The 144,179-nt window shown below is 31.8% G+C and overlaps 9 protein-coding genes and 2 long non-coding RNA genes across 21 annotated transcripts; 7 read left to right on the top strand and 4 right to left on the bottom strand.

The window, feature by feature from the left end:
- The first annotated feature begins 5,172 nt into the window (after window positions 1–5,172).
- On the top strand, window positions 5,173–7,173 carry LOC121216847 (uncharacterized). 2 transcript variants are annotated; one of them, XR_005913056.1, is made up of 3 exons: window positions 5,177–6,055; window positions 6,407–6,459; window positions 6,705–7,173. It is a non-coding gene; the product is annotated as an uncharacterized lncRNA (long non-coding RNA). The 2 variants fall into 2 exon arrangements; XR_005913055.1 differs by having other exon boundaries at window positions 5,173–6,459.
- A 4,503-nt stretch (window positions 7,174–11,676) lies between these two features.
- Window positions 11,677–13,740, top strand: LOC121203227 (putative pentatricopeptide repeat-containing protein At1g12700, mitochondrial). The gene has a single exon (XM_041092303.1). It carries the CDS (start codon window positions 11,677–11,679, stop codon window positions 12,601–12,603), a length of 927 nt encoding a protein of 308 aa, XP_040948237.1. The 3' UTR covers window positions 12,604–13,740.
- Window positions 12,616–13,740, top strand: LOC121216846 (pentatricopeptide repeat-containing protein At1g62930, chloroplastic-like). The gene has a single exon (XM_041092302.1). The coding sequence runs from the start codon at window positions 12,616–12,618 to the stop codon at window positions 13,543–13,545; it is 930 nt and encodes a 309-aa protein (XP_040948236.1). The 3' UTR covers window positions 13,546–13,740.
- On the top strand, window positions 13,326–22,274 carry LOC107944739 (probable disease resistance protein At1g61300). Of its 5 annotated transcripts, XM_041092300.1 has the most exons (8): window positions 13,326–13,458; window positions 15,986–18,991; window positions 19,870–20,066; window positions 20,376–20,683; window positions 20,769–20,923; window positions 21,259–21,304; window positions 21,550–21,670; window positions 21,871–22,274. In XM_041092300.1, the coding sequence occupies exon 2, from the start codon at window positions 15,996–15,998 to the stop codon at window positions 18,945–18,947; it is 2,952 nt and encodes a 983-aa protein (XP_040948234.1). In that variant the 5' UTR covers window positions 13,326–13,458; window positions 15,986–15,995; the 3' UTR covers window positions 18,948–18,991; window positions 19,870–20,066; window positions 20,376–20,683; window positions 20,769–20,923; window positions 21,259–21,304; window positions 21,550–21,670; window positions 21,871–22,274. The 5 variants fall into 5 exon arrangements, with proteins under 5 accessions (XP_040948234.1, XP_040948232.1, XP_040948233.1 ...); XM_041092298.1 differs by having other exon boundaries at window positions 20,376–21,304; XM_041092299.1 differs by lacking the exon at window positions 21,871–22,274 and having other exon boundaries at window positions 20,769–21,304; window positions 21,550–21,854.
- Window positions 22,275–45,817: 23,543 nt separating this feature from the next.
- LOC107943955 (D-amino-acid transaminase, chloroplastic) lies at window positions 45,818–48,660 on the top strand. Its single transcript, XM_041092296.1, has 5 exons — window positions 45,818–46,174; window positions 46,304–46,374; window positions 47,067–47,242; window positions 47,429–48,102; window positions 48,325–48,660. Exons 1-5 carry the CDS (start codon window positions 46,138–46,140, stop codon window positions 48,417–48,419), a joined length of 1,053 nt encoding a protein of 350 aa, XP_040948230.1. The 5' UTR covers window positions 45,818–46,137; the 3' UTR covers window positions 48,420–48,660.
- LOC121216844 (uncharacterized) lies at window positions 46,892–49,168 on the bottom strand. Its single transcript, XR_005913053.1, has 3 exons — window positions 48,752–49,168; window positions 47,433–48,525; window positions 46,892–47,335 (listed from the first exon to the last, which is right to left on the bottom strand). It is a non-coding gene; the product is annotated as an uncharacterized lncRNA (long non-coding RNA).
- Window positions 49,169–70,314: 21,146 nt separating this feature from the next.
- LOC107943956 (endoribonuclease Dicer homolog 2) lies at window positions 70,315–79,318 on the bottom strand. 2 transcript variants are annotated; one of them, XR_005913052.1, is made up of 24 exons: window positions 79,119–79,318; window positions 78,858–78,956; window positions 78,538–78,715; window positions 78,318–78,431; window positions 77,795–77,929; window positions 77,374–77,458; window positions 77,213–77,277; window positions 76,937–77,077; window positions 76,414–76,542; window positions 76,212–76,341; window positions 76,021–76,120; window positions 75,464–75,659; window positions 75,234–75,394; window positions 74,776–74,994; window positions 74,413–74,639; window positions 74,015–74,286; window positions 73,482–73,897; window positions 73,284–73,387; window positions 72,868–73,064; window positions 72,466–72,675; window positions 71,967–72,377; window positions 71,544–71,822; window positions 70,880–71,348; window positions 70,315–70,681 (listed from the first exon to the last, which is right to left on the bottom strand). XR_005913052.1 is itself a non-coding variant. In XM_041092295.1 (23 exons), exons 2-23 carry the CDS (start codon window positions 78,926–78,928, stop codon window positions 71,001–71,003), a joined length of 4,188 nt encoding a protein of 1,395 aa, XP_040948229.1. In that variant the 5' UTR covers window positions 78,929–78,956; window positions 79,119–79,318; the 3' UTR covers window positions 70,315–71,000. The 2 variants fall into 2 exon arrangements, 1 of the variants encoding a protein (XP_040948229.1); XM_041092295.1 differs by having other exon boundaries at window positions 70,315–71,348.
- A 20,283-nt stretch (window positions 79,319–99,601) lies between these two features.
- Window positions 99,602–116,252, bottom strand: LOC121216842 (RNA-binding protein 48). 4 transcript variants are annotated; one of them, XM_041092293.1, is made up of 10 exons: window positions 116,064–116,252; window positions 115,862–115,938; window positions 102,506–102,644; window positions 102,259–102,342; window positions 102,075–102,155; window positions 101,771–101,910; window positions 101,506–101,614; window positions 101,343–101,412; window positions 100,011–100,073; window positions 99,602–99,897 (listed from the first exon to the last, which is right to left on the bottom strand). In XM_041092293.1, the coding sequence occupies exons 2-10, from the start codon at window positions 115,875–115,877 to the stop codon at window positions 99,820–99,822; spliced, it is 780 nt and encodes a 259-aa protein (XP_040948227.1). In that variant the 5' UTR covers window positions 115,878–115,938; window positions 116,064–116,252; the 3' UTR covers window positions 99,602–99,819. The 4 variants fall into 4 exon arrangements, with proteins under 4 accessions (XP_040948227.1, XP_040948226.1, XP_040948225.1 ...); XM_041092292.1 differs by having other exon boundaries at window positions 115,862–115,941; window positions 116,064–116,212; XM_041092291.1 differs by lacking the exons at window positions 115,862–115,938; window positions 116,064–116,252 and adding an exon at window positions 114,776–114,971.
- A 326-nt stretch (window positions 116,253–116,578) lies between these two features.
- Window positions 116,579–121,737, top strand: LOC121216841 (uncharacterized). 2 transcript variants are annotated; one of them, XM_041092289.1, is made up of 9 exons: window positions 116,579–117,218; window positions 117,713–117,826; window positions 117,904–117,986; window positions 118,736–119,190; window positions 119,851–120,020; window positions 120,208–120,293; window positions 120,688–120,821; window positions 121,027–121,332; window positions 121,540–121,737. In XM_041092289.1, the coding sequence occupies exons 1-9, from the start codon at window positions 116,952–116,954 to the stop codon at window positions 121,719–121,721; spliced, it is 1,797 nt and encodes a 598-aa protein (XP_040948223.1). In that variant the 5' UTR covers window positions 116,579–116,951; the 3' UTR covers window positions 121,722–121,737. The 2 variants fall into 2 exon arrangements, with proteins under 2 accessions (XP_040948223.1, XP_040948224.1); XM_041092290.1 differs by having other exon boundaries at window positions 121,491–121,626.
- Window positions 121,738–122,579: 842 nt separating this feature from the next.
- Window positions 122,580–125,496, top strand: LOC121216840 (ras-related protein RABA1f). The gene is made up of 2 exons (XM_041092288.1): window positions 122,580–122,895; window positions 124,695–125,496. The coding sequence occupies exons 1-2, from the start codon at window positions 122,675–122,677 to the stop codon at window positions 125,125–125,127; spliced, it is 654 nt and encodes a 217-aa protein (XP_040948222.1). The 5' UTR covers window positions 122,580–122,674; the 3' UTR covers window positions 125,128–125,496.
- A 12,019-nt stretch (window positions 125,497–137,515) lies between these two features.
- LOC107947990 (xyloglucan galactosyltransferase XLT2) lies at window positions 137,516–139,151 on the bottom strand (the record flags this gene model as incomplete). Its single annotated transcript, XM_041092770.1, has 1 exon — window positions 137,516–139,151. A coding segment is annotated over one exon (1,545 nt), but the record flags the coding sequence as incomplete, so codon positions are not given.
- Window positions 139,152–144,179: the final 5,028 nt, after the last annotated feature.

The raw sequence follows: 144,179 nt of genomic DNA, 5'->3' as shown, positions 1-144,179 counted from the left end.
TATTGGGTTTGTATTGGGGTATCAGGGGCAAGTAATTCAGACCTGTAGTTTTCTAAAGCATTAAGTCTATTTTGGATTTTTGTTAGGAAATTAATTTGGGATTTTTGGAAAGCTTTTGGAATCTCATAAGGTGTGAATATTGATTCTTTGAAACTTTTTTCGATTATCTCTTTTACTGGTTCTTTCTTGATTGGCTGACTTTCTACTAGATTCTCAAATACATCCATTTTGGATTAGTCCAGGTTGGAGTAGAAAGGAATTAGGATCATTCTGCCACCAATTTGACATCAGGAATGAACCTTCTTCTTCAAAAACATGTTGCCCTGAAAAGCAAAAAAATAGGAAAAAGAATATTTCAGAATATTATAAAAAAACATAAATATAAAAAATACAGAAAAGGGAAGAAACAACAAAAAACAGAAAACGAAATTGATAAAACAATAAAATGTTATAGGTGTGGAAAACCAGGACATATCTCAAAATATTGTAAAATCAAAAGAAAAATCAATAACTTAAATTTAGGAGAAGAGATAGAACAAAAATTAAATGAAATCCTATTAGAAACAACTTCTTCTGAAAATGATACATCTACTGAAACAGATGAATTACAAATAGACGAATTACATACAACATCCCAGTCTTGTGGAGATGAAAATGAACCTTCAATTAATATGCTAACTAAAGATCAATAATTTATGATAGAAGTTATTGATAAAATTCAAGACCTATAGCTTAAAAGAGAATACCTTTTGAAATTAAAATCCTCATTAAAAGATAAACTAGAAAAAGAAAAAGAAATCATTTCTAGTCAATCACAAATGTATAATATACAAGACATAATATTTAATAAATATGAAAAAATAAAACCAAGACAAATTACAAACTCTGAATTACAGTTGGAAATAAAACAGATTAAATCAGAATTTTCTCAGCTTAAAATAGAACAACAAGAAATGAAAGAACAAATGAAGACCTTAAAACACGAAACCTCAGAAAAAAGTTCATCAGAAACTGAACCTGAACCTGAAGAAAATACACAATAATATATGATGGTTCTAACTGAAGTATCTATTCAAAGATATTTAATAAAAATAAATATTATCATAAATAATGAATTTCAATTAGAAACAATAGCCCTTTTTGATATAGGAGCGGACCAAAACTGTATTAGAGAATAAATAATTCCAACAAAATATTATAATAAAACATCAAAATCTCTTAAGACTGCAAATGGTAAAAAACTAAAAATTACTTATAAAATTCCCAATGCAGAAATATCCAACAAATGTATAAAATATCAAACATGTTTTTTAATGGTAAAAGATATTACCCAAGATGTCATATTAGGAACCTCATTCATATCCTTACTCAAACCTTATAAAGTAACAAATAATTCTATCTCCACTAAAGTTTTAAACACTAATGTAGAATTTCCTTTTGTAGAAAAACCGAAAATAAGAAATCTCAACCTGTTAAAATCTTTATCCATTCATAATGGACAAATTAATAATTTAATTAATTACCAACAGAAGCAAATCTCTTTCTTAAAAGAAGAACTATGTTTTAAAAAATTAACTGAACAATTAAGAAAAAGAGAAATACAAAAAAGAATAGATCAAATCAAAAAAGAAATAGAATCAACAATTTGTTCTGACATTCCTAATGCCTTTTGGAATAGAAAGAAACATGAAGTAACATTACCATACGAAAACAATTTTGATGAAAGACAAATACCCACAAAAGCAAGACCTATACAAATGAACAAAGAAATGGAAGAATTTTGTAGAAAAGAAATATAAGACCTTCTTAATAAAAAATTAATTAGAAAGAGCAGTTCCCTTTGGAGTTGTTCAGCATTCTATGTAATAAAAAATGCAGAACTTGAAAGAGGAACGCCAAGATTAGTAACTAATTACTAACCTCTCAATCAAGCCTTAAAATGGATTAGATACCCAATACCAAATAAGAAAGATTTGCTACAAAAACTTTGTAATGCAAATATTTTCTCAAAATTTGATATGAAATCTGGATTTTGGCAAATCCAAATAAAAGAAGAAGAAAGATATAAAACAGCATTTACTGTACCATTTGGACAATACGAATGGAATGTAATGCCTTTTGGGTTAAAAAATGCTCCATCTGAGTTCCAAAGAATAATGAATGATATTTTTTACCAATATTCTCAATTCACAATAGTATACATTGATGATGTATTAGTATTTTCAGAAAATTTAGAAAAACACTTTAAACATATATCGATCTTTATAAAAGTCATAAGAAATAATGGTTTAGTAGTTTCTAAATCCAAAATAAGTTTATTCCAAACCAAAGTAAGGTTTTTAAGTCATTATATTACCCAAGGAACCATTACCCCAATAGAACGATCTATAGAATTTGCTAGCAAATTCCCATACCAAATTCTTGATAAAGTCCAATTACAAAGGTTCTTAGGAAGCCTCCATTATGTTATAGACTTTTATCCAGGTCTTAGCAAATTATGTAAACCATTATATGATAGATTCAAAAAGAATCCACAACCTTGGACAAAAAACCATACCAATATTATCACCCAAATCAAAAAACAAATCACTAAGCTTCCTTGTTTATATTTAGCTGATCCAAATGCCCCCAAGATAGTTGAAACAGATGCTTCTAAAATAGGGTATGGTGGGATCCTAAAACAAGTTAAAGGAGGAAAAGAGCAAGTAGTCCAGTTTACTTCCAGACACTGAAATCCTACTCAGCAAAATTATAGTACTATTAAAAAAGAAATTTTATCAATTGTTTTTTGCATTACAAAATTCCAAGTGATTTATTAAATCAAAAATTCCTTTTGCGAATTGATTGCAAATCAGCAAAAGAAGTTTTACAAAAAGATGTTCAAAACATTGCCTCAAAACAGATTTTTGCAAGATGGCAGGCAATTTTGAGCATATTTGATTTTGATATTGAATACATCAAAGGAGAAACTAATTCTTTGTCTGATTTTCTCACAAGAGAGTTTCTTCAAAAATGCCCCCCAAACTCCGAGACAAAGGAAAAGGGAAAATAGAAGAATCATCCAAAACCCAAATCACCTCAAAACCAATTAAGACATGGTATGAAATTTGCCATGAAGAAGATGAGAAATCATCATCATCGTCAAAATCCTCCAAAAATACAATAATTCAAGATGCACAAGATCAAAATGAGATTGGTTCTCAAATCAAAAAATGGATTGAGTCCCTATCTCAATCTCCAGAAGTAGCATTGGCCTTTTCGCAAATGAAAGAGGAAACTCCTCTCAAACAAATTGCTGCTGAAGCAGCAAAGGTTTTAAAAAATAAAGAGATTGTTTTACACAAACCAATATCTCTTAAAAATGTTTTAAAAGAGACTTTTCTCCAAGATGTTTTTCCAAAAGAGATAGCGGTGTCTTCATAAACTGCTACACAAAAATCTTCACAATATTTTCCAAACAAATATTTTGAAAAAATTCTTGTTATGGAAGAAGAATTTTCAGAAAAACCTCCACATATACTGGCAAAAGAACTTTTCAATGGATGGCATTTCAAACCATTGGATTCTCAAAAACCGCAACAGTATTATGAAAACATACTGGTCCAAACTGGATCTCTATTGTTCAAACATTACACAGATCCAAAAGATCCAAATTTTATTACCCATTCAACAGCCCAAATATTAAAAATTCTTCGACCAAGAGATTGGAGTGAAAACTCAAATTCTCCAAAGAAATTCCCAGCCAAATTTACCACCAAAATAGACCATTACCCATATTTTACATATTGAGATTACCAAATGGCATGGTACAATGCCTTTTTAATGAACAACCAACACATGAGACATTCGTGGCTCATATATTTCAAATATGGCACCCAATTCAAATTCCCAAACTGGTTCCAAGAGTGGTGGAATTGGTATGGACCATCATCCTTTGAGATACTACCAGAAAAAATTCAAAACTTATGGCCCAAATTCTTTGACAAATTTCATCCTGAACCAGATCAAAAACACATTTACAGGACAATCCATTTTTTCTCAAAATTATGCATTTCCTAGATTGTCTCATGAAATTATTCTTTTGAGCAAGACCAACATACTGGAATTCCATTATTAGTTCGCAATTACTGGACTAAATGGTGGGACAAATTTAATGATGAAAAATATGATTCAAAATATTTGGATAATTTTTTCAACAAGAATCCAATATTATGTAAGTCCGTAGCCCCGGATCAAACCACAGCAAAATTTCTTAAAGCAAAGTCGACAGCTAGTGCAATGTTAGCTCAAGCCAAGACCAAAAAAGAATACAAAAAACTCATGGCTAAAATGCTCAGCTCATTGGACTCCGAATCTGAAGATGAATCTCCAGCATCCTCAATCAAAACGGTGGATCTTGCAGATAATACCACTTCGGTAACCATCACCAGGTCCAAAAAGAAATGATGTGTGAACATGAGAGATTCCTTGCAACAAAATAATGTGTGAACATGAGAGATTCCCTGCAATAAATGATGTGTGAACAGGAGAGATTCCCTATAACAAAATAATGCGTGAACAGGAGAGATTCCCTGCAACAAAATAATGCGTGAACAGGAAATATTCCCTGCAAGAAAAGACAAGTGAATAGTTCTGTAATTTGTATTTTTGTAATCAGAGAATATATTCTCTGAAAATTTTTATTCAAAAGTTTCAAATGTAATGATTTCCCGATTCAGATGATGTAAAGAGAGAATAGCCCTCTATAAAAGGCTATCAGTTTGTGAATGAATGGCAGAACTCGATTTTACCCATTTGAGTTGTTTCTCCAAAAAATTTCTCAAAGTTTCTCAAAACTTTTAAGTTTACCAAATTTAATTTTTAAGTTTTCAAATTTTCAAATTAAGTTTTCAAATTTTCAAATTAAGTTTTCAAACTTAAGCTTTCAAATTACAAATATATCATTACCAATCTGGTCCTCAGATCCTCGAGACTTACTATATATATATATAAGAATACAAAATTTAATGCCTTGCATTTGAGAGAAAAATTGTTATAGAAATTTATTTATTGTAAAGATTAAGTAAAAAAAATTTAATAAAAATACATGTATGAATTTTTTTTAAAAAAAATATCACATATTTCTTAAATATGATGTTAGGAAAATTATTTCCTTAAAAAAATTAATAAAACTACATGTATGATTTTTGGAATGATGGGATTGACGAGAGCATCATATATGAAATGGATACAAGACGAAATGAAAATTTGACCGTCTAACATAAACCAACTCTTTTATTGTTTGATTATGGAGCTTATAGATTTATTGATGAGAATGCAAGTCTTTCTGGCAGTGCGGCCGTATGGGTAAGCTTTATTCTTCTTTCACTTGTTAATGGTCGAAGGGGTCTTTCTATTTTCCACTCTTCCTTTAACACCAGTGCTACCCACACCGATGTTAAGTAAGAATTTCACGCTTCGATAGTGTTGATGATGCTTCGATAGTGCTTTTAGCATTTTGATTAAATGCTTTCTTGTCAATTAGGCCAAATTGATTTTGGGTTTTCTGTTTAGGGGAAATGCTGAAGTTAGGTCTTCAACATGATGCTATAAAATTTTCCACTTTGATTAATGGATTTTGTAATCAAATTAAAATTTCTCTTTTAATTGCTTACAATACAATGCTAATAAAGCTGTTGGTTTTTTAAGTACGATGAAAGTAAGAGGTTTGGAACCCAATATTGTGGTATTAGCACTGTCATTGGCTGTCTTCGTTGTTAAAAAGGATGCTCTTGATCTCTTATTTGGAATTGAAGGTGAAAGGCATTAGATTTATATTGTTATTACCAATTATGCTTAATTCATGGCATGTGTAATTGATCAAATATCGTTATCTACAACATCAGAAATCATCCATTCCTTCCTTAATTCTTGGTATGAGTAATCACATTGCAAGAAGGTGATGATTTTTGAAGCTTTAGATACCACTGACACTATGAACAAGCAAGTCATTGCAAGGTATGTTTCTAAAGCTGAGGATATTGTTGACACAATGATAAAGCGAGATATTGAGCAAGTAAGGACTTGATTTCATCTTTTTCTTGTAATGAAGAAATAGTTATAGTCCTGTGTTTATATGATCTCATCTTTCTATATATTTCTGAAATTGGTTCAATATCATTATGCAATTTTTGTTTCGCATTCAAATAAAACATTTCGATGATTCTCTTCTATAAATTTTCTCATGGTATACTGTGCACTGAGAAACACCATCTTGGATTTAAGCTAAACAAGGCCTGTCCATGGCTATTAGCTGTTTTTGGTTGGGTTTGAGTCTTTCATTTTGAACATCTTTTTCAACACTTACAAAATTGTACCTTTGAGGAATGTTTTATGGACTTTGTAATGTGATAATGTAATGATCCAGGGGTTCTTGAAAGCAGCTATACCTCAAGGGCAGCACAGCTTCTTCTGTAAATGGTATGCAAGGACTTGTCTGCGGATTTGTTGATCTCATCTTAGATGTTAGAATCTAATAAATCCATTCTTCTTTTCCTTATTATTAACTTCAAATTTTATAGTCACATTGAATGCAATTGAATATGGAATTTGGATTATCAGTTCAAAATGTCAAATGAGTCAGTCTGAATTATTTCTTGGTTTTTGATACAAAGTTGTCTGACGTGTGTTTTTTATTACTTGGATTAACTAGGTTTTTTTGATAGATTATTTTATAGTTAACTTGGATATTATGCGCCAAGGCAGTTCATATCCTATGGTAAATGTGCCTCAACTCGTCGGGACTGCTCCTATGTCTACCACCGATTCCTGCTACTACTTGGTCAGGTAGAATGGGTTTTGATTATGTGTTCATTCATAGTTCCTTTTTCCCCCTAAATTTGAGATTACTACTCCGATATTGTGGGGCACAAACACGAGTGAGGGGGCTATTGGCTATAGCACCCGAACGTTACTGTTGTTGTTGTTAGTTCTTAGTGGCTAGCCCTCCCGAGCGTTCCATAAAGTTAGGGAGGGAGGGCGATAGCCACACAGAGAGTTTAGGGTAGAGTGAGGGAGCTATTGGCTATAGCCCCCGAGCAATACTTCCTTGTTCTATGGTAAAGTTGACTGTATTATAATCTAACGAGTCTTTTAGTAGTGTTAAGCCTCTCCGAGGGAGGTATGGAGGGGTAACGTACCTATAACTGTGTTTAATATCAAAATTGAGTACTAAAATTTCTAAATAAGCAGCACAGGGAAGGAAGAAATCAAAGGATTTATTTTTAGGAAAAGAAGAGAGAAAGTTGAGGATTGGATGCATCGTCTCCAAGAAACCCAAACCTCTTTCACATAAACAAAGAACCAAAAAAAAGTAGAAAATATTGTAGTTTGTTTCTTATTAAAGATGAAAAACATGAAGAAAAAAGAAGAAGAGAATTTAATGAGGAATTCAATCAAATTTAGTACAATTTAGACCATTTATTAAGATATCAACAGCTTGGGATTCAACAGTGACTGAGAATCACGTTGGTATCATAATTGGTCGGAGAAAGCTATGAACGCGTAAGTGCAACAACTAAAGGTGTATTTAGGACCAGTTCTTCATTGTTTTTGAAAAGTACTTTTGAAAGTGCTTGAAAAAGTACTTTTGAGAAGTGCTTTTGAAAAATTTGAGAGTTCCGTATTGTTGTCAAAAAGTGCTTTTGAGAAATAAAATATTCATTTTAGACTTGATATTATAAAGTAATAAATATGTATTTAAATAATGTTTAAATTAGTTAATATTATGATATTTTAGCAAAATTATAAAAAATAATTTATCATAACTTATTGTTAATATTTTTATATATAATATTAATTTTAAATATTTCTAAGTAATTAATATTAATTATTTATTAAATTTAATTAGAATATATAAACTATATTTAAATATTTAAATATAATAATTAAATATTTGTAATTAGATATTGACACAATTGTATTGTTTTAAAAATTATTTTTTATTTTTAATTAATGCTTTTAACACATTTGTATTATTTTATTTTAAAATGTAGTTGAATATATAACTCATATTAGATATTAACATAACATAGAAAATATAAACTTAACAAATTAAAATATTACATATATTTAGATTAAAATTTTAAAAAGGGATAATATTTATATACCAAATATAAATACTAAAAATTTTGGGAGAAGATAAATGTTAAAACTGTAAATAGAAGCCAAATGCACTTTTGGCTGATGGAGAAGTTAAAAATTTTAACTTCTCCATCTGCCAAAAAGTATTTTTTTTAAGTTGGAAATTTTCTGCAATGATATCTATTCTTTATTGCTTTTCAGGGAAAAATATTTTTATATGCAAAAGCTCATCTGAAAAGTAATAAAGAATAGAGCCTTAGTATTGCTTCTAAGAAATACTTTTGAGATAAAAAGTACTTTGGAGACAATTACATTATTAAACAATGTACTTTTTGAGAGAAAAAGTGCTTCTCTTAAATAAAAATTAGCCACAAAGCACTTTTTTGAAAGCTGAAAATCTTAGCTTCTCCCCAAAAAGTGTTTTTGAAAAGTATTGCTAAAGTAAGCTTAAGGCTAAGAGAAGAAATAATGAAAAGAAAGGATAAATGAGAAAAAAAATTACAAAATATTTAATTTTAAAAAGTTTAAAGATTAAATTGGAAAAATTAATAGTTGAATGACAAAAACGGGACAAAAAAAATAATTTATTGATTTTTTTACTTTATAGTATATTAATAATATTAATAAATCATATATAGAGAATACAATAAAAATAGAAAAAGGGATTGTATAGAGATGTGTGAATAATATTTTTTTATTGATTTCTTGGATAATAAAATTTTGATGTATTTTCCTTGGTGCCTAAAAACAAATATTTTTAGGATGATCCTATTATAATTTATTCTCTTTTAAAAAGATATTATCAAATATTAATTTTTTAAAATTATATTGACTAGAATTTTCTACCTAGCTATGTCCGGGTTTAAAATTATTATAAACAAAATTATTTTAAATTTTATTAATAATTTTTATTTAAATATTAGAATTAAATTGAAATAATTTTATTAAATTATACAAAACTTGAAATAAATTCATATACAACAAATAAGAAAATTAGTATTGCACTCAAATATTTTTATAAACTATATGAGATCAATTGAAATACAACAAAAATATATTATGATAAATTAAAAAAAATAAAAAATTTAAATGGAAATGTAATTATAATATATGATTTCTCTTATGCTTTTAAATAATATGAACTAATTCATAATAAATAAATAATTAAAATAATAATTTGTTAGTAATTACATAGTGCAGAGGCGAAGTCAAAAAAATTTGGAGGAGGGGAGGCGGAATTAACTTGTGAATTTTGATAAAAATTAAAAACAATTTCACCTTTGTATTAACTAATATCTCTTGAAAAAAAAATTACCTTTCACCCCAACACTTTTTTTCACTTTTACTAGTATTGTATTTTGCTTTAACAATATACTTTTAATCAATTTTATTATTGTATACTAATTTAATAAATAATTTTGTTCAAATATTATAAAATCATAAGTAAATAATATATATTAATGTTTTAATTGAGTAAAAATAAAATAAAATATATTTAATATTGTAATTTTGTAATTATCATTCAAATATATATACAAATATTCTCATGTACGACCTTTCAATTTTTTTAAAATTATTTGTTTTTATTTTATTGATATAATATAATATGGAAAATTGTTAATTATTACTTAAAATAAATATGATTCTACTATATATTATATTGATAAAAATGAAATTTTATTAATTTAATTACACACCGTAATGTTCATAAAGGTCATTTCTCATTTTCACCTCACAACTGTAGCTGCGTTTGGATCTTAATATATATCTCATCACTTGTTTTAAATTCACTGCTACAATATCCAATCTCACAGCTACAATAATTAACTTTATATCACCATTATTTTTAATCTCATTGGAGCTAATCTCAATGTCTATCCAAATGGACTATTAATGTTAAGATTAAAATCCTCGGAACTCTTAGGTTTCAAGTTCGAGTCTCGCTTTATGTAAAACTATGTGAGTTATCTCTAGATTTTATTCAGTTTAATTCTAGTTTGATTCAAGATATAGTCATCGCACTACACCAAAACAGGCTTTTAATGGCGTTTTTAGTGGCGTTTGGATAAAAAATGCCGTTAAAAATAGAGCATTACCGACGCTATTAAAAAAATACCGCTAAAGATCGAATATTTGCGGCGCCTTTTGAAAAACGCCGCTAACAATGCCGCTAAATATCAATATGGAAATTTATATCAAACAATTTAATAGTTGTAAAAATTCTTAAATTTTATAATAATAAATATATAGTGTACTTTAAATTAAAAAACACAATATTTTATTTAATTTTTTAAGTCTCCCTCATTTTTTATCTCTTTTTTCATTCCCTCTCTCTCTCTCCATTTTTTTCCTTCCACATCCCAACCACACCTGAAAAAGGTCAACTGTCACAATTTCAAGGCCTAATATCTATAGTAATCATGTACTTACTTTTTTTTGGTGTTTTTGTTTATATTTGAAATTCACGATTTTTTTTTAAATATTGTCTCCAAAATTTAAACTTATGTCAATATGCTTTACATTTTTAGCATTTAAGCCTTAGGCTCCCTTTGTTTAACTAAAAATAGTTTTTGGAAAATGACTTATTTTTCTTGAAAAGCTAATATTTTCTGGTGTTTGGATGAATCTGTGTAAAATATTTTCTGTTGTTTGGTAGATTTCTTGAAAATATTTCATATAAATTGTTTTCAATGAAACAAATATACATTTGAGATTTTATTATCTTTTTATTGTTTAGTTGAGTTTATTTCATAAAACTTATTTATATTTTAATTAATCATGTTTTAATTTTAATTAATCTTAATTTGCTTAATTAAGCCTAATTGTTAATTTCGTACATTAAGGATGTCTACTTAAGTTGAAAGTGGTAAATATTTATTTTGAATATTATTTGGATGAGTAAGTTGAAAAATGATTTAATTTGATAAAAATTGAAATAAGGACTAAATTGTAAAACTTTTAAATTCTCAAATTCTAAGGGTTTGAGTAGTGAAATCTGAAACATTGATGTAGTAATTAAATTATATGATTATGAAATATGAAAATTTAGAAAGTTGAGCATGAAATAGTTAAGTTTGAAACTATAGAGGTTAAATTGTAAAGATTTCAAATCTTGAGTTTTAGGACTAATTTACATAATTTGAGAATTTACAATTTTGAAAAATAGAATATGAAAGTTTAAACGTTCAAATATAAAAAAAATTAATATAGTTATTTTCCCTGCTATGTGAATTAAAAAAATAATTTTCAATCTCATCCTTAGGAATTTTTTAATTTCACATTAATTAACTAATAAATATTTAAAGTAATAAAGAGGTTACTATTAAAAATGATTAAATTGGATAGAGAGGCTAAATTATAAAAGAAAAACTGATTAATTTATTAACCAAAATAAAAACTTAAACATGGATGGGTATAATGGCAAATTAACCCAAATTACGCTCCCAATCCTTTCCCTAAACACCACTTCGCAACCCCAAATTTACACTTCTTCTGCTACTGCCGCCGCCATTTCTGCTCCCATTTTCAACCTCCCATACTGCTTAGTTTCAAGATATGGGTAAGCTTCCTTCTTTTATTCTTCGTTCACTTGGTAATGCTGGAAGCCATCTTTCTAGTTTCCGCTCTTTTTCTTCTTCTTCTTCTAACACCATTGCTACCCCCATCGAAGCACTAAGTAAGAATCCCATATCCATGCCTGTTAGACGAAAGGGAAAAAGAAGCCACCGCTTCGATAATGTTGATCATGCTTTGATTTTGTTCAATAAGATGATTGAAAAGTACCCAAAGCCTTCAATTATGGAATTCACTAAATTATTATTAGCACCCATTGTTAGAATGAAACATTATGGCATTGTTGTTTCTATGTGTAGCCAGATGGAATTATTGGGAATTTCCCACAATGCTTATTCTTTGAATATCTTGATTAATTGCTGTTGTAAATTAGGTCGAATTGATTTTGGGTTTTCTGTTTTGGGGAAAATGTTGAAGTTAGGTGTTGAACCTGATGTTGTAACTTTTTCAACTTTACTTAATGGACTTCGTAATCAAAATAAGATTTTTGAGGCTGTTAGTATATTCGATGAAATGATTGAAAGAGGGTATCAACCTCATTTGATTGCTTACAGTACAATACTTAAGGGGTTGTGTAAGACCGGCAATACTGATAGAGCTGTTAGGTTTCTAAGGCCGATGGAAAGCAGAGGTTCTGAACCTAATATTGTAGCATATAATACCATCCTTGACTGTCTTTGTAAGAAAGGGTTGTTGAAGGAGGCTCTCGATCTCTTCTCCGAAGTGAAGGTTAAGGGCATTAGACCAAATATCGTTACTTATAGTTGTTTAATTCATGGTATGTGTAATTCGGGCCAGCAGGAGGAGGCTACAAGGCTTTTGAATGAAATGGTGGATAACAATATTTCAGCATATAATGTATTGATCGATGCACTTTGTAAGGAGGGGTTGATTTCTAAAGCTGTATAAATTATTGGCATAATGAGAAAGCAAGACTTTGAGCCCAATATTGTCACGTGTAATACATTGGTTGATGCACATTGCAAAGAAGGGATGGTTTCTAAAGCTGAGGATATTGTTGCCGCAATGATAAAGCGAGGCATTGAGCCTAATGTTGTTACTTATAATATATTAATCAACAGTCATTGCTTGCAAAATAAAATGGATAAAGCTAGAAGAGTTTTACAGTTGATGATTGAGAAGGGTTGTGCACCTGAAAGAGTTACTTACAGCACCATGATCAATGGATATTGCAATGGTAAAAGGTTAGACGAAGCAATGGAACTCTTTCATGAAATATCTCGAAAGGGACCAATCCTGGATACTGTCAAATACAACACTCTCTTGCAGATTATGTTTCAGTTAGGGAGAGTGTCAACTGCCTGTAAACTGTTTAGAAAGATGCTTGCTTCTGGACAAATTCCAGATATAGTGACCTGTTTGATTTTGCTAAATGGTTTATGCAAAACAGGTCATATTGAAGAGGCATTGAAACTTTTTGAAGCAATGCGGAACAGTGGGTTGGAACTTGATATTGTCCCATATACTATCCTAATTGATGGGTTGTGCAAAGTTGGGCATATCAAGGTTGCAAAAGAATTATTTCATCAACTCTCAGACAATGGTTTAAAACTGAATGTTTACACATATTGTATAATGATTAATGGGCTATGTAAAGATGGATTGCCAGATGAAGCATACAGGTTGTTTGGGAGCATGGGAGATAATGATTGTTCGCCTGATAGCTGTTGTTATAATGTAATGATCCGGGGGTTCCTTCGAAACAACTCTACCTCAAAGGCAACACAACTTCTTACAGAAATGGTCGGTAAAGGCTTTTCTGCAGATATATTCACTGCCACCTTATTTATGGATTTCATCGTACACTCTAATAGATCAATCTTGCTCTGAAATGTTTCACAAATTGTGTAAAGATCATCACTTGCAAATGTGAATCAGTTTGTTTGTACAGTGATAAAAGATTCTTGAAACTAGAATGAGTTTTAGTGTCTATTTTCAATATTGTTGTGTAGTAAGTGAGAATGTTGCTAAGAAATTAGGGGAAAATCAATATCTGTTTCAATGACAATAGCATCAGTTTAACTATCGTTAGAAGTGTAGAATTCAATCAAATTTAGGGTGTTTGATTAACTGAAAATATTTTTCGGAAAATAATATAATTTTTTGAAAAATGTAATATATATATATTTAATGTTGTATTATATCTTTCACTTAATTATGCTCTTTGCTTTCATGTTTTTTTTTTACTGAGGGCAATGTGATCTTTTCACCTCAACTCACGATATTGCCTTAAAAACTTTGTATAAAGAGTCACCTTAGTTTTAGGATAGTTTTTGTTAGTTTATTTTCATTGTTCTTAGGAAGGAATATTAACTTACGATCCGCTTGTGGATTACAATTAATTTTAGGTTTATTTAGTTTTATTTATTTATTTCTCTTTTGATGCTTCATTTGACTATTTTATTGTGGTTGGAAGTTTGGTAGGATTAAGGACTAAATTTGCAATTTAAATTTTTTTATTTGCACCTCTGCCATTAATTTTAGGTGACAGATAGCTTAACAAAAATTTGAAGGGAAAGTAGATTGAAAGCCAGCCATTTACCCTATGCTAGCGATCTAATCGAGAGGTTATCCTAAATTGATTTTAGGTAAAAAATTCCCTCTCTAAATTGATTTTAGGTAAAAAATTCATATTATAGACCTTGAAAACCAAGGGTGATTATTTTGGTATGTTTTTATTTGTCCCTATTCATCCTTAATTATGAGGGTAGTTTTCATTTTCATCCTCATCCTCAAATCTTTTCAAAGAATCAGGAATGACATAATAGTCCCAAAACAACCAAAATTTGTAGTGGTGGTGAAAATAATTAAAAATGAATGTTGTAGTTGGTATCATGTCTAATTTCTCATTTATTTGGGTTGCAAATTTCCAATTTGAAAGTGATGTAGAGTTGAAATTTGGATATCTATTTGCTTTAGTTTCATATTTATTCTTGAATTTAATCTTGACCTCTTATTTTGATTAATTTCTCTTTTTTTTAAATGTTAGACCAAAAAACAATTAAGGGTTTACATATATATATTTAAAATGAGTATATTTAATTATTTAAAAAAAATATGTATTTGAGAGTTTTTAAAGGATCTTAAAATGAGTATATAATTTTTATAAATTTTTAATAATTTTTAAAATTTAAAATGGCTTAATTGATTTTTGTATTAAGATTTTTTTTGACTATTTACTTTATTAGTGTCAAAAATTTCTAATTTACTTCTAAATAAAAAATAAGGTTCAAAATGAATAAATGTGTAGATGTTAAGTTCTGAATTTAAAATGCAATACAAGATATAGTATAAGGGATTTTGCGACACTTATACTTTAAAATTTTAAATCAAAAAATAAGAATTTAATAATTTATAAAATAGACTTGATAATAAATTTGGTCACTAATATGTATTATCAAAATGGCTTTAATTATATTTTTTAATTTTTTTTATCATCAGCCTTTATTTTTTTATTTTTTTAAAAAAGTTTCAATCTTTTATACAATCATATGCAATGGCTTGAAGATGTTTTAATCACATCAGGTTGAACACCAACCAATGGATGTAAAAAAAAAATATATAAAAAATAGTATTAATTTCAATAAAAGGTTTATGGATAACTTTGAGAATTATGAATGAAGGAGTTGAAAGTAATTAATTATTTGGTAGACACAAGCTGTATTCAAGAAGAAATCTGTATCAACTAGATAAAACAATAATGGCAAAGAAGAAATTGATTCATACATTTCTGTGTTTGTCAACCACAACTCATACTATTATTATGATTTGGTCCTTTCCCCACTGCTTTTAATTTCTTTCAATCAGAAGCTGTGACCCAGCGAACCAAGGGTAATTTGCTTGCCTTATTTCTCTTTCAAGCTTATTAATAAATTCATGGCATGCTTTTATCTGGGTCTGGGTTTTATACTTCTTTCCCACTTTCACTGAGATTTATTCACTATGCAATGATTGTTTATGATTTTGTGGTCATGGGGTTTTGCTTATGGATTGTTTATGACTTTGGGATAAAATCATTTGATTTAGGTCTAAACCATTTCAAGGTTTGGGGTTTTACATTACATGTGCCTTTCTCATGCTTAGAGTGGCTATCAAAACTTCTTCAATATCCAATGCACCATTCAGATTTTGATTATTGCAGAACCCCTCTTGGTTCATCCGACAATTGTATACAATAAAAGCTACTGCTTCATTGTGTTCTTAATTGATTGCAGGGCTATGTTTTGTTGGAGTTTTTTTTTTTTACATGCATCTATTTATATGATTGCAGGGACAAATCAATGGAATACATAGAGCCTGCAGTTTGCGTGGCAAATTGTCTCGGAACTCCTATTTGTAAATACTTGCAGTACCATAGAAAGCTGAATAATTATCTGAGGAACTTGAAGAGAATCAGAGATGAACTGAATAGTCAAATGGAAGATATAGAGATGCTATTGAAAGCAGAGCTGCTTCATCATGTGGGAAAGATACCAAAGAAGGGAGTTGAAAATTGGTTAGAAAATGTGAAAATGATGATTAGAGAAGCACAAAATGTTGAAAATAAAGTCGGAAATGGGGGATATCTTTGCCGTGCATGCAATGGAAAGTTGGTTGATAAAATGACTCGAGGAATGCAGAAATTTCTTGATAAAGCTCCTAATCTCTCTCAAAGTCTTGTCATTGATGGTCCAAGTGGTGGGTTGCCACTGCTAACATCTGAACTAGTTGGTGAGGAAGCTGTGAGAGAGGAGATTTGGTCATGTTTGATGCAGGAGCAAGTGAGCAAGATTGGGGTTTGGGGGATGGGCGGCGTGGGTAAAACGACCATCATGAAGCACATCCACAATGATCTTTTGAAAGAACAACAATTTGGAAGGGTGATTTGGGTTACTATATCAAAGGAGTTCGATATTGTGAAGTTACAAGATGATATTGCAAATGCATTGAATGGGTATATGCCCAAAGAAGGAAACAAGGTCAGACGAGCTGCAATCTTATCAGAACTTCTGAAGAAAGTAGGAAAACATGTTCTAATCCTAGATGATGTGTGGGATAATGTCTCTCTAGAGGAAGTTGGGATCCCTGAGCCGAGTAGCAGCAATGGATGCAAGTTGGTGCTGACAACACGTGTGGAGCAAGTTTGTAAATATATGGAATGTAAGGTGATAAAAGTGAAGCCCCTTTCAAAAGAAGAGGCATTGACACTATTCTTGAATAAAGTTGGACCGAACATATTGCAAAGTCCAACTTTAATGCCAACTTTGAGGCTTGTTGTCAAGGAATGTGCAGGTCTGCCTCTTACAATTGTCGTCATAGCTGGTACCTTGAAAGGAGAAGATGACCCTCGTATATGGAAAAATGCACTCAAGGATTTGAAAGAGAGAATAGGGAAAGTGGAAGGAGTGGAAGCTGAAGTGACCGAGCGTTTGAAATTTAGTTTCAATCACTTAAAAGACGAGAAAATGAAGCATTGTTTCTTACATTGTGCATTATATCCTGAAGATTATTCAATTTGGAAGGATGAGCTAATCGAAAGTTGGATTGATGAAGGCTTCATAGATGAAATGGATACAAGACAAGAGATGAAAGATAAGGGCCATGCTATTTTGAAGAAGTTGGAGGATAACAGCTTGTTGGAAAATGTTAGCTATTCAGATCACAAAGTGAAGATGCATGATGCAGTAAGAGACATGGCATTATCCATCACAAGTATGAATCCTCGATATATGATACAAGCAGGTTTCCAATTAAAGAAGTTACCGGAGGAGGAGGAATGGACGGTGGATATTGAGAAAGTGTCGCTTATGGATAACTCCATATCGGAGATTTCCATAGATATAGTTCCTCTAAAATGCCAACGGCTCACAACTTTGTTACTGCAGGACAACCCTGTAAAGAAGATTTCAGATTCTTTTTTTGCAAACATGCCTTGTCTGAGCGTTCTTAATTTGTCCTCCACGAAGATCAAGTGTTTACCAAATTCAATCTCTGAATTAAAGAATCTCACAGCATTGTTGCTTTGTGGTTGTGAAGAATTAAGTCAATTGCCTTCTCTTTCGAAGCTTCAAGGATTGAAGAAGTTGGATCTTAGCTATACAATAATTGAAGAAGTACCTGAAGGCATGGATATGTTGATAAATCTAAGGTATCTTGATCTTAACGTGAGGACTTTAAAAGATGTACCCACTGGACTTTTACCAAAACTCTTTTGCCTTGAGCACTTTAAATTATACAGAGGTAAGAAAATAAGCCTAAAGGCAGAGGAGGTAATGCCGTTGGAAAAGTTGGAATTCTTTTATGGGCGTTTCGAAGACCTGCATGAATTGAATAAGTTTGTGTTCTCAATGCAACAATGCAAGAAAAGCCTCGTCAAGTACCTATTACAAGTGGGCTCATCTCCTTGCATGTATGAAGGAGATAAAATCATATCAATCAATGAACTCGAGTATTGTGGAGATGAGTTAATTATGCTACCAGCTGATATTCAAGAGTTGCACATTTGCAACTGCCACAATTTGAGAAGCTTAAGTGAAGATATTTCTTCCTTCAAAAATTTGATGGACTTGAGGGCTTCTATAATTATGGATTGCCAAGGGATAGAGTGTGTTGTCTCCTTGTCCTCTTTTTCCTCTTCTTACACTCATCCATTCCAAAGCCTCGAGCTGTTGTCTCTTTCCCGATTGCCAAAATTGAGTGAACTTATCAAAGTTGAAGAATTTGGTTCAGTAACAACAACGATATTAACTCTGTCTGCCATTTTTTCCCATCTTAAACAAATTTATATTCACAACTGCTCGAGTATGAAGACATTGCTTCCACATTGGTTGCTTCCCAACCTCTGGAACCTAGAAGTAATTCAAGTGAAATCTTGTGATGAGCTAGTAGAAATATTAGCGGCGCCAACATCAGAAGATGAAGACAAAAGAAGTGATGCGTCAATCAAGTTCCATCTTCCCAAACTGAGAGTGTTGAGACTGATGAAATTACCAAAATTGAAGAGCATCTGTAGCAAAAGTGGAGTGATGATTTGTGATTGTCTTCAACGTATCAACATTAATAATTGTCCTAAGATAAAGAGAATCCCTCCATTTGTTCCCCTTGTTGGCAATGGGCAGCCATATGCATATGCTCCACCTTCTCTTAAGATCATGTCAAGCAAAAAATGGTGGGAATCACTGGAATGGGATGACCATCCACACTTTAAAATCGTTCTTCAACCCCTTTGGGAGGTGAAGCATTGGTATGATTGATGGGTACATTTTTACATGAAATGGATGAATTGATCAACACAGAAGTAAGCCTCATTCTTTTATATTTTTTGATTAAAATATATTTTTAGTCCCTATACTTCGACAAAATTTGAGATTTCGTCCTTGTACTTAAAATGTAAAAAATGATTAGTAGCCATTGTTAGAATGAAACATTTTGCCACGGTTTGTTTTTATGCATAGCCAGATGTAATTATTCTGAGTTTCCCTTACGTTTATTCTTTTAGCATTTTGATTAAGTGATTTTTTTGTCAATTAGGCCAAATTGATTTTGGGCTTTCCGTTTAGGGAAATGCTCAAGTTAAGTGTTCAACCTGATGTTATTACATTTTCCACTTTGACTAATGGACTTTGTAATCTTAGGTGGTGGGTTTGTTTGATGAAATGATTGAAAAAGGGTATCAACTTCTTTTAATTGCTTACAATACAATGCTAATAAAGCTGTTGGGTTTCTAAGTATGATGGAAGGAAGAGGTTTTGAACCCCAATATTGTGGTATTAGCACTGTCATTGGCTGTCTTTGTAAGAACCGCTTGTTAAAGGATGCTCTTTATCTCTTTTCTTGGAATTGAAGGTTAAGGGCATTAGATCGATATTGTTATTACCAATTGTTTAATTTATGGTATGTGTAAATTGATCAAATGTTGTTATCTACAACTTCAGAAATCATCCCTTCCTTGCTTAATTCTTGGTATGAGTAATCACATTGCAAGGAGGTGATGATTTTTTAAGCTTTAGATACCATTGACACAACGAACAAGCAAGTCATTGCAAGGTATGTTTCTAAAGCTAAGATATTGTTGACACAATGATAAAGTGAGGCATTGAGCAAGGACTTGATTTCATCTTTTCCTTGTAATGAAGAAATAGTTATAGCCCTTTATGCTAGAAAACTTTTGTGTAGGTATGGTATTGCTTCCAAAATTTGTGCTAGCAATTAGGGCGAAATCAAGTAAGGTTCCTGGGAAGTTAAATATTACTTCTATGCCTTGGGATGATTCAAATCTTGTGTGGAATATGCCTCAACCAGCTGCTGCTACAATGCCTCCCTCTAACTCCCTAAGACTTCTCCAATATCAGTTGCCACCCCTCCTACTACAGGTAGAATGAATTTTGACATTAATGTCACTTCGAATGTCAGTGCAAGTACTGATTCACAGATGTATGAGTTACAAAGAGTTTGCCAAGTCTATATATTCTCTTCTTATTTCCTGTGTTTACATGATCTCATCTTTCTATATATTTCTGAAATTGGTCCAATATTATTGAAATTTGCCACCATTATGCAATTTTTGTTTCGCATGCAAATAAAACATTTCGATGATTCTCTTCTATAAATTTTCTAATGGTATACTGTGCACTCAGAAACACCACAATTTGACACCAGCATGTCTTAGCTGTCTTTTGCAGGAAGTTTAGGTTCAGTTTGCTGGTTTGAGGATGACTGGGTTAACATTAGCAAGCATGTCAGGCAATGGTCTCTCCCGTGTGAAGCACCTGAGTGCATTCAAGCATTCTTTTTGGGGATCTTATACATTGTTTTCAGGTTGATTTCCTCTCAAAAACTTCCAAAGGATGACAGCATTCAAGCATCATGAGGGAGTATATATTTCTTTAAACTCAAACCCTTCTTAGGGTTCAATTTCCGGATGCTTTAAAAAATTTCTGGAAGGTAAAGATTCAGCCCTTACCTTGATGTGCAAAGGCGGAAGCACAATGTAAGAAGTTGTCATTATAGATTTTGGTTGGGTTTTCGGTTAATATATTTCATTGTTTGAGTCTCTCATTTTGATGACTTTGAAGATCTTTTTCAACCCTTACAACATTGTACCTTTGGGGAAGATTTGCGTCAACCCTTAACCAAACAAAAAACTAACACGGAACCTTCTAAAGCAACTGCCGAAGGTTACTAATTCAGCAGCTGAGACAATGCAGAAGCACAATCTAGATGCATCCAGGTCAGCCCAAGTTCTCGTGCTGCTCAAACTGGAAATCCAGGATCTAAAACTGTTGCTGCTGTCAATGGAAATCCAGGAAAGTGGCATATTTATTTAACTTGATTATAGTATCCTAATTGATACCATGTGTGAAGTTGGGCATTTCAAAGTTGCAAAGGAATTATTCATGAACTTTCAGTCAATGGTTTAAAATCGAATGTGTACATGTATGGTAACCACTAAAATGATTTATGGACTTTGTAAAGTGGGTTTTCTGGATGATGCATACCAGTTGTTAGGAGCATCGAGATAATGGTTGTTTTCCTAATAGCTACTGTGATAATGTAATGATCCAGGTGTTCCTGAAAACAGCTATACCTCAAAGGCAACACAGCTTCTTCGGTAAGGACTTGTCTCGGATCCGTTGATCTCATCTTAGAATCTAATAAATCCATTCTTCTTTTCCTTATTATTAATTAAAATTTATAGTTACATTGAATGTAATTGAATATGGAATTTGGATTTTAATGTTAGGATTTTCAGTTCAAAATGTCAAATGAGTCGGTCTGAATTATTTCTTGGTTTTTGATACAAAGTTGTCTGATGTGTGTTTTTGATTACTTCAATTAACTAGGTTTTTTTGATAGATTGTTTTATAGTTAACTTGGATATTATGCGCCACGACGATTCGTATCCTATGGGAAATATGCCTCAACTCATCGGGACTGCTCCTATGTCTACCACCGTTTCCTGCTACTACTGGGTCAGGTAGAATGGATTTTGATTATGTGTTCATTCATAGTTTATTTTTTCCCCTAAATTTGGGATTACTACTCGGATTCGGATGCTCCACTGTTTTTATGGTATTATATAACTGTGTGATTGTATTGTAAATGTCTGTAGCTTCACGGTGATATATGCCTTTGAAATGATATATGTCTGTAGTTTCACATGTTATGAACCTGTAGGTATCCAGGTGCATCATCACGTTGTTTATGAAGATAATGGTATCCTGTGAATCAAGTCAACAGATTAACTCGTTCTAAAAGCATGAGATGTCTTCCAAATGCAATGCAATGCATGCTGACATGTATGATATTTAAAAAGGGCGTAACGATAAATTTGGCCACTAACGTATATATGTTTTGTCAAAATGGCTGTAAGTGTATTTTTGAGCTTTTTTTTGACCATCAACTTTTGTTTTTTTTTTCAATCTTTTTTTTTCTAATAGATTTAATGAATAAATTCTAAGTTTCAATTTTTCTTTTCTTTCAAAATATTTCATTCTTTCATACGAAGTTTTTTACTGAGTTAATTTTTTAGATAATTACGTTTATTTTCTTTAAATTAAGAGTTGTTTTTTTAATTTAATGTATATTTATTTTATTATTTTTCACATGTGATTATCTTATTGGATTATCTAAGTAATAAATTACATCTTATTAAAAATATTCCATGTATAAAATTCTACATCATCCCCGTTAACTTTTGTAACGGTACTTTCATTAAATATGTTAGAAAAAGCATATTGAAAAAATGAACAAAGGTTGATAGGTAAAAAATGCTCGAAAAAATAATTAATGTCATTTTAACAAAATACGCAATATTTTATGGGAAATATGAGGTATGTTGAGACAACCATGATTGCTTGAACCGAATTTAATTGATTGGTCGAATTGGAAATTGGTTGGGATACTGATTAAGAGAAAAAATATTAGATTGATTGTCTTCGGAATACTGATTAAGAGAAAAATATTAGACTGATTGTCTTCGGAACTGTTGAACAATGTTAAAATTTGGTTGAATTTGTTTGGTTCTAAAAACCTTGGTGACAACATATTTTTTGAAGTAAAATTATGCTTTAGACTTTGTTTTATGTCTAGTTGTGAATTTAGTCAATATATTCTAATTTATTCAATTTTGTCCCATACTTTTTAAAATTTAAAATTTCAGTTCTAATCAAAATAGTGACAGTTGAATTCGTAAGTAAAATTCTACTACTAGTCTTGTATTATGTATCTAATTTGATCATTTTCAGTCTTTATACTCTTTGAATTCAGTTTTAAGATAGTTGTTAAATACATTAATTAAAATAAAGTAATTTTTTGTGAGTATTATATGAAAATAGTAAGCATGTGTTTGATAAACCATTGAATTTTTTTTCAACATTTAATAATTTAGATGTGTTTTATAATTAGTTAAAAAAAATTTTAAATGAACTAGGTTGGACTTTATAATAAAATAAATCAAAGTACAAGTTAACCCATTGAAAATGGGCCTACTAGAGTAAAGAAACAAACATAATTAAATATAAAAACCAAAATAATAAACAAAAAAATTGAAAAAAAAAACAAATTAAGAGTCAACCTAGACTTAGGGCCAGTTCTTCATTACTTTCGAAAAGTGTTGCGGAAAAGTGCTTTTGAGAAGTGTTTTTGAAAATTTTGAGTGTTTGGTATTGCTGTCAAAAAAGTACTTTTGAAGAATAAAATGTCTATTTTAGACATGATATTATAAAGTAACAAATATGTATTTAAATAATGTTCAAATTAGTTAATATTATGATATTTTAGCAAAAATATAAAAAATAATTTATTATAACTTATTGTTAATATTTTAATATATAATATTAATTTTAAATATTTCTAAGTAATTAATATTAATTAATTATTAAATTTAATTAGAATATATAAACTATATTTAAATATTTAAATATTTGTAATTAGATATTGACACAATTATTATTATAAAAATTATTTTTTATTTTTAATTAATGCTTTTATTTAAATATTTTTATTTTTTATTTTTTATATTGAAATTACTATTCCAATTTGTTTGCTCTCTACTTCCAGTAAATCAGGACCAGCCTTCACAAGAATTTTCACTATTTTTGTTTAGTATATCAAGTTTGATGAATACTGTAATGGAACAATGTTGTCAAATAGTTTTCTTGAGTCCTTAAATAGATGGTTTCATTGCTGAATTTGGATGGAAAATTATTATGTTGTCTACCCTGTCAGTTTGCCCTCATTAACAACTCATCTTCAAGCTTCAGTACCCCTCATTAATAAGTTTTAAGTTTAAATGTCTCCATTTTCAGACTTTTAAAACAAAAAAAAAAATCTAGTTTGTGTCGTATATACATTTTCAGAACTAACGGCTTTTGAGATGTGGAGAAGAGGAACAAAGAACCAGCACCAGCTGAGGAACAAAGAACCAGCGCCAGCAGAGGAACACCAGCACCAGCAGAGAACAAAATTTGGAGGAAAAAAGTAGCCGTCGGGAACACCAGCACTAGCAGAGAAGAACCAGCCTTATTTCTTTCTCAAATGTGAGTGGCTAAAAATGTAAAAGAACAGCTCAAAAGCACTTTTTAACTGGAAAAATTAAAAATTTCTGCTTTTCATATGCTCAAAAGCACTTGCAATAAGTTAAAAATTTGGTACTAAATAAAGTGTGTTCTTCATTGCTTTTGATGGAAAAGTGTTTTTCCATATAAAAGCTCATCACTTAAGCAGAGGAGAACGGGCCTTAGCTGGCACTCATTCTCCAAAAGTAATCCCTAGAAGCTTATGTAGGTGCTAAATTCCTAAAAGGTAAATGTTTCCAAAAAAATGATCTTTTGCATTTCTTTGCCTTTCCTTCTACTCAAACATTCCCCTTTCTGCTATCAATCTGATTTTCTTGATCTAAGGAGCAAAGATCTCGCTCCGGTGTTGTTCACTGTTCCTAAGTCCAAGTAACTTTTTTTTTCCTATTTTTACTTGATACAAAATTTTCAGTAAAAAAAAAGTTGAAAAAAATAAGTAGATAAGTAACTATTTAGACTTTTTTTATATAAAAATAATATTAAAAAGTTAATTAATTTAAAAAATAAGGTGAAAAACAAATTAATTATGAAAATGGATGTTAAAAGATATAAATGAAAACATTTTGCAGAAAATAAAAGTGGATCAAACAGTACAATTTAGTCCACTTATTAAAGACATGAATGTTGGGTTAAAACTTTTAATATCAAATTTGGTTAATAATAAATAGTGGTGTTTCTCTCTTTTCACCAATAAAGAAGAAAACATGAAGAAAAAAAAAAAGAAGAGATTCAATCAAATTTAGTACAATTTAGACCATTTATTAAGATATCAACTGCTTGGGATTCAACAGTGACTGAGAATCATGTTGGTGTCATAATTGGTCGAAGAAAGCTGTGAATGGTACTGACGCTAAAAGAAGAGAAAATAAGAAGAAATAATGAAAAGAAAGGATAAAAGAAAAACATTATCAGTGTTTCGTTAAAAATTTAACGAAAATTAATGTTGAAGGATCAAAATATTTAATTTTTAAAAGTTTAATAATTAAATTAAAAAATTAAAAAATTAATAGTTGAGTGACTAAAATAAAAGAAAATAAATAATCAATGATTATTTTTGTACTTTATCTAAAAAATTTTGATTTTTATAAATAAAAAAAAACTCTAATTGATTTTAGTCATGTAATGATGTAGACATTCATAAGATTTTATGGAGGGTAAAAGTACCATGACTCTATACTAAGAGTTAGATTATATTTTATTTTTCTATTTAAAAAATTAATAAATTAGTCTTCAACATTAAATCAATGAGAAAAATAAGGTAAATTACACCCAAGGTCACGAAATTATTTGTAAGTTTATATTTTAATTACTCAACTTTAAAAAATAATAAAATGACCACTAAATTATTCAAAAGTTTTCACTCAAGTCACTAAACTATTTGAATTTTTTTATTTAAATCACTAGGTGTTAAGTGTTTTTTTTTTTAAGTTTGACTGGTGAGCTCTAAGCGACGATTCGATGATTGGTATGGTAAATCAATATCCATCAGTTAGTTGAAGAACATACCTTATAAACAAGTTAATCTAACAACTAGTGTCAAAAATCAAAGAAAAAAAAACTATTTGAATTTTCGTTTGCAAATTCGTAACATTTAAAATAATTTCATAAAAAATGACTTGTAGAAGAAAAGAGGAAAAAGAGCTTTCTATTGGTATAGGTGGCGTTAACGGAGAAGGCCAACATCAACAATTTTAACAACCTGGTTACTTAAATGAAAATTTTCGAATAGTTCAGTGATCATTTTATAGTTTTTAAAGTTGAGTAACCAAAATGTAAATTTACTAATAGTTTAGTGACATTATATATTTTAACCTGTTTTTAAATAGTAAAATAAGTCGTGCAAAGTCAACCTAAATTTAAAATATCTAAACCCAATATTGATCTAAAAAAGATTAAACCGATCAAGCGGGCTACCCCGACTTATTGAAAACGAATATGGTTGAAGGAATAACCAAACAATGACATATGACGTGCCACATATACCTCCAGCTAACGTACAGTGACCAATTTTTAATAGTAAAAATAGATTAAATTAAAAAAAAAAGATCGATTTGCTATTTAATCTAATGTATAAGGATTAATTTGTCCATTTTTTTAGTAGAGAGTGGTAAAATGCAATCAACCGCTAGTACATGTGCCAAATTTATAGTTGTACGTATAGTACAAATCTAGTTATTGAGTTTAATCTTATTGTTTGGATTAAAATTAAAATTTTAAAAATATAGGACTTGAATTGATGAATTTCATAGTTTAAACAGGAGCATGCCATTGAATCTGTACAGGGAATCGTTGGCACTTAGGTAGAAGTATTGTATCAATCGTGGGTCAGTTGTTAATGGTGCACCATGATTACTGGGTCGGAGAAAGAAAAAGAAATAAATAATTATAACGACAATTTCAAGGGCAATTTACCAAAAAAATCTTTTTTTTTTCAAAAATTACCGAAATGGGCCCATTATTTAATTATTTACAGGAATGATCAATTTTCTGACAAATCGCGGCCACGTCAGCGCGATGTCAGGGTACGCGTCAGGAAATCGCGGTCATGTCAACGCGAGTTACTGACATGGCAACAAATCGCCCCCTTTAGGACGTGATTTGCTGCCACGTCAGCAAATCGCATTGACCTGGCCGCGTTTTAGTGCCGCGCATGAACAGTGCCCAACGGTCAAAAATTTGACCGTTACCCCTCCCAAACGGTCAAAAAAACTATAAATACCCCTACCCCTTTTTATTTTTCACAAACTAATCCTCTCTCATATTTCCTCCCAATTTCCTTCCAAAATTCTCTAAAACCCATATTTAATTTCAATATTCTCTCAATTTTCTTATTCTCTCAATTTCCTTCCAAAATTCTCTAAATCCATATTTAATTTCAATTTGCTCTCAATTTCCTTTTTTAAAATAATTTTAAATTTTTTTTATTTTTTATAAATCGTAAAAATTTCTACGATTTCATCAATGGCCGGATCATTGACTCGTCTTGATAAGCATCACATATCGGTGGAACAAATGAAAATGGTAAGTGTTAAATTTAATTTTTAAATATTATTTAAGAATTTTTATTTATGCATTTTTAGATAATTATTAATTTATTATTTGTAATAAAAGTCTGTAGATCAGGTATTGGAGTGCAAGATCCGGAATATGCATGCTCCTCCATCACCGTTGGTAGAGAACTACTTGCGGGAAGTGGGTTTTTGGCACGTGGCGACGATAGGCCAGGGATGCAAGTTGTACCCAAAACTAATCAGTGCGTTGATCGAGAGGTGGAGACCCGAGACGTACACATTTCATCTTCCATGTGGAGAGTGCACTATCACTCTAGAAGATGTCAGTCTGCAATAGGGATTACCGGTGGACAGGTACCCAGTCATCGGGTCTGCCCAATCTAGCGATGGAGGCGGTGTGCTACGAGCTTTTGGGTGCTATTTCGGAGAAAATGGAGGGAGGTAAGATCGAGATGGTTGGTTACGTGACACTTTCCCTAATCAGGATGAAGATTCAACCGAAATTGAAAGAATCCGATATGCTCGGGCATACATTCTTCAAATAATTGGAGGTTATCTGATGCCCGACACGTCACGGAGCCGCGTATATCTAAGATGGCTGCTGAAACTCGTTAATTTTAAAGCAGCCGGTGAATTGAGTTGGGGGTCTGTCGTCTTGGCAACGTTATATCGGGAGATGTGCGGGGCGACGCGACCGAGGAGAGTAAAAATCGGAGGTTGCCTGTCACTACTACAGTCGTAGGCACGGTTTCGCTTTCCATTTCTACGTCCTCGAGTGGACCACCCCTATACATTCCCACTCATAACGAGGTAAATTTTATATTAGATTTTACAATTATTATGTAGATATTTAAAAATAAAAGTATGCTAAAAGTTTATTTAATTAGGTGGAACCATCCGGCAAGTCATGCTCGATTACCTACGGAACTTGAAGATATACGGCTTCTATTGGACCAACAGTCGGAAGCACAAGTAAGTATTAAATAAAATAGATATTTCCATACATTCGCTAGTCGATTGGTATTTAGTATTTAGTATTTAGTATTTAGTATTATGTATATAACTAATATTTCTATCATATTCATATAGTTTCAATGGACACCATATGAGGATTCGGCAATTCGGGCAGTAATTTTGGAAGAGTTCGTAAAAAATCCGAATGCTTGGCACGTGAAAGTCGTGTTGATCAACTACGCAACCGTGGAGCCGCACCAGTCAGACAGAGTGCTACGACAGTTTGGATGTAGACAACCGGTTCCCGTGGATCCTGAGGAGTTTGACGATCAACACAAAGTCAACCTTCGGCAATTGAATACGGATTGGCCGAGTTACTGGTCTGAGTACATAGAAATGTGGGAAGATCGGTATCAATATATACCTACTCGGGAACCAATCATCGCTCTGGAGTTAGCGTGCATTCCAGAATACAGGCCATGGTTTAGGATCCATGGCAAGCCGTATTTACTGAAGCTAGAGGAGAGGCGGCGGCAAATACGTGTCGAAAGGGAAAGGTGCGGGCCTCTAAATCCAAGACGACAAGACGACGAAGGCAGCCCCTCAACGAGGCCCAAACATTCACCCGGCTCATCATCAGCGGCCATGCAATCACCACGCCCAACGAGAGCACCGATACAGTCACCCGACTTAGTAGTTCAGCCGATGATACCCACGCAACCGCCTTTTCAGATGATTCCAGGTGCGTTTCCTAGCTCTTATATGTATCCTAACCCTTATATGTATCCTTTTCCGAGTCCTATGGCAGGTTAGAGCCAAATGCCCGGTTCAGCTCCATTTCTTGTTATGCCAAGTGGACCGCCGATGTATAGGCCAGCGACGCACCAGGGATCGCAAGAGGGGCCGTCGGGGAGCTTTCTTTTTTACCAATCCCCACAAACGTATGGCTTTCAAACACCATCGCCGTTCGTGATGCAAACACCTCCACATACACTATTCTTGGAAAGTGAATCATCGTGTAACAGCCCAAATTTTAGTAGTGTCAGAATAGTGATTTGAGATCACTAAAATTGATGAAAAAGTTAGAAAAATTTATTAATTAATAATTATAAGTTAAGTGTGATTTTAGAAATATTTTTTAAATCAGTGAATTTTGTGATTTAAAAGAAATTATTAGGTAAATTGGGTCGAAAACGAAATATCGAGACCTCGATATTATAAACTGAGCCATAAATATTTATAAAAATATTTACGGAGTGTCAACAGGATAATATTAAAGTTTCGTTAAGAAATTTTAATGCTTTGATAGTTAATTATGAAAAAGGACTAAATTGAAGTAAGGATAAAAGTTTAATTATAGATTAAAGAAAAGTTAAAGGACCAAATAGGCAATTATGCTTTTTTCTAAAGTTGAGGCGGCATAACAAAAGAAAAATCTAAGATATTTTTAATTTAAAATATATATATATTATATTATACATGCGTAAGTAATAATTATGTTTTTATATTATATTATTATTAATATATTATATTATATTATATTATTATATTATTATTATATATATATGACAAAGAAAGAAAGAAAAGAAACAGAGAGCAAAACAAAACAGAGAAGGGAGAAAGAAAGAAACAGAGAGCAAAACGAAACAGAGAAGGAAGGAAGGAAAGAAAGAAAGAAAAGAAAAGAAAAAGGGAAATTTGGGGTTTTAAGGTTCAAAGTAATTTGGTAAGTCAATTTAATCCCATTTTCTCTTAATTTTGATATTTTTTTTGAAATCCTAGAACAAAATACTACTTGATTAAGTTGAAATTTTGGAAGTTAGTAGATTATTAAGCATGGTTCATGTTGAATAAATTGTTAAATTAGGGATGTATTTGATAGAAATTTTGATTGGAATTGAATAAAGGATTGAATTGTAAACTAAACTATAAGTTTTGAATTTTAGGGATTAATTTGAAATAAATTCGGAATTATGAAAACATGATAAAAATTAAATAGTTAAATATGAGTTTAGCAAGAAATTGGGTAGAATAAGGGTATGAATTGAGAAAGAAAAATATATAGGTTTAGTTAGGGGTTAAATTGATTTAATTTCAAGTTAGAAGTTAGTAAAGAACGTAATTGTAAAATAAAATATAAGTTTTGAATCGATAGGGATTAAATTGAAAGAATCCCGAAATTAGGGATTTATGGTGAAATTGAGGAATTAAATTGACTTTATAGTAAGAATTAAGAGAGAATATAGAGTTAGAATGCAAAAATAAAATTAGTATTGATAAGGGATTAAATTAGAATTTGATGTTGCCATAGAAGGGAAAAATGTTCAGAATGTTATAAAACATAAGAATAAGAGATGAAGTTTAATTTCCGAACCTTGGGGCAAAAATGTAATTATGTAAAAGTTTAGGGGCAAAATTGTAATTTTGAAAAAGTTAGAGTCGAGGACTATTTTGATGAATGTGATTATTAAATAAGTTAAATTTACTATTTTAGATCAAGAAGTACGAAACTCGAGGTTAGACAAAGGGAAGAATAAAGTTGAAGACTAAGTTGGTGAATTTGGCTATAATTGGTACCGAGGTAAGTTTACGGTAAATAAATGCAATATTTCAATATTTATTATTAATGCTGTTAATTTCCAGCAATTATGAATTTATTTTATGAATTTATTTGATGATGATCCAAGCATGAAATGATAGAGAATTAAAATTTAAAAGTCCCGTAGATACATAAGGATGGTACTGGATACGAATGTCATGACATTTGGGTAAAGAGATCCCATGTAAGACCATGTCTGGGACATGGCATTGGCATCCTTAAGATCATGAGAGGTCCTCTGTAAGACCATGTCTGGACATGGCATGGGCACCGAGACGAGAGGTCCCAAGTAAGACCATGTCTGGGACATGGCGTTGGCACCGAGATGAGAGGTCCCCTATAAGACCATGTCTGGGACATGGCATGGGCACCATCACGAGAACATCCCATGTAAGACCATGTCTGGGACATGGCTTTGGTATGTTATTATCAGAAGAGACCCGAGTATCCTTATTATTCCAATGTAGTTCAACGGGCTTGTAAACGAATCATGTTCATGAAAGTTCAGTTTAAAGCATAAATGGCAAGCTCAGGTAAGTTGTAAGACTTAAGAACTTATTATACTATCAATTGATGTTCAACGATGCAGCAAGGATTGAGTAAGTTATGCACACAAATATTCTAAGTAAACAAGTAAGAGAACTAGTATGAGATTAACTAAAGAGTAAACTAGAGATATAGACATTGAGTTTAATTATTTAAGTTAAATATTGTTATTTATTTGCTAGTAAACTTACTAAGCTTTATGCTTACTTCTTTTATTTCTCTTTCTCTTATAGTATTGCAAAGCTACTTCAAGGATCCTAAAGAAGTCGGAGATCGTCCACACTATCAACTACAACTGCTCGGTATTTTATATCGAAACACGTTTAAGTTATGGCATGTATAGGAATTTAGTTATTTTGTATGTTTGTAGTGATGATTTTGCTAATGAGTGATGTGTAAGTATTTGATGATGTATGGTTATTAAAATGATTAAGGATGAAAGTGTTTGTTGTTATGAAAGATTAGGTGATAAATTATGCATGGAAATCATGAAAGGATAAAATTTTGCAAAGAAACAGAATTCAGGCAGCACAGTGACGTGAATTTGAAAAATCACCCAAGATAGTATAAAATGAATTAGAGGGTGAATGATATATGGAATTAAAGCTTGTTGAGTCTATTTTCATGGAAAAATAACGGTGTAGAAAAAAAGAAATTTATATTTTAAGATATGTGAATTTTAGTAAGATAGGGGCAGAACTGTTTTTGGAGTCCCCTGTTCTGAGTTTAGAAAATAATAAAAAATTGTAAAAAAATGGTTATGAGTTGAAATTTACATGCTTAGATTCCTTAATGAGTCTATTTTCTATAGAAACAAGTAAGAACTTCATATGAAAATCCTATAGTGAGAAAACTTATTTTTAGTGACTAGAAGTCAGGGCAGTCTGGTGGTGACACAGGGGAGACTTTAACTAATAAACTGTACTAATTGGCTGAACCAAAAATTCTAAAAATTTTATGGTGAGTAGATATATGAGTCTAGTTTCAGGGAAAATTTACGGGATTAAATTTAGAGTTCTGTAGCTCAAGTTATAATTAATTTAGTAACTACTGCACAATTAGACAGATTTGCTGCGAATAATGAAATAAATTTTTAAACCTAGTTTTTATGCTCCGAATTGGTAAGATAAGCTAAGTAATGCCTCGTGCTCGACTCCGGAAACGGTCTCGGGTAAGGGGTGTTACACATCGTCCCAAGTCTCACAACCAGATGTCGTACCGGATGAATCATAATCCCCACCGGAGGAACAACAACCGCCGTCGGAAGCTAGAGAAAGGAGGAATCCAGCGCGTAACCGTCGACGGCCGCCATGTGGCGCTGAATCCCCCGGCATAGACATTGATTGCCGTATTTAAATTTATTTGTACAAATATTTTGAATAATTTGATATTATTTGATGTAATAAAATTGAAGTTTATTTGATGTAATAAAATAGAATTTTTGAATATTTTGCATATTTTGAATATTTTGATATTATTTGAGAATTCTACTAACCATTAATACCCTTAACTTAAAAATCCTAACCTAATTTAATTAAAAACTCTAACCTAATTAAATTAAAAACTCTAACCTAATTAAATTAAAAACCCTATTTTAATTAAAAACACTAACCTAATTAACTTAAAAAACCCTAACCTAATTTAATTAAAAACCTTATTTTAATTAAAAAACCTAACCTAATTAACTTAAAAAACCCTAACCCAATTAAATTAAAAACCCCTAACCTAATTAAATTTAAAACCCTAACCCTTAACTTAAAAACCCTAACCTAATTAAATTAAAAATCCCAACCTAATTAAATTAAAAACCCTATTTTAATTAAAAACCCTAACCTAATTAACTTAAAAAAACCCTAACCTAATTTAATTAAAAACCCTAACCTAATTAAATTAAAAACCCTAACCTAATTAAATTAAAAACCCTATTTTAATTAAAAACCTTAACCTAATTAACTTAAAAAACCCTAACCTAATTAAATTAAAAACCTTAACCCTTAACTTAAAAACTCTAATCCTTAATTTTAAAACCCTAAACCCTTAACTTAAAAATCCTAACCCTTAACTTTAAAACCCTAAACTAAGTTAATTAAAAAAATTAAACTAAGTTAATAATTTTACTTTCACATAATGTTAGATTTGGAAAAATATTTTTTCCTGGTACTAACAATTAATAATTTTATATAATTTGATAATTTTACTAACCATTAATATAATTTATCAATTAATAATTTTACTTTCACATAATGTTAGATTTGGAAAAATGTTTTGACTGGTACTAACAATTAATAATTTTATATAATTTGAAATTTTTACTAACAATTAATACAATTTATCAATTAATAATTTCACAACCATTAATTTTTTTACAATTACATTCAACTATTGCGATTAGGGCATGATCGACTTGTATGGCCTGGATTCCTACACCATCCGCACAACTTCGTTTGACTGGCTTTTTCTCGGATATCCATATTGTTACGTATTCTAGTCGAGCAAGGTCGACCTTTTGGTTTTCGACATAATTCTCTATTCGGTAACAGCATAAAAGGAGCAAGAAATACGGGCGACCACTTAGGTTCATTTGGGACCGGTGGGAAAACGTGTCTTCAGAAGTTGTACATGTTTTTTAATTTGTACACTTCGTCCACATAACTCATCAGATCCAGACAGAGCTTCTGACAAGCTGCAATAACATGCACGCATGGATAACGAAGTGCATCAAACATCCCACAGTCACAAGTCCTATTTCGCAAGTGTACACGATATTACCCGCCAACAACACCTTGGTGTGGTATGTCAAACTCTGTCATGCGAAACCATAAATTGTCTCGATCGTGACACACTGTGTGCATGGTGTTTGCCCTCGCCTTGGCCTTGTTAATTTCTTGAACTACCTTACTGCACCATACATGGCCTCCCTGCATATGGCCTGCATAACTTGCTGCTCGCTTTGGAAATAGCGCCGCCAAATGAAAATATGTCTCTCGCACAATCGATGTTATCGGTAGATGGCGCGTTCCCTTAAGAACAGAACTTATGCATTCAGCCAGGTTCGACGTCATATGGCCATATCGTAGGCCGCCGTCGTATGCTTGTGCCCATTGTTCGAAACGTATGTTACAAAGGTAGTCCACCCCTTCTTCGTTAATTGAACGTAAAATTGCCAACATCTTGTGAAAACGATCTTTATTTATTTCATGCCCTGCCAATATAAGATCATAGCAAATAATTTATACCACTTTTACTAATAAAACTAATTCAAATTGACAAGCGAAATAACACAGATAGAGACTAAATACCCATGTTGGTCACTTGTCGTCGTTCGCTCATAGATGGATATTGCCTGTAGGAGTTCGAAGCAACGTGTTTTAGGCAAGATTTATGGTGTGTGCGCTGCCATAAGCTTCCTTATCGATCAAATGCAGCTAGTATATCGGCGCCCCGATCTGAAATAACACAGATATCAGGTTGGGGGCACACATGCCTCCTTAACCTAGAGAGAAAGAAATCCTAGTCATCAGACGACTCCCCCGGTGTTATTACAAATGCAATTGGAAGAATTCTCCCACTGCCATCCTGTGCCACTGCAAGCAATAGCCGATGAGTATACCTACCGAACATGAAGGTACTGTCAATTTGTACCAACGGCTTGCAGTATGAAAATGCGTCTCGGCATTGCTTAAAGGTCCAAAACAGGCGTTTGAACACTTGGAATCCACGTAGCAATCGGTCGTTGTAGTACGCATGTTCCGTTTCAAGGTAAGTGATGGCACCTGGGACGTATCTCTCTAGCACCTGACACTACTGCCAAATTTCATTATATGAGGCGTCTCACCCACTATGCATCTTCTCCAACGTCTTTTGCTTAACTATCCAAGCCTTGCGGTAAGAGGGTGTGTACCCCATTTGGCTGCGGATATTGGCAATTAACACCAGCACTGAAGTCCTGGGATCTGCTTTTATCGTGGGTAGTATCAAGCTAGCTAACATAGCTGAATCCATCTTGGGATGATCTTGTGAAACACCTATAAACTGAGTACATTAAATAATGCAACATTGCATAATAAAAGTATTATTCAGAAACCGTCAATACTATACTTGCAGCACATGTATGTGGACCTTTGTACTTTTTAATCTCCCACAACCCTATCCTTTTCCTTAACGAGGTGTAGATTTTCCATGAACATGTGCCGTCTTGGACCGCACACTTCGCCTCAAACTTATCAGATTTGGATTTAACGACATGGTAGTTAATGCCGTTTTTGATGCTATGTTGTTTCAAAGCACCAATAAAACTATCCTTGTTGGTAAACTGATTACCAACTTCAAATTCACCGGAATCTACCCCCGAACTTGTACGATCACGCAACTAGTGTGGTAGATCTGGAAACTCTAACGCATCATCTGCAGACATATCGATATTATGCATGTGGGCTGGAGGTGAGTATACTCTGAATTATGGATTTTCTTCTTCATCTGAACTCCTTTCAGCATCTTCAGGTTCTGTTGGAATAGGCTCCGGTTCAAAAAATAGGCCAAATTCTGCACCATCTGGCCCGGGCTCTCGAGGTGGATCCACATTGGAGTCATCTTCTAACCCACAATCATCTGCAGCATATGAGGTCCCCTCACCGGTTGACGTCGTAGGGAGTACGTCATCCCTTCTTCTGGGCATTTGATAACGTCCCCAATTGGATGTAGATTGCCACCCACTAGAACTTGATGCTGTTCCCCAGTACGTATTTCCAGCATCAAACGTCGAGCCACCGACGTACATGTCTCATCCACCAACAGAGTGTCTTGTGGGGGATGTGCATTCGACACCGCTACCGAACATGGGCTATTTTGTATTTTGTAACCCGCTAACCGAGTGTCAGCCAATGGTCGTGTATACATCTTGAACATCGGTCGCAAGTACATCAGTTGGCGATGTAAATTGTACATATAACTCAATATAAGGTGCTCTACTAGCAAGATGAGTCTGCACCATTACCTCTAAGCTACGAGCACCTTTTATGTCGAACGAGTTATATGTCACCGGATCAACAGAAGAACAAAAATCGATGAATGATAGATAAAACTTTCATTGGTGTCGTTCCGAAAATTTTACGCCTAATTCTTTTACGAAGTTCTATCAAATTTATGTTCTGGTTAAAAACTAGTCGCACCGTATTCTCCAACAAAAAAACAACACCATTCTCGGTGTGGCAAACCTCACCATCGTAGTAAATAACAGCACTAATACGTTCACTCATATTTGAAACTCTAAGCTTCTTAGCCTCTCTAAATTGTTTCTGTTGTGACTTATGCATTCTAAGAACATTTTCTGCCTAATTTATAGCCTCAGCCCAAACATGCTACTGTAGCAAAAGCGCGTCCACAAGGGCGCGATTTTCACAATTTCTTCTCAAATAGCATCCTGCTAGAAGCGATTTTATACTATTAGCTTAGAAACATCAAAAAAAAAAATTCTTCCATGACCGACTGTAGCAAAAGCACGTCCACAAGGGCACGATTTTACAAATTCTTCTCAAATAGCATCCTGCTAGAAGCGATTTTATACTATTTGCTCAGAAAAGTCAAAAAAAAATTATTTCTTCCATGACCTACTGTAGCAAAAACACGTCCACGAGGGCGCGATTTCACAAATTCTTCTAAAATAACATCTTGCTAGAAGCGATTTTATACTATTTGATCAGAAATGTCAACTCGAAATTATTTCTTCTAGGACCTAAAAACCCTAAAAAGCCTGAACCCTAACCCCTAAAAGCCAAAAAAACCTAACGTGGGAAAAACGGCAAAATCGCGTCCACATCAGCGCGATGTTAGGATACGCGTCAGCGCAATTTGCTTATGTGGTAGCAAATCGCGTCCTAGAGGGAGCAATTTGTTGCCATGTCAGCAACTCGCGCTGACGTGGCCGCGTTTTCCTGACGCGTACCCTGACATCGCGCTGATGCGGCCGCGATTTGTTGAAAAATGGACCATCCGGTAAATAATTAAATAATGGGCCCATTTCGGTAATTTTTTTTAAAAATGGCTTTTTTTGGTAAAATGCCCCAATTTCAAGGGATTTCCATGGTAAATTATTTTTTTAAGGCCAAATTACACTTTTGGGAAAATTAAAATAGAAAGGATTAATACATAATTTTTTATTTGATCTAATTGGTATTTAAATTTAAAAACCATAAATTAATTTTATATTTTTATGTACTAATTAATACCATTAAAATATGCTAGTATGATAATCAGAGGCAAATTTAGGGGTTGGCAGGTGCCACGGTCCCCCTAAAATAGAAAATTACTATTAAAGCCCTTTAAAAATTTTTAAAATTTTAAATTAGTAAAGGTAAAATTACACTTTGGCCCTCCTAAAATTATAAAATTTTAATTTAATCTTTTAAAAATGATAAAGATATAAATTATAAAAAAATTAAAATTTCATCTGGCCCCCTAAAAATTTGTTCTAGCTTCGTCCCTAATGAAAATGATAAACTAATAGCATGATGACATGTGACAGTCTCACATTTTGACTCGTGACAAAATATATATAATTTATAAAATATATAATTTTTTCCACAGTGAATGAACAAATTTTTGTCTAGGTTCATTTCAGACAATTTTTTTAGTATTTTTATATATTTTAAATTTTTTGTAACATATAGGATTTGTACATTATTACTTTTAAATTTAAAAAATATAAAACATAAAAAATTATAAATGTAACCTCCCAACTCGGCCTAGACGTTTAGACCTAAATTTGAAAAATTACATCAACCACCAAGATGACCTAGTAGGGTTATCGAAGTTTTTGAAAATAGTTATTTTAAAACATTTGTTTAATTCAGTTACAAACCATTTTATTTTCCTCAAAATCTTAATTTTAATTTGGCAACGAAAAAATGATATCTATCGATTTTAAGAAAAACTGGGGGTTCATGCATACTAATTAATAATTATAGCATAATATCTTAAAAACTCAAATAAAATGTCATTCAAAATAAAACAAACCTAAATCCTAAGTCTCATGTCACAGTTCAAAAATAAAACTTATAGTCCTCAAATAATAAAATAAATGGAAATATTAAGCCTTAATAAATTGAAAATAAAATAAATTATGCCAAGACCCTCCAAATATCGTGCCTGCGTCCTAACCTGGTGGGTTATCTATAATGATGAAAAATTAAAGGGGTGACCTATGATGCTCAGTGTGAGTCCATTTACAATAAAATCAATGCAACAATTATTAAGACACATTAATTAACATTGCATACAATAAGCATATATAACAGTTCAGTTCAAAGTATCAAATTTTCAAGTGCAACCATTATTAATATGTTAGAAATCATAATAATAGTTTTAAGAATTAACTAAATTCTCATTTTTGCCCGCAATAATCATATCCATGCGTACACATTCACGCTTATGTATCATAACATAATTTTTAGATTTCTATGCACATGATTTGAATGATGCCATACAACTTCAGGTTTAAATAGAATAAATCCTACCCCACCGCTACACACCATAATGGGAGTTCCCTAGAACTCCCATCTTCAACACATCAGGATGTAGATAAATCACTACTAGTTTATAAATAATAGTTGTCATTAGGCTGTGGACACACAACAAGTCTTCGCAGTTGGAATCTACCTTTGGCTGTGGATTTACAACAAAAGTCCTACAAATGAAACATGTTTTTTGGCTGTGGATACACAGTAGTACCCGCAGATGGAATTTGCCTTTGGCTGGTGGCGAGTAAGGAGATAGTCTCAAATGGTCTATCACTTGTTAATGGTATCTAATTGTAACACCTCTCGTCCGACCCGATCATCAGGTCTGAGTTATGGGATGCTATAGTTGTTACCGAAATAACTACGAACAATTAACATTCAAAACAAACATAAATCATACAAACATAGCAATTGCAATTCATATTCATAAAATATAACATTTCTAGGGTCTTATACAACCTTATGTATGCTTTAAGATAACTTGGAATCGAATAAGGATCAAATTACAATATTTCCAAAATTTCAGCTTGACATCGCGACGTGAGTGACTTGGCCTCGTTGTGACAACGGGGTTTCTCGTCACACTATAGCCTAAAGCCCAAGTTTCGTCGCGACAACCATCGCTTGACGTCGCAACGTGGTTCTATTTTTGACATAAACTAAGCCTTTTGGTACTTATTTCAATCAACCAAACCATTTCACACAATTGGTGCATTTGTGCACATACAAACCTACATAAAAACATGTTCAACTACATGTCAAATACATGCCAATGGTCTAAATCTAAACATTCATTCCAGTGATCCACAATTTGACATCAAAGCTAAACATTTCAATCTATTCAGACTCCACATATTTAATCATACTCAAAAGCCATTCAAAATAACATTGAACCATTCCATAAATAAGTAGGGTTCGCACCTAGGTGTTTGCACATATATGGATTGCCTGCATCAAGGCTCGTACAAACAAGGTATAAATAGGGTTCGCATGTTGTAGCATGTATGGTTCACATGTACTTTCCTTCTAGGGTTCGCAAGGCAAACATGTAGCGTTCTCATATAATAACAATTTAGGGTTCGCATGTAATAACATATAGGGTTCGCATAAGTATACTAAAGGTTCGCATATTCAATCATATAAGGTTTAGTATATGAGTTCGCATATAAAACAGTTTATAAGGGTTCACACATATAAGGGTTCACATGCAACAAGGTTCACATATATCAGGGTTCATATATATTACATGTAGGCTTCGAATAAATATATTCTAGGAGTTTGCATGCAAGGGCTCACACATTGGGACTCGTACACAGAGGGTCGCATAAGAGGGGGTTCGCAAACTACAGGGGGTTCGCCTATACTGATTACTTACTTTCTAATACTTTAATTAATTATGTACAATGATTTAAGTTTAGACCCCACACTTGATTTGAAGACTAAAAACCTTATTTGGATGAGGAGATTGACGATCTACTTGGAAGGAGAGAGACAATTATGAAAACCTTGAATTCTTTAGTTGAAAATTGATTTGGCAATGGATGAGAAAAGAAAAAGCTTTGGGAGTTTTCCTTGGAAAATTCTTTAGATAAGAATTCTATTGTTTGAAAAGATTTCTTATTTATAAAACTCTTTTTTTCCTAATTGAAATAGGTTTTAGTAATTCATGCAGAATTAGGACTATTTTAAATTAAGGACAAAATTAAAAAAATAGTTTTTGACTGGGCTATTTCAAAAATTCGACACTTTTATGGGTAAAAATAAGAAAATAAAATATTTTGACTAAATCGTACACAAGGGATTTAAAACTTAGAACCTAAGGAAAATCTAAGGCTTTACCACTAAATCAATAAGCTCATTCTTATTAATTCTTAATGAAAATAGTTTTTAAGGCATTCTAAATCCTTTACCCTATGTTTAAAAAAAATCTAAATTTTATCCCTATTTCTACTAGCCATATTTTTGGGATGTGACAATCCTCCTATTTAAGGGTTGGGGACTATAATACCACATTTATTTTGTGGTTATGGTTCTTTTCTTCATTGGTATCCTTATCAATATTGATTATAATTTGTTCAGAAAAATGGGTAAATTATAGAATTAGTCACCTAATTATTAGTGCGTTTTTGTTTTAGTCATCCAATTATTAAAATTTTCAATTTAGTCACTAACGTTTCAAATCATTTCTATTTTAGTCACTCACATTTTAGGTTGTTTCTATTTTGGCCACTCTCCATTAAATGGTTAGCGTAAGTTATGCCTTTTTCTAATTGGTATAATAACACATTTAGCCCTCAATACTAAATTCTATTAATTTGATCTTCAAACAGATATAAATATTATGAAAAAGTAAAAAATATAATATTATTTATATTTATACAAATAATATTATATGTTTTTATATTTAATTGTAATTTAAGGCTTAAATATGCATTTACCTCCCCCGGAACTTGACACCTCTCCAAGTGAGTACTTATGATTTTTTTTGTCCCAAATTGGTATTCGAATTTTCATTCTGTCAAGGGTTTTGGTTATTTTTTTGTAACGATATTAAATATAGGACACATGACACTCTTAGATTGTGACATGTGGCCTTAACGAGGCTACAATCTATTTTTTATAAAAGATATTTAAAAATTAAAAGAAAATATATAAAAAATTTAAAATATAAAAGAAATTATAAATTATAAAAATATGTGTATCTAAAAAATTAAAATCTTACAAAAAAAAATCTAAAATTCAAGTTAGAAAATAAAAACCCTAGAAAATTTACATCTTTTTTTCTAAATAAATTGCAAACAAATTAGATGAAAATATATTTTACTATAATTTTATGCTTAAAGATGGGTGCAGATTATTAGATGATTCTTCAAGTTGATAAGAATGCAAAAGATGATGATTTGAAAAAGGTTTATAAGAAGTTTTTTTTTCTTTTTATTTGTTAGGTTTTATAGGAAAAATTGGGTTCCTCTGTTGAGAATGCTGTTAACACGATCATGAATGAAGTTTATAAAAATCACAAATTTACATATAAATTTAACAAGATTTACTTATATGTGTTTAAATCTATTTATATTTATATTTAATATGTGTTTGAGGATCAAATCGATAGAACTTATAAATGTGGATGGTTAAATTTATTGAAATATTTTAAATTAGGATTAAATTGACAGAATATGTAAATATTGAGGACCAAATGTATCATTATACCAGTTTAAAAAAAGATCACATCACCACTTCCGTTAACCATTTAACGGAGAATGAACAAAATAGATTTGATCTCAAACGTAAGTGACCGAAACAAAAATTATCTAAAACGTTAGCAGCTAAATTAAAATTTTTTTATAGTTGAGTGGCTAAAATAAAAACCTATAGTTAAGTGCAACAATATTAAATACACATTTATGACCACTAATTGAATGATTAAAGAAAACAGTAGGATTCAAAAGTTTAGGTAAAACTCTTTGTACATCAAGAAGGCCATTTAGCCAAAATACAAATCTCCATTATTCCCACAACTACTTTTGGACTTCAATGCTTTGATTTCATCTCATCTTTCACTAAAATTTGTCTATATATGTATTTGGTATATAATTGTGTTTTATATTTATATAAATTTTGGTAAATTTATATTTACGGTGAAACTTGGATGTCGGTAATGGGAATGTATTATAAAGAAAAAAAGATAAAACACACAGATTTTAAGTGAAAATTTTTTCAAGAAAAATCACAAGCAAAAGAGAAAAAAATTCACTAATGTTGAATTTGAATAATACAAGAAGAATTACGACTACATCTATTTATATGTTGAAAAATATTATTCTAATCAATATTAAATAAAAGAAGTAAACTTCTATATGAATTCCATTTGCGTAAACTGTATCGTACCGTAGGCTGTCAGCCTTCGTCGTCACAGATCCCCTTATCTTACCTGCATATTTTATTTTTTAACAGGAATTTAAATTATACAACTCTAACTTTTTATTTTTAATTATAAACACTTTACATGTACTCATATATATATATATTATATAGTATGTTTATGTCTTTTACTATTATATAATTAAATTGCTTTGTCATTTTTGTTTGTAAGAAAATGACACAGCAAAAGACAGGGTCTGACTTGGAAAATCTTATGTCTTTGCATTTGCCGGCTGGGGATATCTTGTTATCAGTCTCCGGTCGGCATGAAAACATATTTAAAAAAGTTGTTTGAGTGGGAAAATTAATTTTTATTTTTGCATAATTTTAAAATGTATTATTTTAAGATATTAATGTTTCTGATTATTTAGTTTTGATTAATAAATTTTTTAAAAAAAATTTGTTATTAAAATTTTATAAATTAAAAGCTAATAACCAAAAAAAATAAAAAAATGTGCAAAATAAATTTAATTAATTTTTAATCTTATATATAAAAAACTAAATTTTACTTTTCACATGTGCCCTAAGTAAATTCAAACTTGGAAGTAAGTCTGTAATTTATAGGAGGTGATATTGTTTTTGTAAATATTAATAATTTATTATGCACTAAATGCATATTATATATAATAAAAATATTTTTTTATAGAGAAGTTGTTGAAGGTGAATTTTTAAATAATAGATATATAATTTACTCTCATTCAGTACTATAAAAAATATCATCAATATTAGAATAAAATGTTGATAAAAGTTTAAGCGTACAGCAGTTTCTCCATAAACATCGTGAACTTTCATCACTGTATGTCGTTTTAGCAGTAAATATATTATTTCACAAATATTTAATATTAGTAGCTGTAATTGATTTGACATTACATACATTTTTGAAATAATGTTTTTCTTTTTTATACAATATTGAGGCAAAGATAGTAAAAATTTTCGGGGCGGAATTAAATTATGTATTTTTATTATTTTAATAGTTTATATTTTGATAATTTTTAAAAAATTAAATAAAAGAGTTATCATTTGGGGGGTAAAGTGTAATTTTATCATTATTATTTTAAATTTTTGTAAATTATAAATGATTTAAGTGGAAATTTTTTTATTTTACGAGGTCGGGCCCCTTACCAGTCCCCCTAACTCCGCCACTAGCAAGGGATAAGAGTCATGTGATTTAAATCGGTACCAAATTAAAAAATGTGAGTAGGATGTTAAAATTTCAGTTAAAATCGAACTAATCGATTGAACCGATCTAATTCAGTTAAGCGGTTGGTTAATCGATTTAATTAGGTTAGAGATCGATTAATAATTTTTGGGAGGTTCGGTTAATTCAGTTCGAAATTAGGTAATTAACCGAACTTAATAATTAACAATACAAATTATATGTAGTTTTAATTCGGTTAATTCGGTCAAATGAACATTATCAAATTTTTTGATATGTGTTATACTTATTTTAATAAAAAAATAAAAACATATAAATTTCGGTTAATCCGGTTAACTGACAGAATTAACCGAAATATTTCAGTTCAGTTAATTTTTCTTTAAAAAAATTCGGTTCAAATAACAATTTAATTCGATTAATACTAGTTCGATTTAGTTAATCATTTGAACACTCCTAAATGTGAGTGGGGTTTGAAATATTTTCAGGTTAGGTCCTTCAACTTTTCTCAGGCATATAATTTAACTCTAATTTGTTTTAAATATTTTTAATTAAGTGTAAAGTTTATCTTCTTAATTTATTGTAAAGCTGATAGTACATTTATCCAATTTCAACTCAAGGATTATAATTAATATAAAAGTTATACTTATAATAATTTCTAAAATAATTAATTAAAACATATATTAACTAATAAATTTTAAAATTTTATATAAAATTTATAATAAATAATTTATACAATTATTCAAATTTCAAACAATATCTATACAATTTTAAAATTTTATAGCGTACAATATATGTATTTTTACGGTATTAAAATATAATATTTAAATAGTTTACAATAGACAATATTTTATATATTATTTCATATTATTTGTGAAAATGTACAAAATTTTTAATATTTTTTTACAAATAAATTTAATATTTTTAAAATTAATACATAAAACTAACTCGTCCATAGAGTTCTCTATGGGCCTAGCCAGAAGACCAATCCGAAAAATGAGAAGGTTTGGACAAAAAAATAAGCTTGAAAATTTGGTTTGGATAAAAAATAAAATCCGTTTAGAAAATGGGTTGAGCCTCAATAAGGTTTTTTTTGCCCGACTCACCCGAACTTGCAATTAAAAAGAAAACCTTATTGTTTTACTATTAATTTTTAATGTTTTGCTATTGTTTTCTCTACTTTTTTAACCACTGTTTTGCTACTATTTCTTTATTTTGTTGTTAATGTTTGGATATTGTATAACACTTGTCTTATTGTTAATTTTGTTACTATTTTAGAGCCATTTGCTTATTAAGTTACAATTATCTTAGTGTTGTTTAAGTATAAAGGTTTTTTTATTTATTTTTAATTTGTTGGGAAACATTTATTTTAATATTTTTAGTGTATTTGGTGAATAATATTTTTACATTTTTTATATAAAAATTAATACGGACGGGTCAAATCAGCCCCGAGTTTTAGTATTTTTATTTGGACTGAACTTGGGCAAAAATTTAGACTCATTTTTTGAACTAGATCGAACCTAGGATTTTATTAGGGTTTGACCTAATCCATGTACAATTAGGGGTGTTCAATTGGTTAACCAACCTGAACTATCATTAACCGAATTAATTGACTCTTTTAAATCATTAACCGAATTGAATTTTTTCGGTTAATTTAGTCAATTAACTGAATTAACAAAAATTTATATGTTTTTTAATTTTTTGTTAAAACAAGTATAAAACATATAAAAAAATTAGCCGGATTAACCGACTGATTAATTTATACTTCGAAAAAATTAACCGAACTAATCGACCTCTGACTGAAAAGTTATATATTATAATATTATTTATTAAGATCAGTTAATTCTGTTAATCACTGATTTTAAACCAAATTAACCTAATATAATATATGGTATCACCAAAGCGAACCCAACGTCAAAATGACCAGAAACTCTTTTAACTTGTACTATCTTAGAACTAGTAAAATCACGTTTCTCCAAAACCCAAGCACTGCAAGACAAATTATAAACTCAATAGATTCCACTCTCTTAAACAAACCAAATAATTATAATAATGAGGAAAAACCCTCACTTTCCATTCCACTTCTTTTATATTTGGAATCCAAAGCCTCATTTCTCTTCATTCAACATCTAAAGGGGGTATTTTTTTAGTTCTCCAATTTTCAACTATGGCCTATTGCAACCCTTCTTCTGATCAGAAACTAGGTGAACCATTCTTCTTCTTCTTCTTCTTCTTCTTCTTCTTTTTTCTTAATGATAGTTCTTTGGGTGTTTTTATTTTAAACTTTTGAGCTTATTTGTTGCTTTTGTTTCTTCTTTGTTTGTGTTTGGAAGATGAAATGGCTTCAATGGAGGTTGGAAGTGACAAGGATGTTAAAGTTCATGTCTTCTCTTCATCATCAGAGGTTAAACTTAAAACTTAGAACCCAGGACCTCAACTTTTGATTTTTCATTTGATGTTTTGATCTGTTTTAGTTCAACAGAAAAAAAGAAGAGAAAATTTTGGTTGTTTTGGGGGAGGGGGGGTCTTGAATGAACTCTGGTTTAAGCTCCTTATTCAATGGGATTTTGTGTTCTGTCGAGATAAAATCAAAAAAAAATTGGGGCTAAAGCTGTAAAATTTTGTGATAATATGGTTTAAATTGAATGATTAATTTTTTTAGGAGTCAAAAATATAATTTTCCATTTGGTCAAAGCTAAAAAAAAATTAAATTTAACTGCTAATTTTCTAGAAATAATTAAAACTTGTCCTGTTTAATTACATATAATTTTAAGGTTAAAATATGTTTCAAATGTATGTAGTTCTCGTACATTTGAAAATTTAGTCTCTCGAAATTTAAGTCCAATTGTTAATGTTACTAAATTCTTTTGTTAAGTTCATTTCTATGGCATTTTAAAATAAACAAATACTTCGTAACCGTGTAACAAAAAAATGTTGTAATGAACTTAAATTTAATAGAAGAATTTAAGCAACACGAACCATTAGACTTGCAACTTTAAATCCAAAAAAATCCGAAAAGTAGAGGGTTAAGTTTCATGAAATAGACCAGTCTTGTGTCATTGGTATTTCCTGATATTTTGTGTGTGTGTCTATCAGTTGATCGAAAAGCTGCACGAGAAGTGGAGTCCGGTGAAGAAGAAACCATATCCGGCTATGTATTCCAGCGTTTTCGGAGGGATCATTCTTGACCCTGCCATGATGGTAATTCCCATAGATGATCACATGGTTCATCGAGGCCACGGTGTATTCGATACAGCAGTCATTCTAGATGGGTAGGTCCCTGGTTTCCCTATTTTCGGTACAAAGGAGACCGATAGTTTGGGATCGAGAGAGGTGTTATAGGTGTCGAGATTCGAATCCCCAACCTGTTAGATGAACCCACGAGTTCATGATATCTCTTTGAGGCATTAGTTAATATATGTTTATAAAGCTTAATATAACCTATCCTATTTTTGTAGTTACCTCTATGAGCTGGATGCTCATTTAGATCGCTTCCTTCGGTCGGCATCGAAAGCAAGAATCACCCTTCCGTTTCCTCGATCAACTCTTCGTAGTATTCTTGTGCAATTAACCGCCGCATCACAGTGCAAGGAAGGAACTCTACGGTACTGGTTGAGTGCCGGTCCTGGTAATTTCTTGCTTTCTCCTGCCAAATGCCCTACTTCTGCATTCTACGCTGTAGTCATTGCCGACGTTGTCTCGCAATGCAAAAACGGGGTTAAAGTGATAACTTCGACTATCCCTATGAAAGCACCTCAGTTTGCTACAATGAAGAATGTAAATTACTTGCCGAATGTTCTTTCAATAATGGAAGCTGAAGACAAGGGTGCATATGCTTCGATTTGGGTTGACGATGATGGTTTTATTGCGGAGGGCCCTAATGTGAATGTCGCATTTATAACCAATGATAAGGAACTTATTTTTCCTTCATTCGATAGGATCCTAAGCGGATGTACTGCAAAAAGGCTTCTTGAATTAGCACCTAAGTTGGTCAAGCAAGGGCGTCTTAAAAGTGTCAAAACTGCCAATCTTACCGTCATGGAAGCCAAAGGTGCAGCAGAAATTATGTATATAGGAAGTACGCTACCGATATTGCCAATCATCATGTGGGACGAACAGCCCATCGGAGATGGTATGTACAATCTAATGTTTCGAAAGCCTTAAAATACATCCAAACATGCTTTAGACATTATTTTTCTAGTAGAATCGAACATGACTTATCGTTTGAGTGCATCTGTTTCTTGCATATGTAACAATATTGCCTTGCTTGATTAGTCCGCCTCCTGATTTTTGGCTTAACAACGACGGATTAGTGCATATGTTCTTACCAAAGTCTGCTTATTTTCCCTTATAGGAAAAGTGGGAGAGTTGACAATGGCACTCTCCGATCTGCTTTGGCATGATATGGTAGCTGGTCCTAATACACACAGGATCTGTGTTCCCTACTGAATCCGAAGTTCATCGAGGGTGCTCAGAAAGAGATCATACACCTTGGCACTCAGTAATTCCGATCGCATATCCTAGATGGATTGCCTCCAATGTTTTCTTTCTGCTCCTAAAATGAATTCACAAAAAGGTTCCGAATAAGAGGCCGGTTGCTTGTACTGCTGTTCATGTTCGTGTTCATGTTATTTAGCAAGAACATAATGTTAATGACTCATTATTAGATCAAATTGATGCATTACATCCATAGAATGACTCCCAAGAGCAATTCTCTTAAAGTACAGAACATAGTAATACAAAATAACATGAAATACGGAATAGGAAACTGAGTTTCTTACTAGAGTACTTCTCGTATCTTCGTGCTAAAGCAAAACGGCACAAGATTTTCCAAGTTTTCTGTAGCTACCTTCTTTTACAATCTCGAAAACAGCTAGGTTTCGTCATTGTAGAACAACTCTCAGCTCTTTTCTAACAGCATATTGAGTTGGGGGGAATAGGAATGTATTCTGAAGAACAAACTATTGCTGCGACCGGCTGCATCATTTCACGAAAACTGCAAAGCCGAACTATTTATTCGTTAGAACATTATAAAGCATTGGTTTCTCATGTTCCAACAACATGCCTGCATAAATATAATGAAATGGAGAAAGATATGCTATGTTCTCTTTGAGGAACTCAAATTTTCCACCATTCAAAAAGTGTCTTTTCCTTTGCATCTTATCTGGTGATTCAATAATGCGTTGAAGTTTGGCATTTTGTGAGGGCATGCACATGGGTTTAGACCAGGTAATATTAGATAAAGTTGGATTACTCAACACGAAAAAGGAAAAAATACTATCAAATATACAAGTACAATATGAATGCACAAGTTTGGGTTGTAAATTTGATGTTATTATTTCTTTAGAAATGTGAACTTTTAAGAATGACCCTATAAACTAATGGATTTAAACCTTAAATTTGAGGCATTACAATGACTAAAATCTTGAAAAGTTAAGAGATCAAAATGAAATTAACTGCATCACAATAAAGCTTGGAATAGCCTTACCTTCCACATCATCCTGAAGAACCTGCAATATCTCATCTGGTGGATTGTTGTAAACATGAAATCCGATGGGCTTGTTAATTGCCAGATTGGCTGTAGTATTAGCAACTCTATTACCTTGTATGTATGCATAATCCTCACCTCCCAATTCTGTTGTAACATTTTTAAATATTTATAGTGTTCTAATAACTATAAATGAATGGGTGTAATTAATCAAAAGATTATATTATTTGATTTTTTGATAAAGAATTATAACTATTTGAATAGTTATAATATTAAATGAATAATTATGTGTTTACTTTAAAGACATTATTATTCAGAAAGACACCTATTGATGAAAGATGTCTCTATGAAAAGACATGAAAATTCCTATAAATAGGAATGAGATTTCATTTGGAAAACATACCAACAAATTTTAATATTCTTTCTTTCCTTCCTTCATTTTCTAATATTATTAGATTATTCTATAAAGTATTGCTGCAGAAATCCTTTGTAGAAATTGAGTTTTTATTATGCATTGCTCAGTGCGTAGTGGACTATTATTGTCAATGCAAAACGTAAATAGTCATTGGTTTCATTGTATCATCGAGGTTAATTTGCTTGAAACTCATTTGCACACCGAAGATAGGTGGAGACGAATATAATCTTAAAGATAGTGGCTTAATACACACCTTAGAGCCTTGCCCTATTTCTTATTTTTTTGTTCGAGTTCCGTTCTTGTGTTAGAGAATTTCCTCACCAGAGATTTGAACTAACAATTTTAAGGTTATATCTCATGATGACTACCACTGTAATGACCCAAATTTAAGGTTATCGGAATAGTGGTTTTGTAACCACAAGTCCGATGAGGAAATTTTTATTTTTCTTATATTTTTATGGTCTACGATTTCACAAAATGACTTCGTGAAAATTTTGTTCGAAAATTTAGACGTTTGGGCACTCAATTTAGTCAAAAGGACTAAATTGTAAAAAGTGCAAAAGTTGAGTTCTACATGTTAGAGGTATCCAATTATGAAACTTTAAATTGGAGGTCCTTATATGGTAATTAGACCATTGGTTAAGTTGGTAGACAAAAATGGACATGAGATAAGTGAAATAGGAAATTTTTAAGTTAGGGGCAATTTGGTAATCAAGTAATAAAAAGAATTAAAAAGGGAAAAAGATGGCCAAAAATATCTTCTTCTCCATGGTGAATGAAATCAGCAAGGGGGAAGCCATATTTAGGGTTTTCAAGGTTCCAATCTCCATAGTAAGTGATTTCAAGCCCCGTTTTTAATGTTCTTTACGTTTTTGAGATTCCGGTAGCTAAATTTAGCTTATTCTAGCAATAATTTAACTTAGGGTTTATATTTGGAAAAATACCCATAGGTGAAAAGTGTTTATTTTGATGTTTTAAGGTAGAATATGAAGGTAGAAATTATGTTAAATAATTTTTGCTAGTCGATTTTAAGCGAAAACGAGTAAAACTCCACAATCGGTAAAATACCTAATGTTCACAACTGCATGTTAGAGTGAGAATTTGATGTTGTCATAGAAGAGAAAAATGTTCAGCATGTTATAAAACATAAGAATATGAGATGAAGTTTAATTTCCGAGCCTTGGGGAAAAATGTAATTATGTAAAAGTTTAGGGGCAAAATCATAATTTTGACAAAGTTAGAGTCGAGGGTTGTTTTGATAAGTGTTAGCATTAATGAGTTAAATTTTTTATTTTAGATAAAAAAGAACGAAACTCGAGGTTAGACAAAGGGAAGAATAAAGTTGAAAACTAAGTTGGTGAATTGGGCTATATTTGGTACCAATGTAAGTTTATAGTAAATAAATGCAATATTTCAATAATTATTATTAATGCTGCTATTTTCCAGCAACTATGAATTTATTTGATGATGATCCAAGCATGAAATGATAGAGAATTAAAATTAAAAAATCCCGTTGATACATAAGGATGGTACTGGATACGAATGTCATGACATTGGGTAAAGAGGTCTCATGTAAGACCATGTTTGGGACATGGCATTGGCACCGAGATGAGAGGTCCCATGTAAGACCATGTGTGGGACATGGTATAGGCACCGACATGAGAACATCCCATGTAAGACCATGTCTGGGACATGGCTTTGGCATGTTATTATCATAAGAGACCCGAGTATCCTTATTATTCCAATGAAGCTCAACGGGCTAATAAATGAATCATGTTCATGAAAGTTCAGTTAAAAGCATAAATGGCAAGCTCAGGTAAGTTATAAGAGTTAAGAACTTATTATATTATCAATTGATACTCAATGTTTCAGCAAGGGAAGAGTAAGTTATGATCATGAGTTAACTAAGTAAACAAGCAGGAGAATGAGAATGAGATTAATTAAAGAGTAAATTAGAGACCTTGACATTTGAGTATAATCATTTGTGCTAAATGTTGTTATTTATTTGCTAGTAAACTTACTAAGCTTAATGCTTACTTCTTTTATTTTTCTTTCTCTTATAGTATTGCAAAGCTGCTTTAGGGATCCTAAAGACGTCAGAGATTGTCCACACTATCAACCACAATAACTCGGTATCTTATGATAAATTATGTTCGAGTTATGGCATGTATAGGGATTTAGTTATTTTGCATGTTTGTAATTATGATTTTGCTAAAGAATGATATGTAAGTATTTGATGATGAATGGTTATTAAAATGGTTAAGTATGAAGGTGTTTGTTGTTATAAAAGTTTAGGTGATAAATTATGCATGGAAATTATGAAAGGGTAAAATTTTGCAAAGAAACAGGATTCAAGCAGCATAGTGACGTGACTTTGAAAAATCACCCAGGATAGTATATAATGAGTTAGAAGGTGAATGATATATAGATTTAAATCTTATTGAGTTTATTTTCATGGAAAAATAACAGTTTAACAAAATTAATTTTATATTTTGATATATGTGAATTTTAGTGAGACACGGTCAGGTCTATTTTTGGATTCCCCTGTTCTGAGTTTAGAAAATCATTAAAAATTGTAAAAAAATGGTTATGAGATATAGTTTATATGTCTAGATTCCTTATTGAGTTTATTTTCTTTAGAAACAAGTAAGAACTTCATATGAAAATCCTACAAGGAGAAAATTTATTTTTAGTGGCAAGAGGTCAGGACAGTTAAGTGGTGAAACAGGGGAGATTTTAACTAATAAACTGTACTAATTGGCCGAACCAAAAATTCTAAAAATTTTATGGTAGGAAGATATATGAGTCTAGTTTCAGGGAAAATTTACAAAATTAAATTTTGAGTCCCGTAGCTCGAGTTATAATTAATTTAGTAACTACTGCACGATTGGATAAATTTGCTGTAAATAGCGAAATTAATTTTCAAAACAAGTCTTTATGCTCCGAATTAGTAAGATAAGTTAAGTAATGCCTCGTGCTCGACTCTGGCAATGGTCTCGGGTAAGGGGTGTTACATTTTGTTAGTATCAAAGCAGGTTTAGTCGGTTCTCGAAAATACGCAGTATGAATAAGAGTCTACCTATACATGCCATACTTATATATTTTGATAGTGTGACGACTCCTGACGATTTTAAAATGTTTTCTTTTATAGTTATGAATCCTGAACGAGCTGGTACAGATGAAGTAGAGAGTAATGCTTCTGCTCCCGCAAAAGGGACGGCGCCACCAGATGTTAATGTTAGTGAAAGGCCTGCATCAGTTAGACAGGGAGAAGGAGCTAGAGAAGCCTTCTTCCAAGCCATGAATGATTGGTTTGCCGAGTTTGTTCGTACGAATCTGACTGTGAGATCTCCACCCCCTCATGATTCACAGGTTCCCCATGTAGCTTCCCCAGCTACAGGTATAGTTATTAGGGAGAGACCACCTGTTGATAGGATTAGGAAGCAAGGGGCTGAAGAATTTCGGGCTACCAAAGATGATGATGCAGAAAAAGTATAATTCTGGCTTGAGAATACCATCAGGGTTTTTGAAGAATTATCTTGTACACCGGAAGAATGTATGAAATATGTTGTTTTACTTCTTCGAGATTCAGCCTACCATTAGTGGAAGACCCTTGTTTCAGTAGTACCGAGTGAGAGGGTTACCTGAGATTTCTTTCAAGAGGAGTTTCGAAAGAAGTATATCAGCCAGAGATTTATAGATCAAAAAAGGAAGGAGTTTCTTGGGCTAAAACAAGGTAAGATGTCCGTGACTGAATATGAACGTGAATTTGTCAGACTTAGTAAGTATGCCCGGGAATTTGTGTCCACTGAAGCTAACATGTGCAAGAGATTTGAAGAAGGGCTTAATGATGATATTCGATTAGCAATGGGTGTCTTGGAAATTAGAGAGTTTGTTATTTTGGTTGAGAGAGCTTGTAAAGTAGAAGATTTGTTGAAAGAAAAAGAGAAAGGAAAAGCTGAAGTTGAAGTACAAGATACAAAGAAGAGGCAAATGAGTAAATCATTTTAGTCTACGTCTAAGTGGCCTAGGGAGCTCTCTAGCGGATCACATTTTCCAGCTACATATCCTAACCGAAGCAGGGGCAGAAGATTCAAGGGTTCTAGAGCTCAAACCAATACAGTTGCAAGCACGGGCAGTACTCGACCTCCTAGGCCGGAATGTCCGCAATGTGGGAGACGCCACCCCGGAGAGTGTAGAGCAGGTGAAACTGTTTGTTTTAGATGTGGAGCGTCAGATCACTTTATTCGGGATTGTCCTGAAACAACTAAAAGAGAAGAGATAACGAGTGCGAGATCAGGAAATGCTCTTACCAGAGGTAGACCACAGAGAAACCCAGGAGTGGGAGCGAGTAACAGGGGTGCATCCAGAGATTCAATAGCTAGATCAGATGTTAGAGAACTCGCAAGAACATATGCTATTCAAGCTCGTGAAGAGGCATCCTCTTTTGATGTAATTGCAGGTACATTTTCTCTCTATGACACTAATGTTATTGCATTGATTGATCCTGGCTCTACACATTCATACATATGCACAAAATTAGTATTTGTTAAAAATCTATCTGTTGAACCTACTGAATTTGTGGTTAAAGTCTGGAACCCCCTGGGCCAGTTTGTGATGGTGGATAAATTTTGTAAAAATTGTCCACTGATGGTAAAAGGTATTTGTTTCCCGATTGACTTGATGTTATTGCCTTTTAATGAGTTTGATGTGATATTGGGCATAGATTGGTTAACTCAGCAATAACCGATTGACTCAATGTTATTACTGTATCATGCTGAGTTAACCAATCTATGCCTAATATCACATCAAACTCATCAAAAGGCAATAACATCAAGTCAACCGAGAAACAAATACTTTTTACCATCAGTGGACAATTTTTACAAACTTTATCCACCATCACAAACTGGCCCAGGGGGTTCCAGACTTTAACCACAAATTCAGTAGGTTCAACAGATAAAATTTTAACAAATACTAATTTTGTGCATATGTATGAATGTGTAGAGCCAGGGTCAATTAATGCAATAACATTAGTATCATAAAGAGAAAATGTACCCGCAATTACATCAGGAGAGGACGCCTCTTCACGAGCTCGAATAGCATATGTTCTTGCGGTGCTCTAACATCTGATCTAGCTGTTGAATCTCTAGATGCACCCCTGTTACTCGCTCCCACTCCTGGGTTTCTCTGTGGTCTACCTCTGGTAGGAGCATTTCCTGATCTCGCACTCTTTATCTCTTCTCTTTTAGTTGTTTCAGGACAATCCCGAATAAAGCGATCTGACGCTCCACATCTAAAACAAACATTTTCACCTGCTCTACACTCTCCGGGGTGGCGTCTCCCACATTGCGGACATTCCGGCCTAGGAGGTCGAGTACTGCCCGTGCTTGCAACTATAGTGGTTTGAGCTTTAGAACCCTCGAATCTTCTACCCTTGCTTCGGTTAGGATATGTAGTTGGAAAATGTGATCCGCTAGAGAGCTCCCTAGGCCTTTTAGACGAAGACTGAAATGATTTACTCATTTGCCTCTTCTTTGTATCTTGTACTTCAACTTCAGCTTTTCCTTTCTCTTTTGCTTTCAACAAATCTTCTGCTTTACAAGCTCTCTCAACCAAAACAACAAACTCTCTAATTTCCAAGACACCCATTGCTAATCGAATATCATCATTAAGCCCTTCTTCAAATCTCTTGCACATGTTAGCTTTAGTGGACACAAATTCCCTGGCATACTTACTAAGTCTGACAAATTCGCGTTCATATTCAGTCACAGACATCTTACCTTGTTTTAGCCCAAGAAACTCCTTCCTTTTTTGATCTATAAATCTCTGGCTAATATACTTCTTTCGGAACTCCTCTTGAAAGAAATCCCAGGTAACCCTCTCACTCGGTACTACTGAAACAAGGGTCTTCCACCAATGGTAGGCTGAATCTCGAAGAAGTAAAACAACACATTTCCTACATTCTTCTGGTGTACAAGATAATTCTTCAAAAACCCTGATGGTATTCTCAAGCCAGAATTCTGCTTTTTCTGCATCATCATCTTTGGTAGCCCAAAATTCTTCAGCCCCTTGCTTCCTAATCTTATCAACAGGTGTTCTCTCCCTGATAACAATACCTGCAGCTGGGGAAGCTACATGGGGAACCTGTGAATCATGAGGGGGTGGAGATCTCACAGCCAGATTTGTACAAACGAACTCGGCAAACCAATCATTCATGGCTTGGAAGAAGGCTTCTCTAGCTCCTCCTCCCTGTCTAACGGATGCAGGCCTTTCACTAACATTAACATCTGGTGGCGCCATCCTTTTTGCGGGAGCAGGCGCATTACTCTCTACTTCATCTGTACCAGCTCGCTCAGGATCCATCACTATAAAAGAAAACATTTTAAAATCGTCAGGAGTCGTCACACTATCAAAATATATAAGTATGGCATGTATAGGTAAACTCTTATTCATACTGCGTATTTTCGAGAACCGACTAAACCTGCTTTGATACTAACAAAATGTAAAACCCCTTTCCCGAGACCGTTGCCAAAGTCGAGCATGAGGCATTACTTAACTTATCTTACTAATTCGGAGCATAAAGACTTGTTTTGAAAATTAATTTCTCTATTTATAGCAAATCTATCCGATCGCACAGTAGTTACTAAATTAATTATAACTCGAGCTACGGGACTCAAAATTTAATTCCATAAATTTTCCCTAAAACTAGACTCATATATCTTCCTACCATAAAATTTTTAGAATTTTTGGTTCAGCAAATTAGTACAGTTTATTAGTTAAAGTCTCCCCTATTTCACCACTTAACTATCCTGACCTCTTGCCACTAAAAATAAGTTTTCTCACTGTAGGATTTTCATATGAAGTTCTTACTTGTTTCTACAGAAAATAAACTCAATAAGGAATCTATACATATAAACTATATCTCATAACCATTTTTGTACAATTTTTAATGATTTTCTAAACTCAGAACAGGGGACTCCAAAAATAGACTTGACCCTGTCTCACTAAAATTCACATATCTCAAAATATAAAATTACTTTTGTTAAACCATTATTTTCCATAAAATAGACTCAATAAGATTTCAATCTATATATCATTCACCTTCTAACTCATTATATACTATCCTAGGTGATTTTTCAAAGTCACGTCACTGTGCTGCCCGAATCCTGTTTCTTTGCAAAATTTTACCCTTTCATAATTTCCATGCATAATTTATCACCTAAACTTTTATAACAACAAACACCTTCATACTTAACCATTTTAATAACCATTCATCATCAAATACTTCCACATCATTCTTTAGCAAAATCATAATTACAAACATGCAAAATAACTAAATCCCTATACATGCCATAACTCGAACATAATTTATCATAAGATACCGAGTTGTTGTGGTTGATAGTGTGGACAATCTCCGACGTCTTTAGGATCCCTGAAGCAGCTTTGCAATACTATAAGAGAAATAAAAATAAAAGAAGTAAGCATTAAGCTTAGTAAGTTTACTAGCAAATAAATAACAACATTTAGCACAAATGATTATACTCAAATGTCAAGGTCTCTAATTTACTCTTTAATTAATCTCATTCTCATTCTCCTGCTTGTTTACTTAGTTAACTCGTGATCATAACTTACTCTTCCCTTGCTGAAACATTGAGTATCAATTGATAATATAATAAGTTCTTAACTCTTATAACTTACCTGAGCTTGCTATTTATGCTTTTAACTGAACTTTCATGAACATGATTCGTTTATTAGCCCGTTGAGCTACATTGGAATAATAAGGATACTCGAGTCTCTTATAATAATAACATGCCAAAGCCATGTCCCAGACATAGTCTTACATGGGATGTTCTCATGCCGGTACCGATGCAATGTCCCACACATGGTCTTACGGGGGACCTCTCATCTCGGTGCCAACGCCATGTCCCAGACATGGTCTTACATGGGACCTCTCATCTCGGTGCCAATGCCATGTCCCAGACATGGTCTTACATGGGACCTCTCATCTCGGTGCCAATGCCATGTCCCAAACATGGTCTTACATGGGACCTCTCTACCCAATGTCATGACATTCTTATTCAGTACAATCTTTATGTATCAACGAGACTTTTTAATTTTAATTCTCTATCATTTCATGCTTGGATCATCATCAAATAAATTCATGAAATAAATTCATAGTTGTTGGAAAATAGCAGCATTAATAATAATTATTGAAGTATTGCATTTATTTACTGTAAAGTTACCTCGGTACCAAATATAGCCCAATTCACCAACTTAGTCTTCAACTTTATTCTTCCCTTTGTCTAACCTCGTGTTTCGTTCTTCTTGATCTAAAATAGAAAATTTAACTCATTTAATACTCACATTTATCAAAACAGCCCTCGACTCTAACTTTGTCAAAATTACAATTTTGCCCCTAAACTTTTACATAATTACATTTTCCCCAAGGCTCGGAAATTAAACTTCATCTCATATTCTTATGTTTTATAACATGCTGAACATTTTTCTCTTCTATGAAAACATCAAATTCTCACTCTAACATGTACTTGTGAACATTAGGTATTTTACCAATTATGGAGTTTTACTCGTTTTCGCTTAAAATCGACTAGCAAAAATTGTTTAAATATAACACCCCTTACCCGTATTCGATGTCGGAATAGGGTACGAGGTATTACCAGAACACATACACTTTTAACCATATTAAACCGAGTTGTAAAATTTCATCTAAACTAAAAACTTTTAAATTGTTATTCTTGATTTGCTAATTAGGGTTTACGTAGCCCAATATACTCACAATCTTTCATTTCCTCGTCGTATGAATTTAAAATTTTCCATTTACTTATTGAATTCATCACGAGTACCTGAATTGATCCGTATCATTACATATTCTCATGTCGTCACATTTTCCTATTTAACTATTGTAATATATCAATTACTCAATATCTTATAAGCTAAGTGTCACATAAACATTATCCATTCATCTCCCATACAACTATCAATATTAGCCACAAAGATAGAACAAATTTTCTCTATTCGATGTTAAATCAAAACATGTTACTTCATTACCAACTACCCTTACTAAATATACACCTTAAATTAGCCCAAGTGTTTAACCATACACCCATGACATAAATATATTTTATCTATTATTGCAGAATATAGATGTGATATCCAAATCATAATTCACCTCACATAGTAACTGAGTTAATTTTTATCATTTGTCAAATAAATTACAAAACAAATTATATAACAAAATATAGATACATTTTAAACCTCACCAATAAACAAATTATCATGGCATTAAATAATTATCACGCATCAAAGACAAACGTATTTGATATTTCCATCACATAAACCGGATTAATCAGTGCAACCTTAATGATATAATCATCATTTTAACTTACTTAACCAAGCTAAATTATAACATCATCTCACACATAGAATGACCCACCTATCATACTTCTCAATTATGTCACTTAATAGACCAAATATACCTAACCTTTATCATCATGATCAATCCACAACCAAAATACATCCATATATCTAAATTACCACACACACACATATATATACCATACACACATACTATAAAACTTTATTTTCCCCATAAGCTTAAACCATGACCAATACTGCCCAAATATAAGTATCATTTATATTTCATCGTTTATCAATTATAATCGAACATATGATCAATTATAGACAAATCATTCATATATTCTCTAATTTTCCTCCTCCTCCTCCTCCTCTCCATTCCACATCCTTAATGCGTATAATACATTTAAGCAACATTTTCCATGCTATCACTATTTTCCTGTATGTAAATTCAAGCTGTCTATCTGAGTCAGAGTCACTAATTTATTTATATCTCGAGCTACAGACCTCCAAATTAAGATTAGTTAATTTTTCCTGAAACTAGACTCACATATCTTCTTACCATAAACTTTTCATAATTTTTTGTTTAGCCAAAAAGTACAGTTTATTCTTTAAAGTTTCCCCTGTTTCATTGTTTGACAGTTCAGACCCCTCTTCACTAAAAATTAATTATCTCATTGTACAGAACTCAGATAATGTTTCCGTTTGTTTCTTCTGAAAATAGACTCATTAAGGATTCTAACCATATAAATTATAACTCATAATCATTTTTGTACAATTTTTAATGATTTTCCAAAGTCAGAACAGGGGAACCCGAATTCATTCTGACCTGGTCTCGCAAAATCTAATATATTTCATGATTTACAATTCCATTGATTAAACCGTTTCTTCTATGAGAAACTAGACTCAATAAGTTTTAATTTCATATTTTATTCATCCTCTAATTCGATCTCTAAAATTTTTGGTGATTTTTCAAAGTTAGACTACTGCTGCTGTCCAAAACTGTTTTAGTGCAACATTTTGATTACCATTTTGACCCTAAACTTTTAACACATGACAATTTCATCCCTAGGCTCGGAAAATAAAATTCTTGCAATTTAATCCTTGATCCAAGCCTAATAATTCTCATACATATCAATAACAGCCCATGGATTTCATGAAATTTCAGAATTTTTCCACAATTTCAATACTTTTCAACTTAATCCCTAAAACATATTTTCATCCAAAATTCTTTAATAAAACACCTTTAAACATCCATTAACATATCAATTTCATCATAAAATAACAAAAACAATATGAAATTATCAATGGTATCTTTCTAAACTTTCAACAAAATGAGAAACTAGTAGAATACTAGGTTGGACCTAATTGTAAAATTCTAAAAATATACAAATTTTAAGGAAAAAGTAAGAATTTCACTTACTTGAAGCTAAAATATGGAAGCCAAGCTCTAAACCCTCCTCCATGGCTGTTTCCAACCGAAATTTCAAGAAGAAATTGTCTTGAAATCCTTAAAATAAATTTTGGCCACATAAACTTTATTGTAATTCCAATTTTGTCCTTGACTACATAAAAATCTTTGATTTTTTTAAGGGTATGCCGCCTCTGCCACTTAAGTTGGTTCATTTACTCCTTTAGTCCTTTCTTATTTAATTGTTAAGCTATTTAATCACTTTAGCAAGTTTTACATCTTTTCAATTTAGTCTTTTTTAATTAATTGACTGCCGAAACGTTAAAATTTTCTGACGAAACTTTAACACTACCATATTGACACTCCGTTAATATTTATAAAAATATTTACGGTTCGATTTATAACATCTAGGTCTCGATACCTCTTTTCCCCAATTTCTTAACTTAATAATTTTTTTTTTATAAAACACAAATTACTAATTCAAAAATCTCTTAAAAATCATATTTGACACGTAGTTATTAAATAATAAAATTTACGAGCTTATTTTCTAAATTTGGTGCTCTCTACCACTGTTTTTAACATTTCTAAAAATCGGGCTATTACATTAACATAATTTCTAGCTTCATATTCTACATTAAAACATAAAAATAAACACTTTTCACCTATGGGTATTTTTCCAGATATAAACCCTAGGTTAAATTATTGCTAGAATAAGCTAAATTAAGCTACCGGGACCTCAAAAACGTAAAGAACATTAAAACGGAGCTTGGAATCACTTACTATGGAGATTGGAACCTTGAAAACCCTAAATATGGCTTCCCCGTTGCTGATTTTGTTCACCATGAAGAAGATGATATTTTTGGCCATCTTTTTCCCTTTTTAATTCTTTTTATTACTAGATTACCAAATTGCCCCTAACTTAAAATTTTCCTATTTCACTTATTTCATGTCCATTTTTGTCTACCAACTTAGCCAATGGTCTAATTGCCATATAAGGACCTCCAATTTGAAGTTTCATAACAATTGGACACCTCTAACATGTAGAACTTAACTTTTGCACTTTTTACAATTTAGTCCTTTTGACTAAATTGAGTGCCCAAATGTCGAAATTTTCGAACGAAATTTTCACGAAATCATTTTGTGAAATCATAGACCATAAAAATATAAGAAAAATAGTTTTTTTCTCATCGGATTTGTGGTTACGAAACCACTATTCTGATAACATTAAATTTGGGCCATTACAACCACAACACATGAAAGTGGAACACTAAGGGAGTTGGCTTCCAACTTTGTCAAACTTGATCAGTTTGATGATGGCAATTTTCGATGATGGCAGAAAAAGATGCACTTCTTATTATCAACTTTGAAGATTGCTTATGTTTTGGATACTCCAAGACCTGAAGAGAATGAAAACGAATCTGTTGCTACAACCTGGGAAAGACAAAAATGGGGCAATGCTGATTACATGTGCATGGACCACATATTGAATGGTTTAGCTAATGGTTTGTTCGACACCTACCAAAACGAAGTCACCGCTAAAGAATTATGGGACAAATTGGAGACAAGATACATGACCAAAGATATTACAAGTAAGAAATTTCTTGTCAGTCGTTTCAATAATTATCAAATGGTTGATGGTAGTTCTGTTATGGAACAATTTTGTGATATTGAAAATATGCTGAATCAATTCAAGCAATATGATATGAAAATGGATGAAATGATTGTTGTATCCTCCATAATAGACAAACTTCCTCCATCTTAGAAGAACTTTAAAAGAAGTAGGGGTGTGCAAAATTCGGGTAAAACTGAAAAAATTTGGTTAACCGACCGAATTCGGTTAATCGGTCGGTTAACCAAATTTTTTCGGTTGGGGGTCGGTTAATTATTTTTTGATTTTTCAGTTAACGGTTAATTCGGTTCGAAACCGATCGGTTAACCGAATTTTTTCAGTTTAACCGAAAAAATTAATAAATAAAATTATAATATATAAATAGACCCACTATTCACCTAAACCCAATCCAAACCCAAATATTCAATCCAACCCAATTACCCAACCCAACCCAATCATAAAAATTACAAATAATTTAATAAATAAAAATAAAATTCTAAAACTAAAACTAAAGTATAAAAGTCTAAAAATAATTTAATTATGTATGATTCAATTAGGTTAATTCGGTTAATTCGGGTAATTCGGGTAATTTGGTTAATTTGAGTAATTCGGGTAATTCGGTTAATTTGGTTAATTCGGCTAATTTTTAACCAAAAATAAAAAAAACATATAATTTTCGGTTAATTCAGTTAACCGAACGAATTAACCGAAAAAATTTTGGTTCGGTTAACGGTTAAAAATTTTGAAAGGTCGGTTAATTCGGTTAATGCTATTTCAGGTCGGTTAACCGAATGAACACCCCTAAAAAGAAGTCTAAAACGTAATAAAGAGGAAATATCTCTTGAGGCTTTGGTAAATCATCTTCGTATTGAAGAAGAATATCGAAAACAATATCAGAACCTAAATTGTAAAAATGCCAAAGTGCATGTTATGGAGGAAGTACAAACTACTAAACCATTCAAGAGAAAGTTTAAATAGATTGATAGAGCACCTAAGTTCAAAAAGAAACAAAAGAGCTCATGCTATCACTTTGGAAAGTCGAGACATTTCAAGAATGAATGTTGATTTTTAAAAAAGAAGTCACTTCTAAGGCTGATAATAATGAAAAGTTCGTTGCAATGATATCTGAAATTAATATGGCACAAGATGATAATACATGGTGGATTGATACCGGAGCAACCAAACATGTGTGCAAAGACAAAAGCATGTTCACAAAGTTCACACAATGTGAAAATGACAATGTCTTGTACATGAGAAATTCTTCCACCGCAGCAATCAAATGCAAAGGGTCTGTTGAACTACAATTCACTTCTTGAAAGGTTTTAACTTTAAATGATATATATTATGTACCAGAAGTTAGAAAGAATGTATTATGTACCAGAAGTTAGAAAGAATGTAGTGTCTGGAAGTCTATTGAATAAGTTTGGTTTCAAACTTGTTTTTGAGGCAGATAAGTTTATTTTGTCTAAGGGAGAAATTTTTGTAGGGAAAGGGTATATGTATGAGAATATGTTCAAACTCAATATTATTAATAAGTATAAAAATATTATTTCTGCTTATATGGTTGAATCTTTTTGTTTATGGCATTATAGATTAGGTCATTTGAATTATAGAAAATTGAATGACATGTATAAGATAGTCATGCAAATAAACACAGAATTTTTGATTGCAGAACATATATAGATTCAGACCTAAATTCTTAACAGAAACAAATATCAAAATCAGATAGTCAGAGTATATATACAGAATCCTACCCCCATCCTCTACACACCATCTCCGACTATCCAATCACCCCATGTGGAGTTTAAAACACCCACCCATCCCTACACACCATATAGTGTCTAAATGACACAACAGAATAGTATGTAGTCAAGCTGCCAGAAAATAGGCAAAATGTCGCCGTACAGAACACTTCCTCCACATATACAAATCCCACCCCGTATATAGAAACAGATATCAAATAACATATTATCATAAATAACATGCCTCGCATACTCATGTACAAAAATCATACATACTTATATAGAACAATTAGACATATATATCAATTTCCTACTTAGATCAGACTATCAGAATAACAGATCACATACAATAGGGTTTAATTAGCCCTTACTGACCCTACAGAAGGCCCACAGTCGATCAAAATGACCTATGCAACTTTAGGGAAATTTTCAAAAATTTGGGTTCATATACCTGTATGGCCCACACGCCCAAATTGACTGTGTGGCCCACAGGGCCTGGTTTAAAACCCACACGTCCGTGTGGCGTGCCTGTGTGGTCCACGCACCCAATTCGGCTAACCCGTGTGGCCCCTCGACTGTCACACGGCCATGTGTCGCATACGGTCGGCCACACGCCCATGTAGCGTTGACAGACCCCATTTTTAGCTTTCGCCGGACCTCGATTTCTCGTGTCATCGTTACAAAATTGGTTCGTTTTTGGAGCAATTGCAATCTCGAGACCACCAAAATCTATAATTTGATTAAGGATACTAATAGAGGGTTGCGCACGGACCAAGATCGAATCGTCAAGTCACGGGAAACTCCTACGAAAGCTCTAAACAATCAAATCTGAAACGAAATAGAAAATTAAAAGATTAGAACTTTGAATTTCCAGATCTGAAATAAAATCCCCAAATCAGCAAAGAGTAAAATTAAGAATAGAAATAAGTGTTAATAAGGGTTCTTGAAACCCTAAAGGAGGTTACGATTCTACCCAATTGAACACCAAGATAATTTTTCCCAAATTTCGGCAATCTAATTTCACCCAAAAAGAGTATGGATAAATCGGCAAGAACCCTAGAAATTGAGGATTTTTGACTGATTGTTAAGATAGAAAAAGGCTGAAAATAAGAACAACAAATAAATTAGATAAAGATTCGGCACAAGTAGAAATAAAGAAAGAATTGACAGCAAAAAATTAAAAGATAAGTCCTGAGAAGTCTTGAAATCCCGAAAGATCTCACAACTCCCTTCAAACGGCTCTAATCTCCCCTCTAAAGAATATCAATGGCAAGAAGAAGGCTGAAGATGGCTCCCACAATCAAAATATTGTTAAAACAACTTCTAAAGAAAACCCAAGAGAGGATTCTTGGAGAAAAACTCAAAGAGAATTCTGCACTTAAACAAATCTGAAATTTTTGATATGTTTGAGAAGTTAATACAAGGGGGTGGCCGGCCATCACTTATATAGGCCTTAAACTAATCCTAACCTTATTAGAAAACTTAAAAATTAACCCTAAATAATAAAAATAATAAAAGAATTTCAGCCTAGCATGGGCTGTTTTGGGCCGAATTTAACATATAATATCTCTAGAGCCTAAAAAATTAAATTAACAAATAAAATGTTTACAAATTGGGCCCTTTGACATTTTGGCCTAATTTTCAACTAAGTATGTACGGATTTCTTGATTGGGCTGGGAATTTGCTTATTGGGCCTCGCCTTCAAGAATTTGGGCTTTTGTAACTCGTATCATTCCCCCCTTCCCCAAAAAGATTCGTCCTCGAATTTGAAAAATCAAATGGACTCGACTTTCCTCGATCGAACGGGACTAATGGCAATTGATTCCACTTTATAAGTAGAATAATAAGGGTCGATTTACCTTTTCCATTTATTACAAACCTTCGCTCATTGGGGGCATAGTGTAGTCGAAGCTCTTCGGGCTCATGTAGTGTGATTTTATCTTTGCCTATGTTGATCGTATGAAAGCGTCTTTCATTTGAGAGGTATTGAAGTTGAAAGTTATCTTTCGGGAACCTGAAATGTAGCAACACAAGAAAAATTCATATCTTGGTTAGTGGAAACATTCCTCACTACCCTTTCCTCGTCTTTTTCTTTTGTTTCTTTTTCTAACTCATTTTCTCTTCTTTCTTCAACTTCTTTTTCAATTTTCTTGTCTGTTTCACATTCCTTTTCACTCTCAATCTCTTTTTGCTCTTTTTCATTCTCTTTTTCTTTTTCCTCACTTGTTTTAACAACAGAATTTTTCAATTTGATTTGGTCCTCATGGACTTGTTTCGGACTGAGCGGCACTAAGGTGATTTTCCTTCCTTGATGCTTGAAAGAATACCTATTTTTACAACCATCGTGAGTGACCTTTTGATCCAGTTGCCATGGTTCTCCTAGCAACAAATGGCAGGCTTGAATAGGCACTACGTCGCACACAACTTCGTCTTGATACTTACCGATAGAAAAGGCGATGCGCACTTGTTGAGTGACCCTAAATTGGCCTTCGTTGCTAAGCCCTTGTAGTTGATAAGGTTGTGGATGCTTGGTAGTGGTTAAGCAAAGCTTTTCCACCATCGTCGTGCTGGCTACGTTCGAGCAACTTTCACCATCAATAATAACTCTACAAAGCTTACCTTGTACATGGCAGCGAGTATGAAAGAGATGTTCTCGTTGCTGCTCGCTCTTTGGTTTTGCCAAAGATGGTTGTCCACGATCATGAAGATCATAATCAGTTCTAGGGACACGTCGAGGACCATGCCTATGAGCAGGAGGCTGGTTATCCATATCTTCTTTAATTGGCTCTCGATATTAAGGCTCTTGATTTAATCTCACCTCATTCAAAGTAGTATTCAATGCTTGAAGTGTAGCATTTATTTGTGTGATTGCAGCAGCATGTCCATCTAACTGTTGTTGGACTTTCATAAGTGTATCATTATGGTCATCTTTAGACATTTTCCAAAAACCTGCAAAAAATAAACACTCAACACTCAAAAAGAAAAGTTAGCAAACCTCACCGTTAATCACTCAAAAAGAAAATCAAATTCTCAATGAGGTAGAATTCAGTCTTGTGAGTTCTTTAGTAGAGTTTATATCAACCAATTAGAAAGTGTATGAACCGAACTAACAAAGAATCCTAATTTGCACTAGGATACCAAAAACTGACGAGACACCAATTGATTCGTGTTGCACCGAGGAAGGATTGTGCACATGTTTAAATCCTACTAACACAAGAAACAAGAAGGTTTTAGATATTGTAAAGGGATAATAAAGGAAAACAAATGAAAACCTACAACTAAGAATCAATAAAAATTGCTGAAATTGAAAAACCCGAAAAACTGCGGAGTAACTTGACAACTTCGTTCGAGGTGTTCCTGATCTCAAAAAATCACGAAATTAAATCTGGAATGTCCTTAAATATTTAATTTTTGATATGGAAAGTTTGGGCACCAAATTCAACCCGCTGAATATTTTTTAAAATTTTTATTGGATTTCATATTTTTTTCAATTTTTTGACTTTTTTGACTGATTTTTTTACGGGAAACATTTTTTTATATTCAATAACAGTGCCAAAAATATGTATGTAAAATTTTAGATCAATCGGAAAACGTTTACCCACTCAAATGAATTTTTTTTCAAAAAATTTCTGGGTAAAACTGCTGTTTGTGCTTTAAAAAAATTGAGATCAGTTTAGAAATCAATCAAGAACACCCAAAACGCCCAAAATCTGATACCAAATGATAGAGGGTTGCGCGCGGACCAAGATCGAGTCGTCAAGTCACGGAAAACTCCTATGAAAGCTCTAAACAATCAGATCTGAAACGAAACAGAAAATTAAAAGATTAGAACTTTGAATTTCCAGATCTGAAATAAAATGTCCAAATCAGCAAAGAGTAAAATTGAGAATAGAAATAAGTGTTAATAAGGGTTCTTGAAACCCTAAAGGAGGTTGCGATTCTGCCCAATTGAACACCAAGATAATTTTCCCCAAATTTCGGCAATCTAATTTCTCCCAAAAAGAGTATGGATAAATCAGCAAGAACCCTAGAAATTGGGGATTTTTGACTGATTGTTAAGATAGAAAAAGGCTGAAAATAAGAACAACAAATAAATTAGATAAAGATTCGGCACAAGCAGAAATAAAGAAAGAATTGACAGCAAAAAATTAAAAGATAAGTCCTGAGAAGCCTTGAAATCCCGAAAGATCTCACAACTCCCTTCAAACGGCTCTAATCTCCCCTCCAAAGAATATCAATGGCAAGAAGAAAGCTGAAGATGGCTCCCACAATCAAAATATTGTTAAAACAACTTCTAAAGAAAACCCAAGAGAGAATTCTTGAAGAAAAACTCAAAGAGAATTCTGCACTTAAACAAATCTGAAATTTTTGATATGTTTGAGAAGTTAATACAAGGAGGTGGCCGGCCATCACTTATATAGGCCTCAAACTAATCCTAACCTTATTAGAAAACTTAAAAATTAACCCTAAATAATAAAAATAATAAAAGAATTCCGGCCTAGCATGGGCTGTTTTGGGCCGAATTTAACATATAATATCTCTAGAGCCTAAAAAATTAAATTAACAAATAAAATGTTTGCAAATTGGGCGCTTTGACATTTTGGCATGATTTTCAACTAAGTATGTACGGATTTCTTGATTGGGCTGGGAATTTGTTTATTGGGCCTCGCCTTCAAGAATTTGGGCTTTTGTGACTCGTATCAGATACCCATTCAAAAACCGAAACGATTAAAGAACTAAAATCCCCAATTCCGAAGTGCTCACCTTAGACGAAACGATGCTCCTTAACACCTAACTCGTTAAAGGACTAAATGCTTCTTGAGATCCCTCTAAGTCGTTCAACCAAAACTAACAATTAATCCAACATTCGGGTAATTACAAACATACTTTCACAACAGAAATTTATGAAATGAACAACGAGATCAACAGAATAAAGCGCTACTTACGAAATACCCAACAATAGATCAATTTCCCCCTCCACAATTTGTTTGAGCAGCGTAGGAATAAATAACCCCAATCGAAAGAAAAAGAAAGGGGACGACAAAAAAGATGGAGAAGAAGAGAAGAAAGAAAACTTGAGAGTTTGGAAAAAAAGTCATAATTGAACAAAAATTCCGACAGGAGAGAGAAAAAACAAAATAAAAATCAAATAATTTGATTAACATCCTACTAAATCTCAACCTCCATTATCCACTAACTAACCCACTAACTCTCATTCTAATATGAATTTACAAACAATATTACATAAGCCCACCTAATAGGGATAAGGCTAGGATAAAAAAAACATAATTTGCCAAAAGTGAAACTTAAACCTAAAACCTTATACACACATCCAAAACACTTAGCCATTGAAGCAGATACACATCTGTGTCAAAATTCACAAAAACAAAATTAAGAAATTCTAGGGTTACACTATCACTGCACGACTCTGATTTCAATGCAATCCAAACAATATTTCTAACGGAGTTACTATTAGCTAACTCGCTTTATCTCAGAAACATCACTAGCAAATCCACAACCCCCAAGTCAGAAATTCTAATGATAATTAAACACTTAAGTACAACCAAATACTTAATCAAAGCAAGGTACAATTGACATGGATCGCAATTGTACTTTTATTGTTGCTAGACGCATCTTGATCCTCTCGACGCCTAGTTACATAAAGCAATCTCCAACTACCTCTCTGAGCCAAAACTTGCATCCAACTAAAAGAATGTCATGAACAGCACTTGACACGATGCTCATCAGATCGAGATTTAAAACATGTTCTCATTTTTCTCAAACACATGTCCGAATGACGCCTATCACAGAAAGCACGGATCGAAACCTAACATACACTCATAACTGCCTTAACCCGCTGAGGCCAAACCATTCTGGCTCGTTTCCTAAATTGCAGATTCAAGTTAATAAGATCAAAACTCCTCTTATTCCATACTTTATTCCTTCATTGCTTGTCTTTCTTGTTAAGTCCATCTTAATTAAGCCCATCAAGTTTCTCATTTGCTTGTTCCTTTTGCATTGTCAATCTAGGGCTTGATTTCTCCAATTCCTAAATTTCCTCTTTTCACTTTCTCTCAACCCGTTGAAAACATGATAGCGGCCAATTGCTACTTATCCCAATTTAGAGTTTAATTTAACACAGAATTGCAAAAGTCCTTGTCAAGGAAAAAAAAAATTCTACAAACACAAACCCTAGTAAACGTTACCTATAAGTCCTCATAATTTTACATGCCACTCAATAGAGGACTTCTATTAGTTGAGGTCAGTTACGTAGGTAAACAAATTCCAACCATGGAAGTTCCTGATGTAGTGTCTGGAACCACATATTTTAGTATTTGGCAATTTATCATCAAAAGTGTTCTCAATTTTGAATAAACAATAACAGATTATAGAGGTGGTGAACTGGGAACAAATAGTATCTTCTTTGTCTTCAATCTCAAGCATTTTCAGTGTTTAGATTCTATAATGCTTGGGGTAGAAGTATGTTCTTTAGCCGGTTTCGAAATCAAAATCCTCTCCATCAAGCTTTATGAATTTGCGTACTTGCTTAATGTACTTGGGGAAAGTTTCCAGGTTGCAATGGTCACCGCCCTTCACCCATAAAGGATCATATTTTTCCTTTGAAAGTCCCCATAATCTCTTCCCATGAAACCAATCATATCATCATTTGTCCCCTGCAAAGGGTTTGTCAAACAAGTGAGAGCAGTCAGTGACATTTGAAGTTTATTGCTAAACTTGAAAAGAAAGTACTTATGAAACCCTTCACCCATAAAGGATCATATTTTTCCTTTGAGGAATGACAGTGATCACAATCGCACATCCTATTTGAACAGTTTGAATGTGGACAAAGTATTTGTTCTCAATCAAGGTACCCTGGTTGAGGAAGGTAACCCAAATACTCTTCTGCAAGTTGAGTCCCCCATGTTTTCAATCTTTGCTAAAGCTACTGCAATGTAATAGATGTTTGATCTCAGCTCAGGTCAAATGCAAAATCTAGCTAAAATTGGCTCCCTTTAGAGACTTCAAAACTTCTTTGGAAGCCAGTTTCTTGGCCATCTTCTTATCACAAGCTGTGGATGTGTGCTTGAATACCTTCCCATTTGCTTCAACCTCTATCGTAATAGAAGAAATGCCGTCCTCTTGTGAAACAATGGCTTTTCTTAGTTCATAATGCTCCTTTTGACAGAGCTCATATAGCTCTTTGACAGGGTGAACCGTCATAGTCTCTGGAGTAATCATGGGCTCCAACAGTGGCCTTATACTCTGGAATACGATTTCCTTCTTGTATCCTGAATCAACAAAAATAGCTCCAGCAAGTGACTCCACCACGTCACCGAGTACCTGTCATAATTAGATCATTTAAGAAACATTCACAACAATGATATATGCTCTAAGCGAGAGCAATGGTGATAAAAATAATGCTTTTAAGAACCCATTACTCTACACTGCTTCACGAAATAAGGAGAAAACTCTGATAAGCAAGCATTGCTATGTAAATAATCAAGTCAAGAGTGGTAATCGTAATCTAATGCAAACCTTGGGGAAAGATTTTTCAGATTCCCAGCCGAAAGTGTATTCCAACGATAATTCCTGAAAACTTTCAACGGTTTCTTTTATATCCTTGTAAAGCTTCTGTGAACTTTGGAGAATGTGCTTATGAAATCCAGCCTTTACAGCTGATAATGCATAGCAATTGTTGTTAACAGATGCTGACCTAAGATCCGTTAATAATCCTGGCGTGATCCCAGGATATTTATTATATAAATGCAGAGTAATAAGATAATCTAAAACGGAGTCCCCTAGAAATTCCAGCCGCTGCAAGGAAAAAGTATTAATTATGGTCAATTTAAACTTGAAAGAGAAAACGGAACCAACTACCTATAATTATAAGACATTAAGATACAGATAATGAAAAAAAAATTGCACCATTAATGTGTCATTCGTATGGCAGATTATCACCTGATAACAACCTGGAATTTCAGCAAGCATATAAGAACCATGGGTTAATGCTTCCACCAACAAAGAAGGGTCTTGGAATGAATAGTGTAGAAGGGACTCAAAGTGCTGGACATTAACAAACTTCTCGGCCCGCACTTTAAAATGTCTTTCATATGGTATATTTGTGAAATCAATACTTATACCGATCCAATCCAAAAATAGTAATCCAGCTGCTTCGCCTCCCGTGCTAAGGTATGCACCAATAAGTGCCTCAACAACATCAGCAACCTTCTTACACTTTAGCTTTCTTCTCCCTCTAACATATATTTTTTTTGCATTACACAGTGTTTCCTCATTTAATGAGTAATTTCCACAATTATAACCAGGAATCATCCAATCTTTGGTATCAAAAGGCTCATCACGGATAAACCCCTGCAGTTTCCAAAGCATATTAAAGAGAGAACTGACTATATAACAACACAATTGGATAAATTAAATAAATATCTAGAAGACAACTAACCGGAAGTTTCTTGTCACATCCTAGCATGGACAGAGCCGTATTCGAAATAATTTTGTCCTTCCTAATACTAAGAAGGCCCTCATGATGATTTTGATATTTTTTGAAAAGCTGCTGACAAACAGCATACTTCAAAAAAGAGTCACCAAGAGTCTCTAGTGATTCCAAATGAAAGTTTTCTAGGCATTTTTTGGTTGTAATTGCCTCCAAAACCTACCAAGCATAGTTGAGCCAAGTCAAACACAACATATAAAATGCAACACTTAACAGTACATATCACAAGGATGTTATACATACTGTTTGTTTTCTCAATAATACTACAGCAGATAATTTTAAGATGTAATACATATTTCTGTAAAGCATAGGTGGCTCTGAAAAGAGGAATTCAAAAGTATGCTAGCTCACCTTCATGGTTGGAATCGCAATATTTTGCACGCAATGATCCAAATGCATCTTTTTCAAGCTGGTAGCAAGGAGCAAAGACTCGAGTCGATGCATGATTGACGGAAGAAATGTGAATGAATAAAATGTGCTAACCGATATGGGAGACATTACTACACAACAAAGCTCAGGAGGCAATTCTACCAATGCATTACTTGATTCTGCAACATAAATAAAAAAAAATTAATATTAAAATAAACTGAACCGGTATGAACACTTGGACAAAATCAATTTTGTACCAGATATTACGAAAATCTTAATTTCTCTACAAAAAATCTTCCAATATGAAAATTGTTCTTAACAGTTGAATTCAATTGCAAAGATCATCTAAAGCTATCCTTACTAATCTCTAAAAGGCAAGATGATAAGAGACAACATGCCTTTCTCTTTTTGTTTTCTGCACCTTTGAATGTGATTTTGCACAGGGAAAATATGTCGCCCAGCAAGGAAAGAGACTTCACTATAACAGAAATTGATACTGTGGCTGTAATGTCACATGAGAATTGAGTTAATAACCAGAAACATAAGCATCACATGTTCACATTAATTCTTTGGAAAATTACTAAAGAAATGCTTACCGTTGTTCATAATACTCCTTGTAAGTCATTAAGCGTCCATCACTCAACCTCAAAAGTGAATTTGCATTTATATTAGTTAAAAGACCACTGATAATATAAGCATGACCATTATGAGGAGTAAAGACCAACGAATTTTGGACCATGCAAGTGCACACCAGACTGCTTTTGGTCTGTATCATACCAGCATTGCAGTTCACATGATTCTTCCAGGCCTTTTCATAAGAAAATGTGACAGAAGTAACTGACAACCAATCAATCAGAGGACTCTGGCCCACATAATTTGATGGGAGGAGTAGATAATCAATTTCGGAATTATTCCCCAAGGTATGGTCACATAACACCTCTGCCAACTTTTCAGCTTTACGATCCATAAGTACTTGAAAAACTGCAAGCTGAAACCTTCTACATAAGATAACCTACCAAAATGGAAAAAGCGCACAGAGGGTAAAATGTTAAAACGTTGAACGCATTACAATATATTTTCTATTCTTATCACCCTAGAACAATAATAAAATTTAAAATATATATAGTACCTGGTCAGAATTAAGACGTATTAGTCCAATATATTTCATGTTAACTGTTAATGTGCCCCTGTCAACTTCTAACTCAATATTCACACTTTTTTCATCCATGTCAAACTGATTCCTGACAAGAAGCATGATGTTATGAACAGGAACCTCATAATCAAAGTTCTGCTTCAACTCCATTAAATAGCAGTAGTACTTTGTCATGGAGTCCAGTGAACCCTTATTCACTAGTTCAGGTGGAAAGAAAATAGGTTGATCATCATTATAGGGCTCCTTTTCTACAAATCAAATAATTAAATAAAATAAAGGAAAATCAGATACTTCTTCTAACGACTTTAAATATCTTGAAATTACATACATTAATTATTGGATAAAAAGAAAATAAAGACATGCATTATTATTACCAAATTCTTCCACATCATTTTCTTCAAAAACAATATCAGGAACAAGATTGTCTGTTAAAGCACCAATTTGATGGAGTTTCTTGCATGCTTCAAAGCAAGCTATTTTCTTTAGGTTTTTTATATTACCCTGAACACAAACAGTTTGTATAGGGCAACTCTTGGGTAGGAGGAGGGTGCAAAGCCCCATTTGCTTGTCAATAACACACCTCGGAATAGGTTTAAAATACCTAGAGAGAACAAACAAATACAAGAAAGAAGTAAAAACTATTAAGCCATGAATAAGGCCCTAACTAAATAAAAAGGAAGAAATAAGTCATTAAATATTAACAGAATGTGCAACAACCAATATTAATAATCACTAACCCATCTGCAGGGAGACGTGAGCAATAGAAGTACATTAGACCAACACTAGAACTAAGAGTCATACATGCCCCTGTACTCGCAACTTGGTAAAACTCTTCATCATCTAAGCCCTTACTAAGAGGAGAACAAGGATTGGATGCATGGCGTAAAGATTCCTTTCTCATTACATCTCCACTAGTAAGATAGTTCTTCAGTCGAGAATGTGTAGAAAAGTCCCCACTACAATAATCAAACCAGAGCATTGTTAAGGCCCTCAAAAGTATAAAATCAAGCAAATTAATAGGATTCCAAATGCTTTTTACCAAATGTGAGTGCATAATACTTTTGAAGGTGTTTTAATGGTAACCTTATATATAAAAAGAAAAAGGAAAAAAAGTCATCCATGGCAGCACTAGTACTAAAGATCTTTAAAACTTGAGAAATGATATTTGGCAAGGATTAGAAACATAAATTATTACCTCTTCAGCATTAATAGATAATCTGAGTTCTGCATTCTAGCACGTCCTCGAGACTGTATGAAACTACAAATTGTTGGTGAAGGATCAAATCTGATAATTAGGTTGCATGATTGAACATCCAAGCCTTCTTCAAGAATTGAAGTTGCAACGATTATGTTAACCTGCAGGAATGGAAAACCATCATTCGAATGGATAACTGATATATTATTTATCTATTGTACGTGACATACCATGCCTTTGCGGAATTCTTCTACAATTTCGTTTTGTTTTTTCCTTGTCTGATTCTGCAATCCAGAGTTATTTCCCGCAATGTAATTAGTCTTCCAATTACTGTACCTGGGAAGTAATTCACTAAATAGCGATTGAAGCACAACAGCTGTTATAACCCTCTCAACAAAAATTATACATCTTATGTCCTTCAACACCCTGCATTATTGCACATAACAAAATGTCACAAATGATGAAAAGCAAAAATAAGGGAGATGGAATGAAGAGGTTTGTGGATCAATTTTGTCAAATTCATTCCTTAAAATCCTCTATACATCTGTATTGATGGCCTCATTGCCTATAGTTATTTATGCTTAACAACCAGAGTGAAAAAAACACATCAAACCATTCTTTAATCTTTGTTGTATTAAATATATTAATGAAGCTGACTATCGTCCCAAAATAAACTTTAAATAATCGGAAAGCAGAAAGATAACTTTCAAAGGAGGCAATACTATATTAGCACTTGGTAAACTGATAGAACACCGCATAAAACTATTATCAGTAATAACCATGCTACCTGTATTCAAATAGAGATTCAATAAGGCATAAAACTTTTGTGGTAAGAAACCCAGCAGCCACACTGCCTTTAACATCATTAGCTATGGTCCAATCCAGACCTATTTGGGGGAACATAAAAACGGAAGATATTTAAGAAAAATGATAAACACAACATATTATTAACTCACCCTTAGAGGAAAATACAAGTACCAGATGGCATGCATGTTTCAATTGCATGAAAAGCATCCACACTGTAGCTCCTAATAATTTTCTCGCCAAAGACATCCAATTTCCCCCACATAAGATGCTCACTTTCATAACATGAAAAGCACTCTGCAGCCTATTACAAATGAACAGACTTGATGATATACATATATTGCACTTTGGCAAAAATATTTGGCTAAAAAGGTACCTTTAAAGCCAACCAAACACCAAGCTCATGTAGACAATGTATTAAAGCTGAATGTATCTTTGATAGTTTCTTTCTTGTAGATTCTGCTGCAGAAGCTTCAAGATCCAAATTATCCAACGAACATTCATGCTAAAAATCAGGGCATCAATTGTCAATACTCAGTATCCTACTAGGAAACGAAAAATGCATATTGAAGTATGAACAAAAGAATCACATTCACACCTTCAAATTTCAACTAACACCCAGTAGGATAGATAATAATCCATGAGAACACTATTTTCACTCCTCTTTGCATCCCAAGTACTAAATTAGTACTACGGATACAAAATTGTAATGCTAAGTGCAAGTTGTATTAACTATGGGTACAAAATTGTAATGCTAAGTGCAAGTTGTATTAACTATGGATACAGCAGCCAAAATAAAATCCAAATTTAGTAACTAGTAAAAAGTCACTCGTAGAAGAGAGGAAATTTCTCACATTAAACTGGCTACATAGCAAAAGATTTCACCAATGAATTCGCACCTTTACTTTCAAAACAGTCAATTCCTCTACCAAGTGTGCATATAGAACATTTGGAATTTCCATATGTTGGTAAAACTTGAACTTTGGAGTAGAAAATGGAACAAACTGAGCAAGCACTGATTCACTTTCACATGTATACACCTTCAATAGAGGAAAACATACCATGTAAATATTGAAATGTCATCTTCCATGAATGACACACTTATGTCTCAAAAGATTAAATCATCAACAGAAGCATTAAATCTGTAATGAACAGAAAAAAAAAAAAAAAAGGACCTTTGAGTTCATAATCGTCTCCAATTCATGGATCTTCTGCCAATAGCTATCAGCAGAGTTTGCCCCTAAGGTAATAGAGAGGGAAAAAAGTTCAAATACTATTTTAAAAAAAAAAGGAACACATATAACCAATAACTAAACTAAAAGCTTGAAAATATCACCTTTTGAATTTATAGGAGAAGCAGTCATCCCAAAAATCCTAGGAAGATTAGATGCACCAGCTTCTAAATGGCGATGATAGAATTCCTATAACGAAAAGAAATCGTTGAGCAATATGACAACATAAAAATCATGTCTGGCTATAGCTATAAAGAAGTAAAACACACTTAAGGTAAAAGATAGAAAACAACATTTTGACAGCTCTATAAGTATGAGCCGTCAATGTATACAATTTAATTAAACATAGTTAAATGCACAGCTTTCCACATTTTACCATACATATAAATTTTGTGGAAAACTATCATAAGATCAATAAGATAAAACATACAATAAAGCATTCATATATATATGATGAGAATCATGATGATGCTTATGGTAAACAAAATTAAAATCTAATGAAAGATGAATAGAAAGACAACTAACTCTCATAATAGAGGCATAAGGGTGATTTCCTCGGGCATGGTGGCATTCATCAATTATCAAAACCTTTATCATGTTTATCTTGAAGAAGCTATGCCTCAATCCATCAAGTAAAATCTGAGGTGTCATCACAAGCACCTGTCAATGAGAAATACATGTTATTGCTAACTGCATGTACCATATCCAAGAAAGAAGAAAAACGGACAGTTACTTAGAAACAGAAAACATTATGTAAAGCAAATTAAAGAAAATGTCAGTGAAGTAGCCAGTACATCACACATCACATAGCACATAAATAATCAACATGATGAATAGAAGAAAGTACCATATATAAGAAAGAAGAAAAATGGACAGTTACTTGGAAACTGAAAACATTATGTAAAACATATTAAAGAAAATGTCAGTGAAGTATCCAGTACATCACACATCACATAGCACATACATAATCAACATGATGAATAAAAGAAAGTATTTGCTCTGAATCACCACCATATCAACTAAATGATCCATATATAGAAAACCCCACCTCATATTTATCTATTTCTTGCTTCCACTTCTCCCCGTCCCAAAAGTCGACCTGCATATCTCCCCAATACTTTCCAACATTCAAGTCCGTATGCATTTCCACAGCATCAGCTTGCTAATCATTATGTAAATCAGAAGAGATACAACAAATCAAAAACTTTTTCTAAAAACAACATTGATAATGGCATGAATTGGAAAGAAAGATATGTTATTTGACACACTTGTTTAACCAGGACAACTTTGGGAACCAAGAAGACAGCAAAAAAAGGTGAGGGCTTGCGAATAAGATGGGCATAGCTGCGGAGAAGCATGATGGCGATCATTGTCTTGCCAGATCCAGTTTCCAAGTAAGTTATTGTGTTTTGCTTGATAGCTTTCTCTAATGCTTCAAGCTGATAGCTGTTGCATAAACAAACAAAAGCAGAAAACATCGCAACTTCTTACATTAGCTTCTGACATAGTAGATAAAAAAAATGAAGTAACTTTATCCCATATCATCAGCTAAGCTATGGAAAGAAAAATGGGAAGGAACCTCAACCACCTTCTGGCAAAAGGGAGAGGATCAGCAGGGTGTAGTTGAGAAATGTCCTTCTCCATGTCAACTGGCTCCATGGCTCACAAAGTTATGTTACTTCTCTGCCTGTATAAGTAAACACATTACAATAACAAAGAATCCCAACCATTCTGGGTTACACATGACATTCTTTAACGTTCTACTGTTTTTAGTATTCTCTGACACTTTTTTTTAAAAAAATTAGCTGACATAAATATAAAATCAGAGAAACCCTTTCTCCCAACTCACCGCCAAGAACCCAAAAACATATTATCAAGGAAATCCAACTTATATGTCTCTGGTAAAGGAGTACTACTGAAAAATGGCTATGAGGAAATGAAGGTGTAAAATGTTGGATGATCTCTTTGTCGTTGCTTTTGTAATGATACTTTTCTGAAACAGAGAGGGAGAAGAGAATGCCTGACTAATGAGAAGTTCTGATAGCTGCTTCTTTCCCAAGGAGGTGACAATTTTCAAATATATTTTTTTAATAATATTTTTAATAAGTAATTTTAAAATTACTTTTTTTAAAAAGAATTTGAGGTTGGGTATTTTATTAAAATAATAAAAAAAATTAAAAAAACCAAAATAGTACACATTTTTTTATTTACCAAAATAAAACAGAGTTAAAAAATAAAAAAAAAAAGCAAAAATATGGGCTTGCCACATGCAGCATCAAAGGTGCCAGCGACAGAGGCAGTATCAATATATTCGTATTTCGGCTCTTTATTCATATTTTTTCCTCGAATTTTATTACTTTCAAAAATATACTATTTTCTAATTTTATCATTTTACATTATTTTAGTACATTATATTTGAAATGTATTCATTTAGTGTGTTTTTTAAATAAATTGGAAGAAAACCCTAATTTTGGCCAGTTGTTCGTATTTTTTTTCTGATTTTATTACTTTCAATAAAAATATATTATTTTCGTATTTATTATTTTACATTATTTTAGTACATTATGTTTGAAATGTATTAATTTACTATTTTTTTAAATAAATTTTTAAAAAAAACCTTATTTCGGCCTTTTGTTCGTATTTTTTCCCCGAATTTTATTACTTTAAAAAAATATACTATTTTCTAATTTTATTATTTTATATTATTTTAGTACATTATGTTTGAAATGTATTCATTTAGTGTGTTTTTAAAATAAAATAAAAAATCCTTATTTTGGCCCTTATTTTATTACTTTTAATAAAAAACACACTAAATGAATACATTTCAAACATAATGTACTAAAATAATGTAAAATAATAAAATTAGAAAATAGTATATTTTATAAAGTAATAAAATTCGGGGAAAAAAATACGAATAAAAGGCCGAAATACGAACATGTTGGTGCTGCCTCTGCCACATGCACCTTTGGTGCCACCTGTGGCAGGCCCATATTTCTACTTTTTTTATTTTTTTAACTGTTTTTTTGTACCATTTTAGTAAATAAAAAATATACTATTTTAGTATTTTTTTATTTTATTTTATTATTTTAGTAAAATACCCATTTGAGGTTACTTAATATTGAAGTACCTAATTAAATATTTGTTTTTTATTTATAAGATAGTAAAGGTTACTTAATATTGAAGTACCTAATTAAATATTTGTTTTTTATTTATAAGATATTATATTTTAACCTTTAAAAAATGTATTTTTATTGATTATTAATATCCAATTATAAACTAATATATTAAGATTATTTTTTGGTATTTCTTTAGCTACAATTTCCATGAAAATATTTTTTTAATTATTATTTATCCAAATGTTTTTTTATTAATTAGTGAGATATTTTAACGTTAATTTATAATGTTATTTTTCAAGAAAACTCTTAATTAATTAATCTTACATTAATTATTATTATACGTTTTCTTTTTTGTTATTATCACATAATAAAAGATAATTTGATATCCATACGTTAAGAATTTTCATTCATAAAAGGGTGAAGGGCAGAAGACACCCTTTTCACATGCAAATGAGTAACCATGCAAAATGTAGGATTCTTTGGAGTTCAATACATCTATTTATACTATGCAAATTTATTGACTTTTTAGTAACGCTAATAAGGAGGAGGTGGAATTTTATTTATATATTATTATGATAGTAAAAAATATGATTTTACCATTTTAATAGTTTATATATTTATAATTTTTAAAAGACTAAATCAAAATTCTATCATTCTGGAGGGCTGAAGTACAATTTCACCACTACTAATTTAAAATTTTATAAATTATAAAATGTTTAAATAAAAAAAATTTCCATTTTAGGGGGGTCGGGACCCCTACTAGCCACCTCTAGCTCCACCACTGGCTGATAAATCTATTTATACTACCAAATTTTACTTTTGACTTATTAGGAAGGCTAAGAGCCAAGAACTTTTTTAAGGCGGGAATTAAATTGTATATTTTTATAATCTATATATTTATAATTTTTAAATGATTAAATTATTTTTTATTATTTTTTGAGGGCTAAAGTACAATTTTATCATTATTAATTTAAAATTTTATAAATTATAAATTGCTTAAATGAAAATTTTTCTATTTTAAGCTTGCCAGGCCCCTGACTCCACCACAGACTAATGCATCTATTTATACTACTAAATTTTGTTTTTAATTGGTATAGAATTGTAAAATTAAATATGTGATAATTAATTTAAAATAATATGTGTAATTTAATATCGATACAAAGTCTGATTCGGTTAATACTAGTGCTTGTTTAATGTGATGATAAAATAAAATAAAAAGTTAATTATCGTATTAATAAATAGTTAATTAATATTAACTTTGTTCTTGTCATACAATAATACAGTGTTGACTATCTTGATAAACATTTCAATGCAAAACTTAAACTCAACGCAAATAATATAATTAAGCTTGAAATCGAGTGGAAATTGGGATTAATTTTTACTATGTAAAAGTCTAAACACAATTAAATTTATTGTTATTTCAAATTAACTTGAATTTTCAAAGTTAATACATGATGTATCTTAATTCGAAATTCGGATCGGATTCAAGTTCAAACTTTATATTAACTCGATTACACTAAAATACTTTCATAGGGTGGGAGATAGAGGTGATCATGGGCCGAGCCGGGCTGGGCCCAAATAAAATTTTAGGCCCATTTTCTAGGCCCTGGCCCGGCCCAAAATATGGGCCTAAAATTGGTCCAAGCTCATCCCGAAAGGAAATTGGTAAGCCCGAGCCCGGCCCAGCCCATATTAAATTTTACAACACCAAAATAGCATCAAAAACCTACAAAAATATATATTTGATTAAAAACAAAAAATATATATTTAATATATAATTTGGGTCGGGCCCGGGCCAAAAAAGTTTTACTCAGGGCCCGACCTGTTTTCTAAACGGGCCTCGTTTTTTTGCCCAAACTCATATTTCAGGCCTATATTTTTACCCGAACCCTCCCATTTTTCAGGCGGACCGTCGGGCCAAGCCGAATAGCCCAACCCATAATCACCTCTAGTGGGAGAGAAATCTTGATATTGTTACTAAATCTAGCTTAATTCAAAAACAACTTACATATATTCCAACAATAACACATAAACTCAAATAAATCAACATATTGATGCATGGACTTACATAATAAATAAATTAATTATAATATCAAGAGTTATAAAAATCTGTCTAAATTTCAATCTAATAATTTGTAAATTTATATAATTTAATGTGTAAATGGTAATATTAATTATAATTATAAAATAATCAATACGCCTTTCATTAATAATAGTGTAAATTAAAATTTATATATAGATGTATAGATTTATTGTATTTAAATTAAAAGATACGTTTAATTAATTCATATTTTTTATATATAAAATATTTACACATAACCAATTGTAGACTTTAAGTGCACGGTATTGGAATCACTATCATTTATTTGCAAATTTGAAATAGGCTTAAATTTATTTCAAATCGGCCGTACTTAAGGGTATTTTTATCCCAGATTGATCCCCGTATTTTTCTCTAACGTCGTTTGTCTTTCAATGATGTGGCAACGCTAGTCAATTGCACGGCACCACATGAATTGCTTTTACATTTTCTAAAAAATACAAAAGTTAAATTAAAGTTGATTTTCTTTGTTTCACTTATTTTACATTTTCTCCTAAATTTCTTTCAACACATCGTTTGATTTTGATTCATTTGGGTATGCCTTGTTTTCTTCTTTCTTCTCTACTTCACCAGGCTTTCATTCTTGCAAATAAATTGAACCAACCTATAAGCACAAGGGAAAAAAAAATACATATTTGATTGTGATTGTCCATAAATTTTGAAGTTGGGTTGTTTGTATGGGTTGATTTCGTTTCGTCACATTTTTTCAACTTTTCACCAATAAGTATATAATATGGGATATCCAAGATGGATCGAGAAATGCATGATCTGCCTACTTTGGATACCAAGATGAATTCTATTTTTTAATTTAACTTTATAAATTATGTGATATTCAAGATGATTTCGGAAATATTGCTCAACAAATGAAGCTCTTATTACTTTATATCAAATTTACATAAACCGAATTATTTTATATCTATTACTGATCCTCTGATAGAAGAATGTTTATGCCTTAGAATTCAGACAAAAAATTCTGAAATTAATGATTTAACAGAAGATCTAGCAATAAGTTGGACTTCTATTAACGAATATACTAATACAGCAGAAGTAGAAATCAAAGAAATTAATAATGAAATTATTTGAACCTAATAAATTCACTACTGAAATAAAACCAAAATTATTACATTTAAGAGATTTATCAATACCAAGAGATTAGATAATAGAAAAGATAAATAGTGCAAGTACTTCTAAACCTGTAAGTACTATAAAAATATATGTCATATGGGATAAATTATATTTTAAAAATACTATACTATAACAAATACAGATATAATTTAGTTTTACCCTCAAATACTCAAATAGGGGAAGATAAGGAAAATACATGTACAAGTTTTAGACCTTCAACACTAAGAGGAATGAAAATAGTTCATATTCCTATTTTTCCTAGTGAACCAAGTAGAAATTTTAGAAACACTAGAATGGAAGAAATACAAACTTCAATAACTATCCAACAAATGAAGCTTGGAACAAATGATGTTATTACATTTTCAAATTTCCAATCCAGGAAATGTTACACATATATTGAAATTACATTTCAATTTAGAGAATATAAAACATATTATTTGCATGCTTTAATAGATATTGGAGCTGCAACTAATAGTTGCAGAAAGAATGTCATTCCTTTAGAAAAATGAGAACCTATGAAACATCCAATAAAAGCCATAGGAATAGATGGTAATGAAATCATAATCCAATATAAAGTTAGAAACATACCAATCTACATAAATAATGTAAGATTTGTGATACCTAAAATATTATGCTTTATTGCAATGCATGGAGATATATTATTAGGAAATAATTTTATATATCAACATTTACCATTTTCTATTGATAAAAAGTTAATTATGTTGTCTGTAGAAAAAACTTCTGTAGAAATACCATCAGTAGAAAATCATAAATTTATTTGTGATAAAAATTTCACACCACCAAGAAAAGAACAAAATAAACAACTCGAAACAAGTCACTGGTTTTTTAAAATATTAGAAAATAACTTTAGTGAAGAGCTGTTAAAATTATGTCCTAGATATTGTGAAATTAAATTGGAAAATCTCAATAAAATTATTAGAGTTAAACCAGTGTTCTATACTAAATAATATATAGATGAATTTGATATACAAATAAAAGAATTATTAGAAAAATAATTAATAGAAACAACTAATAGTCCACATTCTAGTCCAGCCATTATGGTTAGAAATCAACCATTCTAACTTTTTCTCTTTTTATTTCGGCATGATTTCTAACCATAAAGGCTGGACTAGAATGTGGACTAAATAAGCAAAATATTTTAATAAATTTGACTGTAAATCAAGATTCTAGCAAATCATGCTAACAGAAGAATCCAAGCCTTTGACAACTTTTAGTGCACCTAATGGACATTATCAATGGAAAGTAATGTCATTTGGATTATGCAATGCATCACAAATCTTTCAAAGATGGATGAAAATGAAAAATTCCCTACTATAAAATTTAGACTTGATTATGAACCATTTGATATAAGCATTATTGAATGTGGTTTTGTTAAAGGAATAACAATCCAAAATTTCTCTTTTCATTTATTAAAAGATTTTTCTGTATTTATCAAAACCATATTATTTCATATGGTATATGAAGATGATTTTTATTATTATTTTCATCTTGATATTAGTAGTCTTATTGGTATAACTGAAAAATAAAAATTTTATTAGCTATATCAAATTTGGATTCTTCAAAAAATGATTGGAGGACCCAAATTTTCTGCAATTAAAGAAGAAAAAAGACACTTGACAAAAAACATTGACAAGTGTTTTAATAATCCTAGTTATTATCAAATCCAAGCATGAATAGATTTAATGACTAAAGCCCAATATTTACTTCAACAAAAAAACTTATAATCTCTGGACTAATAAAAGAATAATATTGGCATACGATACTTAAAGCACCCAGGAAGATAGAGACAAAGAATCCATGCAACTATTAAAAATAATAGCTGACATAGAGATTGATAATTTTCCTTCACACATGATAGAAGATATCAATAACACGTGAGAGAATTGAAACTCACCAAGACTGTCAATAGATTCATTACATCTAGATGAAATAGAGGAAATGAATCTAAATAATATCCAATAATAATAAAGCCAAAAAAGGAATGCACGTGGGAAAATGACAACCAAGTAAGCAACTTGAGAAAACAAACATTCATGTATGGACAAAAAAGGAGGCAACTTAAAAAAAACGTCATCCAGATGTAAAGAAAAAATAAATAAAAAGAGATTGCAACATGGAAGCAAATCAATGATGTGTCAAGGCAAGAAAGAAAGCAACGTGGAAGCAACCATATGAATGATGATGCGTTATCCTTATATAAAAACTGTGTGGGATTCAAAGAAAATTAAATAGAATTTAAGAATTCTCCTATAAAAAGAGAAGAAAGGAAGCCTAAAAGGGGCATAAAAAAGTATCAAATTAGTCTATTTCTCTGTCTTTGTAAAAACTTTTCATTTACTTCTACTTTTGTAAAAAAAATATTATCTACTAGCTTCCGCATCCTTCCCCATAAACTCTCACAAATTATCAAAAATTATTAACACAATTATTGATATAACGCCATTTTATATTTATATATTACATATAGAAATAATTATATTTATCCAATATAAAGATAAATTGATGTATTTAATTTTTTAAATGTTTATGATTGAACCAAAATTAAAATTTCATCTATACATTTGAACCACAATCAAAGTTTTATGTGTATAATTGCACTGAATTAAAATTCACGTATCAAATTGCTTATTGAATCAAAGTTCATGTATAATTTTGAGATTTATCCCTATATTTTTTATAATGTTGTTTGTTAATCCAAATAGTTAATAGGATCATTATTTTGATTAAATTATTATCGTGATTTTTTAAAAGTAATTTACTATTATAATAAAAAATATTTTGGTATTATGAGTTAGAATAAGTGTTTTTTTTTAATCCACATTAGTTACCAAAATCATTAAAGGTGCTATTTATTGAAATTAACTAATGACACCATTTTTTTTTCTTTTTTAGTCATTATAAGATAATAGTAAGATTGCAATTTTGCTCCCTCTATTACAATTACATTTGAGATAATCTGTAACAGCCCAATTTTCAGTAGTGTCAGAACAATGATTTAAGATCACTAAATTCGATAAAAAATTAGAAAATTTATTAATTAATAATTATAAGTTAAGCGTGATTTTAGAAATATTTTTGAATTAGTGAATTTTGTGATTTAAAAGAAATTATTAGGTAAATTGGGTCAAAAACGAGGTATCGAGACCTCAGTCTTATAAATTGAGCCGTAAATATTTTTATAAATATTTACGGAGTGTCATTAGGGTAGTAATAAAGCTTCGTTAATAAATTTTAATGTTCCGATGGTTAATTGATTAAAAAGATCGAATTAAAAAAAAGTTTCCTGGGAATTAGTTCCTATAAATCGGACTTGTAAATATTTATTATAAATATTTACGAAGTTAGTTGTGTAGTTAATTAAGTTTTAATTAAGTGAATTTGTCTAATTTGAGGTTAATTATGAAAGAGGATTAAATTGTAATAGAGATAAAAGTTTAATTATAGATTAAAGAAAGTTAAAAGGACCAAATAGGGAATTATGCCTTTTTCTAAAGTTGAGTATGGCATATGCATGATAAAAATCTTAGATTTTTTTAAAGTATGTTATTATTTTATTATATTATATTGTAAATTATATTAATTATATTATATTATTATATTTTAAAAAACAAAATTGTTGACAAATGTATGGTGCATATGATGACATGTGGAAAAATGAAATACATATATTAGTAATTATTACATATTTACTTATTATTTAAGTAAATAATTTTATATTATTATTTTATTTTTATTATATTAAACTAATTAAATAAAAGAAATAAAAGATAGAAAAAGGGAATAGAAACAGAATAGGCAAACGAAACAGAGAAGGAAAGAAGAAAAGAAAGAAAAGGGGAAATTCAGGTTTTGAGGTTTCAAGCTCAATTGGTAAGTCAAATTAAGTCATCTTCTTATTTTTTTGAGTTTTTTAGAGTTCTAGAACAAAATATTTCGTGGTTTATGTTGAAATTTTGTAAGTTATTATATTTCTAGACATTGATTATATTGAATAAATGAAAGAATTAGCGGTTAAATTGATTGAATTTCAATTTAGAAGTTAGTAAAGGATTTAATTGTAAAATGAAGTGTAAGTTTTGAATAGTAGGGACTAAATTGAAAGAATCCCGAAATTAGGGATTTATGGTGAAATTGAAGAGCTAAATTGAGTTATAGTAAGAATTAAGAGAGAATATGGAGTTAGAATGGGAAAATAAATTTAGTATTGATAAGGGATTAAATTAGAATTTGGGTAAAGTTTAGGTATAAATGGAAATATTTTAATGAAATTGTGCATTAATGATTTTTAATTGTATAATTATGTAACTAATGTCGTGCAAGAGTCATTGTCCGAGAAAGGAAAGGAGAAGGTGGACAAGGATTGACTCGAGAGAAATTTCAGTTAGTATTACCATAATTCGAATTTAATTATTAATTGTTGAAATTTAAATTAATATACATGATAAGCAAATTGAGGTAAGTATCATGATTGAATTAATATATATATATTAGTATTGAATTTATAAATAGTAATTGTTGAATTTTGAATAATATGTTTAGTAAATGAAAAAAAAGGTGAATATCAATATTGAATTAAATTGGATTGAATAAATAAAAATAAATAAAATAAATATGTGAATCTTTGAAATGTATATTGACTGAAAAATAATTAGTGATTTGAATTTGATTGGAAAATGAATAAAAAAAGAAAAAATGAATTGAATTAAAGGAAATTAAATTATGAATAAGTGTGAGTACGTGAAGTGAGTATTGATTGAAAAGTGGTTTGAATTGAATCAAAGTATGATTATATGTGAATATCTGAAATATGTATTGGTATTGAATTGTATATTGATTAGAAAGTGGGAAGTGAATCTGAATTGAATTGTGATTGAATCGAAAGTGAATTTGAAATAGAAATATGTATTGAATCAAATTGTGATTAAATTGGAATGATTTGAATTGTAAATATGAGAAAGTGATTGAATTGAAATGTGATTCGGAAACTCTATTAACTAGTCGGGCTGAGTCGGATATAGTTGGCATGCCATAGGATTGGAAGAGTTCAGGGATACTTCGACCTCGAGTCGATAAGACACTGGGTGTCACTATATTTCTTCGGATAGTTTCGATGAGGTACTGGGTACCAACTTACTTCAGCTTGGCCGATGAGACACTGGGTGTCATTTTATTGCTTCGAACTATCCGATGAGTAACTGGGTATCATTCTGGAGTGTTTGGTTGGATCCATGTATCCGCCAAAGTCCGAGTCAAGTTAATAGGGGTAAATGAATAATTTTGATAATATAAATTTTATTGAATGATCTTGAATATGAATCGAAATGAGATATTAAATTGAGATATGGAAATGAAATGTATGAACAATGAGTTCAAGAAATGGATAATGATATAGTTCATGAAATGGTTTTGGTAGTATGAGATGATGTAAAAATATAAGTAAAGAAAAGCAAATTGAAATAGCTATTATTGAAAAATGAGAAGTGAAATTAAAATGATTTGAAATAGTGAAATAATATGTGAATTTAATTGAATACAAGTTATTGAAATTTATTTATGGATTTAATGAATAAGCTGAGCGTTAAAAGATTATAAGTGTAAATTGATTATAAATGAACGAATCGAATTAAAAGATAGTTATTATTATTATTATTGTTGTTGAAACAAGAACATTTAATGTATTAAATGTTTATTGAAAGATTAATGGTATAAATTGAATTAAGAAATAGTGTATGAGTTAATTTGAATATAATTTTATAAAATTAGTTATTATTATTTTATTGAAACATATTGGTTTAAATGTTTAATTTGATTATTAAAATATTTAAAGTATAAATTGAATATAAATAGAAATGATAATGAATGAGTTGATAAATTGATTGAATTTATATGAATTGGAACGAGTTATTAGAATGAGATGTTAAAAAATCCAATAAAAATTTAGAAAGTGAAATAAGGTATGAATACAATTAAATATAAGATTGAAATATTGCTTATTGATATTAATGATCAAGTTGATTTAAAGTATGAGACAATTAACGAATAATTGTAGACATAAATTAAATGTATATAATTTATCGATTAATGCTATTAATTTGAATTATGGTAATACCACTGAATATTCCTATACTCAGCGTACGGTTGTTTTCGTGCGCAGGTTAGTAGAAAACCAGTGTTCAGTCCAGCATCCAGAGCAATCCCGACCTCTAAGAAATTTTAGTGATGTACCTTTGTTTTGATAATGTGGCATGTACCTAGGTGATGTATAGGTTAAGTATAAGAGTTTTGTTATTACGGTTGTAGAATGATGTTTAAATTGGTTATAAGTATGAAATGGAACTAATATGACATATTTGATTAAAGTATGCTATGTCTGTTATTTATTTGTGAATTAGTTATAAGTTATTCGATATGTCCGGTAATGCTCCATAACCCTGTTCTGGTGACGGTTTGGGGTTAGGGGGTTACATAATCTTTATAACTTAATTATATATAATTTTGTCATCTAATTTTACAATGACATTAATTAGCCCAAATAGTTAACAACCTTAACTATTTATGATTAAGATGACTTAAATTCTCTTAAAAACACTTTTTTAACATAAAAAAAATCAATTTCAACATGATAAATTAGAAAGGGTAATTTTTTAAGAATCACTTAAAATTTTTTTGACTTAAGGATGTAAAAAGCCCTCAAACTTTTTCAGAAAAAGCAATTAAGTCCTCTTTTTTTTTGCATTCAATTGAGCACTTGAACTTTCAAAATTCATCAAAAAGGTCATCAAATTTCTTTATATATAAAAAAGCAACTAAGCCATTGTTTTTTTTCACTTAATTGTGTACTTGAAAAGACCCTTAAAATTTTTCAAAAAAGCTAAGCTCAAGTTCTTATTAAAAATTATAAAAATATTATAAAAATATTAAATTTTAAAAAATATTAGATTTTAATAAAAAATTAAAATTTTATTAAAAAATATAATTTTTTTTATAAAAATCGTAAAAGAATATAAAATTTTATAAAAATCGTAAAAGAATGTAAAATTTTATAAAAATCATAAAAAAATATAAAATGCATTAAAAAGTCGCTTTAACAATTAACTTTAACTGTTGATCGTTAAAGTTAACGACCCTTAGTTTTTTTCAATTAAAGTTATCATGTGTTGTAACACAGTGTGACATGTGGCGAAAAATGATAAAAAATAAAAATCAATAAAAATTATAGAAAAATTATAAAATACTTCTTTTGGTACAATAATTTTTATAATTTTTTTACGAAATTTATATTTCTTTACATTTTGTATAATTTTCTTACAACTTTATAAAATTTTATATATTTTTTTATATTTCTATATATTTTATTGTTTTATTACGATTTTTATATTTTTTTCTCATTTTTAATAATTTTGTAATATTTAATATTTTATTAAAATTTAATAATATTTATAGCTTTGATTTATTTTAATTTTTAATTTTTTTCTAATTTCTAATAAAAGCAGGGGCTTAATTAAAGTTTTAAGGTCTTTTTGATGTATTTTGAAAGCTGATGTACCCAATTGAGTGCAAAAAAGTAGGGGTTTAATTGCTTTTTTTGAAAAAGTTTGAGTGTATTTTTGATGTATTTTGAAAATTTATATATTTAAATGAATGCAAAAAAATGCAGGAGCTTAATTGCTTTTTTTTTTAGAAAAAATTTAACATCTTTCGCATCATTAAACCATTTTTATAACAATTTCTCATTTAATTTGATAAAATGTTTGATTTTTTAATAAAAAGGATTATTTTAAATATAATTTAAGGAATTAAAATAATATTAAAAATGGTTAACAAGGGTCGCATAAAAATAAAGGCATGGCAACGATGTTTCTAATTTTAACAACAGTCACATGCTATGATATTTATGATGGCACTCAACCAAGAGACGGAAATAATAAAGAGACAAGATGTTTACCATTTTAGGTGTGGGAGATTTAATTAATACTTATATTTTTTCTTTTTGATATAATGTTTAAAATTATTTATCGTTCTTCTCCAATCTATAAATAGGAGGACAATACACTTTAATGTACTTGAACCCGTGCCCTCCTGCATTGATAATAATAATCATGTCGATTGAGTTTTAACTCAATTGATAACTATTAACCTTTTAAAAGAGTTGAATTGCTATTTTTAATAAAAATACTGATAAAAACGTTAAATTTTAAACATGGCAAGTCCCATAGCAATTCACGTGTATTTTATAGTATATTTTTATTTTTATAATTTTGAATTAATTTTTGACATGACGTATAAGACAAATTATAAGCAACTTCATACACATCACTTCTCTAGTTGCTGCAAGTGCCACTATATTAATATTTTCACTCCTCAATTGCAACAATAGATACAATATGAGTAAACAACGTTATTGAAAAAGCGAATTATTAGTAAATGAAGTCCTTGGTTGGCAGGGGTGAAGCCAAAAAATTCTTTTAGGGAAAGAAATTAAATTTTAATGTTTATGATAGTAAAAATATAATTTTATTATTTTAATAGTTTATATTTTTATAATATTTAAAAGATAAAATTAAATTTGTTTTATTTTAATAGGCCTAAAGTATAATTTTATCTTTACTAATTTTAAATTTTTTAAAAAACTTAAATAAAAAAATCTTTATTTTAAGAGACCTGACCCTGCGAACCCCCTAGCTACACCTCTACTTGGGTGGATGCAATATAAAATGCTTTTGCCATATTTGAACCTCCAAAACGAAAAAGGTGTTGCTATAAATATTATGCAAAGGATTAAATGAATGTCTATGTTACATATATGGATGTAAATCTAACATCGTTCACTTTTTTCCAATATTCTTATATATTTTGAAGGGTGTTAGAGAGTCATATTTCTACATTCATATTTGGATATTCGTCGTGAATTAAGGGTGTAAGTTCGAAAGTTATTCAAATTTAAAATAGAAAAAAAATCAAATTCGATTTGATAATTATCAATTGAGCTCGTGTTCAAATAAATTAAATTAATGATTAAATTAAAGTAAAACATATTAATGTTTGACTTAATTATCCTGCGAGCATAATCGACCTTTAATTAAATCATTGTTATCTCCTATGCAATTCCATAATAAATATATAGATAAGCAACTTTGTACACATCACTTCTCTAGTTGTTGCCACCGTCACTACCACCATATTAATTTTTTTCACTCCTCAACTACAACAATAAATATAATTATGGGTAAACAACATTACTGAAAAGTGAACTATTAGTCGATGAGAATGCCTAGTTTAGGAATGTTTATCAAAAAAGTATTTTTGGGGAGAAGCTAAAATTTTTAGCTTTTGAAAAAAGTATTTTTGGGTCAATTTTTAGATTGGGAAAAACATTTTTTCTCTCAAAAGTAGATTGTTTAAGAATGCTTTTGTCTCCAAAGTGTTTTTTGTCGCCAAAGTGTTTATTAGATGCAATACTAAACAGACCTAAAGTCCTTGGGTGCAGAAGCCAAAAAAAAAATTAGGAGAAGAAATTAAATTATAATTTTTATGATAGTAAAAATTCAATTTCACCATTTGTATAGCATATGTTTTTATAATTTTTAAATAATTAAATCAAAATTTTATCTTTTTTAAGGGGATAAAAGTGCAATTTTATCTTTACTAATTTAAAATTTTAAAAAAATTTATATAATAAAATTTACATTTTAAAAGGGTCGGGTCTGCAAGGCACCCTAACTATGCACTTACTTGGGTGAATGCAATACAAAAAGCTTTTACCATATTTAAACCTCCAAAAAAAAATAAAACTTCCTATAAAATATCATGGAGAGAGTTAAATGTATGTCTATGTTACATGTTACGGAAGTAAAAGCAAGATGGTTCACTTTTTTTTTCCAATATTCTAGAGAGCCGTATTTCTACTTTTATATTTGGATATTCATCGTGAATTAAGGGTGTAATGCTTGAGTTTGTAAGTTATTTAAATTTGAAATAGAAAAAAAAATCAAATTCGATTTGATAATTATCAATCGGACTCAAGTTCAAATAACTTAAATTAGCGATTAAGGTTAAACATCTTAAAGTTTAATTTAAGTATCTTGCGAGCATAGTCGATCTTTTTATATATTTTTATATAATTGACCTTCTTATATATTTATATATATATAAATTAAGGTGTTCACTGTCTCAAGAGTAGCATAAATTTAACTCGCACTAATCATGTTTATTGTTTGAGTTTTACTCTGTTTTTGTATTTAAAAAAGAAGGCATCGCAATGATGCTATACTTGAGATAATTGACCTTCTTCTATATAGATAAACAGCTTCATACCCATCACTTCTCTAGTTGCTGCTACTACGACCGTATTGATTTCTTCACTCCTCAATTACAACAATAAATACAATTATGAGTAAACTACATTATTGAAAAATGAAGTCCTTGGGTCTAGGGACGAAGAAAAAAATTTAGAGCTAAAATTATCATTATACCTTTAATTAATTCCTTTTCTTCTCCTATGCAATTCTATAGTTACATTACAAGTTACAAAGCTATTCCATCCAAAACAGGGTGGTTGAGCTATAAGATAACATAAATAGAAAACTTGTTGCCGGTGAACCTAAAACTCTCCCTATGTATAAATAAGCAACTTCATACACATCACTTGTCTAGTTGTTGCTACTCCACCATATTAAAATTTTCACTCAATGACAACAATAAATGCAATTATGAGTAAACAACATTATTAAAAAGTGAACTATTAGTAGATGAATGCCTAGTTTAAGTGTGTTTATTACAAAAATACTTTTGGGGAGAAGTTTTTAGCTTTTGAAAAAAGTATTTTTGAGCTAATTTTTAGTTTGGAAAAACATTTTCTCTCTAAAAAGGTAACTTATTTAGAAATGCTTTTGTTCTGAAAGTATTTGTTTGTCCCCAAATGTTTCTTAGATGCAATTTTAAACAAACCCAAAGTTATTGGGTGCAAAAGCCAACAAGTTTTTTTAAGATCGTAAAAATGAAATTTCGTCATTTTAATAATATATATCTTTATAATTTTTAAATAATTAAATTCAATTTTATCATTTTTAAAGAGGACCAAAATGTAATTTTATTTTTACTAATTTAAAATTTTAAAAACTTAAATAGAAAATTTTCTATTTTAAGGGACCAAGCTTGCAAGGCACCCTATCTACGCCCCTGCTTGGGTGGATGTAATACAAAAAGCTTTTACCATATTTGAACCTTCAAGAAGAACTTTTGCTATAAATATTACGCAGAGGGTTAAATGTATGTTTATGTTATATGGTACAGACGTAAAAGTAGGATCGTTCCCTTTTTTCCAATATTCGTATATATTTTGAAGGGCGTTAGAGAGTTGTATTTTTATATTCATATTTGGATATTCGTAATAAATTAAGGGTGTAATACTTGAGTTCGCAAGTTATTCAAATTACAAATAGAAAAATAAAATCTAAATTTGATTTGATAATAATCAATCGAGCTCGTGTTCAAAAAGTTTTAATTAGTGATCAAATTAAAGTCAAATATCTTAATGTTTGATTTAAGTATCTTGCGAGCATAATCGGCCTTCTTATATATTATTATATATAAATTAATATATTAATTATCTCAAGTGTCACTTGAGTTCGCGGCTTTAATCGTGTTTATTATTTAGGTTTTATTCTATTTTTGTATTTAAAAATAAAAAAGCATGGCAATGATGTTTCTAATTTTAACCCACCTATTAACAACAAGCACGTGCTATGATAATTATGATGGCACTGAACTAAGAGATAAGAATAACAATGGCAGTACTAGAAATTTTCACATAATTCATGGGTTAAAAGCAAAGAAAGTCTACTCTATAAATATCATCCCATGTGCTTGCTAATAGGTAGGTTAAAATTAGAAACATATAAAAAGAGTAAAAGAGATTTAATTAACACCCAACCATAAATTAAATCATTAATATATATTTTTTATCAATTTAATATTTATTTATTTCTGAGCTAAATTTAGTCTTTAATTTTTTTACCGAAATGTTAAATTTAAAAAATGGCAAATCCCCTTTTTTTTTCTCCAAACCATTTATTTCTTATATTTTGTTTTGTTCAGCAGCGGTGTCAACCTCCGAGTTGGTTATCGCCTGCCTTTTTCCTCTCTCATTACCCTTTTATTTTTTTCTTCTTTTCATTCACTACACATGTATTTTATCTTTTCAGTTTGTAGATTTATTGTATGAGTATCTTTGTTGTCTTCACAAGTTGTGCTGGACAAGTGACGGTGCCTATGATTCGTTAAAACTTCTTAATATGTTTCTATTTTTGAGGGTATTTTAAAATAATAAATGATTTCACGTGTTAATTTAGACTCGTGTTGTCTTAAATTTTATATGTTTTTTTATTTGTTTTTCCATTTTTAATAAGTGTTTAGTTTTAGAAATTTTTGTCTGCTTAGTACATTTTTTAGTTTTGCTTATGTATATTATATTAGTTTTATAAGTGATTTTAGGGATGACTTTGTTTTCATTTTCTCTAATTTAGTAAATGCTCGATTCTTTTGTCGATTTTTGCTCACCACTTAAGACCATCCAGGCCTGATTTCCTTATTATATTAAGTACTTGCAATCACTCTAGATACGTGGTGCTTCAATTGTAACAAAGCCAATTGTCAACGTGTCATAATGTTCTATTAATGCTGAGGCTAAAACTTTATTGTATTGATGAAATTTGTCCTTCACCATCTACGACAAATATTTACTATTTTTTCTTTAAATTATATGGTTCCATTTATTGATTGAATTAAAGAATTTACCTTTTAAAAGAAAAAGACAGATCCCATGGCGTTTCACGTGTATTTCATTATATATATTTTTTTAATTTTTTAATTTTAAATTATTTATTGACATAACATATAAAATAAATTGTGTCATCTCAACATAAAATACAAAACAATCTATCCCTAAAACTTTAATACGAAACAAAATTTTCACAAACAATCTTAAATATTAAATTTAAATATTAATAATAATTTAATAAATTAACATATAATATACAAGCCACAACAGGCTTGCCTTTTGCACCATGATAGTTTAGTGCTAGTCTTATTGCTCCAAAATGAATGTGGGAGTAGCCTGCTTGTATCCATTCCTTGGGAAATTCTGAAGGAATTTCAAGTTCAGAGGAGGAGGCTGAAATAGGATAACTATCAAACCTAAAGGCTTGAATATACTCTTTTACTTGTTTAGAAGTACTATGAATCAAAATTTTTATAGACCTAATAGGAGAAAAATGACCTTTTTTATAAGTAGAATAAGGATTTACAGTGGAAAGATCTATAGGTTGAACCTTATCTTCCTCCTTAAGATAATCTATCTTATGAACGTGACTTTAACATTTCCTTAATCCAAGGAAATTTAGTGTGTTTGCTATTTGTGGCTTTCTAAATTCTCATATTTTCTCTCTTGATTTTTTTTCTAGGACAAGTAAAAATTATGAGTTACCAATGAGTTTTAATAGAGTATGCTCTGTGCTCGCCATAAACATAAATCCTGCACATCAGAAATATTAAACTTTGACCAAAGATGTCAATGTTGTTGAGGATTTAGAAAGTTATAATAGAATTAAGGATTTGTAGCTAAAAGGCAGTGTTTGTTTTAATAACCAAAAGGAAGGAATGGTCAGTATTTTGGCATAACATACTTGTTACAAGTTCTTTGTTTCACAGTTATTTGTTTCAAAACCCATATATCTGTTATTCTGTCTTCTTGTTGCCGTTGAGTCCAGGGAGGACGTTAGGCGCTGTGTGAAGACGATAAAGATAATTGACGGTCTTAGGTACCAGAAACAAATATTATGGAACAAACCGAGTGTCAATTTCAAGGTAAAACTTATAATCATATTACGCATATAGACTCTAGAAATGAAAACAACATTTCATCTCTGAGTATGGGTATAAATAGTCTTGTTGATATAACTTTTTTTTATTTTGGCAAATTATATAAAAATGTCAGTAATATAGAAGAAAAGGTTAATAATATAGTAGATATTAAAAATTTAGACTTAAACCACAAGTCTAAAGAAATATTAACTCTGATGTAGATTTAGGTCCTTTATATTATGGTAATGGTAAGAATAATATTTTAGTTTTGTCTGAGGAAGAAAACATTTCTTCTGATGAATCGACATCTATGTTAAAAAATTATAAAAAACGTAAAAAAGAAGAAAATCAAAAACAAATATATGATTTCCAATCCTATAAAAATCTTATAGAACATTGGAAAGAAAAATTTACTACTACAAAAGATCAACTAGAAAGAGTTCAATATTTAAAATTAATAGAAGAACTTTATGAAAAACATAAAGATCTATTTTCTATGTTTAATTATCATTATATGTTAAAATATGATGATACAGACAGTAGTAATGCGAGTAATTCTGAAAACATAGAATTATTCAAAATCAATCTGATGAAGAAAAAACTTTAATAGATCGGGATGAAGACATAAAAGTCTCTACCTATAATTCTGATGAAGAAAAAACTTCATCTGAAGAAGACATAAAATGTCAAGAAGATTGTTTATCTCCTTAGTATCCATGAGTTCAGGAATTTCTATTTCTTCTTCTTCAGATGAAGTTTTTTCTTCATCAGAATTATAGGGCCTACTTCGAATTTTTTCGGTTTTACTCGAATTTTGCACACCCCTAGCTGTGTGTCCCTACTTCGAATGTCCACACGGCCTGAGACACGGGTGCGTGTCTCAGCCATGTGACCCCTGCAGTGTGAAAAATTCTATCTTTTTTCATGAAGTTCTAAATGTTTCCGATTTAGTCCTGAATTGTTTCTAAAGTGTTCCTAAGGCCTCGAGGGCTCAAATAAGGGACGTTATACATGAGTTTGATTGAATTATGCCATGATTTACAAAATGGTTGAAATTGAATGTTTTAAGTTAAAATTTTTCGCAATGCCCGTAAACTTATTCCGGTAACAGATACGGATTAGGGGTGTTACATAAACACATTGTGTATATTGCTTTCTTGTGGATTTTCTGTTCGATTTGAGAGTAAAGCTGACTTGGATGAATTTAACGCAACAAATTCGCTTAAAACTGCAAAATTTGTCAGCTTAAAACTCAATACTATCAGCTAAATATGATGAGAGCAATGGTTTGTGAAGGATCAAGGCTGTTGTTACAAGTGGCTCAAACAAGACCGAGTTTGAATACATTTGTCGCTGGCTAGTTATGGCCACCAGCGAAAATGTCGCATGTGTGATGCCCCATTTTGAAAGACTGTATGAGTTTGGTGGTGATGTTATCCATGCTTGTGATTGCAAGTCCAGCGAAAATGTCACGGGGCGGAAAGTACTTGTTGATTGTGGCAAGCTTTGTTTTTTAAGTTAAAAGAAATAAATTCGTTCTAAATTTTCATATCAAATATGACATTAAAATGCCATTGTTTTTAATGGGAGTTAAGAGCTGTATAACCATAACACAAAAAAGTTTTAAAATTCGATCACCAAAACCTAATCTTAAATAAACATGTGACTGAACTTCCAGCATGTTGGTTTACAGCCAACTGAATCGCGCATAATTCGGCCGCTTCCACTATTCGATACCATTCAGAGTTTATTCAATGTTTTCTATTCTGAGCTTTCCCCTGCCTCATTCGGTGCCAATTTTTTTATACTTTCCAAAATACCCTTCAAAATATGTTATATTTATGGTATATATTTGGTTAATCGTAACATCATTAACCTTTTAATATAACATTTTTAATATTTTGTTAAAAAAGTCTACTTGAAAAAAATATAAAATGCTTAGGTTGATTAAATAATAATAAATTAAAAATATTATATTATATCATTTTAATATGAAACATCTTATAAATTGTAATATAATGCTTTCTAAAAATAATATTTTAATAATACCTTATAATTATTAAATTACTAAAATAAATTTTTAAAATAAAAAAATGATTTTATAATAAAGGGTAAAATTGAAATTTTTGTTTATTCTTTGCATATTCTGTAACCCAAACAATGTATTACTCTATTCCTCATCTATTACATTCCACCCAACCAAATTGCATAATATCTCTATTCAATTCCCACCGAATACCATTCCATTCCTTCTCTATTTCATTAGAGCGAATTTAACAAAAACTAGAAAGACTAACTTGTAGATAAGTATATCTTAATGGTAAGGTTGATCAGATTCTTCTTCTATTGTCCACTCGTGTTTTCTTGGGTGTAGGTCCGGCTTGCAAATGTTCAGTGCTTGATTGAATCTAAAGCAAGAAATTGTATAGGTAAAAAAAAAAGTCATATTACTATGAAAACATAACATGACTAAAAATATTTCTCTAAGACAAGACAATCATACAGTTCAGAGATTTATCACCTTATTGAGTTTGTCCCTAACCGTTTTAACCGTCTGATTCATTGACTGGGAAGGGAAGTAGTCCTGAAAGCAGTCCCCATATCAGCATAGAGCAAATATTTATCACAAAAATTCCACAACCATGTATACTATTCTTATATTACTATAGCAACCAAGGCATTAATAAAGAACTCTAGCAAAAGCAAAGAAAGCAATGGTGAAAAACAACGCAACAGTTAAACCGACAAACACCTATATTAAACTTTCTCCAATCATAAAACACCTAATTCATTTCTAGTTATTCGGCCGCGTATGCATTGATTCGAGTCAGATGTTAATATACAATAATAATATTTTATATAATAGCACTTATAGCGCCAATATGAGTTACTAAATATTTTGAAACCAATTCAAAATCTCAGTATGCAGTTTCCATATAAGTGGCATATATAAATATAAAATGCATATTCGTAACTATATTCATGTAAAAATGATAAAAATATAAAAAGTACTCGACTGACAGAACCTATTCTTGGTAAGAAGTGAAACAACATTTCAGCAACCCCATCAAACACTTGAGCATTCTAACACCCACAAATTTAAAAGAACATCTAGATCAAAATGCTTTAGCATGTTTGGCTCAATTGTTTCAAAGAGGAGTGAAACTTCTAGATCTTTAGGCGTACGTCTACATTCAAATCTGAGCAATAATTAAGAAAAAGGAAAGAAAATAATGGAAGGTAACAACAAACTTTCCTTTAGAAGAAGTTCCAACAATTTATTGTTTGTTTCCACCAGTAAGTCTAAAACAAGGACCAAAATGTGAAACTCAAACACCCAAAGATTAGCAAGGCTTTTTTCTCTCTTTAACACCCTTTCTGACATTTCATTTATGTTAGGGTGACGGGAAAATGCTACAATCAGCACCTAAATGTAATCCCAATAAATCCATTTTGACCAGTAACAAAACCCAATCCATCTCAGTCACAACAAAATGGATTACACAAACAAAGCCCTAAATTAAAGCATTATAATACACAGCCAGATGCACAATAAAAGAAGATTATACATACTCAGGAATGACATGTACTCTGTCCTAATTCAATCAACTGGACCTAACTTAATTCAACTGGGGTCAGCAGCTGAAAGGCATTTACAAACTTAGCCTTACAACATGCTTCATCTAAGTCATAAACAACTACTAGAATACCATGTAGTGCCAGTGAACTTCACTGGTCAAATTGTAATAAAGAAGAAGAAGAAAGAAATAAAATGAGTTAATTTTTACTTTCAGACAGTAAACAAGTTAAAGGATTAAAATCTGGGATGATGTTGTTAGAAAGTATTCCACACCTTGTCAGATGACACTCTTGTTATTCGAGCATTATTACTGTGAGACCTGAACTCTGCATCCCCAACATCCCTAAGGAGAGGAAAAACCATAGTTTATTTAGAGAAAGAATGCAAAAAGGAAATAATGATGACAGTAGCAACATGAATTTGAACAGCGTACTACCTCAGTCGATTATTAATCTGGTTAGGAATATGATGAGATGAAGCAGGAAGTGATGGAGCCTTATTGGAAGAGAGCACGCGATGAACTGGATGCCCTTTAGATCTTTGAGCTGATATCACAGCATAACAGCATAACATGCATGAGAATATATAATCACAACTAGAAAGCAGTTCCTATTTGAAACATAGACATTCTTTTTTCCAATTATATGTAAAAGATAGGTACGTCAAAAAGCTAAATTTTTAGAGTAATGTATTAAGCATACAATTCAATCTTGCAAGGATTTCTTTCCTTCTGCCTTCTAACTTATCTTTGGTGTCATCAAGGCTTTCAAATTGAGGAGCATATGAGACCAGCAAATGATTCCCCAAGAACACAAACTCGTCCAATTTTCTCTTTGCAAACCTAATGGATTAAATGGTTAACAAAATATATATTCAGCTTTTCACCAATTTCCATGGTTGCATATTGAAATTAGCTTTCCAACAGAGGTATATTATTGACTAAGTACATGAAACAGTGTGACAGTTATTGGAGGAAAATGTTAGAAAAGGGTCAAGTTCAATGACCTGGCATTGCTAATGAGTCGAAATTTGATCCAATAAACATCAGTAAATTGCTCACAATCTTCTGCATCCATTGGTTTACATCTGAAAGGCAAAACAAAATGTGAGCATAAGCATCATCAAAAGTTTTCTTCAAATAATTAAAAATGGAAAGGAAAAAATAAAAAAGGAGAGAGAACTTACTTACTCTTCAACGTCTCCGTAATTAGCAAAGAGTTTCAGCAAATCATCGCCACATCCCAACGCGGGAACGTTCCTCACAATCAAATATCTGTCAACCAACAATTCAATTTCATTTTTGGTTGTTTGTGGCAAGATAGATTTTAGCTTCAACAGTTTCAATTGTAAGACTTTTTGATGATTTGTTGGTGAAATAAAATGAACTTGAATTCTTCAACTGGAAAAATTGGTAAGTAAACAAAGATAGGATTGACCTGGATTCGTCGCAGACTGTATAGACGCGAACCACTGGCGGATCTTCTTTGTAACGACGCATGTTGAAAATTGTTGGCTTTTTACCTCCAAAACTCACCACACACTCCCCGCGCCAACGCTGACCCTTTTGTCGATTGCCTGCAAATATCGATGTATCGTTTTAGGGTAAACCAACTGGGCTGTTTTTTTTTCTTTCAACTAACTATCACTTTTTTAAATAATAAATTTAATTATATATACATATTATATTATATTGATTTACATATAATTTTAAAAAATAAAATTTACAGATTTACAAATAATTTCAATTTATTTCTAATTCTAAAATTTAAAAAAAAATATAAAACCACATAAATATTTTCAAAAATATAATAATAAATTTAAAAATATATAAAAAATGTTGAAAATAATAATATATAAAATTTTAAAATATATAAGAAACTTTTACTGTGCTTCTCTAAATAAGATATATATTTATTTATACATATCTCGTCCCAAGGAGGAGGTAATTTATGAAAATATTGATTTTTTAAAAATTCTATATTTTCATTTTTTAATTTTTGATATTCATGAAGAATAATATCGTAATATTCATTATAAAGTAAGTACTTTCTAGACATACATGGCAAAGAAGGGTATCTATAGACCCGACAACTGCAAATGGCTTCCTAAAGAAAGGGATTATGACATTAAGCAAAGGGATGGATGATGAGGAAAAGATAATAAAGGCATGGCAATGATGTTTCTAATTTTAACAACAAGCACATGCTATGATGGCACTGAACCAAGAGATGAAAATAACAATGGCAGTACTGGGAATAAAAAAAAGTAATTACCATAAAAATAAAAAAATAAAAATTCTAGTGTCCGAGGACGTAGGCAAAATTTACTGAACCTCGTTAAAATTCTAGTGTTCTTTATTGTTTATTCTATATATTTTGCAAGTGTGATTGTAGTGATTTATTGTGCTATTAAATTACGATAGAGGGATATTCTAGCTAGGAAAGATCTGGTACTTAAGCGATCCTCATGATCCACCTCTCTTTCTTGGAAATTGAACTTAGTGTGATTTTTAGTTCAATAATTTTACTCTTTTACACTCTTCCGCGCAACAATTGGTATCAGAGCTAGATTCGTACTTGGGGAATATAACCGTTTACGATACTATTTACGTATACGGCATTGTTCATCCACGGTACTATTCACGTAGACGATACTGTTCACGTATACAAAGTTGGGATTGAGGAGAAAAATGGTAGAGGCATCATCATCAACAAAGACTACCGTGACCAATACAAAATTTGAAATAGAGAAATTTGATGGTACCAAAAATTTTGGTATGTGGCAATGTGAGATCCTGGATGTCTTATGTCAGCAAGAGCTGGATATAGCCCTTGAAGAAAAACCTGACAAGATGGATGACAAAGAGTGGGCCAAGATCAATAGACAGGCGTGTGGTACAATCCGCCTATGTTTGGCCAAAGAGCAGAAGTACTCTGTCATGAGGGAGACATCAGCGAAGAAGTTGTGGGATACACTGGAAGAAAAGTTTCTAACGAAAAGTCTTGAAAATAGGCTTTATATGAAAAAGAAACTTTTTCGGTTCACATATGCACCCGGTATGTCGATGAATAACCATGTGAACTCATTCAATAAAATTTTAGCAGACTTGCTAAATTTGGATGAGAAATTTGAAGATGAAGACAATGCATTATTGTTGTTGAATTCTCTTCTTGATGAATATGATCATCTTACCACCACACTGCTTCATGGGAATGATACAATCACATTTGATGCAGACTGTAGTGCGTTGTATAGATCTGAGACTCGAAAGAAATATAAAAGAGATCACAGAGATACAACTGCAGAAGTTTTAACAGTAAGAGGTCGTTCACAGAGCGACAAACCTGGTAGAAGGGGTAAGTCCAAAGGGAGACCCGCCAAAGATGAATGTGCCTTTTGTCGTGAGAAAAGACATTGGAAAAAGAATTGTCTTAAGTTACAAAAGGGCAAGGCTATTTCTAATGCATGTGTAGCGGAGCATGATAAGGAGTCAGACTTTAGCTTGGTTGGCATGGCAATGACATGTCATACGGATGAGTGGATCTTGGATTTGGGATGTACTTACCATATGTGTCCTAATAAGGACTGGTTTTCTAGTCTTGAAGAACTAGAAGGTGGGGTTATTTTTATGGGTAATGACAGTGCTTGTAAGACAATGGGAGTAGGTACAATCAAATTGAAGAATCACGACGGCTCAATCCAAGTCTTGACAGATGTTCACTATGTACCTAGCTTGAAGAAAAATCTCATCTCATTAGGTGCCCTAGAATCTAAATGGCTCACAGTCACTTTGAGAGATGGATTAATAAAGGAAGTAGCTGGGGTATTGACGGTGATGAAAGGCACTAGAAGAAATAACTTGTACTATTTAAATGGAAGTACAGTTATTGGATCAACATCAACAGTTTTTGTGAAAGATGCAAATTCAGAGGCTACCAGGTTATGGCATATGCGATTAGGACATGCTGGTGAAAAAACTTTGCAGACTATGGCGAAGCAAAGCTTGGTGAAAGGTGTGAATTCTTGCAAATTGGAATTCTGTGAACATTGTGTTCTGGGCAAGCAGACGAGAGTAAAATTTGGTTCAGCAATTCACAATACGAAAGGAATTCTGGACTACATTCACAGTGACATATGGGGACCTACCAAAGTGGTTTTTTTGGGAGGTATGCACTATTTTGTTACTTTTGTTGATGATTATTCAAGAAAAGTATGAGTGTATCTAATGAAAAGAAAAAATGAAGTTTTGGATGCATTTCTGAAGTGGAAGAAGATGGTGGAGACTCAGACTGGTCGAAAGGTCAAACGACTTCGATCAGATAACGGTACTGAGTACAAAAATGATCTATTTCTTCAAGTATGTCAAGATGAGGGCATTGTGCGACATTTCACTGTTCGAGATACACCACAGTAGAATGGGGTGGCAGAACGTATGAATCGGACTATACTGGAGAAAGTTCAATGTATGTTGTCTAATGCTGGGTTGGGCAATAAATTTTGGGCTGAGGCAGTTACATATGCGTGCCATTTTATTAACCGGTTACCATCAGCTGCAATAAATGAAAAAACTCATATGGAGATGTGGACTGGTAAACCAGCTACTGATTATGATTCTTTACATGTTTTTGGTTCCACTGCATATTATCATGTAAAAGAATCTAAGTTAGACCTAAGAGCAAAGAAAGCATTATTCATGGGTATAACTGGTGGAGTAAAAGGATACCGTCTCTGGTGTCCTGATATAAGGAAGATTGTTTTCAGTAGAGATGTGACCTTTGATGAATCAACCATGATGAAGAACAATGATTCACAAAAGGATGACAAAACCAGTAGTACTTTGCAGCAGGTGGAGCTTGAAAAAGTTAATAATGATCCAGCTAATATTGAAAGAACAAATGATGAAGAAGTTTCAACCCAAGAACTTCTACAGCAACAAGATTCAATTAGGCCAAGAAGAGATATTCGTAAGCCTGCTCGCTTTGATGATATAGTGGCCTATGCACTTCCAATTGCACATGATGATGTTCCTTCTACTTACACAGAAGCAATAAGTAACCTTGATGGTGTAAAGTGGAAGCAAGCTATGAATGAAGAAATACAGTCTCTTCATAAAAATAGGACTTGGGGAGTTGGTGACACTGCCCAAGGGAAAGAAGGCAATTGGATGCAAATGGGTATATGCAAAGAAGGAAGGATTTCTTGGTAAAAATGAAATTCGATATAAGGCTAGATTGGTAGCAAAGGGTTACGCTCAGAAAGAAGGAATAGACTACAATGAAGTATTTTCTCCAGTTGTGAAACATTCGTCTATTCAAATTTTGCTAGCCTTGGTTGCGCAATATGACCTTGAACTAGTTCAGCTTGATGTGAAGACAGCTTTTTTACACAGTGATTTGGAAGAGGAAATCTATATGACTCAGCCTGATGGATTCAATGTTACTGATAAAGAAAATTGGGTTTGCAAACTGACAAAGTCGCTTTATGGATTGAAACAATCTCCGAGGCAGTGGTACAAATGATTTGATCAGTTCATGAAAGGGCAAAGGTACACAAGAAGTAAATTTGATCATTGCGTGTATTTTCAGAAGCTACAAGTAGGAACTTTCATATACTTGCTCTTATATGTTGATGATATGCTGATAGCATCAAAGAGCAAAGTTGAGATTGAGAGATTGAAAACTCAACTCAATCTCGAGTTTGAAATGAAAGATCTAGGTGAAGCTAAGAAGATTCTTGGCATGGAAATATGTAGAGATAGAGCTCATGGCAGAGTTAGCTTGTCTCAGAAGCAGTATTTGAAGAAAATACTACAGCAGTTTGGCCTGAACGAGCAGACCAAACCTGTAAGTACCCCGTTGGCTTCTAATTTCAAGCTTTCTGCACAACTATCTCTTTCGACGAATACTGAACAACAATACATGTTACAAGTTCCGTATGCTAATGCAGTGGGTAGCTTGATGTATGCAATGGTGTGTACAAGACCCGACATTTCACAGGCAGTTAGTATAGTGAGCAAGTATATGCATAATCTTGGAAAAGGACATTGGCAAGCTGTGAAATGGATTCTACGGTATATTCTAAAGACCGTGAATGTTGGATTACTGTTCAAGCAGGATACTACACTTGGTAAAGGTGTTATTGGGTACGTTGATTCTGACTATACCGGTGATTTAGACAAACGAAGATCAACCACCGGTTATATGTTTACACTTGCTGGAGGACCAATAAGTTGGAAGTTTACACTACAGTCTACGGTTGCGTTGTCAACCACAGAAGCTGAGCACATGGCTGTAAAGGAAGCTATTTGGTTACCAGGTATGGTTAAAACCTTGGGATTGGTTCAGGAGCATATTAATGTGTATTGTGATAGTCAAAGTGCTATTCATTTAGCAAAGAATCAAGTCTATCATGCACGTACAAAGCATATCGACGTATGATTCCATTTTATGCTGGAAATTATTGATGAGGGAAAAATTCGTCTTCAGAAGATTAAGACTGCAGATAATCCCGCAGATATGATGACCAAGGTGGTAACAACAATCAAGTTCGAACATTGTTTGAACTTGATCAATATTTTGTAAGTTTAACAGTTGAAGAAGGCACTATCAAGTATTGTTGTCAAAGGCAGAAAGAATTGTGTGAAGATAAGATTATTCTAATCGAATCTTCAATGTGGAGATTATTAGTAGCCATCCATCTTTGACTTTTCAAAGATATTGGTGGGCACAAAAAATCCCACAAATTAAGGCACCGAGATTTGGTTTGAAATTTGACATGGAATAATTGTAATTTTTGGTCCCTAATTGTATAGGGACTTTGCAAGTTGATCATTTAGCTTCAACTATAAATAGGCCTAATTATTTCTCATTTAAAACATCTTACATTTTCCATTCTCTACTTAAGGCAATTGTTCTCTCTCCTTATTTGTAAACTTTCACTTATATTTTGGAGTAAAATATATTTGGTAGTGTCCGAGGACGTAGGCAAAATTTGCTGAACCTCGTTAAAATTCTAGTGTTCTTTATTGTTTATTCAGTATATTTTGCGAGTATTTTTGCGCGGAAGCGTGTAAAAGAGTAAAATTATTGAACTAAAAATCACACTAAGTTCAATTCCAGGAAAGAGAGGTGGATCACGAGGATCGCTTAAGTACCAGATCTTTCCTAGTCAGAATATCCTTCTATCGTAATTTAATAGCACAATAAATTACTACAATCACACTCGCAAAATATACAGAATAAACAATAAAGAACACTAGAATTTTAACGAGGTTCAGCAAATTTTGCCTACGTCCTCGGGCACTACCAAATATATTTCACTCCAAAATACAAGTGAAAATTTACAAATAAGGAGAGAGAACAATTGCCTTAAGTAAAGAATGGCAAATGTGAGATGTTTCAAATGAGAAATAATTAGGCCTATTTATAGTTGAAGCTCAAGGATCAACTTGCAAAGTCCCTATACAATTAGGGACAAAAAATTGCAATTATTCCATGCCAAATTTCAAACCAAATCTCGGTACCTTAATTTGTGGGAATTTTTTGATGCCCACCAATATCTTTGAAAAGTCAAAGATGGATGGCTACTAATAATCTCCACATTGAAGATTCGATTAGAATAATCTTATCTTCACACAATTCTTTCTGCCTTTGACAACAATACTTGATAGTGCCTTCTTCAACTGTTAAACTTGCAAAATATTGATCAAGTTCAAACAATGTTCGAACTTGATTGTTGTTACCACATTGGTCATCATATCTGCGGGATTATTTGCAGTCTTAATATTCTGAAGACGAATTTTCCTCTCATCAATAATTTCCCGCACAAAATGGAATCGTACGTTGATATGCTTTATACGTGCATGATAGACATGATTCTTTGCTAAATGAATAGCACTTTGACTATCACAATACACATTAATATGCTCCTGAACCAATCCCAATGTTTTAACCATACCTTGTAACCAAATAGCTTCCTTTACAGCCATGTGCTCGGCTTCTGTGGTTGACAACGCAACCGTAGACTGTAGTGTAAACTTCCAACTTATTGGTCCTCCAGCAAGTGTAAACACATAACCGGTGGTTGATCTTCGTTTGTCTAAATCACCGACATAGTCAGAATTAACGTACCCAATAACACATTTACCAAGTGTAGTATCCTGCTTGAACAGTAATCCAACATTCACGGTCTTCAGAATATACCGTAGAATCCATTTCACAGCTTGCCAATGTCCTTTTCCAGGATTATGCATATACATGCTCACTATACTAACTGCCTGTGAAATGTCGGGTCTTGTACACACCATTGCATACATCAAGCTACCCACTGCATTAGCATACGGAACTTGTAACATGTATTCTTGTTCCGTATTCGGCGAAGGAGATAGTTGTGTAGAAAGTTTGAAATGAGAAGCCAACGGGGTACTTACAGGTTTGGTCTGCTCGTTCATGCCAAATTGCTGTAGTATTTTCTTCAAATACTGCTTCTGAGACAAGCTAACTCTGCCATGAGCTCTATTTCTACATATTTCCATGCCAAGAATCTTCTTAGCTTCACCTAGATCTTTCATTTCAAACTCGAGATTGAGTTGAGTTTTCAATTTCTAAATCTCAACTTTGCTCTTAGATGCTATCAACATATAAGAGCAAGTATATGAAAGTTCCTACTTGTAGCTTCTGAAAATACACGAAATGATCAAATTTACTTTTTGTGTACCTTTGCCCTTTCATGAACTGATCAAATCGTTTGTACCACTGCCTCGGAGATTGTTTCAATCCATAAAGCGACTTTTTCAATTTGCAAGCCCAATTTTCTTTATCAGCAACCTTGAATCCATCAGGCTGAGTCATATAGATTTTCTGTTCTAAATCACCGTGTAAAAAAGCTGTCTTCACATCAAGCTGAACTAGTTCAAGGTCATATTACGCAACCAAGGCTAGCAAAATTCAAATAGACGAATGCTTCACAACTGGAGAAAACACTTTATTGTAGTCTATTCCTTCTTTCTGAGCGTAACCCTTTGCTACCAATCTAGCCTTGTATCGAATTTCATTTTTACCAGGAAATCCTTCCTTCTTTGCATATACCCATTTGCATCCAATTGCCTTCTTTCCCTTGGGTAGTGTCACCAACTCCCAAGTTTTATTTTTATGAAAAGACTGTATTTTTTCATTCATAACTTGCTTCTACTTTACACCATCAGGGTTACTTATTGCTTTTGAGTAAGTAGAATGAATATCATCATGTGCAATTGGAAGTGCATAGGCCACTATATCATCAAAGCGAGCAGGCTTACGAATCTCTCTTCTTGGCCTCCTGTATGCAATTGAATCTTGTTGCTGTAGAAGTTCTTGGGTCGAAACTTCTTCATCATTTGTTCTTTCAATATTAGCTGGATCATTCTTAACCTTTTCAAGCTCCACCTGCTGCAAAGTACTACTGGTTTTGTCATCCTTTTGTGAATCCTTGTTCTTCATCATGGTTGATTCATCAAAAGTCACATCTCTACTGAAAACAATCTTCCTTGTATCAGGACACCAGAGACGGTATCCTTTTACTCCACCAGTTATACCCATAAATAATGCTTTCTTTGCTCTTGGGTCTAACTTAGATTCTTTTACATGATAATATGCAGTGGAACCAAAAACATGTAAAGAATCATAATCAGTAGCAGGTTTACCAGTCCACATCTCCATATGAGTTTTTCCATTTATTGCAGCTGATGGTAACCGGTTAATAAAATGGCACGCATATGTAACTGCCTCAGCCCACAATTCATTGCCCAACCCAGCATTGGACAACATACATTGAACTTTCTCCAGTATAGTCCGATTCATACGTTCTGCCACCCCATTCTGCTGTGGTGTATCTCGAACAGTGAAATGTCGCACAATGCCCTCATCTTGACATACTTGAAGAAATGGATCATTTTTGTACTCAGTACCATTATCTGATCGAAGTCGTTTGACCTTTCGACCTATCTGAGTCTCCACTATCTTCTTCCACTTCAGAAATGCATCCAAAACTTTACTTTTTCTTTTAATTAGATACACTCATACTTTTCTTGAATAATCATCAACGAAAGTAATAAAATAGTGCATACCTCCCAAAGAAGCCACTTTGGTAGGTCCCCACACGTCACTGTAAACGTAGTCCAGAATTCTTTTCGTATTGTGAATTGTTGAACTAAATTTTACCCTCGTCTGCTTGCCCAGAACACAATTTTCACAAAATTCTAATTTGTAAGAAATTACACCTTTCAACAAGCCTTGCTTCGCCAAAGTCTGCAAAGCTTTTTCATCAGCATGTCCTAATGGCATATGCCATAACCTGGTAGCCTCTGAATTTGCATCTTTCACAGAAACTGTTGATGTTGATCCAATAACTGTACTTCCATTTAAATAGTACAAGTTATTTCTTCTAGTGCCTTTCATCACCGTCAATACCCCAGCTACTACTTTTAGTAATCCATCTCTCAAAGTGACTGTGAGTCCTTTAGATTCTAGGGCACCTAATGAGATGAGATTTTTCTTCAAGCTAGGTACATAGCGAACATCTGTCAAGACTTGGATTGAGCCGTCGTGATTCTTTAATTTGATTGTACCTACTCCCATTGTCTTACAAGCACTGTCATTGCCCATAAAAATAACTCCACCTTCTAGTTCTTCAAGACTAGAAAACCAGCCCTTATTAGGACACATATGGTAAGTATATCCCGAATCTAAAATCCACTAATCCGTATGACATGTCATTGTCATGCCAACCAAGCTAAAGTTTGATTCCTCATCATGCTCCGCTACACATGCATTAGAAATAGCCTTACCCTTTTGTAACTTAGGACAATTCTTTATCCAATGCCCTTTATCACGATAAAAGGCACATTCATATTTGGCGGGTTTCCCTTTGGACTTACCCCTTCTACCAGGTTTGTTGCTGTGTGAACGACCTCTTACTGTTAAGACTTCTGCAGTTGTATCTCTGTGATTTCTTTTATCTTTCTTTCGAGTATCAGATCTATACAACGCACTACAAACTGTATCAAATGTGATCGTATCTTTCCATGAAGCAATGTGGTGGCAAGATGATCATATTCATCAGGAAGAGAATTCAACAACAATAATGCCTTTTCTTCATCTTCAAATTCTCATCCAAATTTAGCAAGTCTGCTAAAATTTTATTGAATGAGTTCACATGGTCATTCATCGACATATCGGGTGCATACGTGAACCGAAAAAGTTTCTTTTTCATATAAAGCCTATTTTCAAGACTTTTCGTTAAAAAATTTTCTTCCAGTATATTCCATAACTTATTTGCTGATGTCTCCCTCATGACAGAGTACTTCTGCTCTTTGGCCAAACATAGGTGGATTGTACCACACGCCTGTCTATTGATCTTGGCCCACTCCTTGTCATCCATCTTGTCAGGTTTTTCTTGAAGAGCTATATCCAGCTCTTGCTGACATAAGACATCCAGGATCTCAAATTGCCACATACCAAAATTATTGGTACCATCAAATTTCTCTACTTCAAATTTTGCATTGGTCACGGTAGTCTTTGTTGATGACAATGCCTCTGCCATTTTTCTTCTCAATCCCAACTACTGTATACGTGAACAGTATCATCTACGTGAATAGTACCGTGGATGAACAATACCGGATACGCAAATAGTATCGTAAACGATCGTATTCCCCAAGTACGAATCTAGCTCTGATACCAATTGTTGCGCGGAAGCGTGTAAAAGAGTAAAATTATTGAACTAAAAAATCACACTAAGTTCAATTCACAGGAAAGAGAGGGATCACGAGAATCGCTTAAGTACCAGATCTTTCCTAGCCAGAATATCCCTCTATCGTAATTTAATAGCACAATAAATCACTATAAGGTATGGTTAAAACCTTGGGATTGGTTCAGGAGCATATTAATGTGTATTATGATAGTTAAAGTACTATTCATTTAGCAAAGAATCAAGTCTATCATTCACGTACAAAGCATATCGACGTACGATTCCATTTTGTGCGGGAAATTATTGATGAGGGAAAAATTCGTCTTCAGAAGATTAAGACTGCAGATAATCCCGCAGATATGATGACCAATGTGGTAACAACAATCAAGTTCGAACATTGTTCGAACTTGATCAATATTCTGTAAGTTTAACAGTTGAATAAGGCACTATCAAGTATTGTTGTCAAAGGCAGAAAGAATTATGTGAAGATAAGATTATTCTAATCGAATCTTCAAGGTGGAGATTATTAGTAGCCATCCATCTTTGACTTTCAAAGATATTGGTGGGCACAAAAAATCTCACAAATTAAGGCACCGAGATTTGGTTTGAAATTTGGCATGGAATAATTGTAATTTTTGGTCCCTAATTGTATAGGGACTTTGCAAGTTGATCATTTAGCTTCAACTATAAATAGGCCTAATTATTTCTCATTTAAAACATCTCACATTTTCCATTCTCTACTTAAGGCAATTGTTCTCTCTCCTTATTTGTAAACTTTCACTTGTATTTTGGAGTAAAATATATTTGGTAGTGTCCGAGGACGTAGGCAAAATTTGCTGAACCTCGTTAAAATTCTAGTGTTCTTTATTGTTTATTCAGTATATTTTGCGAGTATTTTTGCGCGAAAGCGTGTAAAAGAGTAAAATTATTAAACTAAAAATCACACTAAGTTCAATTCCAGGAAAGAGAGGTGGATCACGAGGATCGCTTAAGTACCAGATTTTTCCTAGTCAGAATATCCTTCTATCGTAATTTAATAACACAATAAATTACTACAATGACACTCGCAAAATATACAGAATAAATAATAAAGAACACTAGAATTTTAACGAGGTTCAGCAAATTTTGCCTACGTCCTCGGGCACTACCAAATATATTTCACTCCAAAATACAAGTGAAAATTTACAAATAAGGAGAGAGAACAATTGCCTTAAGTAAAGAATGGCAAATGTGAGATATTTCAAATGAGAAATAATTAGGCCTATTTATAGTTGAAGCTCAAGGATCAACTTGCAAAGTCCCTATACAATTAGGGACCAAAAATTGCAATTATTCCATGCCAAATTTCAAACCAAATCTCGGTGCCTTAATTTGTAAGAATTTTTTGGTGCCCACCAATATCTTTGAAAAGTCAAAGATGGATGGCTACTAATAATCTCCACATTGAAGATTCAATTAGAATAATCTTATCTTCACACAATTCTTTCTGCCTTTGACAAAAATACTTGATAGTGCCTTCTTCAACTGTTAAACTTGCAAAATATTGATCAAGTTCAAACAATGTTCGAACTTGATTGTTGTTACCACCTTGGTCATCATATCTGCGGGATTATCTGCAGTTTTAATCTTCTGAAGACGAATTTTCCCCTTATCAATAATTTCCCGCACAAAATAGAATCGTACGTCGATATGCTTTGTACGTGCGTGATAGACTTGATTTTTTTACTAAATGAATAACACTTTGACTATCACAATACACATTAATATGCTCCTGAACCAATCCCAATGTTTTAACCATACCTTGTAAAAAAATAGCTTCCTTTACAGCCTCTGTTACAGCCATGTACTCGGCTTCTGTGGTTGACAACGCAACTGTAAACTGTAGTGTAGACTTCCAACTAATTGGTCCTCCAGCAAGTGTAAACACATAACTGGTGGTTGATCTTCGTTTGTACAAATCACCGGCATAGTCAGAATCAACGTACCCAATAACACATTTACCAAGTGTAGTATCTTGCTTGAACAGTAATCCAACATCCACGGTCTTCAGAATATACCGTAGAATCCATTTCACAGCTTGCCAATGTCCTTTTCCAGGATTATGCATATACCTGCTCACTATACTAACTGCCTGTGAAATGTCGGGTCTTGTACACACCATTGCATACATCAAGCTACCCACTGCATTAGCATACGGAACTTGTAACATGTATTCTTGTTCCGTATTCATCGAAGGAGATAGTTGTGCAGAAAGCTTGAAATGAAAAGCCAACGGGGTACTTACAGGTTTGGTTTGCTCGTTCATGCCAAACTGCTGTAGTATTTTCTTTAAATACTGCTTCTGAGACAAGCTAACTCTGCCATGAGCTCTATCTCTACATATTTCCATGCCAAGAATCTTATTAGCTTCACCTAGATCTTTCATTTCAAACTCGAAATTGAGTTGAGTTTTCAATCTCTCAATCTGAACTTTGTTTTTAGATGCTATCAGCATATCATCAACATATAAGGTGGAGGTAATTTATGAAAATATTGATTTTTTTCAAAATTCTATATTTTTATTTTTTTTAATTTTTTAATTTTTGATATTTATGAAGAATAATATCGTAATAATCATTGTAAAGTAAGTAGTTTCTAGACATACATGGCAAAGAAGGGTATCTATAGACCCGACCGACAACTGCAAATGGCTTCCTAAAGAAAGGGATTATGACATTAAGCAAAGGGATGGATGATGAGGAAAAGATAATAAAGGCATGGCAATGATGTTTCTAATTTTAACAACAAGCACATGCTATGATGGCACTGAACCAAGAGATGAAAATAACAATGGCAGTACTGGGATTAAAAAAAAAAGTAATTACCATAAAAATAAAAAAATAAAAAATTATCACCAAATGGAAAATCTTCACATAATTCATGGGTTAAAAAGGAAAGGTAAATATCATCCCATGTGCTTGCCAATAGGTGGGTTAATATTAGAAACATATAAAAGGAGTACCTGAAAAGTGAAAACCAATGCAAACAGGAAACACAAAGAGAGGATCTTGGAAGTAGGTGATAACGTGTACCTGAAACTCTAATCATACAAGCGAACGTCGGTTGCCCTAAAGAAGAACCTAAAGCTAGCAGCCAGGTATTACAGATCCTACTTGAAGACAAAATCGGGTCAATAGCGTATAAACTTAAACTTCCAGAGATCCACCCTGTCTTTCACATCAGTTTATTGGAAAGAGAAAATTGGAGATAAAGGAGTAACTAGCACAGACTTACTGCAAAGGAGAACCGATGGCCAACCCAAGATTTACCTTGCCTTGCTACCAGATACTCAAATCGTGAAATGTCACAGTTGAGTCATCACGAAGCTACTGATCCAGTGGGCAAATTTGGGACCAAAAGAAGCAACATGGGGGGATTTTTCGGTTCTATAGGCTCAATTGGAGAGAAGGGAGTAACTTGCAGAGACTTACTGGAAATGAAAACTGACGGACAACCCAAAATTTACCTTGCCTTGGTACCCGATACTCGTGAAATGTCACAATTGAACCATCATGCAACTATTGATCCAGTGGGCAAATTTGAGACCAAAAGAAGCAACATGGGAGGATTTTGCTCAGATTTCGAATTTTGATCCTTGGGGTTTAAAATCCTCTTAAGGGGAGAGTATAGTTATCCACTCAACAAAGTTGGAGGAACTGGGAGAAATTAAACCTAATTTTGACCTAGATCCTAAATTGATTTAGCAGACTCAAATTGAGAAAAAGGCTAAAAGAAATTGGACCAAAGAAGACTAACGATTCCCAATATTAGGGTAATGTGTTATTATCTAATTAAAAGCCCAATATTAGGTTAAAAAGCCCATACACCATGCCCTAGTTTGCTTTCTTCTTTTATTTCCCGCGACTTGTTCTTCTGTTCTCATTTTTTTTCCCTCTCGTAGCTTTGTTTGTTTTTCTCTTTTCCAGTGCTTTTCATCTGATCGGCCGCCACCACCACCACCACCACCACCACCACTTCTTCAAAAGCCAATAGCAGTATCAGAAGGACTGGGCATATATCGTGTCGAAATTTTTTTATATGTTTGAAAGTTCATTCCTCGTATTTATGTTAAAAACGCATCACAAAACCTTGAGTTGTTTTGGTAAGACCTAGAGAGCAAAAATGAAGAAACTTGAGGGTAGATTAGAAGAACCCAAGAGAAATAAACGAAAGCTAGACAAAAGGTTGATATTATCATTAACCAAGCCTTCTCATCTTCTAACACTGAAATACGCCCATATTCGCTGGGAAAATCGGCAAAGACTTTGTTATCTTTTGGAAAGACTTGTAAAGAAACAGAATTGGGCTGAGGCTAGTGGAGTATTAAGCTTGTTGTTTAAGGGTACTTCCCATGATTTTTCTGCTGGTTTGAATCGCCTCAAGTACTCGGTATGGCTGCCTTTTATATTTTGGTTGTTATTGTGTTAAAGTTATGGTCTTGGTAATATTTGAGGAAATTTTACTTCTTTTACTGGCTCGCACTTTGTAGAACAACAATGAAATGCTTTGAAATTGAAGGAGCACATAATGTTTTAAAATTTTTAATTTATTTTTAGTGACAATGCAGTATGATATAAGAATGAGTGTAGCATTTACTTTATAGAAACTTGTAAGGAAACGAAAAATCTAGTAGGCAGTGACCAACAGACCTTTATTGAATTGCTTTGTTCTATTTTTTTGTTATCTTAAATGTGTTAGAGATGTTTTCTAGCTCAAGTATTTGCGTATGCCACCTTTTTCAGTAGAATGTTGTATATGTTATCGTATATAATGGTTTTATTGGCTACTTATGTGAAAAATATTTGTAAATTTGGTACAAGAGGACTCGAAGCAGTCCTTTGTGTGTATATAAAACTGCTCATGTCTGTAAGGGATGTTTTTAGGTTGCAATCAGGCTTCTTAAGTACATAGATGGGGATCATGTTGACATTAGAAGGATCAGGGACATCTATGAGATTTGGATGAGCAGGATCAGGTTCAAGACTGTGAAAACAGAGGTATACTTTGACATATCTACATGTTTTTGGTTTGTATGGTTCCTGTTTTTGAATACAGATCTTTTGTGGTGGAACAGGAGCAAATTGCAGTTCATTTGGAGTTCATTTTATTCTGCCTTACACATGGAAATCTTGGCTGGGCTCATCAAGCCACTTTAAGGTATCATTCTTGTATAGAAAGATGTCCTGGGGTTGATGCATTTAGAAGCAGTATCCTATTTCTTTGTCTATGATCACCCACTTGTCAATCATTGTACATTACATGCGTTGTTGCCATCACGCAAAATTAGGAAGCTAGTAACTATCTTGTTGCCAAAAGAACCCCCTTCCTGACTCTGTCTTGCAAAAGTTGGCTGCAATGGTGTATGCTTGCTCTTGAACAAATCACATTTCGTATTTAAGGGACATTGGTGCCAACCATAAGGATTTAGTTTCTCCATGTGAGGTGGGATGGTTTTGTTACTAATATACATGCTATTCTAGGTGTTATTAGGGTTTCATATGTTAGCACCTTATGTTTTAGGTATGGAAAAATTAGTTATGGTTTGCTTGTTGAGCACTGCAAGGAAGAATAACATTGCACAACCAGATAGATCTAGCTGCAAAGTGATTAATTTTTTTTCACTACGCTTGTACGGTGTCTATTTGGAATGTTAGACTAAGGAATTGATACCATGACCATTTGAACAGAATTTTATTGGCTGTGTTACATATGACATTATGCATCGTTGCTCAATCAGCTGGGTTGCAAAAGATTAATCTCTTAGTTTTTCATATTAACATTACTGATGCATTTATATTCACGTTCTGTAATGATAGTTATATGAATGTAAAGGCTTATTGTCTTTGAAATATAGTACATGGATGGATTCAGTGTTTGAGTACTTTTATGAATTTTTCCTCCATCAGCTTGATGAAAGAACAAAACTTTAGTTGTCACCCAATGGCAAACCTGGTCATGGGCTTGACATTCTGTCAGCTTTGGTATTCCAATCTCACTGAAGAGATTAAACTGAGAAATTCAGATCAGGATTACTTCCCTCAGCAATCAGACGCTTCAGGATCACATATGGGCAACGAAATTGTTTTCTCAGAGGGAAATTATGCAGCTTATAGTCATGGTGCTGTTTCTTCTCAATGTGGTTCAGAGACATCTGTCATGAATGATAAAAGAGAAAGTCTGCTGGCTGGTAGCAACCAACAAAGAGATGTTCATGTGCAGAACAATGTTAACTTGCAGAGAGCTGCACCTCTCGTGCAAGAGGTTGAGCCACTAGGCTCCAATCAAAACTCTGCTGAAAATGAAGTTGATTTCTATGATGATAATGGCTATACATGTGATCCTTCAGTCTTCTCTGCCTTAGGTAAGTTCTGAATTCCTTATATGTTTCTTTGACTGTCATGATAGTACCATTCTTTACTTTTGGTATTCTTCTTTGGACTTTGTAGTGAGCTATTTAGCATTATGTTGTCTATGTGTGCACATCTAATGCAATATTATGACTAACTAAATGTCTTTATTGATTTGTAGTGGATTATTCTTCCTTTCTTTTCATTGTGTAGTCAGTCGTAATTCATTCAATTAACAGCTAAATGGGAAATATGCTAGAGATTGAAAAAAAAAGGGGAAAATTGGACATAAAGATTGGATACTAGGAATGAAAGGAAGGACATAGAACATGAGTCAGACAAATAATAATGCTGGAAAATACCTATATCAGAAACATGGATATGCATCTATTATAGTAAAATGTTCTTTTGTCTTCCGTTTTATGTTACTATTTTGTGTATTCATCAGCCTTCCTCCTATACTCCAATTTAACTGTATACGTGACAAATATAAGATGGCTTGATGATTTGACAGGCTAATTAACATCTTTGCAGTTATGAAGAATCTTTTGGATGCTTTTCATGATTTTCTTACGAATTATTCATCACAAATCTTTTGGCTTTGTTTATTAATATTGTTTCACCATTCTAACATCTACAGGCCTTACTGAAATGTGTCATGTTTCTTGTTTCAGAGGGTTTAGAGTCATGGTTGATGCCTTTAAAGTTGCCATATTCTAGTGAGAACTTTGTCTACTTGCATAGGCAAATGGTTAATAATCATTATAAAGATGCTCTGAAGCATCTACGGCTTGGTCTTCACTGTGAACCCCCTTTGTCTGCAGCCTTGCTTCCTTTGATACAGGTAAATTTTATTTCTTCGCAACATTTTTCTTTTTGATTAATTCAGAACATCTGTAATATAAGCTGAAGCATCTAATATTCTTAAAGAGATTTAGATATGCACTAGCCAATTACAAAGCAAAAGGCATTTATTTGTACTGATTCAAACATGATTTTTATTTTTATTTTTTTTGTCAAATTTACTCCAGTTATTGCTGATTGGAGGTCAAGCGAAAGAGGCCCTAAGTGAAGTCGAAAAGTTCTGTAACATTTCGAACATGCCTTTTCCCTTTAGGTACTAATCTCCCAAATAAGTTTGTTTTTCTCCTGTTTTGCTAAGAAGTGTATTCAAATTGGAAAACGTAATCCCTGAAGATGCCATATTTGATTTTGGCTTAATTCAGTTTACTCGAGAAAAACAGAATTAGTAATATGAAAAATTAGTGGCTAGAGGACTCGCCTAATGGTTATGGTTAAGGTATTTATTGTGACTTAATTCTGGAGAGAAATGCTTAGAGAATAGAGATTTATATCATATCTGAATGTGTTTGTTTCATTTGCTCTCTGGAACACGTAATTTTTGGAATATTTTCTAAATTTTCATAGTGAAGATTTAATTTTGCTTGCAGTGTGCTAATGTTGATCATCTTGTTGGCTTTATAAAACACTGATGTGCTACTTTTTTGCAGATTAAGGGCAAGTCTTCTAGAGTACTTTTATTCTAATGACTCTGTCATGCTCTGTAATTGTTTTGAGGAGGTTTTGAAGAGGGATCCGACATGCTGCCACTCATTGGCAAGGCTTGTCAGCATGCATCAAAAAGGTAGATTATCGATTATCTTGCATGGATAGACTAGTGTTCACTTTATTTGGTAGTTCTATGCGCCGATGCTATCCCTAATTGTAATCCATGGCTACCATCCATGCACCATCAGTTTTCTTCTCATCTTTTGTTCTGCTTTCACTGCCTTCTTGCTTGGTTGTAGATGCTTGTGCATTTTTAACATTGATTTTGAAGTTGTTTTCAGGTGATTATAGTCTGGAATCCCTTGTGGAGATGATTGCTTTGCATGTGGAAGCTACATTTCCAGAGTCCGAAACGTGGAGGGAGTTTGCTTCATGCTTCCTCAAACTATATGAATACGAAGAGGATCGACTGTCTGTATGTCTCGTTGGGAATGAAGGTGAACAAAAAGCAAATCACTCTATTTATTACAGAAGGATTCCAAGCATATTTACCGAGGTAAACTCAAGAAGAGCTTGGAGATTACGCTGCAGATGTTGGTTAAAACGTCATTTTGGCAAGCGGATGCTTGCATCCGAAATTGCTTCAGGTGCGTTCTTATTTCCCATTATGTAACAATACAATCCATACGCACGATTTTGCTTAATTCTTTACTGTCAATGTCGGATCACATAACGAGCTTCAACCTCAGTTTGATAGTTGGCATCATCATTTTATCACCCTTTGAATTACTGCCGTGGATTGTAGTTAGGTTGGGAAGATGGATTAATTGGAAGTTTTGATTGCTTTGGAACAGGGATGTTGGAGCTTGTAACATACAAAGCAGCTTGTGCAGTCCATTTGTATGGCGAAGAATGTCATTATGTTATAAAGGTTTATACTCATTTAAGGGAACACAATGAGAAGGATCTCCGCAAATTCTTAAAACTACATATGGTGAATTCCATCAGACTAAATGTGAAATTTCAAGAAAAATAAAATTTAATTTGGTTAATTTTATTATTACTATTATTATTTGTGTGCAAACTTATACTACCTGATCAAAAAATAAATAGAAAAATAAAAAAATTTACGAGAAATGGATATTTAAATCTATTATTTGCAAAATTGAGTGAATTCACATAATGATATTTGAGGGTTTATGTTTATATGTACAAGCATTATCATCCTCAAGTCTATAGAGGTAATACATATAAGCATGTGAATGGATTTGGTAAAATTTTTTTTGTCAATTTCAAAATTGAGCAATTAATCGCGGTATTAATATTTTAAGTTAATTTTATATAAATTTATACTAAACTCTCATAACTTACATATTTTGTCAATATGGTCACGGTTAGATTTGAATTTTTTAGAATTAATATCAAATTAAAAAAAATGTAAACATCAAAAGTTAAATTTATTAATGAAAGACATTAATATTGTGATTAAAAGGAGATTTTTTTATTACCTTAGATAAAAATGTTTGTAGGTGGAATATAAAACTTTTCAATTTTTTGTAAATCCAAAAATTATATATTCATATAATAATTATTACTTAATGTTTTCACCTCACGAAATTATAATTGGAAAATTCCACAATAAAAATCAAATATATATAAAAGTCATATACTTTTTTTTGAGCTTTTTTTTCTTATAAATTGATTTTTATTTAATTTTAATTAAATATATTATTAAAAATCATTAAAATATTTATTTTTAAAAACGTATTGTGAATTTTAATTTTATAAACGAAATCACGAAATTATTTTTTAAACTGAAAAATCTCAATTCAAATAGAAAAAATAAAAAAATTCTTTTAATATATATTTAAAAATAAATAATCTCTCTAATGCCACCAATCTCTGCTATTTTATAAAATTTCTTCATAATTAAAATCCCAAATTTTAATTTTAAAAATCCGGTAAAAGAATCCGACCCGGTAACCCGACATGGCAGCGTATAGAGTGGATGACGACTACGATTATTTGTTTAAGGTGGTGTTGGTCGGAGATTCCGGCGTCGGGAAATCGAATTTGTTGTCGAGATTTACTAGAAACGAGTTTAGCCTTCAATCTAAATCCACAATCGGTGTCGAATTTGCCACCCGAAGTATTCGGGTCAATGATAAAATCGTTAAGGCCCAGATTTGGGACACTGCTGGACAAGAAAGGTAACATTTTTTTAAACATTTTTTAATGATTTACTGTTATTTCTCAATTGCTTTGTTTAGGTTAGTGGGGTTTTGGAATTTGATAGATTTGAGGAAAATGAGGTGTTTTCTAGTTTCTGCAACTGCATTGGGATGGTATAATGCAATCATGCATGGAATTTTGGTAGCTGGGAAAATGTAGGAAGATTATACTCAAGTAGTTCTCATTTTGTTTGTTTTCTTCTATGTTCTTTTCTGAAAATTTGAAGTATTGGAGGAAAATGTGGTGGTTCTAGATTACCCTTATTCCTGATTTCTCTTTTGAATTATACCTATGTTCTCATTTTGAAACCTAAACTTTTTTGTCCAGTTTGGTACTAGAATATCATTTTATCTCAATTTAGCCCCCAATTACCGAAGTGGATGATTGACCCCCAAAAAGAAAAACCAAAATGGATGATGTCATTAGCTATATGTCACGTTCTTAATTACTGACATAGAGATGCTCGAGTAAATTGTGACAAAATGATAGTTGAAGTATCAAAATAGATAAAAATGTTGAGATACTAAAGTACGAAAACGAGTATAATTTAAGGGCTAAATGGTGAACTAAACCTTCTAGGTTACTGTATTGGTTTGGTGAAGGGAGTATTGGGAATTTATTCATCTGTTTGGATGCTGAGAAAATTTTGGAATAAGGGGCATTCAGAATTTCCTTTTTCTTTTTAATGTTAAAGCAAGTGGACTTGAATTTGGGTTATTTGGTGAAAAGTAGTAGTTCCTTTTTTTTTTTTTCCTTTATGGATTGGTATACAGATAAAAACGTATTTGAAAGAAAACTTTATTGATTAGCATGATGCAAACTCAATTTGAAGTGCAAAATAGCATGTTGTAGGTTATATACAAAAATCCCAGAGTTGGTTTACTAATGGATGAATTGAAAAGAACATGACATTTGAGTCTAATTGATAAAAGTTGCAGCTTTGATCCATTAATCAAAAGGCTGTAACAAGCCCATTTTTCTTAAAACTCGTAGTTGAATCATCAATTGTATTTGTAAACATCATTAGAATATAGGTATATTGAAGAGGATATCATTTGTATGTCTATGGATAATTTTATTCTTGTCTTTCCTTTAGAAGGACTTTTGTATGAAAAACACGTTACAAGCTTGTTCGGAGGGCATCTCTTCTCTGCTACTTTAACTTTGTGTATCATGCATGAGCACCAAAAGATGGGTCGTGGTGCTTACTCGGATATTTTCAATAGAACATTCAAGTTGCTTTGATCATTTTCTCAGTGATGTTTCTCTGGGGAAAATATACCGAAGTGAGGTTCCATAATATCAAATATTCTATTGATTTGGATTTTGTATTGGAAATTTGCTTCAGTTTCTACATTGACAGGCCTAATGTGTTTTCTAATAAATAAAAGTCTATATTGAGTATGTGTAGAGCATGAAACGGAAACTCTGTGTTCTCTCCTTGGAATCAAGCGTCTTGGGGCCTAAATTTCTGGTCGGCTGTGCTGCATTTTATTATAAATTGCTTGGTTGATCATGGAATGTTTTCGTTCCGATGAACAAGTTAAGGGTAAATCATAAATTTGCAGTTCTTGATTGTACTTTTCTTTGATGATGAAAACTCGATACAAGATTCTGATTTTAGTTCTTGCCCTGCTTGCAGTGTTATTGGTGTAAAAGGGTAATATATATAATTTTCTACGATCATTGGAGTTATGAATACCTGATATACAGTTCCTGCATGGATGAGATTTATAAGCTTTTCGAGAGTTGATTCCTTTGTTGTATTCTTTTCTAGATACCGGGCAATTACAAGTGCATACTACCGAGGAGCTGTTGGTGCCTTGCTTGTCTATGATGTCACTCGACGGGTCACGTTTGAGAATGTTCAGAGATGGCTGAAGGAACTACGAGATCATACAGATTCTAGCATCGTGATTATGCTCATTGGTAACAAGGCCGACCTGCGACACTTGTTTGCTGTTACCACTGACGATGCTAAGGCCTATGCCGAGAGTGAAAACACCTTCTTTATGGAAACATCTGCCCTCGAATCAACAAATGTTGAGCATGCATTCATTGAAGTACTAACTAAAATACATCATGTGATCAGTCGAAAAGCGCTCGAAGGAGGGAATGATCAAACAACATTGCCCAAGGGACAAACCATCAATGTCGGATCTCGGGATGATGTTTCAGCTGTGAAGAAAGACGGCTGCTGTTCTGCATAATTGTTAGATGATTCCGAGTGTCCAAATTTACTTCCTCATTTAGCATAAGCTTTCCTCACTGTGATCTTTTTTGAGATCTTTCGTTGAAGACGAAGAAATCACAGCATTCTAGGTATTTTCTTCATTCGGTTTCGGTTCCTTTTTCATGGTTCTTTAGGGTATTTTTCTTCTTCATGTAATGTTCATTCCATAGTTTTTGTTGTATTTGATTGCTTTAGAATACATAGTTTGGTCAGACAGATCTAGTTTTAGTATTTTAAATGATTTTCATTAGTTGGGGAGAATAAATTTTAAATTAGCTATCATAATGTTTTTGTATTTTCAAAGGAGTATTTTAAGTAATATAACAAATAAATAGGGATAATTTAGGTATTATAAATAAATTAAATAATTTAGTGCAACTATATACATTAAATTTCATTTTTAATTTAATTATACATATTTAAAGAAATAAATTATATCAATTTATTTTTATATTCAATAGATATAACTAATTTTGTATCCATCGTATGAACGTATACTACATTAATAATGATGTTTTCTATTTTTAGGCAATCAAAAGGCACCACAACCGACATAATCTCAAGTAAAATTTCGAGGATAAAATTTCTTAAAAAGAGAAAGAAAAATATAATGCTCTAGTATTTTTCGATATAGTAAAAGTTAATTTCGAAACTGAATTTAATAGTTGTGACGTACAAAATAATAAATCGAGAGATTTTCGAGAATAAAAAGTGAAGGAAACTAGGAATACACCCGTCGATGCACAATTCAATTTAAAATACTTATAAATTAATTTAAATAATCATAATCATAATCTTTTCACGCTTCTTGCTTTTTTGTTGGATTTTTTTTATGGCATGGATCACTTTTAATGTAACTAATATCATTGTAAATCAATACTTTATTTGTATTAATAATTAATTTTATTTTGTTGAAATAATATAATAACTTTAGAAAAAAAAATAACATTCTTTTAAGGTTTTAAAGGTTAAAAAATTAAAAAAATCAATTGAGTTTTTATGAAAAAAGTATACTTAATTGAGCCTTTAATGACTTAAAAAAAATCAATTGATCCATTTCGTTAATGAAAACTGTCAATTAGCTAGTTTAACTGTTAACATTGTTAACATAGCTGACGAAAGCCACCGTAAATTACCACGTGTTAGTGTCATGGGTTGCGCATGGGAACTGTAACACCCTTAACTCCTATTCGTCGCCGGATTAGGATTACAGGGTATTACCGAACAAAACGTGATTCACTACAATTATTAACTCACCAAGGAATAACTATACTTTTATTTCGTTATCAGAGTTAATATACTCATAGATCAAATAGAAGACTAATCATAATCTACGAATCAGAACAATTCGAAATTGTCAATTTTATTTTATTTTGTTTGAACTTACATCAAAACAATAAAGCATGTTTCATACATGTTCCATACTTTACTGACATATACTAAACCATTCAAAACAAATACTGATGCAAGCGTTACCATCACAAACGAAATCTAATACTCAGAGCATATTCAGACATATATTCTTCTCATATCAACTTACATAACCAATCCACATATGTCTCATCTTTTTAATACATCTTATATCAAATATGATACCACTTTATAACTGAATTTTATAATTACATATTAATTATATACATAATAATAGCAACACAAAAGCCGAACCTATACAACATATTAAACTTTAAGCTTTAACCGCTTGTGCCAATATATTTCACATAAGATACAACCTAATCATCAATATAATGCAAATATCAAAACCGAATATTATAGGTACTTACATGTTCAATTTTATTCTATTTTAAGACTTCAATGTATAAGAGAAATCATGACTTAAATTAATATTCATTACCGAAACATATCCATTTAATCAACCATAACTTAACAACCATACGAGAAAAAAAAATTCGTTAGGCTCATAATAAAACACTCACGTCATAGCCGAATATACCTAGTTAACAACATCATTTCAAGCCAATTTCTCAAAACATGAAAATCCTACTTAGCCTTTCAACTACATGCCATAACCGAATATATATAACATATCAAAATCAAACAAAACATATATAGCATACTTATGCTTACTAGCCCACAGACACACACATATTTAATTTAACATCATTCATTACAACTACATTCGAAACTCAATTCATCACATAATAGTCCAATACCAATGCACAGCAATTATTAGCACCTAATATAAGCTTAAATCATACTCGAATGTTTATATTAAAACCTCCATTTTTTATCATCTGACCATGTATATAAATACCAAAATTTAACAAAAGAAAATAAGCTATTTTCGCATGGCTTTTTATATACATAACTACAATCCAAAACCAATATATATATATACTAGCCTATGCATGCCATAAGTTCAAAAATTAAACTTTTAAAAGTACCGAAAGTAGATGATAGTGTGAATGACTTCACTAATGATCCCCGAGCACATAACGACCTCCAAAATCTATAAGACAATGACAATGTAAGCTAATTTAGCTTAGTAAATCTTAAACAAATACTTAAATAACATATAATTTTAGAAGCAATATATTAAAAAGAAAATGAAATACACACGTATATGAACTTATAACTAATACAATCACACATCTCAAATATTTTTATCCTGACTAATCGACTAATCTCAAGCTTTCAACCATTTACCTCCAATTAATGTAAGGCTGAACACCTTTCATATATACATATACTTATAATAGCATTAAATATATCATTTTTGTGACAACCAACCAACTTACTTACCAAATTTCAAATAGCTAATTAAACATCACATACCTGATCACTTTATTTCATTAATCCCACTTGATACCACTTCGGCATAAAGCCTACTAAACAAAAATCTTAATATGAAACACCGACAATAAGCCTGCTAGGTGTAAAGCCTGTTATGGTACACCGGCGTTAAGTCTGCTAGGCATAAAGCCTGATATAATTCACCGGCAAAAGCCTGCTAGGCAGAAAGCTCGATTATCACTGATACAAAATCGATCTTACACATAATTTATATCTATATAGGAAGTTCTAATTAATCCTTAAAATTCATACTAAACATTTGAAACATAATATCTCCATAAAATAGAACTTTTGCTCAAATTTTCACAAACCATTTCACTTTCGGCTAACATATGAAAATACTTACAATTAAATTCAGCATATAGAATTCATATAAATTCTAATTTAATGACTTTTATTTGCTAAAAGACTTACCTCGGATATCAACGGGAGTAATCGACTAATTAACTTCCCCCGATCTAATTCTGTTTTCTTCAGTTCTCGATCTAAACATATTCAAATTTAACCTTTTTATTCATAATTTCATTCAATTTTATCTAAAAACACATAAATGGACAAATTATCATTTTACCCCTAATATTTCACACTTTTGCAATTTAGTCCCTATTGCATAAAACACAGAATACACAAAAGTTGCACACACCATGCTAGGGCCGAATGTTCCTTGTCTTCATACAAGTCCACACATTTCATTTATTTCACATTTTAGTCCCTCAAAAAATTATTTTTACAATTTAGCCCTAATTACTCAAATTCACCAAAAATTCAAAGACAAAACATGTTAATCTAACATATATATTTCATATTTCATCAACTAACATCATAAAGCACAAACATTCATCAATGACACATTTCAAAATCATCAATAATTCACAAAATTAAGACATGGGTTTTGAAGTATTCAAAGCAACGATATCAAAAACGTAAAAATTATCAAAAATCGAACAAACAACTAACCTTAAATCAAGCTCAACAATGGCCGAACCTAGCTAAGTTTTCTTCTTTTTCTTTTGTTTACATTCAGCTAAGAACAAGATGATAATGGCTTTATTTTTTTGTTTTATTTAACATATATTATCATATATTTTAGTTTACTAATTTAACCTTATATAAATAATAAACAAAACATATATAAGGACATATTAGTCATTTGCCACCCACTATATATATTGGCCTTATTGCATTATAAATCTTTCACTTTATAAAGACAACAACAATTAGGTACTTTTAAGTTTAACCCCTAAATTTTTATTTTATGCGATTAAGCCATTTCTTTAATCGGTCACTCAAACGACAAAATTAAAACACAAAAATTTTTCAAAATCAAATTCACATATAATAAACATTGAAAATAATATTAAAATATTTTTCAGACTCAGATTTGTGGTTCTGAAACCACTATTCTGATTAGGATCAAAATCAGACTATTATAGGAGACCGTAACCATGACACATTTGTGCGATCCATCAAGTTAGAAGGAGGTCATTTGGCCCGATCGAACTGACTCGTTGCTTGAAGAAATTGAAGGTCCATTTACAAGCTTGACACATATGGAAACATAACCCTCGAGGATATGCAATTTTAGATATGATATGTAATCTTAGAAGATATGATTTTGTAATCTTAGAGATTTGATTTGGAGATAACTTTTAATCTTAGCCGTTGATGTACTTGATCTGTACGTTAGGTTTGGGGAGGCTCTACTATAAATAGATGCCTCTCCCTCATTGTAAATCACTTGAGTTTTGGGAGCAATAAGAATTCTTGAGAGTATTCACTCAAATTTCTCTTTCTCTTGTGTTTTTAATTTTCTGTGTCTTGTAGGGGTGAGCAAAACTCGATTCGACTCGAAAAAATCGAAAAAAATTCGAATTTCGAGTTAAACGAATCGAGTTATTCGAATCAACTCGAATTTTTTTCGAATTTCGAGTTTGAATCGAGTTGAGTTTTCGAATTCGAATAACTCGAATAATTCGAATAATTCGAATATCAAACTATAATATTTTACATTTTTACCCTAAACTCCCAAACCTTTTTACTTTTCCCTCAAAACTTTTACTCATTCCCACTTTTCCCCCAAAACTTTTACTCCCCTCCCCTCCCAACCCCCCAATCTACCCAAAATCCATTTCCCACCAAAATTTTACTCCCAAAAACCCTCAAAACCTTTTATTTTCCCCCACAATTTTTACTTCCTCCCACTTTTTCCCTAAAACTTTTATTCCCTTCCCATCCCACCTCCCATCTACCCCAAACCCTCCCGCCTCCAATTTTGTTTTTAATATTTTCCCTCCAAAATTTTACTCCCCCTATTTACTTTCCCTCAAACTTTTATTCCCCAAAACTTTTTATTTTCCCCCTAAACTTTTACTTCTCACCCTTTACTCTCAAATAAAAAATCAAAATTATCCAAAAAAAATCACTAAATATAAATAGTAATAATTTTATTTATATCTACTATTTATATTATTAAATTAAATTTCACATTTTATATTATTTATATTATTGAATTGTTTAGTCATATTTATATTAAAATTGAATTATTAATTATGCCATAAAATATTCGTGTTAAAATTTTATATTGGTATCAATTTCTCATTTTATTTTTAAAATAACTTTTATTAATAAATCATATTTTTACATTTAATATATTATTTAATTCCAAAATACATAGTGACAAGAATCTGAAGATAATTGAAACAACAAAGCAAGAAAAGAAGCTAACCAGTATATAAAAATTTAATAAATAAATTATGAGGTGATGAAAGTTAATAAAAAATTTGATTAAGGTGGACAAATTTTATTACGATGGGTGACAATGGTTATAAGGACCCAAAATTATTTTTTAAAATTTAACTCGAACAAATATATTCGATTTGATTCGATTCGAATTCCATCTCATTCGACTCGATTCGAGAAAACTTCAAATAAAGTTAGGATGATAAAATAAGATTCGAAAACTCGATTAACTCAAAAATTTTCGATTCGATCGAATGCTCACCCCTAGTGGCTTGTTCTTATTTCGTTCTTCGTTCATCTTCATTTGGCTTTGAGTTGCTTTCGTTTGTGTTGGTTTTGAGGAGGAGTTCTGTTGAATCCTCATATTACAAGAGTTAGGCTGACTTAGGCATTTTTAGGAGCAAGAAACTGCCTAAGGCCGCACGGATTGTGAGGCAAAAATTCTAAGTCCGTGATATTAGTATATTAAAAGAAAAAAAAGTTTAAAATATTCATCAAGCATTTAAAAATTGTAACTGTTGAAAAGTAAGAAAGAGGACGTTGAAATATTTATTTATTAATTAATTATTTAATAGTAGAAAAGGGAAATTTTAATATTAAAATAAAAATTTTACATGCTTATAATGGGGTAATTAAGGATAAAATGATATTATTCTAAAAAAATGTATATGGATATTAAGTAAAAAATATTTGTTTAAAAATATGTAAAACAATAATTGTATTGTAATTGGCCAAATTTGTCCAGGCCCAATTAAATCAATAACACTGAAGACAAAAAATAAAACCAAATAAAAACCAAAATAAAGTTAATGTCCAGTCTAGAATTACAGTGGCCCAAAACCAATAAACAGTCCAACAAACCCATTAGCCCAATACCCAATTCAAACCCAATAACCCATTGCAAATCCTAGCCCGAAACAAATGAAAAAACAGAAAACCCTAGCCTAAGCTCAGCCGCCGCACACCCCCAACGGCAACCCTCGCGCTCGCTGCTTTCTCCGCGCGTGCGGCCACGTCCTTGTACCTGTAAAACAAACTAGAAGAGTCCAAGAGCAAAAAAACAATGTAAAAAATAGAAAAAAAAGGAAAATAGGTAGTATTTTCGGGCTATAAAAAGGGACCCGATTTTTTTGTCCTGATTTTTTTTACTTACAAATGAATCAAAAGAAAATAGAGAAAAATCAATTCAAATACAGATCATTTTCAAAGGTAGTTGTGCCGTTTTTATTTTTATTTTTTATCGGCTTATTTTTTTTAAGGAAACAAAAAAAGAAGAAAATGATAAAAATCGTACCTTTTTGTGAGGGAGGTGCCGATTCCGATTAAAATCGATGTTTTTTGGGCCCAGGAGTTGAAAAAACCCAATTTTTTTTATTTTTCGGCCACCGCGGATGGCGGCACCGTATCCGGCAACCGACGGCAGCCATAGTGGTCCGTCGCCAGAGTTGGGCCGGATTCTGGAAAGAGAGGAAGGGCTTTGGGAGGTTTTTTGAATTTTTTTTAAGAAAGGAATAAAATGAATTTTTGATAAAAAAGTTGATTTATAAAGCTTTTCAAAACGACGTCGTTTTGATTTAAAACACCAGGCGCAAAACGGTGCCGTTTCAGGCTATTGACCCGCACGGTGACCCGACCGAGGGTAAGGATCTGCGTGTTTTTGTGGAATGGTCTATTTGCACGTACGACCTTTCCGCCTTTTTATTATTTATAATCAATTTTTTTTTTATTTTTAAATTTTGCCATGTAGTTTACTCCGGCTTCAATTTTAGTCCCTGATGGAACTGCGCGTTTTGGAGGGTGGGAATTATTTCCCATTCAGTCCCTCCATCTCATCCGCGTGTTTAATCTAGTCCTCCCTCTTGCGTTTATTTCTAATTTTGCCCCAATCTTTGTTTTAAAGTCCAATTTAATCTTATTTTGTCATTTTGACTATTTTATTATTAAATTAATTAATTCAAAACTATTATTGTTATTATTATTTTGCCCTATTTATTTATATGCTTATTATTATTACAGCTATATCTTTAAATCAATTAATTTTATATTATTATTTCCTTTAAATTATTATTATTATTTATTAACTTAAACACTTTAAACGCATTTATTTTATTTTATCTCCTTTTTTTTTCAAAAACTTTAGGTTATTTATTATTAGTAGTATTATTATTTTTATAACCCTAAGTTCACCCTTTTTTAATAATCATTTTAATATTTCCTAGATTAATTTCCTTAACTCTATTTTGTGTATTTATTTATTAATTTCTTTTAATTTTGATATTGTCTTGTTATATTTTTCATACTATTGCTTATGCCTTTATTATTCATTATTATTGTTGATTTTTTTGTTTTAATATTAGAGTGATGTATATTATGTGATCATTGTTATTTTACATTCGTATTCTCATCATTCGTCGTTTTAATATTTTATTCGTGTAACATTTTAAGTATCGCATTAATTTCGACCCAAATGCATTTAAAAAAAATAAAAATACTTCGTATTTTGGAATTCGAAAAGATCGTATCCTAACTTACGAGGTCTCATTTTTTTGATAATTCCAAATATACGACCCCTTTTTTTAAAAAAAAACATGTTTTTTAAAAAATTGTCTTGGGAATCAGAGAAGGACCGTGTCCCAACTTACGAGATATGATTTCTTCTCCAAAACCGAGATGATCAAAATTTCTAAAAATAAATAAATTTTTGATGGTTATCCTCGTGTTGGGATTAGAGATATTGTGTCCTAACTCACGGGATGCAATTTTTTTTCTCGATTAATGTGAAATACACCATTTTTTTAAAAGGATCATATTTTTAAATTTCTTTTCGAATTTTTAATTTTTCGACATTAGGACATTAATTAATCAATTAGGTACCAATTTTTGGACGTTACGGGGGGCTAATCCTTCCTCGTGCTTAACTGACTCGCGAGCCCATTTTCTCGAATTTTGTAGACCAAAATCATTATTTTAATAAATCAAAATGTTTTCTTAAGATGATTAATTTCAATGTGACCCGATCACATCTCGAAAAAGATTGGTGACGACTCCATTTTCATTTTAAAAGTCGACCCTGTTTTTCAAAAAAAATAGTTTCGACATAAAAAATGGTCCCACCATAGTTTATGTTTGGGGATGAAAAATTAAATTCTCATTATTTAAAGAGAGTTTATTATTATTATTATTATGCCTTATATTTATATTTAATCTAAAATTTCAAAAGTAACTTTAAAGATATGAACAAACCTATGGTTCAAAGTAGGGTTATTGTTGGATGGAATTGAATAAAAATATTTTGAATTAATCGAGTTGATAAATCTTATTTTATCATCTTAATTAGATTTGAAGTTTTTTCGAATTGAACTGAGTGAAATGAAATTTGAGTCGAGTCGAATCAAGTGAAACTATTCGAGTTAAATTAAATTTTTTTAAATATGTCAAATTAAGATCTCGTTATAATATAACTAATTCTAGGTCCATAAAATTATTATTTTAGAACATATTTAAAATTTCAAATTTTTTTTATATTTTTTAGAATTACTTTTTCAAATTTTATAATTTTTTAAAAAATATAAATTTTGAATTTTTGAAAAGTATTTAGAATTTTTTTTTGTAATTTTTGTTGAGAGAGATCAATTTGTTCATTTTCAAAATTGACAGGAAGTAAAATGTATATACACCAATATGTTATTAGAATCATTTGAATTGAAAAATTTAGTTCGACTCGAACTTGAAATTCGAATTACCTAATCAAATTAATTCGATTAATTCAAAATTCAATTTTTTATTTTATTTTATGAGAATATATGTAGGATGAAATTTGGTGATGTAGTTGCCCAATTGTTGTCCAAGAGAATATTTTCATTGTTGGGAGGTGGTAGAAGAAATTCATGCCATTGTTTTAGCCTGGATTGGTTTCCATAGTCTCCAATATTATGTAATACTAAAAGACATTAACATGAAATAAAAATCATGATAGATAGCAATAAAGAAAATAAATTACAAATACTCAACTAAAAACCTATTTATACAGCAAAATAATGAAGACAAGAAGACTTACAAATTTCATTAGTCTTAAACCCATGCATATTTAAGGATTTAACGTTATAAATTGCATCAACATTCAATTCTGGATTTAGCTTAAATCTAATTTTATAAAAAATCATTTTAAATTTTAATTAAATGATTTTTTCTCTTTTGAATCTTTAAATTTATATTTTTTTTGCTAAGTGTAACAAAAAATGGTTGTTCCGTTATAGATGTAACGGAAAATGGTTTGTTATTTTTCAAAATTGAAATCCGAATGATTGTTTTGTCAGTTACCCCAAAATAGAGAGACTGTTCGTATGAGTTACCCTAAAAATAAATTGAACAAAAGCATCATTAGACTTGTCTTGTTGAATAAACTTTAAAACTTCATTAGGGGTGCCATTGAAGACTTGAAAACCCGTCTTTCCCACTAAACTCATCTTAACCAAACATTCAGCAGCATGATTAAGATCTCCAGATACATTTCTAATGTACCATTCCCCTTCAGTTCTCAGAATTTTACAGATCCTCCTAAATACTGTAATACCAGAATCTGTCAATCAACTTTTCTATAATGCTCTAACCACCTCCAGATTATCAAATTGAATCATGACCCCTTTGAATCCTTTATGGAGCTAGCACCACTAAAAGACCATCTAAAATTCCCCATAACTCAACTTAAAAAACCGAACATCGCCTCAAGTAGTGATTAAAACCCAAAATCTAATTCCCTTATTGGTTCCACAAAACACCTCCAATAGAAGCACTATCATCACTAATAGCCTTTCCCCTTAGTGAACAAGTATGTCCACCTATTATTCCTTAAACTAATAATTAGCTTATTAATTTTATATTTCCTTAAACTAATAACTAGCTTATTAAATTTTAAATTAGCACGATATAATTTAGCATTATAAATTATGTTAAATGCTCCATTAAATTTTATTATTCCTTCCAAAAATAAGTAAAATTGGAACTAACAAAAAGGTAAAAAAAATAAACACTTTATGGTCACAACTCACCACGCACTTGCTTCTTATTTAAAAGTTAGTGCTCAATTATCTCTCAACAGTGATAAAAAACGAAAATATATAACAAAAGTTCCCTACATTAATACAATTGGGAGCCTAATATATGTAATGGTGTGTATTTCATCATATATTTCATAGGCATATGCATAACATGCAAACTATGAAATGGATTTTACGGTATCTTTTGAAACCATAGATGTTGATTTAATCTTTGAGTAGGATATATCTATCTACTCTTGCTAGAGCCCCGTTAAGTTGGAAGTCTATCTTACTGTTTATGGTTGATTTTTCAACTACAAAAGCAATGTTTCTAAAGCTGTTAATTAAAGATGTTGTTTGACTCAATGCGTTGTTGGAAGAGTTGAGAATATTTCAAAGTCACATTTGAACACACATTCAAGAGCGCAGTCGAAAGCACTATTGAAGATGACATTTTCAAAGTTGAGAAGAGGAAGACAGTTGAGTGATTGACAAACTCGTCAAAGATGGAAATTTGTTAATATTGGTTTGTTTATAGATCTCACTTTTGCATCCTAATATTAGTTCGTAAATTTTAACTTTGGTGTTCCCAAGTCAATATCAATATCCAGTTTTGAAACTATATCTGTGTGAATATTACCCAAAGCTCGACCAAAGAATCATTAAGCATATGTTTAGGGAGGATAATAAATGTGCAGATGCAGTTGCAAGAATGGGTAGTAATCTTTCGTATTCCTCTCTTTGGGACTGTAATAACAATGGTATGTATCCGTGACACTCCCTTGTGGCTTATCCCCGCTTTTGATGGCTGATAACTTCTGTGCCATACTTTTCATGCTTAATTCATGAATATGACAAAAAGAAAAAAAACTTTATTTCAATCTCTGGTGAGATAAAAAAAGTAGTGACAGTGAGATTAATTATAACCGTGTGATTAAAATTAGTGATGAGATGTGTGTTTAGATTCAAATATAGTATAATTTTTACAATTTAGCCCTCTATATAGATATATTATGGCCCTCTAAAAAATATAAGTACTCTTCCAAGGTTTAAGGTTTTTGCAATTTCTCAAAAATATTTTTTTTATCAATTGTTTTTATGTTTAAATCGATTGTCATGTTGAAATATTATTTTTTTAATAGATTGTTTAAATGTTTAAATCGATTGTTATGATAGAATATTGCTTCTTTTGAATCAACTGATATGTAACAGATCTAATTTTAATTTGCCCCCTCAAGCTTAACATCATGGCTTAGCCAATCGAGTTAAATCTCAATCGAAAAAAAAAATTTTAATTCAGTCAAAATTATAAATTATATATTAATGAATTTTTATTTTTTCCTTCAATGAAAATTTTTTAACTTATTTTTTTATAAATAAAAATTATAAATTAATATATAAAAAAATTACATTTTAACCCCTAAAAATAGAAAAAAATTTATTTAATTCATTAAAAACATATAATTTATGGAAGAATTATAATTAAATCCCTAACCTCTTCTGGATTCAATCTTGCATCCAAATGGATAGCACCAACACGAGTGGGCAAAAAGTGCCTCATTGTGGCCTGTTTGACATCCAAAGAGACCCAGTTTTGTGAAAGCTCCTTCCCCCTCTCTGCATATCATTACACATGCTTCCCCACTCCCTGGGTCTCATGCTTCTCATTCTTTAGTAAAGGGCAGAGGCTGTATCAACAACCACTACTAATTCAACTCTGAAACTACAAGCTATGACATATATCCAACCCTAACCAACAATTTAGACCTGCAATAAAAATAATTCTAATATATTGTTGGTTTTATTATATATGGATACAAAATTACAAATACAAGGATATGGCAATGGCAGCAATTCTCTTCCAAATTTATCACTTCCATTTGTGTCCAAACTGCTTTTGCTCCTTAATTCTCTTCAATGCTCCTTCAATAGCAACATCAAATGCATCCTTTATACTCTCTAAACCCTCTTTTGGTTTCGCATAAACTAGTTTGGGAATATACTCAATCACTTTCTCCCTTATTTTCTTTACTTCCTCTTTACTGTAACTTTCAAGCACGCTTTTGATTGATGTCCCGTTCTTCAATTCGTTGCGGTGGATGAAAACTGAGTAACTCTTGGGATCGCTGGGTAGAAACCAGTGGTACTGAAGATATGCCGTTCGATGCCAGAAGAAAACCGGGATGGAACCCGCTACCATGCAATCAAATATTGACCTGCGGGTGAAGCTATCGCCTCTTGGCTGCAAGCAAAACTCCGAATCCAAAAACGCCTCCAGCACCAGGGAAGTTCCGTTTGAGCAGCGGGTGCCTGCACAATCCACAGCTCGGCATAACCCCGACACGTTCATGCATTGCCTCAACAGCAAGCTTCTGAAATCATTCTTGATGGTGTCACGTGGCGCTCCAGCGAAACAAAAAAGGGTTTTGCGGTTATGGTTACGGACGAAGTCTTGCCACTCTAAGACGTCGGAGTCCGATCTGGGGTGGAATCCGGTGGGGTAAGGCACAGCGACGTCGAAATAGTCCCAAGGGTTTCGTTCAATCAAAAGACGTGTGATGTTTCTCATGCCTGGCAAGTAGATGCATTTGGAGCCCCAGTCTTTGTCTTTGGTTCGCCGAAAATCCCATGTGATGCGCCCCATTGTTATGAAATGATCCCACCCACCGGAACTGTTCCAATGCGGCTGCTCTTGAAGCCATTTCAATATCATCTCGCAGTACCTATCACGATCTTTCCATCTATACTTAAACCATAAGTATTTCCCTACGGCGAGTCCAGCGTAAAACGGGATGTAAAACGCCGTCGCCGAATCCGGTTCCATCGTACGACACTTGTAGTTTAAAATGCGATTGTGGTAAATGATCTCCATGGCGAACTGGTCGGTCCAGTACCATGCTGGAACCAAATCCTCGGGTATGACGCCAGACAATCCCGTGGCTTTGCTCCCGAATCCGTCGTTGGATAAAGCCCTGCAACGAGAATGCCAAGGGTCCAGCTCGACGCAGTTATCCAATAACTCCTGGTTGAAAACAACCGGCAAGTTGTAGACGAAAATACGACCGAAGGAGCAGTTGTGGGGTGGTGAAAAAGAGGAAGAGGGCGACGTGGATGAAATGTTAGGGGGGTTTTGGAGGAGATGATGATGAGGATGGGAAGGGAAGTGGGAGCGGCGATGGGAGAGATGGAGGGTGCGAGCCATGAGGAGGATGATAATCTGGAGAGAGACGATGAAAAGGAGGAGCCATAAGCGGACGTGGTTGGGTAAGAAGAAATAAGGCTGGAATTGGAGAGAAGAGGAAGAGGGTTTGCGATCGATGGCAGAGAGGTAGGGCAGTTTGGGTGATTTAGGGGAGGCGGTGTTGGAGTTGGGAAAACAAGGAGGAGGGGGTTTGGGGGGGGGTGGTGGTGGATGTTGGAAGCATCAAGATGGCTTTTGCAGCAGCTTTCTTGGAAATAAATTGACCGAAAATGATGACGTGAGTGACACTGAGAGGATGGTTTTCGAGGGCGCTTACGCTTTGTGGTTAGTTTTACAGATTAACGTGGACACGGACTGAGTTTTTAATATATTTGATATAAAACTTTTTTTATTAACATTTATTTTTTAATTATTTATTTTTAAATAAATATCAAAATTACATATTAATTTCTAATTCAATATATATTTTAATACGTGATATTTTATTTTAATTCAACTGTACATATTAAAAAAATAATTATATTTATTTATTATTATTTAAAAAAATTATATCCATTTATTATCGTATTAGATTCATTTTAATTTAAATTATAATTTATTGATTGAGTTTTAGCTCAATTGATTGTCAATGCAGGAGAACAGAAATTCGAGTGCGTTGAAGCGTATTATCCTCCTATTATTAATTGTGAATGAGATATGAATATTTTTAAATTATGTAAAAAAAATATGATCGGAACTTACAATGAAATTATTTAAAAAAAACTAAACCATAAATTTGTATACAATAATACAGTGCTCAAAATTAATTACATTAAAACATTTAAAAGTTTTAAGAGGATAAAAAATATTATTATTAAAACATCTTTAACAAAAACTTCATATTTATAAGAAAAGATAAGAATATGTAATTTTTTTTGTTTAAAAAATATGTATGTTTTTCCCAGAAATATGTACTTAACAGAGAAGATTACTTGCATGTTAGGCAGAAATATGAAGTTCTTTCTTTCTAACATGACACCTATAATACATACATATATCTCTATTTTTACCAAAAAAATATATACATAATTTATATAAAGATATATATATGTATATGTTGATTGAGTCTTAATTTGATTAGTATTGATATCGTTGTCAATGTAGGAAGATGTGAATTCGAATACGCTGGAGTGCATTATCTTCCTATTTAAAAGTTAAAAATAAGTTAAAAATAATTATAATTTCTTTTAGCTCTCCAAGAAAGATCACTTCTTTTTCCTCTCAGTCTTTTATTTTTATTTTTTTTCAAGTTAAATTATCAATTATATGTATAAAAAGAATGAATGTAATTTATCGTTTGTTTTTATAATTTTTTTACTTTACAAAATTTATTTAAACTTCATATAAATATATTAGCAAATTAGTTTATGTTTACTTTCTTTTCTTCGAAATTAAATATTTTAATGGGATATTCCACTCAATCAATTAAATAGTTTTCACATTTACAAATGTATACAATTTTATGTAGGGGTGTTTATGGTTCGGTTAAAATTGAATTAGTTGATTGAACCGATTTAATTCAGTTAATTGATTGGTGGTCGAATTTAGTTTTTTCGGAGGTCGATTAATAAATTTTTTAGAATTTCGATTATTGATTAATTCAGTTCGAAATTGAGTAATTAATCGAAATAAATAATATATATTATATATAATATACTTTTTATATTAGCAATGTATTTTTTGAACTACTATTTTTATATTAATCGATTTAAATAATATATATTATATATAATATATTTTTTGAACTATTAAAAACAGAACATTAGCAATGTATTTTTTATATGTTTTATACTTATTTTAACCAAAAGACAAAAATATGTAAATTTCGGCTAACTAATTGAATTAACCTAAATATTTCGGTTCGGTTAATGTATTTGAAAAAATTTCGATTCAATTAACAATTAAAATTTGTTACATTTCGAATAATTTAATTAATAGTAAATTAATTTGATTAATAACCGAACTGGCCGTTTAAACACCCTTAATTCTATGGAATAGTGAAGCCCAAACCAATTATCACCATCCCTACAAAGCCTTGTGTGGCACAATCAATATCTACATATAAACTAGTGATAATATACATACATGTATCTATATATATCAACAAACTAAACTCTAATCTTTATAAAAAAAAAACTAAACCCCAATCTTCAAATGGAGATGTTCATGGGTTGAGCTGGACTAAGTTATATCGTGATATTAGCTTAACTTAGACTTGCCCTAATTTAACTCAACTTGAAATACAAATCTCAAAATTTGTCCAAGCACGTCTATATTTAAAAATGACCAACTCAAGCCTATTTTAGATCTACCCATATTATTTTTTAATTTTTTAAAAGCATGTTATGTTTAGTTTAATATTTTTTATTATTTATTGGTGAAATTCTATTATTAAAATTTAAACATAGATAAGTTATTTTGTAATATTAACATTATAAAATTATATATTAATTTCATTTTATATAAATTACATACTATATAAAATAAAATAAAATAAAAATATATATTACAAAGTAGAAAATGAGTTAGGCTCGAGTCTTGAATGTTGGAGCCCAAATTCAATCATATTTTAAACAGGGTTAACTTTTTTTACCAAGTCCATTTTTTAGGCCTTATACTTTTGTCCAAACTTTCAATATTTTAGGCGGCCTTCAAATATGGACGAGCTCGTGAACAGATCTATCTCCAAAAGTTTTTGTGAAAAACACATAATTAACGACTAAAATTTATAACACTGGTAAAAATATAATATATTATATATAAAATTACAGTTAGAAATTAATATATCATATATAAATTTTACATTTTAAAAAATAATAATATATTAAAAAATTTGGATAGCTTTTTTTAATAATTTAAAGTTATATAAATAAGGCTTAAGGGTGTAAAAAGCCTTCAAACTTTAAAAAAAAAACAATTAAGCCACTACATTTTTTTATTCAATTATGTATTTGAACATTCAAAATGCATTAAAATTTTTGTGCACTCAATTGAATACTTGAACTGCTAAAATGCATAACAAAACATTTTGACCGTTAACTTTAATAGTTGACCGTTAAAGTTAGTTGCCTCTAATTTTTTTCAATTAAAGTAACCACGTATCACAACCACGACATGACATGTGGCAATAAAAATAAAAATTATTAAAATTTAATAAAAGAATATAAAAATATTTAAATTTTATTAAAAATGAGAAAAAATAATTTATAAAAATTGTGAAAAAAATTATAAAATATATAGAAATATAGGAAAATTTTATAAATTTTTATACAGTTGTAAAAGAAATATAAAAGATGTCTTATTATAAAAAATTATAAAATTTATTTTGTTAAATTTAAGTTCATTACAATGTTATATTTTTAGTGACACAGCTACCAAATGAGTGTCTTTTATTTCAAAATGTTAAATAAAAAAATTTAATAAAAATAATGAGCAATGTTAACAACTAGACTTGAATTTTAAAATCTAAATAATACAAAGATTAAGTTCCTAAAAATAAAAAATATAAATACTAAATTTCAAAATTTTAAAGCCTAAGGGACTTATGAGATATTTTAACCCAAATTCTTATATACTTCCGGGGTAGTCAACAATCTACACGTTTCATCACGAAAAATGCAACCAAAAGATATTATCAGTTGACAACAGCAAGTCAAAAAAAACTACAGCTTTCACAACAAAAATTCATAGCTTTTTCAGCTTGTTTTAAAGCAAAAGAATCAGTTCATCAGAAGCAACCTCCCCCTTTTTTATTTTTAATTTCAATGGATATTTCTCCTTCTTCTTCCTGCTGTTTACTCCTCATTCTTATCCATGGCTTAATGTTGCAGACTTGTGAAGCTAATCCAACACTTCCCCTAATCACTCAACTCTCTGCTCAAAACATGGCGGCCGTCATCATCGGCAGAAGAATTGGGAAACCGATCCCTACAAGGCCTCCTTCTCCAAAGCTTAATGGCTTTAAAGGAATGCTTGCTCTTCCAGGACCGCCTCCAAGACCTTTGTTGCTCCCTACCCCATAGACACCACCGCCTCCATGTATTTCCCTTTCTTTTTCTTCCCGTCCCCCATGAATAATTGTGTAATTTTTACATTACAGTACTTTTGAGAGACGAAGTTTTATATATTTGAAATTTAGATTTTATCATCAACAAATATATTTGAGTCATTTTGATATTATCATAGAAAAATCAAAGGGAAAAAATGATTGCTGGAAGTTAATATTAACAGCATGGGGCTGCATGATGAAAGTCTGTACGTTCATGTTAGATATCTGCAAGTTCATGTACAAAATACTCGACAGTATCGATTCCATTTGGTGGAGGGATAAATCAGAAGACATCGAGTGAGCTTACTCCAGCTCCGATTGATTCTGCCAGTCATTGGCCAAGGCAGTAGTCCCTTAAAAAGGAAAATTATGTTTTAGCTCTTTAAAAATTATAAAATGTACTGGTAAAATTATAATTGAATCTAAAAACGATACAAATTTAATTTAGTCATTCTGAAGACTATAAAGATTTAACTCTCATAAAATATATAACTTAATTTTAATTCGTCGAAAATTTTCCCACTTGTTTGCCACCATGCATCAACCATTTTGCAACGTTATTGCTTTGCCTTATTAAAGTCTCACCCCATGTTTTATACATCCTTGGACCCTGCATACGTTCTTCACCAGCAGCCACTTCCTTAAGCAACCTGCACGATACTCGTGTATGCAATTGATAACTCTCGTATTTACAGTTATGGTAGTATAGTTTTTATAGTATTCTAGGAGGTATATTGAGCATGTAGGCTAATTTTTTAGATTAATTATGTTTTACTTGAACTTTGTTTGATTTTTTACTAGTTTTAGAATTAATTCGAAATTTATTTGTCATTTCCCTCTCTCTATTGTAGGCCTCAAGTGAGGAATGGAAAACTTGAATTATAGAGTAAAAAATTATGAAGATGAGTCTTCCACTCCATTGAATTTTAGTGTAGTGGAGCAAAAATCTTCAAGTCAGAATTTTCAAACGGCAAGAAGTTTGTTCCGCTGCAATTTTGCGTTCAGTGGAGTAGAACGATTAAAACTCTAAAAATAAGGGGTGACATGATTTAAGAGGCAAAGGGAAAAAAGAGAGTAGAGGATCAACTTGGAGGTTAAGAAATAAGTCTCTCAAAGCTGTGGGAACTTCAAATTAGCAAAGAGGAGAAGACAGA

The sequence above is a fragment of the Gossypium hirsutum genome, chromosome D05 (assembly GCF_007990345.1).
Source record: "Gossypium hirsutum isolate 1008001.06 chromosome D05, Gossypium_hirsutum_v2.1, whole genome shotgun sequence".
In the NCBI taxonomy this organism is placed as follows: Eukaryota; Viridiplantae; Streptophyta; class Magnoliopsida; order Malvales; family Malvaceae; genus Gossypium; species Gossypium hirsutum.
Note: the sequence above shows the minus strand (reverse complement) of the source record. Positions and strands in the feature narration are given on the sequence as shown.

Excerpts from the sequence above, each read along its gene's own strand:
- LOC121203227 (XM_041092303.1), top strand. The coding sequence starts at position 11,677 with ATGGGTAAGCTTCCTTCTTTTATTCTTCGTTCACTTGGTAATGCTGGA.
- LOC121216846 (XM_041092302.1), top strand. The coding sequence starts at position 12,616 with ATGAGAAAGCAAGACTTTGAGCCCAATATTGTCACGTGTAATACATTG.
- LOC107944739 (XM_041092300.1), top strand. The coding sequence starts at position 15,996 with ATGGAATACATAGAGCCTGCAGTTTGCGTGGCAAATTGTCTCGGAACT.
- LOC107943955 (XM_041092296.1), top strand. The coding sequence starts at position 46,138 with ATGGCCTATTGCAACCCTTCTTCTGATCAGAAACTAG. Across the intron at positions 46,175-46,303 it reads TTCTTCTGATCAGAAACTAG|ATGAAATGGCTTCAATGGAG; the intron begins GTGAACCATTCT and ends TGTGTTTGGAAG. Across the intron at positions 46,375-47,066 it reads TCTTCTCTTCATCATCAGAG|TTGATCGAAAAGCTGCACGA; the intron begins GTTAAACTTAAA and ends TGTGTCTATCAG.
- LOC107943956 (XM_041092295.1), bottom strand. The coding sequence starts at position 78,928 with ATGGAGCCAGTTGACATGGAGAAGGACATTTCTCAACTACACCCTGCT. Across the intron at positions 77,078-77,212 it reads AGACGATTATGAACTCAAAG|GTGTATACATGTGAAAGTGA; the intron begins GTCCTTTTTTTT and ends CCTCTATTGAAG. Across the intron at positions 71,823-71,966 it reads AAATTCCAGGTTGTTATCAG|CGGCTGGAATTTCTAGGGGA; the intron begins GTGATAATCTGC and ends TTTTCCTTGCAG.
- LOC121216842 (XM_041092291.1), bottom strand. The coding sequence starts at position 114,827 with ATGTTGGATTACTGTTCAAGCAAGATACTACACTTGGTAAATGTGTTA. Across the intron at positions 102,645-114,775 it reads CTTGGTAAATGTGTTATTGG|GCAATCGACAAAAGGGTCAG; the intron begins GTACGTTGATTC and ends CGATATTTGCAG. Across the intron at positions 99,898-100,010 it reads TTAGGGACAAACTCAATAAG|ATTCAATCAAGCACTGAACA; the intron begins GTGATAAATCTC and ends TTCTTGCTTTAG.
- LOC121216841 (XM_041092289.1), top strand. The coding sequence starts at position 116,952 with ATGAAGAAACTTGAGGGTAGATTAGAAGAACCCAAGAGAAATAAACGA. Across the intron at positions 117,827-117,903 it reads TCAAGACTGTGAAAACAGAG|GAGCAAATTGCAGTTCATTT; the intron begins GTATACTTTGAC and ends GTGGTGGAACAG. Across the intron at positions 121,333-121,539 it reads TGCATCCGAAATTGCTTCAG|GGATGTTGGAGCTTGTAACA; the intron begins GTGCGTTCTTAT and ends GCTTTGGAACAG.
- LOC121216840 (XM_041092288.1), top strand. The coding sequence starts at position 122,675 with ATGGCAGCGTATAGAGTGGATGACGACTACGATTATTTGTTTAAGGTG. Across the intron at positions 122,896-124,694 it reads GACACTGCTGGACAAGAAAG|ATACCGGGCAATTACAAGTG; the intron begins GTAACATTTTTT and ends ATTCTTTTCTAG.